This window comes from Triturus cristatus, chromosome 10 (assembly GCF_964204655.1).
Source record: "Triturus cristatus chromosome 10, aTriCri1.1, whole genome shotgun sequence".
Classification (NCBI taxonomy): domain Eukaryota; kingdom Metazoa; phylum Chordata; class Amphibia; order Caudata; family Salamandridae; genus Triturus; species Triturus cristatus.
The window spans coordinates 188,149,454-188,293,632 of NC_140593.1; the positions used below are offsets into that span (position 1 = coordinate 188,149,454).

The 144,179-nt window shown below is 46.1% G+C and overlaps 1 protein-coding gene across 1 annotated transcript; it reads left to right on the top strand.

Annotated features, from left to right (window-relative positions):
• The first annotated feature begins 10,416 nt into the window (after positions 1-10,416).
• On the top strand, positions 10,417-113,324 carry C10H7orf78 (chromosome 10 C7orf78 homolog). Its single transcript, XM_085630789.1, has 6 exons — positions 10,417-10,805; positions 51,824-52,297; positions 71,791-71,875; positions 91,727-91,869; positions 100,287-100,364; positions 113,096-113,324. Exons 2-6 carry the CDS (start codon positions 51,824-51,826, stop codon positions 113,108-113,110), a joined length of 795 nt encoding a protein of 264 aa, XP_085486915.1. The 5' UTR covers positions 10,417-10,805; the 3' UTR covers positions 113,111-113,324.
• The last annotated feature ends 30,855 nt before the right edge of the window (positions 113,325-144,179 follow it).

The following is a 144,179-nucleotide window of genomic DNA, read 5'->3' on the forward strand; positions in this document are numbered from 1 at the left end:
CAGACAGTGTCAAATGCTGCGGAGAGGTCTAGGAGGATGAGTGCCGCTGTTTCGCCGTTGTCGAGCAGGGCTCGGATGTCGTCGGTGGCTGCGATGAGGGCGGTCTCGGTGCTGTGGTTGGCTCTGAATCCGGACTGTGATGGGTCGAGGGATCCGTTCGTCTCGAGGAAGGCGGCCAGTTGCTTGTTGACGACCTTCTCGATGACTTTGGCGGGGAAAGGAAGGAGCGAGATGGGGCGGAAGTTCTTGAGGTCGGTCGGGTCCGCTGTTGGTTTCTTCAGCAGAGCGCTGAGTTCGGCGTGCTTCCAGCTCTCCGGGAAAGTTGCTGTGTTGAAGGAGGTGTTGATGATGTCTCGGAGGTGGGGTGCGATGGTAGAGGCTGCCTTGTTGAAAACATGATGGGGGCACGGGTCGGTCGGAGATCCGGAGTGGATGGTGTTCATCATGCGTGACGTGTCTTCGGGGGTCACCTCGGTCCATGTCTGGAGGGTGGCGGCGGGGTGCGAAGGTACGGCCGATGGGTGCGGGGGTGAAATGTCGAAGCTGTTGTGGATGTTGGCGATCTTGCGGTGGAAGTACGAGGCGAGGGAGTCGCAGAGGTCCTGTGAGGGAGTGATGTCGTTGTTGCCGGTGCTGGGGTTGGAGAACTCCTTGACGATGTTGAAGAGCTCCTTGCTGTCGTGGGCGTTCTTGTCCAGTCGTTCCCGCAGAGATTTCTTCTTGGTGGTGCGGATGAGCTGGTGATGTCTGCGAGTGGCGAGTTTCAGTGCTGTTCTGTTGTCGGCGGTCTTGTTGAGGAGCCAGGCCTTCTCGAGGGTGCGGCAGGCCTTCTTGGAGTCCTTAAGTTCGTCGGTGAACCAGGGGGCCTTCTTGCTTCTGGGCCTGGTGAGGGGGTTCTTCAGTGGCGCGAGGTCGTCGGCACAGGAGGTCAGCCACTGCGTGAGGTCGAGGGCAGCTGTGTTAGGGTCCGTGGTCCTGACAGGTGGGCTCTGGCTGAGGGAGGTGGCGAGCTGGTCGGCGGTGATCTTGCTCCAGTTTCTGTGGGGAGCCTGCTTCGGGTGATGGTGGACCGTGTTCTTTCTGAAGCTGAAATGGACGCAGCTGTGGTCGGTCCAGTGAAGTCCGGTGGAGTGGCTGAAGGTGACGTGCTTGCTGGACGAGAAGAGTGGGTCGAGCGTGTGGCCGGCGAAGTGGGTGGGGGTGTTGACCAGTTGCTGAAGTCCGAGGTTGGCGAGGTTATCCAGCAGGGCGGTGGTGTTGCGGTCATTGTTGTTCTCCAGGTGGAAGTTGAGGTCCCCGAGGAGGATGTAGTCGGCGGAGGGGAGGGCGTGAGGGCTGATGAAGTCGGCGATGTCTTCGCAGAACTGTGCGCGTGGTCCCGGGGGTCTGTAGATGAGGGTGCCTCTGAGGGTAGTCTTGGGGTCGGTGTGGATCTGGAAGTGCAGGTATTCGGCGGCGTTGAATACGTCGATGGAGTCAGTCGAGATGCGAATGGTGCTCTTGTGTACGATGGCGATGCCTCCTCCGGTCTGGTTGACGCGATCCTTCCTGATGATCTTGTAGCCGTCCGGGATGGCAATGGCGATGTCGGGGGCTGAAGAGTCGTTCATCCAGGTTTCCGTGAGGAAGGCGACGTCTGGAGATGCAGTGTCGAGGAGGTTCCAGAGTTCCACGGCGTGTCTGTGGACGGAGCGGGTGTTGAGCAGGATGCACTTGAGGTGGTTGCTGTTGTCCGTCTTGGTGGGCGTGGTGCTTGTTTGGAGGCAGGAGAAGTTGCAGGATCTGCAGGCGAAGGGTCCATGGGTGCGTTGCGGGGACGCTCGGTAGCATCCGGTGGCTCGGGCGGTTTTGAGTGCGATGAGCGTAGCGAAGTCGTAGGTCCTGCGGGGGGGCTGGCGGGCGCGGGGACCAGGGGGTCTGGCGCTGGGCGCGGTCCAGGCGCGGACGGGCGCAGACGGGCTTACCTTTGGCGCACCTTCGGCGCTCAGTCGGCGCTCCCGCTGCGCGCGTCCGCTGCGCGGTCGCTGAGGGGGCGTCATAAATAAGGAGCCGGGAGGGAGGGTCAGCGGGAGGCGGGAGCGGGGTGGCCAATGGGCAGGGAGGGGGGGCGGGACAGAAGGAGGAGGCGGGAGTGGGAGTGTGCGCCTGGGGCAGCGGCGCCGAGAAAACGGCGGGAAAATCGGCGGGAAGCGACGGAGCCCAAGGAGTGACCAGGTAAGTGGCGGTGGTCAGCGGGCGTGGGGAGTGAAGGTAGCGGCGTGGGTGGCGACCAGGAAGCAGCAGGCGGTACCTGGGAGGCGGCGGAGGCGAGATGCAGGCAGCGGCGTCAGGTAGGTGGTCAGCGGAGGCAGGTAGGTAGCAGCAGTGGGAGGGAGCGTCCGTCTGTGCAGGCACAGGGGGTCGCACTGACCAGCACGCGGGGTCCCCTTGAATAAGGAGCCGGGAGGGAGGGTCAGCGGGAGGCGGGAGCGGGGTGGCCAATGGGCAGGGAGGGGGGGCGGGACAGAAGGAGGAGGCGGGAGTGGGAGTGTGCGCCTGGGGCAGCGGCGCCGAGAAAACGGCGGGAAAATCGGCGGGAAGCGACGGAGCCCAAGGAGTGACCAGGTAAGTGGCGGTGGTCAGCGGGCGTGGGGAGTGAAGGTAGCGGCGTGGGTGGCGACCAGGAAGCAGCAGGCGGTACCTGGGAGGCGGCGGAGGCGAGATGCAGGCAGCGGCGTCAGGTAGGTGGTCAGCGGAGGCAGGTAGGTAGCAGCAGTGGGAGGGAGCGTCCGTCTGTGCAGGCACAGGGGGTCGCACTGACCAGCACGCGGGGTCCCCTTGAATAAGGAGCCGGGAGGGAGGGTCAGCGGGAGGCGGGAGCGGGGTGGCCAATGGGCAGGGAGGGGGGGCGGGACAGAAGGAGGAGGCGGGAGTGGGAGTGTGCGCCTGGGGCAGCGGCGCCGAGAAAACGGCGGGAAAATCGGCGGGAAGCGACGGAGCCCAAGGAGTGACCAGGTAAGTGGCGGTGGTCAGCGGGCGTGGGGAGTGAAGGTAGCGGCGTGGGTGGCGACCAGGAAGCAGCAGGCGGTACCTGGGAGGCGGCGGAGGCGAGATGCAGGCAGCGGCGTCAGGTAGGTGGTCAGCGGAGGCAGGTAGGTAGCAGCAGTGGGAGGGAGCGTCCGTCTGTGCAGGCACAGGGGGTCGCACTGACCAGCACGCGGGGTCCCCTTAAATAAGGAGCCGGGAGGGAGGGTCAGCGGGAGGCGGGAGCGGGGTGGCCAATGGGCAGGGAGGGGGGGCGGGACAGAAGGAGGAGGCGGGAGTGGGAGTGTGCGCCTGGGGCAGCGGCGCCGAGAAAACGGCGGGAAAATCGGCGGGAAGCGACGGAGCCCAAGGAGTGACCAGGTAAGTGGCGGTGGTCAGCGGGCGTGGGGAGTGAAGGTAGCGGCGTGGGTGGCGACCAGGAAGCAGCAGGCGGTACCTGGGAGGCGGCGGAGGCGAGATGCAGGCAGCGGCGTCAGGTAGGTGGTCAGCGGAGGCAGGTAGGTAGCAGCAGTGGGAGGGAGCGTCCGTCTGTGCAGGCACAGGGGGTCGCACTGACCAGCACGCGGGGTCCCCTTAAATAAGGAGCCGGGAGGGAGGGTCAGCGGGAGGCGGGAGCGGGGTGGCCAATGGGCAGGGAGGGGGGGCGGGACAGAAGGAGGAGGCGGGAGTGGGAGTGTGCGCCTGGGGCAGCGGCGCCGAGAAAACGGCGGGAAAATCGGCGGGAAGCGACGGAGCCCAAGGAGTGACCAGGTAAGTGGCGGTGGTCAGCGGGCGTGGGGAGTGAAGGTAGCGGCGTGGGTGGCGACCAGGAAGCAGCAGGCGGTACCTGGGAGGCGGCGGAGGCGAGATGCAGGCAGCGGCGTCAGGTAGGTGGTCAGCGGAGGCAGGTAGGTAGCAGCAGTGGGAGGGAGCGTCCGTCTGTGCAGGCACAGGGGGTCGCACTGACCAGCACGCGGGGTCCCCTTGAATAAGGAGCCGGGAGGGAGGGTCAGCGGGAGGCGGGAGCGGGGTGGCCAATGGGCAGGGAGGGGGGGCGGGACAGAAGGAGGAGGCGGGAGTGGGAGTGTGCGCCTGGGGCAGCGGCGCCGAGAAAACGGCGGGAAAATCGGCGGGAAGCGACGGAGCCCAAGGAGTGACCAGGTAAGTGGCGGTGGTCAGCGGGCGTGGGGAGTGAAGGTAGCGGCGTGGGTGGCGACCAGGAAGCAGCAGGCGGTACCTGGGAGGCGGCGGAGGCGAGATGCAGGCAGCGGCGTCAGGTAGGTGGTCAGCGGAGGCAGGTAGGTAGCAGCAGTGGGAGGGAGCGTCCGTCTGTGCAGGCACAGGGGGTCGCACTGACCAGCACGCGGGGTCCCCTTAAATAAGGAGCCGGGAGGGAGGGTCAGCGGGAGGCGGGAGCGGGGTGGCCAATGGGCAGGGAGGGGGGGCGGGACAGAAGGAGGAGGCGGGAGTGGGAGTGTGCGCCTGGGGCAGCGGCGCCGAGAAAACGGCGGGAAAATCGGCGGGAAGCGACGGAGCCCAAGGAGTGACCAGGTAAGTGGCGGTGGTCAGCGGGCGTGGGGAGTGAAGGTAGCGGCGTGGGTGGCGACCAGGAAGCAGCAGGCGGTACCTGGGAGGCGGCGGAGGCGAGATGCAGGCAGCGGCGTCAGGTAGGTGGTCAGCGGAGGCAGGTAGGTAGCAGCAGTGGGAGGGAGCGTCCGTCTGTGCAATCTGTTAGAAACATTATGCAGATGCACTTAAACAAGGGCCGTCCATCTGGGCATTCATTTTAACACAAACAAACTCTCACACACAATAATCGCAATGAAAGACATGAGATATCTGACAACAAGTGAGCTCAGCTGTCACACTGTCACCCACCAGCAGCAAAAGAAAGTGATCGCGATCGCGATCAAAGCGAAAGTGATCGCTTGGACGGGAGCGCTGCGTGTGGCAACTGCAAGCACGTGAGTGGTGCGCGCGCAGCAGTGATTGGCGGCTGCGCGCGTGCACGCTCACGTGCACTGTAGCTTTAGGCCACGGCAGCACTTTGAAAAGCCCAGTTATAAAATGTCTCTTCGAGCCTTTGGCTCGCGAGACCTAAAAACAATACAATGGGACTGTGTAGTTATCAATTTCAAAAATCCCCAAATTGTCTGCAGCCTACTAAGTCAGAAACCTTGTTTCCTGGAGCCACCCACAGGGGTTAGGGCATTTGCACTGGATTATTTTTATTCTCACTGTTATATGCCATCCAGTGCCCAAATTAGTACAGATTTAGGCAGGTGGCCGCCAGATCATCAAATTGTGGGCCACTGGCACCCACCTCCCAGACCCTTGCTATTTAATATAGCAGTAACAAATAGATTTGGGGTTCTGGAAGAGGTAGATTGACATGCAATGACACTGGGACTAGCCCAGGGATCTAGAGGATCGAGGTCTGCAAGAGTACTAGAGGAGTATAGTAGCGGCCAGCCTACCCAGACCACTTGCCTTGGGGTAGGGGCAGAACCCAAGGAGCAGCAAATAATAACACAACAGATGACCATTGGTATAGTAGGGATATGGGAAGGGTCACCTGGGAAACCAGTTGCCCCAGTCCCCGTTCCCTTAAGCAATAGCATAGTGAGGGAAGGTGTGCCCATGAGAATAATAGACAATTATCCCTAAGTCCAAATGCAGGATATTCAACCTCCCGATACCCACATTCTTTATGGCACCCTTGACAAGCGTAACCTAGGTAATAAGCTGAGGGTCCTAACCTGGAACGTTGTGGGTCTAAAAAGCAAACTGTCCTGGCCCGATTGGGGGCTTTTTGTGGACCAATATGACGCATGCATGTTTTAGGAAACTTGGGCAAGGGAAGACTCTGTAAGGGTGGGGTTTGCGGCATTCAATGTCCCTGCCATCTTGGGGGGAAGGGGTAGACCATCTGGGGGCTTATGCATTTGGGTTGGCTCACATCTGGGCTGTACAGTTGAACAGATGAACTCCCTGTCTAATGACATCCAGTGTGTCGCACTTACTTTTCCTCCTAAGTAGAAAATAGCTTTCATCAACGTTTATTCTCGACCCGAAAGCCTTACCCATGAATCTCCGACCTTCGACCAATTAAATCTCTTTACTGCTACTGTCCCCTAAAATATGTTGTTAATTGTAGGGGCGATTTTAACTGTCAATTTGAGCCCCATGCTGAGCTCACTGACTCAACCCCTGTTGAGGAGGAATTGTGATGGCTAATCCCAAACCCTCAAATCCCACCAATTAAGGCATGGTCGCCGCTGGCACTCCAGATTAACTCAGTCACACTGTCCCATTCCTTGAGAGCGTGTAACGGCTGCACTAAATCTGATATCCCAGGGAAGTTAACATTTATTAGAATTTATTAGAATAGGCCAATCCTTCCTGCTGGATTACATCCTAGTGGAGACTAGGTTATGGCAAAGGGTTGTTGATTTTGCTGTCCTGCTGTGACACTACAGCAATCAAAACGCTCTGATGATGGAACTGCTCCATTCTGAAAATGCCATGATTAACTCTACCTCCCTAGATAGTAAATTAACACTCTCCAATAACAGAAGAAGAATAAGGTGGGGGCAATTCAGCAGTCACCTGATAAGCTGGCCATAGTATATTCATCAATGATTCCGTCCTCATTAGAAATGGGAGAGGCTGCTACTACAGAGGGCACTTTATTAACCACTAATGGAGTTGCAGAATTGCATGTAGAACTGACATCCAAACTGGTCGATATATTTTATCCAAAGATATCCTCTAGGGTGAAAAAAGGGGCTAAACAATATTGGTTCAAGGACAATGGCCAAAAGGCTAAGCGGGCTTTGTTAGATGCCATCAAAGTACAGAAAAGGTCCCTAATCAGCCAAACGCGGGTGCTGTTTAGAGACAGCATCCAACAAGCAAAAAAGTCCTGAAACTGTATAGATGGGATGTTTTAAAAATTGCCCTATCCAATAAAGTCATGAAGCGTTTTGGTCTATAGTCAGCACAGGCAGTAGCGAAGGGAAGTCAGCCATAGAGCCAAACATAGCAGCAGATGTATTGCAGACAAATTTCCAGGCTCTATATACTACAAAGGAAGCAGTTGGCACAACTGATGAAATATCCATAATCTTCATAGGGAATATTCATGAAGAGGCCCCTGGGATTACTTTGACTGAAGTTTTAAATGCAATAACAAGCTTCCTCTCAGAAAAGCACCGGGATTGGATAAGATACAGGGGGATCTCTTTCGGGCAGAACCAAAAATATGGGGACCCTATCTATGGGCATTATTCATTGCTATTATGAAAGGTATGGGGAACCCTGAAAGCTGGGTGGGGGTAGAAATTGTCCCAGTTTTTAAAAAGGGCTGACCCCTTTTGCTCACAAATTATAGCCCGATCATTTTGATCGATGTCACTCAGAAACTGTTTGCATGGGTACTCCTTGAACACCTTCAGGATTGGATGGAAGAGCATAAAATTCTGAGCCCAAGTCAAACTGGATTCAGAAAAAATAATTCCACCGTCGACCAAATATATAGACTCCAACTTTTATACTGGAAAACGGTGACAATAGAGGGTGGTAGATTCTATCTAATATTTGTGGACCTGAAGACGGCTTTTGATTTGGTGCCCGGAGCTAAATAATGGGGTGTACTTAGAGATCTGGGGATCCCCCTTTACCTCCTGAGTATGCTTATGAGATTGCGTGAAGGCAACTTCGCCCAAGTGAGGTATGGGAAATGTGGCGAACTAACCTCCAGACTCCCAGTTAATAGAGGAGTAAGGCAGGGGTCCGTGCTCGCACCTACCCTGTTTTGCCTATTTATTAACGCATTGGTCGCCCAACTGATTGAGGTAAAGGACAACGATGCCCCGAAGATAGCACATAGAAAGGTCCCTGCAATGATGTTTGCGGACCACACTCTTTTACTATCAAAGTTGCCCATGGGTATCCAGAGAGTCCTCGACAGCTTTGTTACCTTCTGCAAAAATAGAGGGCTGGAGATTAACACGCAAAAGAGTACATTTATGGTTTTCAACCCAGATAAGACATCCTGTCCTAACCCTTGTTTAAATGGCACTATGCTTGAGAGGGTGTCGTATTCGATTACCTGGGTGTCACCTTGACTGAAAATCTGGAGTGGGGGCCGCAAATGGCCAAATCAAGTCTTAAGCTAGCCCAGACTGTGGGGGGAATTGCAAAATTGGATAGAAACTCCTCCTACAAACCAGCTGGGCCGAAAGCAGAGATTTACAAAGTCCAAGCAAGGGGTGCGACAATGTATGGGGCTGAATTATGGGGTCACTGTTCTTCTAATAGTTTGAGCAAAATAGAGATACATTTTATGAGGCAGATGTTAGGCCTTCCCCATAGTACTCCCCTTACCCCCTAGGAATCAGACCAATTGGGGATGAGATTGGACTTAGACCGCTAACTTTTTGGCACAGATTGTGGGTGACCGTTTATCGGTCAGAGTTAAAGGAGCTACTGAGTGTCGCGGGTGAAGGTAAAATACCATGCTTTGTACATGTAAAGAACGTATGTTGTAGGTTAGGCAAACCAAGCTTATGGAGTAACCCTGAGGAAATGTGCCCTGTAATTTCACGTTCAGAATTAGTAAGATCTTATAGGACGCACAAACTTGCAGATATCCAGGGGAGTTCGGCCTTAGGACACTTGACAGCGGAATTCTTGAGAATTAAAGACGAGTATATAATAGAGTCCTTCCTGGATGACATCCAAACAACTGTGGCAAGGAAATTATACGTCTAGTTTAGATTTTGGGACCTTGCCGCTCTGTGCTTTTTCTAACAAATGGTCAAAAATTACATTCCGAGGGTGCCCTGCCTGCAATTGTGAGGAAGAGTCAGAGCTTCTCGTTTTTTGTTTCAGCACTGACTACACATCAGCTAGACAGTGGTGGCTTATCCAACTGTGCAGGAATTTAGGGTTTGTGCATTGTGAGGAGACATTTAGAGTCCTGAAGTACGATACCCATATGCCCATTGTCTTTTCTGTATCGCGATTCTTAACCTCAATGTGGCGTACTCACTGGATGTTTCTAAATTCGTCACTGCGGCCTTAAAAGTTTATATTGTTTGCATCTTTTAACCTTTTATCCAAAGTTTTACTCTTTTTAATGTTTTTAACGTTAAGTCCGCTGATTAAATTAGTTTTTACTTCGATAAAATTACATGCGCAGCTGCTCATGGCCTATGTGGCTTTTATATAAGGGAAACACACATGGTAGCTGGATGAGGATGTGTTGCAGATATGAATTCCCCAGATCTACCACTTTGTGATCCCTGTGATGCACTTTAATGCTGTTAAACTATTCATTTGTATAGCTAATTATGGGGACTGTTTTATAGTATATGGTTTTATGTGTGTAAATCTTTCTGTGCATGCACTTTTATGGTCCACGATGACTGAAATAAAGTTTGTTGGAATTGAAATAGAACGGAATGGCTTCTCGTAAGCAAGGACTATAAGTTTAAAGTGTGTGATTGCGCACCACTTGCAGGTTTTCGAAACACTTAAATAAAATGCATTGTCATTTACAATGCCAATAACTCAAACTCATGCAAATGCGAGACCTACTGCATTGCAAATGCTTGTTAATCTTAGTAACCCTGTCTGTGCTTTGTTTGCACCTCATTACCAGTTTAACACCCAGCTATAGCAATAAGCAACAGAAAGCTAACCAGTCCAGCTTTCCAAAGAGCCTTCCACTGCACAGCGACACACATCGTCACATTTTTAGTAACTTTGGAACCGTTTGAGCTAGAAACAAAATGTTCTTTTTGTTAAAACCTGCAGATTATGCTGCAGACGATGCATACATTTATGGACAGGGACGTGGGAGATTTAAAATAAAAAATGGGGAGAATGAAAATTCCCCATTGAGTTCTATTGTAGAAAATACAATTTCAGGCGGGAGACAGCTAAAATAAAGCCATTTTTTGCTTGAAAAATTGGTAGTCTCCCGCCTGAATCGGGTCTATTGGCATGTATGGATGATGGATTATATGGCAAATGCTGCAAATCTATATGATGCAAAAATTTCCGCGGCTGCACAATCACATAATTCCAATGACTCTGGTCGTGCCTCACGGAAGTAAGTGCAAAGACTTAATTTACATTTTAGCGGTTATTACATTATTTTTTAGTTTTTAAGAAAGCCCCAGAAGAAAACGAGGGAAATATATGTGTTGATACTCAATATGAGAGTCTGTAGACTTCCATGAGAAAGTGAAAATACAGGTGACTGGGAGAACTGCCTGTGCATCTTGCAGCGTTTCCCTTAGGGTAAACCCGTTGGCTTTGCCAATGGTTGTTTCAGACACGTGCTCAGTGTAACTGGGCAGTGCTGCGCAGCCACGCTGAGTCAGGTCCTTTGCTAAGACTGCTGCTGTTTGACTGTGTTTTATTTCGTGTTGTTGTTCTTGTTCCCCATGCTTGTTCTATTGCCAAGCTTCTCTTGTTGTCATACCGTTCAAACAATGAAAGGGTATGTGTGGGTCCGTTGCTAGGTTTCCGTCCTTCACTTCAAAGCTAACATCAACTCAGTTCATGTCTTTGAATGGATTCAACTCCCTCCCAAGGTCCCTCAGACCTCTTCCCCCACCCTTTGGTACCTCGAGGCACCATAGTTGTTTCTTAGCAACTCAGCGTAGCCGAGCTCAAGCGGCTTTACAATCGCACTCCGGGAAAAGCAAAGTTTTCAGCAGATCCGCCGAGAGACCGGTTTCCTGTGCTTTCGGGACTTAGAAGCAAAACTGCATCATACCTCCAAAGAGGTAAGACACATGTATGCGTGCAGTTTACAGTCACACTTTTGAAAATCATCTTTTGGTTGCAAATGAAATTAAAGTGAAATTCCACGAAGAATTTCATGGGGTTACTCGTTTAATGTTTTTGAAACTTACATTTTGGCGGCAGAATGGTAAGTGAGACTGAAGAAATCAGATAAGGACATTTAAATAAACAAGTTCTGGAAGTGTATTAGTCAGACCATGACCTGTTCGTTATCACGTGAAAAGCTAAATATTTATATTGGTTTTACTGCATTTACTAACGAAGTACGCACGCGATGTTTAAATGCGCTCTTACATTTTTTTAATAAGTTATGTGTTTTACATTTATAGTTATTCGTACACGCACCTACGTATATAGCAGTCAATACATTGGCACGCATTTTGCGTTTGCTGCCATTTCATGTGACTGCGCTGTTAAAGCACGTGATTCTAGTTACATAAAAGGCCCTACTGAGTGGTGTCAGTTTTCTCTTTGGCTGTGCTTCGCCGCACTTTCACCGAGCCGCTTTCATACCCCTCCAGCTCTTCTGGTGTTTTATAGCTGTGTTGATCATTTCTGGGCAATATCTCTCTTTGGTTGTCAAATGGGTGTTTCAAGCATCACTGCTTTATTGTTTACTCTGTATTCAGTTTGGATCTGTTGAAGAAAAGATCCTTCATCAGTGAAGGCTTCCAGACGTGTTCTGCTTCTACGTGCATACTGATACGATGGAAGGCTCCATAAGTGTGTCTGTGAGTGTTTTGTATGCACATAAGTGCGTGTGTTTTTGCGTGCACATATGCATCATTGGGTGTGTGCTCGAGCATGCCTTTTGAGTCAGAATGATGAGCCTGTACAGTGTGTGTGTATGTGTGCATGTGCCTGCACGCTTGTATATATTTAATTGTGCACTCTATTGATCCATAGATAATGGATCATGAGAAACTAGCCTAAGTCAACAGACAGTGGGTTCACCAAATTGGTGAGCCTCAACAATTTAGAAAAGAAAAATGATTTTCTAGAGTCCCCTCACACATCCAGGGTTGCCCCTAGGTGACATGCTACATCATTGGGGCAATCCCAAACATCTACTGCTTGGGGCGTGCAAGATTTACGTAGGAGCACTTTTTTGTGTGAAACTATGTGCTGTGCAGTGTTGGGGGAGTGGTGTTTGTATTAGTTAAAAATACCTAACTAGTGAGTTAACAATTTATTCCTACTCCTAGCTGGTAAGATAAAAAGGGGTTAATAACAGGAAAAAAATAACTGTTATGTGGTTATATTGCCTATTATTTTGTCAACATGTTTCGAGGTATCACCTAACCTCTTCTTCAGGACAGCATGGGATCCAGCCCCACGTGTACTACTCCGTGCAGAAACCTAAATTAAGGTGAAAAAATAGACTAATAACGTGCGCCTATTGAGCACACTTGGTTATATACATACGGTTATTGATGAACACGTAGTATTTATATGGTAGCACTAATATGCCCCATGGTCTGTCTGAGTGGAGGGGCCTGTAGGACCTGTTCTCGGCATATGCGGTCGAGCCTGGGACTTACAGGTCACACTGACGGAGGGATGCCTCCTTAATTTAGGTTTCTGCATTTGGTGAACCCACTGTCTGTTGACTTAGGCTAGTTTCTCATGATCCATTATCTATGGATCAATTGAGTGTACTTAATGATATAGGAAGACAAACCTAGCCTGAACCTCCTTCTCCCTCTTATTCTGACATATATGTAATTGTGTGCACAAGCATGCATGTGTCTTTGTGAGTCAGAAAAGGGGTACCATATTGTGTGTGTGTGTGTGTGAGAAAGACAGGCAGATCAGGGTTAATGTTCCTCATTTGGGGCTAAATGATTAAACACTGGTTGCAAGATACTGGTTGCCATTTGAGACTAGTATTTTTGCAACTAGTGTGGTATTTTGCGACCCGTGTACTAATGTATTATGTACTAGTAGGTCGGTGCGCAAAATACTGAAGTGTACTGGGAGGCAATTTAACTTACCTCATGAATATTAATGAGATAGATCACAAATTGCAACACATTAGAATTCGCTGCCATAACAGAATTGGTGGCCGGATGAGGTCAGCAGACCACCATCTTTGTGATTGCCTCTAAATAAAGCAATATATTTTTTTTCTAAATGTAGTAACATTCACCAAGGAAAATATGTCTCATGCAAATAGTTTACCGCTTCCGTTTCAGTAGTCATTAAATTATTATGTTTTGCAACTGGATTTCAGTCACAAAGCATTAATACATTCCATTCTGAAACCCTATTTGGTAGGGGCACCCTAAACAGGCTCCTTCCAAATACCGAGTTGGTATGTAGTTGCAACTCCAAACAGAGGTTCAATAGCATGTTACTGAATCACAATTTGGGTTTTGTACATACAAAAAGGCCATTTAGGAGGTGGGTGTGTGTGTGTATGATTAATGAACCAAGTATTCTCAATCATTCTCATAAAAAGTTTTTTGCATACTGTCACCCCATAAATAAAAATCTTTGATCAATGGGATTTTAATAGAGTCTGAGAAAATTCATCTTGATTTTTTTTTTTTAAACTGGGAAGTAAATGGGAGTCATATAATTTGCACTGGGAACTTTGATATTATGGCATAATGCAGAAACAAGTCCAACCGTGCATCTATTGTACTCATCCCCTACTGAGAGTTCTTCTATTTTTTTAAAATATACATTTGCAAAAAGGTATTGTTAGAAATGGGGTTTCTGGTTGGCTAGGTTATGCACCTAAGCCAGGCAGAAACCACCACTCCAGTCAGGGTGAGGGAGTTACACATACAAAATAACCTATGCTCACTCCCTTGGTAGCTTGGCAGAGTAGTCAGGCTTATCCCAGAGACAACTTGTAAAGCGTTTGTGAAACACACACACACCAGTGACACACAAGGCACACCACAAAAAGAGACTTGAAAAAGGTTATATAAAAATATCACGTGTTTTATATAGAAACACATAGACCACAGTTACATGAACCACAAATCACCATGCCAACCAGGCAATATTCATAATATCACATGTATCATAATCACTTTGCCATAAGGCCATAGTCATAAACATAACAGTTTGGGCACTAGGTAGATATTTATAAGTTGCGCCTGTTATAAAACATCATGAAAACATTAGGCATAACACCACCTTACACCCTCATTGTACATCTAATGCAGTTTCTTAAAATAACAGTACTTGTTATTCTGCTCATGCAGGGCAAAAACAACATGCATAACCACATTAGGGCGTGAGTTGCAGCAAACTAGCTCGGTTAGGCACAGAATCCATAATTTACCACATTTCGCTATACATGTAGCACCATATACCTATTACTACCACCTTATCATCAGGCAGATTACGGCGATTTCTCCTTGTGCATAGGAAACACTCTGGCGTGGTCTCATCAAGGCCCCTCGGGACCAGACAGGTGTCAAGAAATGCAGTCACTTGGCACCCTCTTCCTGGTGTGTCACTAGGGTAGGGGGAATGCGCGCACACATTGCAGGGAGGGCGGGAGAACTCACTCGGTCTCCCACATACATAAACTTAAGGAAGTGCAGCTGCCGGCGAAGGGGATCCAATAATGGTAAAGAAATGCCCCCAAGGTACGTGTGAGGACAGGAGAAGGGGCTGAAAGCCTCCCTCGGTGGGGCAAACTCTCAGGGTCCCCGGTGTATGGCCAGAATAGCCCAGTCTGACAAGGCAGCTGCCCACTACAACACGGGGCAGCTGCTACACCAGGCAAATGGAACTGCACGATCAAAGCTCCTTGCATGGCCACTCAATGGTCTGGCGCCACTTGAAGCTCTCCCCGCTGTCTTGGGGGCAGGAGGCGTTGCTCCTCTCTTCTGTGCACGGCCCATCGGCCCAGGCTGGTTTCCGGTTGCTAGAGCAACCTGCCTCACGGCATCGACGCTTGCCTGGAGCACTTTGTAAACAGCACCACGGACCACACGGCAGCCTCCGCGTGCAAAAGCACAAGCACACAGCGTCGCTGATACACGGTCCTTAGTTTCAAATAAGCCTTTAGCACATTGCGGCTCAGGCCGGCGGCGGCGATCTTTACTCACAGCCTCAGTTACGATGATGGCTAGGGCCACAAACAGCAATGCAGCAGCGTGGACGATGTTTCACGCTGCGGGGGCAATATGGTCATGAGGCACCTCGTAAACAGCACCACGGACCACACGGCAGTCTCAGGAATTCAAAAAGCACACACATACAGCACCACTGAGACACACTTGGAAGCTTTTATGTTCCTGAGTTTCCACAACAGGGGACCAGCTCTCCTAGGGCCCTTGGAGACAAGTTACTTCAGGACACAGCAATCAATCAATCAATCATTACATTTGTAAAGCACACTACTCACCTGTGAGGGTCTCAAGGCACTGGGCGGGGGGTGCTGCTACTGCTCGAATAGCCTGGTTTTGAGTAGCCTCCTGAAGGTGAGTAGGTCCTGGGTCTGGCGGCGAGATGGGAGAGCGATCTGCCACCGGTGGTCGCAAATCGGATGCGGGGGACAGTGGCGAGGGGGAGGTTGGCAGAGCGGAGCTGGCGGTTCGGGGTGTAGAAGGTGAGTTGTATGTTGAGGTGTTGTGGAGTGCTTTGTGTGCGTGGGTGAGAAGCTTGAAGGTGATCCTCTTGTTGACGGAAAGCCAGTGCAGGTCTTTCAGGTGGGGTGTGATGTGGCTGAGGCGAGGGATGTCGAGGATCAAGCGCGCAGAGGCGTTCTGTATGCGTTGTAGTCGTTTCAGGAGTTTGGCCGAGGCTCCTGCGTAGAGAACGTTATCAAAGTCTAGCCTGCTGCTGACGAGGGCCTGGGTGACCGTTCTTCTTGTTTCGGTGGGGATCCACCTGTAGAACTTGCGTAGCATGCGTAGGGTGTTGAAGCATGAGGACTAGACGTGTGGACTTGCTTGGTCATGGAGAGCGTTGAGTCGAGGATGAATCCTAGGTTGTGTGAGTGGTCGGTGTGTGTTGGTGCGGCCACAAGGAGCTGTCCCACACCGAGGGGGTGGAGCTGAGAATGAGGACTTCCGTCTTGTCTGAGTTCAGCTTCAGGACACAGCAAAGTCCTCTCAAGCTGGGGGACACAGCACACAGCAAAGTCCCTTGTCCTCTCCTTAGTCAAATCAGCAAACTGCTGGCCAGCCCCAGAACACACAGCAAGGGCAGTCCTTCTTTTCAGTCTCTTCAGCTGTTCTTCCTTGGCAGAGGTTCCTCTTGATCACAAAGTAGTTTCAATCCTTTTTCAGTATGGATTTCAGTCTTGAGTTCAGGGGTCTCAGCTCTTACATTTATACCCCTAAATGCCTTTGAAGCCTTTGCCTTCAGGGGTCTCAGACCCCAGTCCAAACTAGACCTGGGTTTCTTCCTGCCAGTGCACACCCTCTTCCTTTGATAGTCAGGGTCTGGAGCCCATAGGCGCAGCAGGAGGTGGAGCCATCCTCTGTGGGCAGCAACACAACCCTCTTCACATCCAGGGGGCTACTCCTCCACAAACATCAAATGCAGGCCAGCCTGTTGCTATCTTCCTGGGGTCAGGACACTTCACAGACCCTGTCACATCCAAACCCAGACAGAGGCACACAGGATGGTTTAGGACAAGAAACCAGCCACTTCTAAAAGTGTAGTTTCTAAACACACAATTCAAAAACCATCTTCACAAAAAGATGTGTTATTTAATTCTGAGTTAAGGCACACTAAACTCCATCTCTCCATCTTATGCCTATGGGGAGATAGGCTGGAAACATGGGACACAGCATTCCCTATGGGCAAGATGGCCTTGCAACAGTGAACAAGCATTGGCATAGTCAATAGGTCTCGTCTTTGTGACCTTATAAGTGTTTAGCCATGCAACACTTGATGTTGTTGCACCAAAGATATTGTGCTGGATAACTAAACACTTATAAGGTCCCAAAGGCACAACCTATTGGCTATGCCAATGATTGTTACTTACTGCCCTTAAACCCATTGCTTTACCCCTCTCCCCTGGTCAGCAAAGAAGAGACTGTTGCAGGGCAAATGGTGTGACAGGGCACAGGGGGTCAAACGTGATGTCATTGTGAGTCAAAGATTGTATGATATCAATCCCGCTGTCCCTGGCATTTTGGTGAGTTCACACCAGAGGCTGAGCTCGGAGTGTGCCCATCTCGAGGTATTGTGAATTACTCTCTTAGCCTCAGAGGTCCAGCCCCAATATAGAAATTGTGCCACTGATTAGGATCATCGCTGGCGAGTATACTTCTAATGAGTTTTGTAATCACACAACGGCCGTTCAGAAGGCTCTCTTTTGCTGTAAATTCAGCGTCTCTGCCCTCTCTTCAGGGGATCCTCGCGGACTGCCCAGCGCGGCCGGTGCAGGATGATGAGCTTGTGCACAAATTAGAGGCATTATTTAGGCGCATACCGTAAGGAACCAAACGCGTCTCTGATGGATTTGCCATGTGTGCTTTTACACAGGACAGATTGGAACGTTTATGAGCCCCGCTGGATTTTGCAAGGTTTGCCACAAGAATTTAGGGATTTTTTGGTTTACAAAAACAGCCCCTCTTCCGACAGAACTTGTCCAAACAAGGTTCTCCCAAGGAAATAATGTTAAAATACTGCGTTTGAAGGATTTCTAATCAAATGCATTATTAGTGACATTTCATGAACACACATGCATTATTAATGTGTTTCTGATAATATGCATGTCGCGTGTCCTAAACCAGTGCATGGCTTTACAACACTCGGACAGGCCTGGTCATTATTCAATTAATTGTTTAATGTAAACATACACCTTAAATATAATGTGCGTCCTGCACCGTTCAGCTACCTAGCGGTGCAATGCGGCATGTCGAAGGTCCTAGTAATATGCACCCTACCTGCACACACACGTCTATGGTGGACTCCTGCGGTGCCAGCTGCTTGCAGACTGGGGATACCAGAGGCCTTACACGGGTTCTACAGCCCCTACGACACAAGGGAGGGGCGTGTTACAACACGTCAGGGGACCACGAACCTTCAGGGGCCCCAGTTTAACACAAGGCCAATGAAATACTGTGAGGTATGAGCATTCTGAAGGGGCGGAGCATCATTTCACATCACGCCACTGGGCTGTACCCACATGATGGGGTGACTATAGAATATTGAAGTCGGCCCTTGGAAGTTTTTCATACCAGTTAAGTGCACCACGAGGGACTGAGCTCTTGCGTGTTTAAGAAGTAGGAAACAAACAAGTAAAGCTGTTAGCATCTTCGAGCCAGTAGCTCAGCCTCCGTGGTCTGAATGTGCTGCCATGTGCAGTGCTCGCAGGACGAGTGCACGTCTTCGTCTGTCCCACGAGAGGGGAACAGCACGCTTCCTTGGGTTTTTGAAAGTCAAACATTGCCTTCCACCGTGTCCCTTGCTTTGGGCAGAGTTCCCTTTGCAGGGATGAGCCGGTGGGGAGGGCGGGCACGGCTGTGGCAGAGCGGGTCTGTGATAACAGAGTACTTCCACGCAGCCCCGCCCTTGGGAGCTGTAATCGTGTCCCAGAAGGGCAGTTATTGATTTGGGGCATGCATGTGCTGATTAGAAGCAGCAGTTTACTCACGGCTTCAAGATATTTGTGTTGTTTATATCAGCTGCACATGGCTGCTTCTCTTCTGGGTCTCATCCATGCAACCCTGTGGTGGCTTCTAGCACCCCAAGCAGAATCCCCCCATTTATTTATGCAATTTTATATAGCGCGGACTTTACCAAAAGGTGTCAGAGCGCTTTACAATAGAATCAATTGTGTTAGATGAGGAGATTTACAAACGTACACGTTACAGAAAAAGTAAAATGAAATGAGGTGACAATCACATCAACAAAACAAAACAAACAAGCACAAGCGCGCACGCCTCGCGAGGCAGCAGGGGAGGGGGAGAGAGGAGGGGGCCTGCGCGATTCACTTGCCGGGTTGAGCGGCTGGCGCCGCGATAATTGCTACCATATGGCGCCAGCCGCTCGCTCCCGCAAGTGAATCTCCAGACGTGCACGTGTTGCCATTGAAGGCAATGGAACGCATGCACGTTTTTGGTCGCAAAGCAGTGCCGATGACTAAAGGTTTCTCCTAAGCAGCGCATGCACGCTGGGTAGGCGAGACCTAAAAATGAATTTGGCAGTATTTCACTGTCAGGACATGGTACACACCTCAGTACATGTCCTACCTTTCACATACACTGCACACTGCCCAGGGGGGTACATTGGGCCTACTATAGGGGTGTCTGATGTGCATAAAAAGGGAAGGTAAGGCCTGGCAAGTTGGTGCACTTGCCAGGACAACAAGGCAGTTAACAAACTGCATGCAGGCACTGCAGTGGCAGGCCTGAGATCTCCTCTTAGGGCTACTTGTGTGCGTGGCACAATTTGAGCTGCAGACCCACTAGTAGCATTTGCATTGCCAGTTCTGGCACACATAGTGCACTTTACTAGGGACTTTACTAGTAAGGCAAACATACCAATTATGGAGAACCAATTACCATAACACTTTATACAGGCAGCACTTGCACTTTGACACTGATTGTTCAGCTGTGGCAAAGTGCCCAAAGCATCTAAGCCAGCAAAACGAAATCCAACACAGCATCAAAAATAGAGAAGGTAGAGGCAAAAAGTCAGGGGTAACCACGCCAAGAAATGTCAGGTCTAACAAGTGCTCTTGCAGGCTTCCTTAAAAAAGGTGAAGAACAGTCCAGTATTTCTCCTGCTCCAGGCAGGTTCTTTTTGAATCCAGCAAGTATCTTTCCAGAAATCTTGTTTATCCCTGAGACTTCTAACAAGAAGCCACCATACACAAGCCCTTGGAGATTCTTCCCAAGCAGGATACCACAGCAGGGCAAAAAGTGTCAGTCTTTTCTTCCACCACAGACAGAAGCAGCAACTGCAGGTGAACCCACCCCTCACACAGAAAAGGCAGCACTCCTCAGTAACACAGTCCTTCCGCTCTTCTTTTTGGCAGGTTCCTCTTGTTCCTGGAAGTAATCTAAAATCCTAGGGTTTTAGGTCCAATAATTATACCCCATTTTGTCATTGTCCTCTTAGTGGCAAGGGCCTCTGAACCCAGTCCAATGAGTCCTGTCCACACTGTAGCATCATGACCACATGGGGCGGAGAAGGCAATGTGAAAAAGAGGCACAGCCTATTCAGGTGCAAGCGAAACTCCTACCACCACTCTAAATGCAGACCAGGTCATTTCAGCCCAGCTTTGAGTTACCCGGGCAAGGCAGGGCTCACCTCACCCAGTGACTGTCTAGAGTGAATGCACATCCCCAGCCCCTGTCACTCCAAAACGAGACAGTAAATACACAGAGGCACACAGGATGGTAAAGTAAGAAAATGGCCACTTTCTAAAAGTTGCATTTTCAAACACAGAATTTGAAAACAACTTTTGCCAAAAGGTGTGTTAATAAATTCTGAGTTCAGAGAGCCTAAGCTCATTTTCTCTATTTTGTCCCTATGGAAAGATAAACATGTAAGATGTTACAAAGCAACTCCCATGTTAGCCTATGGGACAGATAGCCTTTAAATAGTGAAAAAACAAAATGCACTGTATTTCACTATCAGGACATGTCACACACACCCCAGTACATGTCATACCCTTCACATACACTGCACCCTGCCGATGGGGGTATCTTGGGCCTACATTAGGGGTGCCTTACATGTAGGGAAAGGGAAGGTTAGGGTCTAGCAAGTGGGCACACTTACCAGGTCAACATGGCAGTTAACAACTGCACACGCAGACACTACAGTGGTAGACCAGAGGCACATTTACAGGGCTACTCATGTGGGTGGCACAACCAGTGCTGCAAGCCCACTAGTAGCATTTGATTTACAGGCACTGATGCACACCGTGCACTCTGCTAGAGACTTACAAGTAATTTAAATAGGCCAATTGTAGATAACTAATCATATCACAATTTATGAAGAGAGCATATGCACTTCAGCACTGATCAGCAGTAGTAAATTGCCCAGAATTCCTATAGCCAACAAAAACAGGGTCAAAAAAAGGAGGCAAAAGCTAAACATTATTGGGGATAAACCTGCAAAAAGGCCCAATTCTAACAGGTACATACATAATGTTACACTGCTTGTGGTGAACCACGTCATAAACACTTCTCACCCAGAAGCATTTATAAGAATTCCCCATAAAAACAAATTAACTATGAAACAGCCCTTCTTTAGAAGTATCATCCCTCTTGTAATTCCTGCAGGGCGTTGGAATCACTTGAATTCCACTCTGAGCCCGTAGGGGAAACCCCCTCATCCTCTGTGTCAGATGAAGTCATGTCACTGGGAAAACTGCATTGCTCTGTCTCGCCTAACTGACTGCAACCAGGAACACCTGTGGGAACTCAGCCACTCAGCCATTGGTCATTTGTGGTCTTCCTCCTAACATAGGCCAAAGGCTCCCCATCTCGCATGAGCTGCTCCACAACACACTCCCAAACCAGACCAGGATGGCCAAAAATCAGGGCCTTTTCCTGAAAAAGGACTTTCAGTTAGGCAGGGTATAGGACCATATAATTAAGGTCCATCATCTTCAGTTTCTGCTTCACCTCTTCAAATTATTTCCTTTGAAATTCATTTGTGCAGTCTGGAAAAATTAGGATTTTGTGTGATTCTTACTTGTCCTGTCTCATCCCCCACAATCTCTAAGATAATTTCTCTATCCGGGTAGTTAAAAAAATGGGTAATGATGGTTTGGTGGGGAGCCTCAGGCAGTGGCCATTGTGTGAGTGTTTTGAACACCTGCTCAATTAGAAAGCAAGAAGAGATCTGGCCTACTTGAAGGAAACCATAAACCCATGGTTCCAGGAACATTTCTGGCCTCTCAACTCCCTCAGGAAATCCCAAGAAACAGAGGTTGTTAAGGCGAGAGTGGCCTTCTGCATCTTAAATCCTAGCTGCCATCTCATTCGCTGAGGTTTTGCAGCATCCAGACTGTCTGCTGGAGTGTAGTCACATTGTCCGCCAGAGTCAATATGCAGCCTTTTGCTCTGCTGACACTGCCTTTTGTGTTGTGAAGGACCTGTCTAAGAAGTGCAATATCAGCTTCTATTTCTCTAATCTTTGTTTCAAGAGCTTGTCTAGCAGAGTGGATTACATACAGTATTGCCTTGGCGCTGTATCCAATGCCTTCTGTGGTGTTCGCAGCACTCACTAGCCTTGCATCCTGCTCTGTTTCGGGGCGCTTCCTTGCAAAAGAGCTTGGCACATTTATGAACCTTGCTTTGCTGAGGGGGTGTCTTGCCTTTTGCCCAAATGGGAGCATGGGACATACTGCTATGCCCCGTCATTAAAAATTGGGAGTTGCAATAGGTTATGGGACCTCTTCACCAGACCCCTCTGACTTCCGAAGGAGGAGCAGCATGAGTAGTCCGGCACCAGGGGGCTTCATCATGGTCTCATTGGCGGAGTCTAGGGAGATCACTGGCATAACAGGGTCCACAACAATTTAAAAAAGACCAAGATGAGCCATCACTGAGGAGAGAAAAGCACCATCCGGGAGAGCAGTTACAATTCTTTATCTTTCTTGCAACATCACAAAAAGGTGTATTTGCTGCAGCAATATGTCCTCTCCCCTGAAGTCTTCAGGTCAAAAGATGCCACCATGAGTGTCAAAAAATGTCCTGTTGCTGCAATGCAATCACAATTACTCTTGTAAGCAGGGACAGCCCCATTGGGCCAAATCCTGGCATTCACCAGTGTCTCTCCATGGTTAACATGGCAGGGCCTCTACCATTAGCCAGACCCTCACGGATTGCATTCCCTCTCATGTCAGCGGTCCCAAGGAGGGGAGGGAGAGTTGGTTCCAGGCCTGTATATAGGTACCAGGGACAGGAAGGCAGTCACTATCCCTAGGTTCAACAGAGCAAGTCTGCATTGCATGGCCCCATCCCCACTGCCTGAGAGGCTAATCAAGAAGGTTTCTACCATTCACTGACCAGTGCAACTGTCGCCAGTCTTGACAATCATATGCTCCTCCTCACATCTAACTTCTGGCTCCTCACTGCCACTTCTGTCGAGCACCCTACAAAGCACTATGTTCCAGGTGCATCAGGAAGCGGGCACCTAAGGGATGACTCACCTTTGGGACTGCCCCTATGGCTCCACCAAAGCAGTGTTCCAGGCCTGCGCCCCTTCAGGCAGGGTAATCATCTGCCAGCTCGATGAAGCTCCAAAGCATTTCTGGGCAATTGGCATTTTACTTTTTAGCCTGATCCTTGTGGTCAACCTTCAGCCACTGTTCCCTTTCTCCTGGGGCTGCATAGACCACTGGAGGCCACCCAGTTGAGAAGACGCCACACTCTGCTCCTCTATGCAGTATTGGTTGCTGGTCAAAAAAGCCTGTGGAGTAGCATTTTTAAGATTTATGGGCGCTGGCCGGCAGATCACCAATAAATAGTTTCAGGCATTTTGTGCCACCTGTCACACCACCTCCTGAAGTCAGATTTTTATTGTGTTGTGCTATTGACTTTATAACTCTTTTAGTGTTACTAAATGCTTTGCACATTTTCTCTGTGTTACTGTCTGCCCTGTGCCATAGCGACCAAGGGTTTTGATCTGTTTTAAATAGTGGTAGGCAAGCCTGGTCATAACAATCCCCTCTGTGATACTTCACTCCCCTGGAACTTCCTTGGATCTTCTTGAAGCGCTTAGAGACCTGCAGGTATTAAGCGCTTTACAAGCCATAATTAACAATAACAATAACAAGCCATTGAAAGCTTGAGCCAGGCTCGAGTCTGAAGCTTGGTTCTAGCTCAGCTCGAGGTCCCTCTGGAACCACAAGCCTATAACGAGCCAAGCTTTAATGGTGCTTCTGCTATCACCCTCTCTCTGTCCTCAAGCACAGAGGTAGAAATTAAGTATTAACCTTAAGGATAAGAAGGATGGACAAATAGATACCCATTTAGAGTCTGATTTGTACAAAGTGAAACCAGAAATCAAAACTTCCACATGTTTAAGAAGTACACTTTTTTAATTTCGAGGAGAATTTATCATATTTCACATGATGTTTGTTGTATTGTTTACATGGTTACATGGCAAATAATTTCAGGGCTCGGCCCATGGTTTAACAACCAAACCAGACCACTGGCTGAGCCTGGTTCGCCCTGTTAAAATTTGTTGGCTCACCCACCTCTAGGTTTAAATTACTGAAACCTTTCACTGGACCAGATAGTCAGGCACATGCATCAACCTTTTTTGCGAGCGCAAATGGTGCAATACGCAAAAATCGGCCGTTTGCACCATCAAAAGGGCTTTTGCGATGCATCAAAATGTAGGGCACTATGAATTTAAGAAATCGCAATTTATTGTGATTTCTTAAATTTCAATTGCATTTGAGGAATCCCGATTTGCGATTCCTTAAATGCAATGCAATAACCACTTTTAAATAGAGATTTCACTATTTGTGGCCACAAATTACAGAGCAATTAAACTGGTCGGTAATTTGCAAAATCTTTGCAAAAAGGAACTCATGTGCATTTTTCAAAGTTTCATGTTGCACACACTCATGCCCTTGGGGAATGTGTGTGTGCAACATGGGTGCACATCACAATTCCAGGGGTGCAACAGGGTGTCCTTTTGACACCCTTGCACCCTTGAAATTGCATGCACAATTTGCGAGTACTGCATGCAATTTCACATTCATTCCTTGTATGGGGAGCTACTCCTTAATTGCCACTCGCAATTTGCGAGTCGGAATCAAGGAATGTTTAGGAATCGCTATTTTTATAGTGATTCCTACATGCATAGGCTTTTGCGAGTCCTTAATTGTGATTCCTTAATAATCGCAATTAAGGACTGGCAAAATCATACCTTGATGCATGTGCCCCAGTAGCTTTATCACTTGTGGTGAACCTCAGCCCCTCACAACCAATAAACTACTTTCTCACAGTCATTGTAACCTTATCAGTCTTCTGTGTGAAATTGGCATCTACGGTCCAGTTCTTCCTCACTAGCCAGACTCAGTCAGTCATGATGTAAAGTTAATAAAATCTAGAGACTCTCAGGGCTCCCTGATGAGCCCTTCGCTGTTCAATCTTTTATGTCTTCCCTGTAGCCTAACTCATTAAATCATTTGAGTTGGATCAAATCACTTTAGTTTGACTCCCAAATTGTAGTGTCACTGTCTGACAATGTTTCCTCTACCCTGGAGCATTTTTGTTCATTATGTCGACAGTTGCTGGATGAATGCACACTAACTACCTACAGTTGAGTGGGAAGTATAGTTTTGGTAGCCAAGCATCTATCTCACCTGCTGCTTGGTGGCCCGCTGAGCTTGACCCTACACCGCTATCCTCTACTCGGACAAGGAACCTTAGGATTGTTTTTGATCATACACATTTTGTCTCTAACCAGGTAAATAGAACAGCAGTTACATGTTTTTCAATGCTCCAGACAATCAGGAAATTTCAGCTTAAAAAATGGTTGGTGTTGCTCCTTGTCACCCATCCTTTTCGCACTAGCGCTGGAGCCATTGGCGGCGTGGATCAGAGCAGACCCTATAGTGAGAGGAATAGATGTGGGGGGGGGATAGGAAGAACATATATCGCTGTACACAGACAATATTTTACTTTATGCTGGTAAGACCCGAAATACATTTCATCGGCTTATAAATATTATCCGGCTTTTTGGTAACTATTCAGGCTATCATATAAATTTGGGCAAATCCCTCATTTTTAACCTGGCCGGAGAACTTCCCCCGCTTATCACTGACTGTGCGGCATTGATGCAGAAGGACAAGTTTAAATATCTGGGTATTTGGATCACGCACTCTGCGGAGAAATTCTTGTGCATGAATACCCTGGCACAGCTGATAAGACTTTGCGAGGACGGGACTCATTGGAGACAACTCCCCATTACTCTCATGGGAAGAGCCGTATTGTTCAAAATGATGGCCCTCCTCCGCCTGTTGTATGTGATACAAAATACGCCGCACAAACCTCCGGATGCCTATTTTCGAGCTATTGACGGGGAACTATGGACCCTGCTTTGGGGCTCCGGGGCACCACGGATAGCGCTTCACAAGCTCCAGAGAAGAGTGTACGAGGGTGGGCTTGCGATACCAGATGTGCGGAATTATTATCTAGCCTCTCAACTTTATCAATGGCTGGGTTTTCGCGCCATTGACCGAGCCCGCATATAGATTAGATAGGCAAGCGCTGGGTGCAAAAGGATATTTGCCAGCCGTATACCAGAATAGAGGGGGTAGAGGGCTTCCTGTACACACTCAGATGGTGGTACGAGCATGGCACACTGCCACAAGGCCACTCAGGTGGAAGGGCAAGTTAACCCAACAGACTCCCGTAAGGCACAGCGACGGGTTATGTGAAGTAGGGAAACTTGAGGGATTCCGCACCTGGAGTTGCATAGGCATAGACACTCTGGGGGACATATGGAGGCGGGATCGGATGCACACGTTTAGTGAATTACAAAAAGAGTACCAGTTAGCAGAGACGGAACACCACCGATATATCCAACTGAAGCATGCGCTTCGGTTCCATCTCAAGGATGGTGAAACCATACCAGAATACGCTCCGCTTGAGGATCGACTGTTGCTAGACCTCATCCAAGACAAAGCAATTTCCCTTACATATAGGAAAATAATGAATAACTTACCTGACCCTCTTGGGGCGCTCCGGGTGAGCTGGGAACTGGATATTGGTCTGATGGAGGACGTTGACTGGCAGGAGGCGATACAGAGCCCCAGATATATTGCAATACGGGCCAAATTTCGATTCATCCAACTGCGAATTTTGCATTGTACATATTACTCCCATACATATTTACATAGTATTGGGTGGGCAGACTTCGAGCTATGTAGGCGGGGATGTGGTTTACCCGGCATGTTCTTCCACATTCTATGGGAATGCATGGTGATTCAACAATACTGGGCAAGGGTAGTTGCTGTGATGGAGGGGGTACTGGGCATACACCAGAGCGTTGGCTCCTGCTGGGCGTTACCGGGGAGGATAGATGGCCAGTACACTGGAAAACCTGGCTTATGGTAGCTGTGGGGGTGGCTAAGCGCAACATTGCTTGGATGTGGGGTGTAGGAACATCTCCCAAACTATCAGATTGGAAGGCAGATATGGATTGATGTCACCTTTCTGAGAAGGTGGTGTATGAGAGCAGAGGCTACCCTAAGAAAATGGAAAAAATATGGAACCCCTGGGGGAAATTTAAAGCTTAAGAACAACGAGACGGGATGGGGGAAGCGATAAAGTTACAAATGACTTTGGGGAGGAAGTAGCCATGTGTGGGATGTATGACCATTGTGTTCTGTCCACGATGATGCCGTTACAAGATGTATTCTGTGCTCTAAAGGTCGACATGCTGAATGTTGAAGATCTGCTTGGAACTGTTTTTTTGTTTCCTTTTCAGTTTGTTTAATAAAAACATATATTTTAAAAAATGGTTAGCATAAGAAATTGGGTTACAGGTTGAGAGGGTGAAACCCTACCCACGACACAAGCACTTTAGCACTGGTTAATAGTGGTAAGGTGTGCTGAGTCCTAAACCTAGCAAAAATAAAGTCAGCAAAAACAGGAGGATGGAAGGTAAAAAGTTGGGGGGAAACTATGCCAAGGAAGTCAGGTCCAACAGTTATCCGGTCCCTAGTCATTTTTCAAATTAATTTTAATACCTTCATCTATTTAGGATTGCCTCATTTTCATACCAAGCATCTTCATATTGTTCGCAATGCTGTACAGGTATGATACTCAAACTCTCTGTTCATCAATCTGTGACTCTGTCTAAGAGACCTACACTGTGCTCCAGTTCGGAAACCTGCTGTGTTCAAAGCTTTGTGTTTGACCTATCAGGCTTTGAACAATCTTTTTATTTGAGATACAAGTTCTGTTTGTATCAGCCTAAACATATTCTGAAGTCTACATGTGCTAACCTGGTGGTTTCGAATGGGAGAATGGCCTTTCTCCTATTTGGGGGGATAAATAGTGGAACTCCCTTCTGCTTGACTAAAAATCTGCACAGTCCCTGATTACTTTCATAAAAATGTTAAAATCTAGCTTTTGGCTTTTTGAACTTTCCCAGCTACAGACTAGTAATTGGTTATATCCCTGTGCAGCGCAAGGATGACCCTCATTAGGGAGCAGTGCATTTAAACACAGCATATACATAAATAAATAAATAAATACATACATAAACAATAGCTCTAGGCACAAAAGGGGAACCACAATACTGACCACAGATATAATAACTGCAGGAGCCACTGCAAATTCAACAGCTTCTAGCATAGCCGGTACAACAGCAAAAATACAAAATGTGCCATAGCAGCAACAAGTTCTGCCAGCAACTCAGGGAATACTTCAGCAACAACAGCTGCCAAAATAGCAGGGACCACAACAGTGGCCACATCTGCTGCCACACAAGAGATATAAGAACCAACACCATGTGTCACAACAGCAGCAACTATAGATGCAGCAAATAGCACAGCAGAAACCCATAAGTGGCCAAAGTGGTACCCATGGAAGGGTCAACAACAGCAGACAGAAATGCAGGGACAATAGCTTTGACCACAATTTTAGCCAAAGTTGAAACAACACCAGAAATCACAGCAGTCACAACACCTGCCACCACATTAGGGACAAGAACCACAGAAACCGAATTAACTGCCAGAGCAATAGGTACAAAAGCAGCAACCACTCTTTTAACCACTGTGAAAAATTAAAAATGATGAGTGGACTACTTGAACTAATATCAGAGATTGATAATTGCTATTGATCACATACCAGTCCATCATATTTTTCACCACCGCTACAAATATAGGCTAACCATGTGCAAGCCATCTTATTTCCTACTACAATAAAAACAGTCCAGCCCAAGTTGTTAAGCTGAACCCCCTCTAAATGTCCTCACAAGGAGCCCAAGACATATTTTGTTCTGTTGGCTTTCATCATTATGGTACAACTTTAATCCTGTGGTACAACGAGTAAAAAGCCCCCAGGATTATATAGCCTTTGCACTTAGAGCAACTAACTAGGAAATAGAATCAAGCACTGGTAAAGTTCTGGAATTAATGTTTTAATGTATTTAAACACAGATATGCACGCATGTGCATTCACTATTTGTGCCTCTCCTCTGTGTACCTGGTTTTGCCTGTACTGCCTATGTTTGTACTTTATTATAGCATAAATAGTTTGCATGAATTTGGGAATGCTTTTTGAAAGGAACCACAAGGTGTATGGTGCTGGGTTGTAGACTATTCTGTACAGCTCTGTTTATCTAGTAACCTATGAGAATGAAATGTATCTTGCTAACAAACATAAATGCTCAATTCTTTCTAGGACAGATAGACAAGGAGTATGCTTTACTCTTTCTGTAGTTTTCAAACAACAGTAATTTCTTCATAGAAAATGGCTTCAAAAGGTTTTAGCATACAGACCACAACATGATCTGACAAAATTGTCATAGAACAGAGAGCCTGTATTCCAGAACATTCATGTCTTATTTGGAGTTGTGGAGGAGAAGGAGGAACAACGTTAACTGGTGGTCCAACAGCTTGAAAAACCTGTAGTAAGAGTCATGAATACCACTCAGCTACCGCTGGCTGAGCCACCTCTGCCTCCTCCTGAAGTAACGTTTGAACCAGTAGTCAATCTGCCAGAAGACTGCTGGGTCACAGTGACAGTTGTCCCACGCTATTGAGGGCAAGGCAACCATATTTATTTTCCCTGCTCGTGTCCTCCATACCACACTAACACACTACTAAACTGCATCCGTGCACAGGGAAACCATCTCCCTGCACATTGGGCCATTTAATTTTGTTTAAAAAAACACAAACTCCAGCTCTTGGGAAAAATGTCATCAGAATGCTTGAAGACTGCCAAACTAGGCGACTGTGCAGCTGTCAGTGTGTAGTATGAGAGAAAAACATTAATAAAACATCTGAAATGAAGAAAAGGACTAACAAGCACTGTGATTAATGCTGAGTAAACACTCAACTATTGAGTTAACGCAAGACAGTTAGTTGAGAGAAAGCACTATAGATAAAGAATCGGAGAAAAATGGCACTCATCTGTGGCTGCTGAGCAAGGAAAGAGGACTGGGACTATGTGTTGTGGAAGCAAGTGGACTGTTTAACTTTATGATCATGTGTCTTGTAGTCTTTATGCTAAGAACCACGGTCCTTATTTTTGTAGGTCTTGCTCTGCCGTTGTGTCAGTTTTCAGTGACGCTGCGGCGGTGTAACCAATGCACCACACTGCGGCCTATTTGCAAAGTGACGCATCTAGGCAGATGCATCACTTTGTAAAGCCCTGCACTACATTATACCTGTGATTTGGGAAAAAGGGGGTGGTGATGGACAGAGTTTCTGAATGATGCAGAATACTCTTACCAAGTCAAGAGATCATGGTTTTAATCCATCACCGTTTTTTAGCTCACTGCACCATCCCAGCTCAGAACCTGGCTACATGCAAATTAGTCTGTACCTGTCCTAGTGCATGATGGGAACAGGGCAAACCAAACTACCAAGCCAATTCTTATACTGGGAAGGAAACAAGCTTTCGGGGACCGGTTTCTGGCATCACAGCCTTCGTCGGCCCGGCTTGCCTGAATCCTGATGGTGCAATGAGCAAGGGACTCACGTCTGAGCATACCCTCCCACACTGAGTGTGGATAAAAACGATTTGGGAAAAAGGGGGTGGTGATGGACAGAGTTTCTGAATGATGCAGAATACTCTTACCAAGTCAAGAGATCATGGTTTTAATCCATCACCGTTTTTTTTTAGCTCACTGCACCATCCCAGCTCAGAACCTGGCTACATGCAAATTATTCTGTACCTGTCCCAGTGCATGATGGGAACAGGGCAAACCAAACTACCAAACCAATTCTTATACTGGGAAGGAAACAAGCTTCCGGGGACCGGTTTCTGGCATCACAGCCTTCGTCGGCCCGGCTTGCCTGATTCCTGATGGTGCAATGAGCAAGGGACTCACGTCTGAGCATACCCTCCCACACTGAGTGTGGATAAAAACGATTTGGGAAAAAGGGGGTGGTGATGGACAGAGTTTCTGAATGATGCAGAATACTCTTACCAAGTCAAGAGATCATGGTTTTAATCCATCACCGTTTTTTTTTAGCTCACTGCACCATCCCAGCTCAGAACCTGGCTACATGCAAATTAGTCTGTACCTGTCCCAGTGCATGATGGGAACAGAGCAAACCAAACTACCAAGCCAATTCTTATACTGGGAAGGAAACAAGCTTCCGGGGACCGGTTTCTGGCATCACAGCCTTTGTCGGCCCGGCTTGCCTGAATCCTGATGGTGCAATGAGCAAGGGACTCACGTCTGAGCATACCCTCCCACACTGAGTGTGGATAAAAACGATTTGGGAAAAAGGGGGTGGTGATGGACAGAGTTTCTGAATGATGCAGAATACTCTTACCAAGTCAAGAGATCATGGTTTTAATCCATCACCGTTTTTTAGCTCACTGCACCATCCCAGCTCAGAACCTGGCTACATGCAAATTAGTCTGTACCTGTCCTAGTGCATGATGGGAACAGGGCAAACCAAACTACCAAGCCAATTCTTATACTGGGAAGGAAACAAGCTTTCGGGGACCGGTTTCTGGCATCACAGCCTTCGTCGGCCCGGCTTGCCTGAATCCTGATGGTGCAATGAGCAAGGGACTCACGTCTGAGCATACCCTCCCACACTGAGTGTGGATAAAAACGATTTGGGAAAAAGGGGGTGGTGATGGACAGAGTTTCTGAATGATGCAGAATACTCTTACCAAGTCAAGAGATCATGGTTTTAATCCATCACCGTTTTTTTTTAGCTCACTGCACCATCCCAGCTCAGAACCTGGCTACATGCAAATTATTCTGTACCTGTCCCAATGCATGATGGGAACAGGGCAAACCAAACTACCAAGCCAATTCTTATACTGGGAAGGAAACAAGCTTCCGGGGACCGGTTTCTGGCATCACAGCCTTCGTCGGCCCGGCTTGCCTGAATCCTGATGGTGCAATGAGCAAGGGACTCACGTCTGAGCATACCCTCCCACACTGAGTGTGGATAAAAACGATTTGGGAAAAAGGGGGTGGTGATGGACAGAGTTTCTGAATGATGGAGAATACTCTTACCAAGTCAAGAGATCATGGTTTTAATCCATCACCGTTTTTTAGCTCACTGCACCATCCCAGCTCAGAACCTGGCTACATGCAAATTAGTCTGTACCTGTCCCAGTGCATGATGGGAACAGGGCAAACCAAACTACCAAGCCAATTCTTATACTGGGAAGGAAACAAGCTTCCGGGGACCGGTTTCTGGCATCACAGCCTTCGTCGGCCCGGCTTGCCTGAATCCTGATGGTGCAATGAGCAAGGGACTCACGTCTGAGCATACCCTCCCACACTGAGTGTGGATAAAAACGATTTGGGAAAAAGGGGGTGGTGATGGACAGAGTTTCTGAATGATGGAGAATACTCTTACCAAGTCAAGAGATCATGGTTTTAATCCATCACCGTTTTTTAGCTCACTGCACCATCCCAGCTCAGAACCTGGCTACATGCAAATTAGTCTGTACCTGTCCCAGTGCATGATGGGAACAGGGCAAACCAAACTACCAAGCCAATTCTTATACTGGGAAGGAAACAAGCTTCCGGGGACCGGTTTCTGGCATCACAGCCTTCATCGGCCCGGCTTGCCTGAATCCTGATGGTGCAATGAGCAAGGGACTCACGTCTGAGCATACCCTCCCACACTGAGTGTGGATAAAAACGATTTGGGAAAAAGGGGGTGGTGATGGACAGAGTTTCTGAATGATGCAGAATACTCTTAACAAGTCAAGAGATCATGGTTTTAATCCATCACCGTTTTTTAGCTCACTGCACCATCCCAGCTCAGAACCTGGCTACATGCAAATTAGTCTGTACCTGTCCCAGTGCATGATGGGAACAGGGCAAACCAAACTACCAAGCCAATTCTTATACTGGGAAGGAAACAAGCTTCCGGGGACCGGTTTCTGGCATCACAGCCTTCGTCAGGTATAATGTGTGCAGAGTGGGCGTTCCCACGTAAAAAACCTCATACAAGTGGCGCAGTGAAATCTCAGAGATTTGAAATCAGGAAATCAAACACCACCCTCTGATTTTGGATGAGTTAATTTAGAAAGGGCAATACAAGCACGTTATTTGTTCCACGAACAATTGGTACATAAAGTATTAATCTATGAAAAATAATAATTAGGAACTTTAAAAGGTAACATTGAGAGTGTGAAAAGCACCTGGGGAACAATCATGATTTTAATCGTATCCAGTCTGCCCCACCAGGATAAAAATAATGGAGACCAGGAAGACATCAAATTAGTGAGTTTGAGTTTTAAGGCAGAAAAATTATGGGATAAAGTGTCAGGGATATTTGAGAAAAACCATGGGGCATATCAGCAAGGGCCGGCGATAATTATCGCTCAGCGCTCTCAGTGTGAAGATAATTATCGCCGGCCTACTCTGAATTTTATCACGGAGATAGCGTGCTATTAGCAACGCTTATCTCCAAAGCGATAAAATTCAGAGCGCAAGCTGCCAAATGTGCGATTATCGCTGGAAATCCAGCGATATTCACATAACGTTTGGCGATAGCTTGATTATAGGGCCTCACCTACTTAGCCATGACATCCACCTTCCATAGGATATCATGGCTAAGTCAGTTTCAAAGCAGGCGTAAGGAAAGTAGCGATAACAGAGGTTATCGCTACTTTTCTTGTCGCTGTGCTGCTTTGCGTGAGGCTTGATAATAGGAGAAATGTCGCTTAGCGACATTTCTCCCATTATCCTGGGGAGGAATGCCCACTTTGCATCTCATTAGAGATGCAAAGATGGGCGTTAAAGCAATAGTGTGATAGTGTGACCTTGCTGATAAGATGATAAAATGATCGCCGCTTTTCATCCGAAAACGGACGCAAAAGCGGCGATAATTTTTTATCGCCTGCTTGCTGATATGCCCCCATGTTCCTAAGTATTTAATCTTTTGGGGGCACCAAGTAAAATTGGTTGTATCAAACATATATCGGTAACATGAGGAATTGAAAGGTAAATTATCCGTTTTGGAAAAATTAAGTTTGTAACCAGAGACTGTGGAAAACAAAGCAATCTCTTGTAAAAAAAAAAAGGAGGAAGGGAGTTGCAAGGATTGCACATGTAAATAAGGATATCATCTGCATAGGCAGAAAGTTTAATTTGATGGGATTTAAGTTTAAAACCAATAATATTAGGGTTATGTCTAATTAGTTCAAGAAAGGGTTCTAAACGGAGGAGGAAAAGTAATAGAGCAAGGGGGCAACCCTGACGGGTACTTCTTTGCAGATGGAAATATGAGGAAAAGAGGCCACTGACAAATACACAAGCACGTGGGGCAGTATATAGTAGTTTGATATATGAAATAAACTTCTGACCAAAACCAAACCATTGAAGAGTGTGAAGCATATATTGCCAATTTATTAGGTCAAAAGGTTTTTCAGCATCAAGTGATAGGGCAGCTAAAGGAGAAGAGCATTTCTTTCCAAGGGCAATAATATTTGAGAACATTCCAGCATTGTCAGAGGGAAGTCGGCCTTTAACAAAGCCAGCCTGATCTGGTTTGATGAGAAGATAATCTTTTCTAAGTGGGAAGCCAACATCTTTGCTAAAATCTTACAATCATGATAAATTAGGGAGATGGGTTGAAATATTTTACAAAAGGAAGAATCCTTGTCTGGGTTGGGGATGACAATAATAAGAGCTTCTAAGAAAGAAACGCATGCTTTAGAATTGGAAAGGAATGAATTAAAAAGATCTAATAATTTTGGTGCAAAAATTGAGGAAAAAGCGAAAAATAGAGATTTAAAAGCATTGGTTATCTCTTGAAGGGAAATATCATTTTCAAGAGGTAAAAAAGTATCAAGGAGAGAACGGGGTTGGGGATACCTTGGAAAAGAGTTTCAAAATCCCCTTCAGAAGGATTGGTATACTCTGTGTATAAAAGTTCATATTAGGACTGAAATGTATCTACAATGTCTGAATCAGAGGAAAGAAGTTTATTGGTTAGGTCCAATATTTTTACATTCTGATTTGAATAATTCGCTAACAGTTTCCCCTCTATATTTTGGGCACCATGAAATTTAGATTTAATCTTAAGAAAAATGTTACAGGTATCCACAGAGGCAATTTAATTTAAGGTAGATTTGGCTGCAACCAATTCTCGCAAAGTGGAGGAAGATTTAGAGGAAAAATAATTATGCTCCAGGATTTTGATTTGTTGGAGAGTTTCCTGATATTTAGCATTCGGTAATTTCTTCTACTTTGTAGAGTAAGCAATAGTAAAGGCTCTAAATGATGCCTTAAAATCATCCCAGTTTGTCGAATTGAAAAATTCATTAATAAAGGAGGTCGCTTCTGTTATGAAGGTTTGGTCTGAAAGTAGGTGATTGTTAAAACGCTAACGGCCTTGTTTGCAAGTATTAGGGACAAATCAAAAGAAGCAGACATGGAAGCATGGTCAGAAATAAGAATAGAACCAATTTCAGAGGAATGGATACAAGGGAGTAATGATTTAGAGGCCAGAATATAATCAATACGTGACATAGTATGGTGGACAGGTGAAAAGAAAGTAAATTCGGAAGTATCTGGATTGCATGTTTTCCATACATCATACAAAGGATGAGAGGCGATGGCAGACTGAAACTATTTGTGAGTCTTATCAGGCTTAAATTTGCATTTAGATTTTTTATCAGAGAAGGGATCCAGCCAATTATTAAAGTCACCACCAACAATTATATTGGGGTTAGACATAGAGGATAGTTTCAATTTAATACAATGCCAACATTGTGCATCAGGTTTGACAGGGCCATAAATATTAAGAAAAGTTACTTGTGTTTTACAAATAATAGTGTCAACCAAAACCCATTGTCCATTGGAATCCAATTCTGTTGATATTATTTGTGCTTTAATCGATTTATGAAATAAAATAGCAACACCACCATGACGCTCAAGAGAAGGAGAGAAAACAATTTGATTCACCCATTGACGTTTAAGCTTAAGAGATTCCACATCATTACAATGCGTTTCCTGTAAAAAGGCAACCTTAGTATTAAGTTTGGATAAGTGAGACAATACCTCTTGACGTCTGACAGGATGACCTAGACCACGCACATTCCATGAGACAACGTTAAACATGTTGATGGGTGAGACAGAACATATGGAGACAGCAACAATAAGCTGCAAGACCAACGGAAAAGAAAAAGAAACAACAATTATCAAATGACAAAAGAAAGACACTCAAAGAGATAAAAAGATAATAATGAAAAAAAAACGTTAGGGAAAAAAGCCAGGGAGCAAAAAGAGAGAGGAAGCGTGAAGGAAGAAGAGATAGAGAAACGGATAGAGTGAACAGATCAAGGAGGAGAATCCAGATCCGAAGAGAAATAAATAACTGGAATAAGTAGAGCATGGTGACGCCGAAAAACAAGGTCTTTAGTAGGATTGAATAGGTAAGAAAAAGCCTCCTACGAAGAAAATAAATAGCAAAGAATAGAAAATAAATAATGAGAAAAGAGAGCAATAGAATAAGAGTAACTTAAGAAATATGAGAGATAAAAAGAGTACAGAATGAAAGAGCACTAGAAAAGTAGAGAAGAGGAATAAATAGTAAAAAACTCAAGATAGATAAACTTTTAGAACAACAGTAGCAATCCTTTATCTAAGAGAATATTAAACATTAGTATCCATGTGACGAGGGGAGATGCTGTTCAGAAATAGTTTGAGTTTCTCAGGATCATCAAAAGGACGCGAGTTTCCTTCATGGGTAATTTTGCAAAGGCAAGGATGAAGAATGCCATACTGGATGTTCATATATCTCATCTGATGACGAAGTGCCATAAATTCTTTACGTCGAGCATTTTTTGCATTGGAAACATCTTGAGAGATGAAGATATTATGTCCCGACCAAGTGAGACATCAGTTGAGTTTGACTGCCTTCAGAACATGCATAAGTTCAGTAAATTCCAGGAAGAGCATTATGATAACACATGGCTTGTTTGAATTAGGATGGAGACGACCCAGACGATGTGCATGTAGTATATTGAGAGGTGAAGAGGATTGAAGATCTAAGAGATCTGGAAGGAACTTCTGCAAAAAAGGATAGCATGTCTGGGCCCTCAATATTTTCCAGAAGACCATAAAGGCGAAGGTTGTTCCTCCAATTACGATTTTCAAGGTCTTTAGTGTGGAGTTTCCGCTTGTGGATCTCTTGCTCTAATAAAGGAATTTTTGTAGAAATATCCTGAAGGTCCCCCACCCTTTTCTCAAGTTCCAACACCTTTCCCTCCATGACAATCCATTGTTCTTCTATTTGCTTTAACTTTTCATTGGTAGTGGACATAATCGGTTGAAGACCACGTACCTCATCCAAAATAGAGTCATGAACCGGATATTGTGAGGAGAGAATAGGAGAAGGCGGATCATTTTTGTGTCTTTTTGGCTTTGCGCCTGACAAGGATGGTTTAGGCGAGACGTGAGGATCGCTGGCCATTTTAGGTTGCTGGCTAGGGCAATGAATACTAAGTAGAATAAGGCGATTCCGGCCCATACACTAACTAAGAAGAGGGCAGGAGCAAAGAACAGCCAAAAACAGGACCCCGGTTTGACAGTAAAGCAGAGGGGTAAAGGTAAGGTATATTAGTCCCTAGAAGGTGACTTACAATATTTATCCCAATGTAGAAAAGAAGCGTCACCTCAGAAAGTAACCAATAAAATCAAAAAACATGAAAAATGTCACCATCCAAGCCAAAAAGAAGGGCTATTCGATGCGCAATAAGGAGGTGGGAGCACTCAATAATGTAGATAGTCCAGGGTAATTCAGGTAACCAGAGTGAGAGACATCCTGAAACGTAATCACCAGTACAGTTTCCAGCCTCACATGCCATAAAATATAGATTGAATTAAAGGCCACTGAAGACGTAAATTCCTGAAGTCAGAGAGAAGTGGTATGACATTTTAGGCGATTCGGGAAATTCAACTGTGAGGAAAAAATCGGAGCGCGAGTGCCGCGATCCAAAACGGCGGGCGCCTTATGAGGGCGTCTTATGAGGAAATAATCACCGCTGCGGCTCCTGAGCACAAAAATGATGTTGGGGAAGCCATACGCGACATAGAGACTCACCACTACATCACACAAGCGGGACCACACTTGGAGCTGCAAAACTCTATGTCGAGAGGCACTTTTGAGGAAAAAAAGCTCAGCGTCCGTGTGGAGCTCATGGTAGCACCGCCATGTTGCTTCGGCATCCAAGCCACGCCCCCCAACATGACCACTCTTAGTCACAAGGAATTAGTGGAAACAGATCTAACCCTATCATTTGTCACCTTTACATGCCCAAGTTTTTACAAAGAAAAGAGCCAATAACAAATTTTCAAAGTTTTATTGAGAAAGTCTAATCTTTGTAAAGAAAATGTGAACTGTGATTATTAGACAGATGAAACGGATCATTGTTATAAACATTATTAAAATGGTGAAACCACATACATAGGTGTAATAGCTCAGGAAGCCCACCTAAGTGCATTAACAAATTAAAGCAATCCGAGTGTGCAAGCCTGCACACATTTCTGCTTATGCAGTTATCTTCCTTCTTAAGGTTAATGTCGGGGCCTGCGTGCTGACTTTTATTTACAGCTCTCTGCAGCATTCATGATAACTTCAGAATAACAATTTTACTTAGTCTGGAGGGAATGAGTCTCCTATGAGCACATAGTAAAGCAAGGACAACGGGTTCTGAAAAATGTGTGCCTAGAACTATCTAAGTGCAGCCTATAGAGCAACAATTCTATGTACACGATACATTCTTTTTTTTTTTTTTTTTTTTTAAAACCTTTATTTATATCAGTCTGGAACACAGCTATTCAGCCGACATCCCGGAGGTTCGGCAGCCAATTAAGTGCAACACATGAAAGCGTCCATAGCTCTGGTACAGGAAAAAAACAAAGGTTCCGTTTTTTAAACAACCTAAAATAAATAACACAAGCAGGGCAGTATACACAATAAACTCGTGCCAGTTCCCGATGGGGGCGCGGCCCCATTCCCAAAATCAGAACAAAGCCACCGGTCGGGTGGATGAGGGAGAAGCAGAGGCGCTAACATTCTAGCATATAGTCATCATGAAAATCCCAAGTTGGAAGTGAAGCTAGGGGGAAAGTTGCTCCTCTAACGGTTCAGTGGCCGGGGGCAGACATATATCACCCCTATACTGGTTCCATCGTCCCCATATCTTGTGCCATTTCTTAGGCCGCCCCCGGGCACTATACACCGTTTTCTCCCTAAACATGCTCCAGTCCATATTATCCATCCATGCATCCATAGCGGGAGGTCTCTGAGAGCCCCACAGTCGCGCAATATCACGCTTCGCCACCATATTTCCTAGGGTCACCCATTGAGTCTGCCCCGCGTCATAGTCAGTAGGACCCCAGACATTCAAAAGACAGCGCCGTGCCCTATGGCAGCAGTGCAATACCCGTGACCTCCTGCATCACTACATGAATTTGCTTCCAGAACTCCGCGATCACACCACATTCCCATATGATATGTAGAAAGGTGCCCACCATCCCACAGCCCCTCTTACATAAACCATCCTCGGAGAAACCCATATGAATCAGTCGGGGCCCTGTGACGTAGACTCTATGAAGTATCTTAAGCTGGACCAGCCTTAGTCGTGCGGGGATCGCGACCTCCTTAGGAGAGGAGATGGCGTACTGCCAGTCCTCATCATCCAATTCAAGGCCGTCCCTAGTCCACTGATCACGCACCCCTAGGAGGAGGTCAGTCCAGACATTAACGAGCTTCTTATAAATTAAGGAGATTGTACTCTCCGGCATATGGCCATCCAGGATCCGATCTTCCAAGGGAGAGGACTCAGGCACCGTCTCCCCCTCGACGAGGACGGACCGCAGAGCATGGCGTACCTATGCATACCGGAACTATTCCGTACCCTCCAGAGCGTACTCCGTCCGTAGCTCGTCAAACGATTTAACTCGCCCCTTAGCCAGCAGGTCCCCCACCCTGGATATCCCGATCAGATCCCATTTCTCGAATCCCTTCGTGTGCCAAAGTTTCCCCGACATATCGGAGTCAAACAGCGGAGTGGCGAGGGTGAGCCTATCCTTCCAACCCAGCGAGTTTGTAACCGCCTTCCACACGTGCACCGCCACCTTGGTTGGCCCCGTGAGGGACCCATCCGTTGACCTGGAGTAGAGTGCTCTAAAGTAATTACCCCCGCGCAGCAACCACCGGTCCATAGCGAAGCGGGGGCTCAGCGCCGGACCGTAGACTCCGTGGTTGATCGCACTCAACTGAGAGGCCCAATAGTATCTTCTGATGTCAGGAAGCGCGATACCCCCATCGTACCACGGAAGGGTCAGCTTTGCAATAGCTATACGCGGACGGCCATCCCACAGCAACGAGCGCTGGAGGCTCTCAACCTCCCGAAAATAGCTGGCCTGGACCAGCTCCAGGGTATTCTGCAGGGCATAGAGAAAACGGGGAAGAGACATCATTTTGAACAGCGCGGCACAGCCAAGGAGGGAAAGCGGCAGCCGCCGCCAGCCCGCCACATCACGCCGCAGGCGCGTCAACGGAGGGAGCAGGTTTCTCTCCTATCGAACAGTTGGATCGGTGGAGATATAGATCCACAGATACAAAAAACCCTCCCGACGATCTGGATTGAGCAATTCCGCGGGAGAACAGGGACGTCTCCACTCAGGGCACACAGATACGACTTCCCCCAGTTAATGGTGAGACCCGAGTTCCTACCAAAAGAAGTCAAAATGTCACAGACCACTATGAGAGACTTCCTGGGTGAAGTGAGGTATAGCAAAATGTCGTCGGCATAAAGAGAAATGCGGTCCTCATGATCTGGTGACCATCGGATCCCCCTTATATCTGGGTGCCATCGTATCCAGGCCGCCAGCGGTTCAAGAGCGAGAGCAAACAACAACGGCGACAGGGGACAACCCTGCCTGGTGCCCCTCCCCAGCTCGAACGGACGGGACGCCCACCCATTGACCGCGACTTTAGCCAGGGGTCCTTCATACAGTAGTCTCACCCAGCCAACAAAGCCAGGTCCAAAGCCGAATTTTGCAAGTGCGGCCCACAGATATGCCCACTCTACCGTGTCGAAAGCCATCGTGGCGTCAAGTGCTGCCACAATGGTCGGCTCCCACAGCGTCCCCGTCCTAGCGAGCACGCCGTGGATGCGCCTAAGGTTCAACGCAGTGTTACGGTGCGGGATGAAACCAGATTGGTCCAGGTGGATCAGGTCCCCGATCACCCTGATCAAACGGTTGGCCAGTATTTTAGCGAGGAATTTCGGCTCGGCATTAAGTAGCGAGATCGGCCTATATGAGCTGCACTTATTCGTGGGCTTGCCGTCTTTGTGTATGACCACAATTGTCACCAGGCGTTGGTCGAATGGAAGGCATCCCGTCTCCCGCGCCTCTATAAACATAGCTCGCAGATGTGGAGCGATCTTGTCCGGCCGGAGTTTATAGAACTCAATTGGCAGGCCATTCGGGCCCGAGGCCTTGCCCGGGCGCAGTGAACGGATAGCACCCGCGACTTCGTCAGCTGTGATGTCACCATCTAGATCTTCCCTGTCTATGTCAGAGAAGCAAGGCAGAGCAAGATCGCGCAGAAATTCACACGAGTCCTCCACCGGCCTGTCCGACACAGAGGTATAGACCGTGCGGAAATAATCTGCGAAGCACTGGACTATGCCATCCGGCTCAGTGACAATAACGCCACCCTCTGTTACTAGATCCGGCACCACACGATTGACCCGCTCCTTTTTATCCAGCCACGCTATTAATTTCCCGGCCTTGTCCCCGACGACGTACAGTCGCCCCTGCTGCTCCCTACTCAGGGCTTTGGCCGCATTCGTCACCAGGGCCTTATACTCCGACTGCTTAAGGCTCAATTTATGCAGCGCTGCTGCCGTGACCTCCGCCTCCAAAACCAATTCTAGAGCCGCCATCTCCGCCTCGATCTGAGCGACCTCCGCATCCCGCCGACGTTTGGCTGCCGCTATCAAGGAGAGGGCCTCTCCTCTCAGCACAGTTTTAAACGCTTCCCACAAAGACACCGCAGACGTGACCGAGCCTAGATTTTCCTGGAAATAGCGATCGACCGCCTTCAGCACCGCGCAACGAGTCTTAGGGTCACGGAGATACCAGGGGTTAATCGGAGCCACCCTGCCCCCCACTCCTCTACCAACATCCATACAGATCCACACCGGCGAATGGTCAGAAATACCCCTAGCCATGTGCCTAGCCTCGGACACAAAGGAGGCGTGTGCGGCCAAGGTAAGCACATAATCAATTCTAGAGAGACTGCCATGCGCCCCGGAGTGGAAAGTGTACTGCCGCTGTGTGGGATGCAGCAGTCTCCAACAATCAACCAGACCAAGGGTATCAACAAAGTCTGGAAGCCATTTCTGCGCCCCCCCCAGAGCTTCTTGGCGGGTGTCTGTCAAGCAATCCGGAGCCAACCGCATTAAAGTCACCACCCACCACCAACATTCCCTCTGGGAGATCCAACAGAGCCCTCCCCAGGTACGCAAATGTGGAGGGCTGCAGCGCAGGAGGGACATAAACCGACACCAGGACCAGCATCCTGCCCTCCCACCTCCCCGCCACAGCCGCAAATCGTCCCCTATGATCAACAGTAGTGGAGTCAACCTCAAACGGCAGCGAGGCCCTGACAAGTATTCCAGCCCCTCTAGAGCCCGAGGAAAACCCTGAGTGTGCCACAAATTTGTAGCCCTTCCTGTTGAGTGCGTAGCACGTGTTACCTATCAAGTGCGTCTCTTGCAATAAAACTATATCAGGGGAGCATCGCTTCAGAAATTGCAGGACAATCCCTCGCTTAATACGATCCCCTAAGCCGTTAACATTCCAACTGAGTATCTTTAAGCCCCTACCCTCCATCCCGAAATGTAAGGAGACCTCCACCCCCCCGTAGAACCGCACTCGAGCTACAGAAGCTTGCATCACTACGCCTTGCAAGACAAAAAACAACAACGACCACTTCAACAACCCCAATCCACCCCCCACCCTGCACCCCTGCGTAAGCTCAAAAAGCCCCCCCAACTTGCATTGTGCCTGTCGCCCCATTCAAAGACTAATCTACAAAAAGAACCCCAGAGGAGGAAAAAAGCTCCCTTCCTACCCCCGCCACCCCCCGGGCTACCACCCTCCCGGAGGAACCGAAGACTGTGAGTCACTGTCCTGGACAAAATCAAAGTGATCTAGCACCCGGGTCCTCGCTCATTGTTCATCACGGCCACCTTCTGTTCCACCGGCATGTTCCCCGCTAGTCCGTCGTTGGGGCAATGTGTCCAGCCAGTCTCCGACCATGTCCGGTGATTCAAAAAAGAAAGTCCGCTCTTCAAACACCACACGCAACCTGGCCGGGAAGAGCATGGCGTACTTCAGTCCCATCTCTCTTAGCCTTCTCTTAACCGCCAGGAAGCTTTGCCGTTGCTTCTGCACCATCTGGGTAAAGTCCGGATAAAAACTCACTGTGGTGTTCTGAAAAGTCATCGGGCCGGACACTCGTGATGCTTGTAGAATGGCGTCGCGGTCCCTGAAATTAAAGATCCTGGCGACAATCGGTCTCGGAGGGGCCCCCACCTTGGGCCTCCCACCAGGGACTCTGTGGGCCCGTTCAACAGTAAAGAACTTACTGAGGCCTTTAGGCGCCAGATGGTTCACCACCAAATCCTCCATGAACAGGTCCACCGACTGTTCCTCCGAGTTTTCCGGGACCCCAATAATGCGCACGTTATTGCGCCGTGCCCGGCCTTCAAACTCCTCCAGCCGTCGGGCAAAGTGGTCATTTGCGGTCCTCAAGGTACGGACTTCCAGCTGCAGGTCAGAGACATCTCCCATGAGGCCAGAGGTTTTAAGGTCCAAGGACTGAACCCGCTCATTAGTTTTCCCCAGGTCTGCCCGAATCAAGTTGACGTCAATCGAGATTGTGTCCACTTTATGTGCCAGGGTCTCAAATTGCTGCCCGATAGAGGACTGCATCCCCCCGATGGCCCCCATGATATCCTGCAAGGTTAGTTCTGTGGCGGGGGGCAAACCGTCTTTCAAGGCTTCCAGTGTCCGTCCCGATCCGCCCGGTGACCCCTTATGCTGGGCATAGCGGTCCATGTTGTTGGTTTGGGTGTATCCTCCCCGCCTGGTATTCTTGGGCTTCTGTTTTTCGGCTTCCGATTTGGTCGACATCGTGATCTGCCGCGGAAACAGTCTCCTTGCCCATCCAGAGAAGATGACCATGCAACAAGTGACCGGCGCGACTCACTCCCAGGCCAGGGCGCGATGAAGACAGGAAAGCGAAAGCGAAAGCGAAAGTGATGACACTGTCCTCCCGATGGCTCGCCCCTCACACGGCCGCTGTTGTTCAATTAGTGCTCGGGCACTGTGCCAGCGCAAGCCCCGGGCATCTTCCGGGGAGTAGGCCGCAAACTTCCATGTAGCACAACTTCGGCCTCCGGTGAGCGATTTCAGTCCGGACAGCGACGATCACCTCAGCAACGGCTCGCCTCCAATATTCCGGGTGTTAAACACAGGATGCTGCACAGGATATTTGCCGGAGGGAGCGAGGGTCTCGGGAGCTCTGAGCTCACGCGGCCATCTTGATCACGCGCTAGGCTCCTCCTCTACACGATACATTCTTGTGTTAGTGAAGAACATGTGCAAACCACCAGCTAAAAGAGATGCTAAGTTAAAAAATAAAATTAACATAAAATCCACATAACACCTTCCCTGTGGCCGGGGAATATGACTATTTGAAAAAAAATAGCAACAGTATTATGTTTGTGTAAAAGCCTTGCATTGCATAGGAACACTTAAAAAATAGAAGCAAATTCAAAGCCCAAAAAAACTGCTAATTAAAAAAACATAAAAAGGAGAAATTTCCAAAAAGCCGATGCAAAAGATTATGAGCCATCCAATGCGGATTGCATTTTCAAAATGTCCATAAAATTCATGTCCAGGACGTCAATAGGGCTCAGGAAGGAACTTGCATCCGCAGACATCACATCGAAAGAAAACTGAAGAGCAAGGTCCAAGTCATGATGCGAATCATCAGCAGCCCATTTAGCAAATGCCAAAGGCAACAGTGCCAGGGTGTAGCTTATGGCAAGTGCCCAGATTCCAGGAAAGCAGAAGTATACGGAGCATCCGGCATTGGCAAAGGTGGCTCACAATAGGCATCAAACAGCAAATGAAGCAGCATCATTTGACAACACAGCTAATTAGACCTCAAAGAGCGCACAACAGATTTATTTCTGGAAACTGCGACAATTGCGTGGCAAGGCATAAGTCGAGTTCACACTCGAATGAGCAACCTAGGCAATGAAACACAGGCTGCACTCTATGAAACCAAATGGTCCGGGAAGACCAGAGACCAGTTCCTGTTCATTTCCAGTAACAATGACTCTCCAAAATACTATATCATGCGTCACAACATAGAACGACGTGTGGTGGTTCCATTTCCATTTGGCCTCATTGTGGGACATCCATTGCAGAACAACAAAAATAGAACCAAAATAGCAACCAGGAGCAACAACACAATCAGAATGCCTCAAAAAATGATAGAAAACAAGGAGTGTAGAAAGCACAGGATAACTCCAAGTACAGTATGGAACATGGAAACCAATCCAGACCCAATCACTTTAAAAAAGTGTGCCACTCCAGCTGTATTAGAAGCATTACAGTGTACAAGCTCACCAAAATGCTGTGGCAATTGACTGTAGAAACAAGATTGCACATTTGACAAGAAATATGCAAATTGGTGATCAAAAGTTTCTCTGGCAGATGTGAGAGCCACGTCAATTTGAAGCAGTAAGGCTTTGAGTTTGTTCAACTTATCAAACTTTATTTCAGTTACGGGGATTTTGGGCCACAAAGTTACTTCTCTGAGAGTTTGTGTGGGAGGATACAAAACATGCATAGAGTAAGTAACTAACTTAGAAACAGTGACCAGATACGGGACACTTGGCTTCATCCAGCAACAACCATGATTTGTTAAAATGAGATAGCTTCCATTAGAAAGCAGCAAAAATGTATTCTTGATCAGTTGTACAGTGAAACCCTTCAGATAACGTGCTGAGTTAGGCTCAGAAGCATTACATGCACCATGCAGTGCAATCTTTCTACAGATCTATGAGTGACCTAAGAAAGTACCACAGTCAGGCAGACTAATGAATGCCTCTTTGTTCTTGTACATACATCTGTACTGGAAGGGGCGAAACCTAGCTTCATGTACAAAAATGTAAACCCATCTACTCATATCTGCTTACTTAAAATTGCAGAAGACATGATGTGAAATGAAACATGGAAACTAGAAGAGAAATTAGACCATGGATCAACAAGATGGCAGCGGGAGTTTCAGCAACTGAAAAGGGAACTGTTTCAACATCTAGTAAAGTGTAGGTGGCTCCATTTCGAGCCATTATTGTTTGCATATATGTCAAATTAAAAGCATACATAACTCAGCTGCATTGAAATAATTCCATGGCACTCTATTTGACTTTAAAACCTGCAGAGACCAACACAATTGCAAAATCGATTTCAACCGACTCTGGCCATGTTGATGCATAGATATGTCATTTTGTATGATATCAAATGAAGATCAAACAATATTGCTCAATGAACAAATACGAGTTAACATTAGTAATGTCAGTATCGACAACCAAAGCTTTTCCAAATTGTCCTGATCGATTTGCCTCAAATGCTCAGCTGCTTCTTGTTGAGAACGTTTCCAAATTTCATTATAACTGACATATATAAAATGTTTACAATGAGTAGATCTCGGACCCAATAACATATATTGTAAATCCATATTATCTGAAAGGAGGGATAAGTGGTTTTAATTGCTGCATATGGTGAGTATTCCAACCATTGCTGGCATAGTTTACCCACACTGTATGTAGTGACACCTTCAGAATGTGACAACAGAATATACCGTGGGTCAGGGCTGTTTGCTTTAAATCCTGTTGAAGGGTTAAAAAACAAGCATTACAGTCATTGGTATCAGTTGGCTAAAATAGCCACCAATCTGAAGCAAAAAGTGAAGAACTGAACATCCCATTCTGCACCCTTCCATTAAGCTGCTCTTCTGTTAAATTAACAAATTGTTGCCAGATATCATCCCATGTAATTGAGGGAATACTGGGTGTATTTAAACTTTGAACACCACTAAATCCAAGACATGTACTCTGTACTATTTTGTTTAAAAAGATCATTTGTCAATGGATTAGACATGCTCTACAAAAGCGTCAGTGACCTAAACCCGTCAATTGCGTGTTCCCCAAGAGAATGTCATATTCAGTTGTAAACTTCTGCCAGAATATTACTTTAATAGTACATGGAATGTCACCCTCAATTTGAATGTCCAAATTCTAAATTCTATCTGGAGGGCTAGGCGGATGAGCTGGAGTTTCAACCTGCACATATTGATCAGTCGGTTTCGCCACCAGAAACTCTTGAAGAGTATGGTTCACTATTGTGACCTTCTCTATGCTGTTGAGAAGAGTTCTGGCCCACGTCTAGTTCTGAAGAAGAGTTCTGTGCATTTGTGGCATTTTTAGTGGCAATACCTGCCACTTTCATCTTTTTAAACTGTGCTTTTTGTTGTGGAATTTTCTGTTCCTTTTTTATAAACGCATCAGGAGAACGCTGTTAGTCCGTCTTCGGTTTCACATACTCCTTCTGTCTGCAATTGCCTCTACCCCCTCTCTCTGACCACTTGTCTGGAGAGTCCTGCAAGGAATGAGGGGGACATGTATCGGAATACTGATGCCTATCAGGCTGTTTAATTTTATCAATGTCACGTAAAATATAATGATTTCTGGAAGACTCAAATTGCTGATGTCCAGTCCATGAATTTGTTGTAGTCTTTTCTTTATTTTTATCCCAGCACTTTTTAGAAGACTCAGGTGTCTGCTAGGTAGTGTCAGGTTCTTGATCTGTGGCTTATTAGACCTGGTACCCAGACTATCTTTACCTATAGAAGTATAGGTTACAGAGATTCTTTTAGGTAGCTCGCATTCCTGATCCATAACAGGAACTAAAGTGAGTGGTTGGCGTGTGGCTAGTAGAGCTGCCTCCCCTTTGACATCACTTAAAATAATTGAGGGCACTGTGGAAAGATAAGGTAAGGTAACTTGAACATTTTCCTGGAGTGCAACATGAAGATACCACCCTGACTTGCTGTGCTTCATGCTGCAAACAGGATGAAACACAAGGGATCTGATTTACAAAGATATTGCTTGGGCACTTGTACAAAGCTATACAGCACTTAATGACGTGGTGCAAATGGTATGTCAATCAACTTTCGTGTGAAAAAGCTGTTTGCACATCAAATGGTGATGAGAGAACAGAGGAAAATTGTTTGCATTTGGAGCACTTAACCCATGATAATACATTCAAATGGAGCAAACAGCGCAGGAAAAGTCCAAAGAATTTTACGGAAAGCCAGATCAGCAAACCTATTGTGACCGAGCTTTATGTGTAATTCTACCACCAAATGAAACCAACTCCCTTCAACTGCCAATCAGAATATTGTATGGTTATCTCATATGCAGCATATATAATTTACACAATGACAGAAAGCCATCCAACTTCAAAAGCTCTTTGGGGCAGATTTACGTTTCCTGGTGCATCCCTGCAAATCAGCAGGGATGTGCCAGGAAACTTGGAACACACATCTCAATCCTTGTGCCACCACGGATGCGCCGCATTTACAATGCGGCGCATCATGGCGCAAGGAAATGCAGATGCGTGTCGCATCTGCTGCCGTAAGGTTGGCGCAGTGCTGGAGTTGTGTCGCGGGCACGACGCAACTCCAGCACTATGTCAAGCCTGCCTATGTCTGACATGGTTCGTCAAGCCTTACGCCTGCTTCAAGCAGGTGCAAGGTTTTGACGCAGGGGGTTCGGAAAAGTGACTGAGTGAAATCTTGTAGATTTCACTCAGCCACTTTTCCGAGGCGTTCCTGCGCCGGAACGCCCCACCCCTGCGCCAAAACGCCCACATGAAAACTGACGCAAGTTTCATGTGGTGCAGGGCTTTACAACGTGACGCATCTCCCTAGATGCGTCACGTTGTAAATACCCTACAACATGGCGCTGGCTTTACGTCGCCACTGCGTCACAGAAGTGATGCAACAGCAGCGCAAAAGTGTCGTACGGGGTTTGTAAATCTGCCCCTTTGTATTCAAAAGCACACTGCCAAAGTGAGATTTGTTTTTGAAAAACAAAAAAAGCTAATGGCCCACACACCTTGGAAATTTTCTCCTAGAGTGTGGGGGTCATTATTGTTTTTTCTTGCCCGTTAGTGCCTGGCAGTGAGGTGCAGGGGGAAAAAAGACTTTACACCTCCCACCCTAAATAAGGCAATCAGTGTAAAGTCCTTCCATCGACGGGCTCTACTACTTTACACCGTCGGAGGCAGCACTCTCCCCACTTGGCTCTACAATGGAATAATTAAGGTCCGCCCAAGAGGCGAGCTAACCCAGGGTCCGTTGGACAGAGTTCTCCAACGCGTTTGCAGTGGAGTACTCTGTCTGCCAAACTCTTAAATCAGACCTAAAGTTTATCAAAGTTTGCTTTGAGGTTTGGCTCGAGTGAGCAGCTGTATGCTCGAGGTACAGTATCCAATATATAGAAAGTGACATATTGGATTATTGGAATCGGCCCCTTTCCGCTTGGGAAATTATTACTCAAAATTTAGATTAGCCCATATTTTAATCTCACAGTGATGATTTTTTCTGCTTGGTGTCTTACTCTCCCTACAACGAAGTGGTTAAGTTAGAATGAAAGGCCAACTAGTTATATCTCAAAAGTGTTCTCTACCATCATATTTTTTGCCACATAAGGGGGCATATTTACAACGAGGCGATAAAAAATTATCGCTGCTTTAGCGGACGTTTTCGGCCGAAAAGCGGCAATAATTTTATCGCTATATTAGCAAGGACACGCTAACGCATGAAACCTTGCTTTGCGTGGGGATTTCAAACGCCCAGCTTTGCATCTCTAATGAGATGCAAAGTGGGCGTTCCTGACCTGGCATGACAGGAGAAATGTCGCTAAGCGACATTTCTCCTATCATCAATCCCCACGCTATGAAGCATAGCGTCAGGAAAAGTAGCGATAACACCTGTTATCGCTACTTTCCTAACACCTGCTTCAGGACTGACTTAGCCATAATATCCTATGGAAGGTGGATATCATGGCTAAGTTTGTGAGTCCCTATCAACTAGCTAACGTGAGATTATCGCTGGGTTTCCAGCGATAATCTCGCGTTAGCCAGTTAGCGCTAGGATTTTTATCGCTGATGAGATAAGCGTTGCTAATAGCACGCTATCTCAGCGATAAAAATCGGCGCTAGCCGGCGATAATTATCCTAGCGCTAAGTGCGCTCAGCGATAATTATCGCCGGTTGTTGTTGATATGCCCCTTAGATGTTAATGTCACATAGGTTTTGTATACAGAAAGGAATCCTTTTTATTTTTTTACGGCAGTAAATCAACAAGACGCCATCTTGCAAGAGTTTGGGGGCATATTTACAAGCTGGCGATATAAAACTATCGCCGCTTTTGCGGCCGTTTTCGGCCGAAAAGCGGCGATAGTTTTATCGCCTAATTAGCAAGGCCACGCTAACGTGTGAAACCTTGCTTTAGCGTAGGGATTCCTAACGCCCAGCTTTGCATCTCTAATGAGATGCAAAGTGGGCATTCCTGACCTAACATGACAGGAGAAATGTCGCTAAGCGACATTTCTCCTATCATCAAGCCCCACTCTATAAAGCATAGCGGCAGGAAAAGTAGCGATAACCCCTGTTATCGCTACTTTCCTTACGCCTGCTTCAGGACTGACTTAGCCATGATATCCTATGGAAGGTGGATATCATGGCTAAGTTTGTGAGTCCCTATCAGCAAGCTAACGCCACACTACGTGAGATTATCGCTGGGTTTCCAGCGATAATCTCATGTTAGGCAGTTAGCGTTAGGGCTGTTATCGCTGAGGAGATAAGCGTTGCTAATAGCACGCTATCTCAGCGATAAAAATCCACGTTACCCGGCGATAATTATCCTCACGCTAAGAGCGCTAAGCGATAATTATCGCCGGGTGTTGCTGATATGCCCCTGTTATTCTCATTTTGGGGTCGGGCCATACGATCTCTCACCGTTGTCCTGTCCTCTTCAACAAGGACGGCACCTAAATATGATTTTACTATCATCTTCTTTATGTAATATAATAAAACCGGCATTTGGCGAATTCAGTGAGAATAGCGAGCAGAAAAATAAACTGTATGTTCAAACTTTACCCACAAGATGGCACCAGAGATTTAAATATATTTCCCTGCATTAAAAATGAATTCAATTAATAAAACTCACCACAAGAGAGCAGCATAAGAATAATAATAAGTGCAAGCAGGTTTAAATGTGAGCAATGATGACGTTATGTGTTTGTTTAAACTACCTGCGCTGTGCGCTGTGCGCAGTGTAACAAACAACTATGGGCAATTCCAATAACAAAGAAACTGCAGTCAGGTGTCCTACATCACAGATGAGCGTAAACAGACACATCATCAACTACATGCATATAATTCTTAGCAGCCCTGCCTTCCAAATGCTCCTGTAAAAGAAATAGAAAACAAGCTTTGGCCAAGACAAGAAGTCTGTCTTCAATGCCCATGCCTGTGTTCGTGTGTTTTAGCACATTAACCCACACCTATCGGCTCTGTGTATACTAACTTTAAGATGAACTATTTTGCAAACCTTTTCCCGATGTCCCAGTGTTGATTTAAATAATGTATGTCTTTTCATAGGTTACATTAATCTTTTTTTTAAGGGCTAGCTTCTCTGCAACACAGTCATGTACCATTGAGAGCTCTGTATGATAACCGCATATTTTCTGTACTCTTACAGATGTGCGAGATGGATAGAAATGCTGCCTTTACGGTTCAACCACCCAGTGCAAGCAGAGATCGTTACTTTGTTTTTGCAAGAAAAGTGCAGTTTTCTGCAAACAAGGAGCTGTCAATCAGACGCAGTGAGGCAGTCGTGCAGCCCAGACCAGTGCCAGACCATGACATATGGAGAAGGAAGCCACCGGACTTTAGTGTCAGGCTGTACAGGTCCCTGCAGCTGCCGAAGCAGACAGCAGAGTATGAAAGGGAAGAGGTGGATACACGGAGCCGGATCAGACTCTGGGAGACAGTGAGTGAGCTCTACAGGATACAAGGGGAGCTCTTCCCTGACCTCATCGGGAGGAGAGAACCGCCCAAACTGCAGACCAGGTTTCCTCACATCGGCCCCTATGAAGCTAGCCTCATGTTTGTGAAGAATGGGAAGTTCCCCTCCGGGCCTTACACGGACCCTAAACCCCATGATTTCAGACAGGTAAGACACCATGGCACGAGATGTGCACAAGAGCCAAGATCAAATGAGAGAAAATTCCATTTGTGAGTTAAGATTGAAATTCAGCCCATGTATATGACGTGTTAAATAAATGTAGGCACTTACAATGGGGCATATCAACAACATGTAAAGAACAATGGGAGAGCTAGGGAAAAGGGGGGGAGGTACGTCCGTATCCCCTGGATGTAGATGAGTTTTATCAAAGATGGACGGACCCAATGTAGTGTGGTACGATCACAGTGAAGCAGTGTTTGGGAACCCACAAGGTAGGTTAAAAGGCCCCTCACACACCAACCTGGTTGGTGTCATGCTTCATCATTGGGGCCCCAACCGGGTGGCCGAATGCCCCCCGGTTGTGCTGCGACGCCTGACTACAGCGGAGCTGGTGTGGTGCAAGAGTGTGATGTAGTGATGATTAAAAACATATATCTCTGAGAGTCCTTGCCATTAGAAGATTTATTATTGGCGGCTCAGGATTTAGATTAAAAGGTATGTGATGCAACTAATGAAGAAATAATTATCTGCTAGTTGGCTGTGTAGTGGTTCTACATGTTTCAGCTCACATATAAAATAAGGAGCTTTCGTCAGGACCAGTGTATAGTGAGCGGCAAAAAGTGAAGTGCCACGTGGTGAGTGAAAAAATATTAAAAAGGTTGTTTACCTACACACTCGCTAAGGTGTGTGGACACAGTGTCGTCACAATTGCGGACACTGCGGCGCAAACCTGTGGAAGAAAACAAGACAGCACAGAAGACACATATGAGAATTACACATGATGTCCTGGAATGCAGGCAACTGTCAAATACATTCTTTCAGTGCTGTGATCAATCAAACCTGTCTTTGGAAAACGTACCGTAGGTGACACACACACTGTTGAGGTGTATCATGCTGCTAAGCGAAAAAAGCGGAGGCAAGACCATTAGAGATGCTAGGTAAGACGCGAAGCGCTATGTGAACTAGGGGTGCCAGGTGGTAAATAACACGGCAATACTACAGTGAGCAAATTGTGAAATGTACACAAATAGCGCCAGGTGAATATACTGGCAATGACATGAGGTGTGTACACAGTGAGCGGCCCACTGAGCGCTGGTGAGAAAAGGCTAAATGTAGCCCGCAAGCGCTAGAGGATTTGGGTGGGCACAGCTTAATGAAAAGGAACACAATGCGCAAAACAGGGAAGGGATAGGGATAATTACACTATGGCTGAGTGAGAGCGCTGTGCAGGAAACGGGAGGGGGGCGCTCCTTACAACAGTTCTGTGGACAAAAGAAATAACAAGTTAAAGAGCGAGGTAGGATGGGAAGTAATGTTTCCCAGGGAGAGAGAGTAAAAGACACCTTACTTGGTTGTGAAGCTACCATCGCCTGGCACCTACTGTGGTCTCCCGAAGTCCAGGATGCTGAGGGACCCATGGGAAAAGGAGATTAAATAGGGAGGTCCTCCATTGTGTACGTGCGTGTTTGCTGGAAAGCTCGGGCGGGGCCGGGTAGACCACGCATGCGTGTAGGGGTAGCGCGTGGCTGGCGCACTTGCGCGAATGGTGCCGGGGGGTTAAGAGGAAAAGCACCTGCTCAAGGGAGCGAAGTAAGTACTGTGCGCATGCGTAGGAGGAGGAAGGCATGGTAGGTGTGTCACTGAACCTGTGCATGCGCGGAGGATGGAACTACTTTGAAAATGGAATGTGCATAAACATCTGAAGCCAACCAAGTAGTTTAAGCCCGTATTTTAGGAGAGTCAGGAAATACTCAAAATTTTGAACGAGGTGGAGATGCTCAATGAAGTAAAAATAAGTTATGTGGAAAAGCCACGGAGTATACATACACCTCTGATGCCAGCTAAGTAATTAAAGTCTGCAATTTGGAAAGTCAGGAGATATTCACAAAGAACTTACACATGCGCGGTGGTGGCAATATCGGATGGCAGGATCAGCCAGTACTGAATTAGGTCGGGGCTGGGCGCTATGAGATGAGAAAAAATTCTTAAGGGGTGCTCATGACATGTTGTGGATAGAGACCATGGATTAAGCATAAGCCTGTGATTCCAAAACAGATTGTATGAGCCTATTACAGAGATACAATCAGGACTTTCTCAAGCAGTTCCAGGGGATATTATCGTTCAAACCGATGATGTGGCTGGAAAGGCGATATATCCATCTTTGTTCCAGTTCCAGGAGGCGGGTCTGAATGTTGGGAAGGTTGTGGTCTACGGCTTCGAGTATGACCCATCTCATATCGTTGGTCGTGTGGCCTTTTTCCAAGAAATGATTGGTCATTTTTGTGGTGTTTTTCTTGCAGCGTATTGTGCTGCGATGTTCGCAAATGCGGGTTTTGATTTTGCGGGTGGTCATGCCAATGTAGGTCAGATTGCACGGACATATAATCCGGTATACAACATTCTCTGTGTTACAATTGGTATGTTTGCGTAACTCCCATGTCCTTCCAGGTTCAAGGTTCAGGTATTTGATTGTCTCTGTGATGTGGCATACGCTGCAATCGCCGCAAGGGTAGTGCCCTTTGATGTTGGGGAGGCCCCAGGCGTTGAGCACCGTGTTGGGAGGTCTGGTTGGGAGACCCGGTCTGGTGGATACTATGGTGTCCTTGATGGATCTTGCTCTTTTGGTTGAGAGAAGGGGAGGTTCCCATTTCAGGTGGCCTGTGTTCAGGATCTTCCAGTTCTTCTTGATCATCTGGGAAACTTTGTTGGTCACCGTGTTATAAGTGGTAACACACGTGAGTGGAGGAGGGGTGGGTTCTTTGGGGTAGGTTTCCAGTAAGCCTTCACGGTTTTGGTTTCTGGCCCTCTTATTGGCGGTCTTGGTTATATGCTTCGGGTAGCCGCGTTGGTGCAGCTTATGGCAAAGGTCTTTGGCTTGCATTTTATAGTCTCTAGGGTCACTGCAGTTTCTGTGAAGTCGCAGAAATTGGCCATAAGGGAGGTTTTCGCGCAGGGCTCTGGGGTGAAAACTGGAGAAGTGCAGGAGGGAGTTTCGGGCAGTGGGTTTGAAATGTGTCTTACTCATGAGTCCTCCTGAAACTGCTTGGATGTCAAGGTCTAGAAAAGTGGTTTGGTGTCTGTCAAAGCTGTGTGTGAAGCGTAGGTTGGGGGTCACACGTGTTTAGCCAGTCACAAAAGGTGGTGAGTGATTCGCTCGATCCTTCCCAGATAAGGAGGATATCATCAATGTAGCGCTTGTAGAACTTGATTTGTGGGATACGTGGCTGGTTGTTACTGAGCAGATGTTTGGTCTCGAAGTTGAAGACATACAGGCCCGCTATGCTGGGTGCGAAAACGCTCCCCATCGATGTACCATACTTCCGGAGATACAGCTTGCCCTCATATTCGAAGTAATTCTCTTTGAGTGCGAGGGTGGCGCACTTCAGTACGAATGAGGGAGGCGTGTGGTATTGCCAATCAGCCTCATTGAGGGCTTCCTCTAATACTCGTAGAGTGTCATCTTGGGGGAGGCTAGTGTACAGACTTTCTACATCTAGTGATACCAGAAAGGAGCTGTTAGGGTCGTAGTGTATATTAGCTAGGTATCCTAGAAGGTCTTTGGTGTCTTAGAGATACGTGCTGGTAGACTGGACCAGGGGTTGTAAGAAGTGGTCGCAGAACCGTGAAAGGGGTTCCAAAAGGGACCCGATGCCTGAAACGATAGGGCGACCAGGGGGAGGGATCTTGTTCTTATGAATTTTGGGAACAGTATAAAAGTATGGTATTTTCCCTTTTGTAGTAGTAAGGAATTTGGCCTCGCTTTTCGAAATCTGGCCATTCTGTTCCGCTTCTCCCACTAGGGTTTGGATGTTCGTTCTTAGCGAGATACTGGGATCATGTGTGAGCCGTTCATAGTTCTTTGTGTCATTGAGTAGGCGTTGACATTCTTGGTGATAGTCCTCTTTGTTGAGGATTACCGTGCTTCCCCCTTTATCGGCTGGTTTAATGATTATATCGGGGTTGTTCTTCAATGATTGTAGGGCCAGGCGTTCTTGTCTGCTGGTGTTTTGGAATGTGTGGGGTTCCTTAAGAGCTTCAATTTCCTTAAACACCGCTTGCTCGTAGACTAGGATTTCAGGAGGAATCGAGCTGGGGGGTGGCATGAAGGTAGATTTTACCCTTAGGGTGGTGTCCCCCTGATCACAAACACTGCTTCACTGTGATCGTACCACACGCATATCAACAACAACCGGCGATAATTCTCGCTGAGCGCACTTAGCGCTCGGATAATTATCGCCGGCTAGCGCCGATTTTTATCGCTGAGATAGCGTGCTATTAGCAACGCTTATCTCATCAGCGATAAAAATCCTAGCGCTAACTGGCTAATGTGAAATTATCGCTGGAAACCCAGCGATAATCTCACGTTAGCTAGTTGATAGGGACTCACAAACTTAGCCATGATATCCATCTTCCATAGGATATCATGGCTAAATCAGTCCTGAAGCAGGTGTTAGGAAAGTAGCGATAACAGGTGTTATCGCTACTTTTCCTGACGCTATGCTTCATAGCGTGGGGCTTGATGATAGGAGAAATGTCGCTTAGCGACATTTCTCCTATCATGTCAGGTCAGGAACGCCCACTTTGCATTTCATTAGAGATGCAAAGCTGGGCATTAGAAATCCCCACGCTAAAGCAAGGTTTCACGTGTTAGCGTGGCCTTGCTAATATAGCGATAAAATTATCGCCGCTTTTCGGCCGAAAACGGCCGCTAAAGCGGCGATCATTTTTTATCGCCTCGTTGTAAATATGCCCCAAAGTTTTAAGAATCAGGCGATGTTTTACCTCCTAAAGGAAGAACATTTGCAGCAAGTTTATGTTGCAAAACCAATCGCACAGCTTCAAAAGAGGTGACTTACAACTTTTCCATATTCAATATTTTTATTCCATATTTTTCCGAAGTTCATCCAATTCGACTTTTCTTATTCACAATAATACTGCCCAAAGTCCCATATTCTTCATGTGAGGCAGTTGTGCCCATCCAGGCCTCTTACTACGTCACGTAGGAACAAGAATTCATGTTTTGCAGCTACAACACTTGTTAATCCCAATGCATTTCGGGTCTATTTTAAAACCCTTCGTCAGGGGAAGCTGTTACAATATGAAAAAAACCCATGTTAATTGTTTGTGCTTCAACACACTAGTAAATATTCATGAATGCTTTCAATAATAGTACAAATTATGTCCAAAATGTAACACTACCCAATTCAAACCCAGTGCTCTCATGGTATTGTAAGCGTCTCAAGAGTTAACTGCATGCGGAGACCACCCCCACTCCTTCCTCGATGCTAAACCTGCCGTTTTACCCGCAGGTGTTATCGCTACTTTTCCTGACGCTATGCTTCATAGCGTGGGGCTTGATGATAGGAGAAATGTCGCTTAGCGACATTTCTCCTATCATGTCAGGTCAGGAACGCCCACTTTGCATTTCATTAGAGATGCAAAGCTGGGCATTAGAAATCCCCACGCTAAAGCAAGGTTTCACGTGTTAGCGTGGCCTTGCTAATATAGCGATAAAATTATCGCCGCTTTTCGGCCGAAAACGGCCGCTAAAGCGGCGATCATTTTTTATCGCCTCGTTGTAAATATGCCCCAAAGTTTTAAGAATCAGGCGATGTTTTACCTCCTAAAGGCCAATTACAACCAATTGTTACGCTGATTAAAATCAATCAATAACTGAAAAAGCAACTATCAGAACTAGGGACTTCATTCACGGGGATTTTGGCGCAGTCACTTTGCTGGCCTGACCTACGCCAAAGTGAAACGGCAGGGATGCACCGTATTTATGCAATACAGTGGATTTCTGTCCTTTCTCCATGCTCTGGCACCCTTTCAGCTGCCTAGCACCAAGGCCGGCACCCTTATACCATGGTTCAAGGGTGCCTGTGTTGTTGGCAGGATTGTTTTTGTGCAGGAAGGGACACCTTCCTGCACAGAAACAATCCTAAGAGGCATTTTCCTCTTTCTAAGTGTGCTGCAGAAAGTAGAAGACATAGGGGCACATTATCAAGAGATATATCGTCGCTTTTTCGGCACATAGCGCCGAAAAAGCAGCGATTTTTTTTCTCTCAATATTATCAAGGCGTCACTAACATGCATTAGCGCATGTTAGCAACTGATTTTGTAACGCATTTCATGACAGAGATAGCTATCACTAATGAGATGCAAAGTAGGCATTCCCTCCTAAGACAACATGAGAAATGATCGCAAAACCAACATCGCGGTGTTAACAACGCGGCCCCTAAAGAGCGCAGCGATAACAAAAGGCGCACTAAGCCCCCATTATCGCATGATTCTAACGCCTGCAAAAAACCTGACTTAGCCTTATTGCCTATGGGAGGTAGATTGTATGGTTAAGTACACACTATTGTATCAGCAAGCTTTTCTATTATCGCTGCTCAGTTATCTCTGGATGTCTCGCGATAATGGGTGTTTTCGCCGCTATCGCTGGATTTCTTATCGCCTTTGAGATGAGAGTTGATAATACCGCGCTATCACGGCGATGAAATCCAGAGCAACTTGTTGGTAATATGCCACATAGAAAGGGAAATAACGAGGAGAAATAAAGAAATTTCACCTCGGGAGGGGTGAGGATTTGGCGCTTCCCCAGGTTTACATGCTCTTGTAAATCTGGGGCAACATCAAAATCCATGGGTGTTGCATGGGAACACCCACCACAACATCCATGTAATGCCTCCCAAACACAGAGTAAGGTAACGCAGCGATGTGAGCTGCCTTACCTTACTCCATATCTATGAGTCCATTCATAGCCACGCATATTGGCTTTGCGTGTTCTCATAGATATGATCTAGTCATTGACGCCATCAAGGTGTCCCAAAAAGTGATGCTCTGGTGGTGCAAGGGGCTCATAATTATTCCCCTTCAACTTTACATCAGCAAAGCCCACTGGAAATCAATTTATCTTCAGCTCTCTTTTTTGTATAATGTGAGAGGTTTCAACGCCAAGAAAGATATATAAAATGTACATATGTGCCATAACAAAAAAGATACACTTTGGGGAAATCCATCATTATTTCACACAGCACAGTGCAGCAAGCCACCAAGCCATGCTGTGTGAAAGGGCAGAATTGTGCCATATTTAATATGATACAGCGCATTCCTATTCTTTCCTTGTGAATGTAAATGTAAATCCAGTATTTGTAAAGCGCAAACAATTGCCCGAGGGCGTCAAGGCAATGGGGGCCGTCGAGAAGATTAAGCAAACTATTGCCCAGAGTCACATGGTGCTGGGCTGAGCTGCCGCTGGCTGATCGAACCGTGAGCCTCCGTGCTCTGGAGTCAGACACCCTGGCCGCTGCGCCACACCTCTTCCTCAGCATTGGTGCACAGTGTGCAGCCTAGTGCTCATGCAAGCACCCTTACTCCATGGTGCAAGGGAGCCTGGGTTGTAGGCGGCATTATTTTTGTTTAGCAAGGGGCACCTCCCTGCACAAAAACAATCCTCTGTGGCAATTTCCTCTTCTATGTATGCTGTAAAATGTAGCACACATAGAAAGAAGTACACATGAGGAGAAATAAAGATAAAAGATGGGGAGGCGTAGCATTTTGATGCATTCTCAGGTCTACCAGTAATGGTAAATCTGGGAATGCGCCAAAAACCTTATAATATGAACATATTGCAATTCTGTCAATCTACCTGGAACTCAGAACCTCTTCATCAGTTGGACTGCAGCCAAATGTGTTTCTGTGACACCACCGAGCACGGCGTGAGAATTACTTTCTCAAAGACTTTATGAGATCTTATGCAATTCAAAATATCATTTCCCATTTTAAAATTCCAGTAAGGCCTCTTTTAGAGTGAAATTTCATGATTTGATTAGATTTAAAAAAAATTAAGTGCCCGAATGCTCAGGGGTGTCTTGGCGTTTCCTTTGGCGCAGAGAGGCTCTACATGTACATTGACTAGTTGTTAAGGAGCCAAGTTTTAGTGACTTCCTGAAGGAGAAGAGATTTGGGCTGTCTCTGAGTTCGATGGTAAGGGAGTTCTAAAGTCTTGCTGTTCCTGCTATGAAACTACGTCCACCCCACTGAGCTCTTTTTATCCTGGGGATCATAAGGATTTTGGCACAGGAAGATCTCTCATGAGGCATATCTAACAGCCCCTATCGCAACCACAAAGTCACTATTAGTGACATTGTGGTGGCGACAGGGGCTTCGCCTTATTTACAAGGCAACGTTAAGCCACTTAACGTGGCTTAATGCTGCCTTGTAAATAAAGCACCCTTTCACGCTGAACTTAGCGTGAAAGGGGAGAGTAATGGGTGTTGCAGTGGGCGTTCCACTGCAACACCCATCGATTTTGACGCTGTCCCCTATTTACAAGGGTGGCTTAACCTCTTCAGTGCCCCGCCCTTTCCACGCCCTGTGCCGGGCGTTTCATTAGTGGGCGGGGTTCATGACGAGATAGTCTCGTCATGGGCACAGCGCAACCGCGCTCCATGACGAGACTATCTTGTCATGGGCACTGAAGGGGTTAAAAAGGAGGCCGCGTCAAAATTAAGACCAGGGATAGCCTGGTCTTAAACAGGTGAAACAAGGAGAAATGCATTATTTCTCCTCGTTTTTGCTGTTTCCATGTGTGCTGCTTTGGGCAGCACACATTGAAACAGCAAATTGCCATTGATTGTTTATATGCAGGAAGGTGACTCTTCCTGCACATAAACAATATTAAAAAAATGTAGTTTTGCAACTTCCATGTGTGCTGCATTAAGCAGCACACACAAAAGTTACAAAAAGTCATTTAAAGATTGTTTATGTGCAGGAAGGGAGACTTTCCTGCACATAAACAATCTTCCTCTAAAACGCAGACACCCTTGAACTATGGTGCAATGATGCCTGCGTTGGCGCTAGGCAGCTAAATTTAGCGCCATCGCAGGGGAAAACACAGGACTGCACACTATTGTTGTGAATATGGTGCAGCCCTGCGTTTCTGAAGTGGCGAAATGCGGTATTAGGCAAGGAAGGCTAATGCCGCACACCACTACTTTGTTGTAAATATGCCCCTAAGTGTCTAATTTATGGGAGATACCAATTGAAATGCGTTTTTCAGAAAATCTGAGCCAATGTTATGCAGCGCTTCAAAAGCTATGCATAGCGATTTGAACTGGATCCTTTTGTGAGTTGGGAGCCAGTGTAATTTAATCAATTCTTGGGAAACCGCTATGAAGAGTGGTTCCCCTAGGGATCCGGTCCCTATGAGAATCCTGAAACAGGTAGCAACCATTATTGCGGTCCCGGTTACGGACCTAATTAATGCATCCTTTGTCCAGGTCTTGGTGCCACCGAGCTGGAAGAGAGCAGTGGTAAAGGCTCTCCTGAAAAAGCCAAATCTGGATCCATCGGATCTGGCAAATTTCAGGCCCATTTCCTTGCTTCCTGGACTCGGTAAGATTGCTGAAAGGTTGGTGAACCGTCAGTTGTCATACTTCCTGGAGTCTAATGGCCTGTTGCGAGACTCTCAAACTGGATTTCGCCCAGGTCAGGGCACCGATACCGCTCTTCTGGCAGTCGTTGAGGAAGCCAGGAGCATTTTGGATTCAGGAGGGTCCGTGGCAGTGATCCTCCTGGACCTTAGTGTGGCCTTCGACACTGTGAACCACCAAGTGTTGATCCAGGGGTTACAGGTGTGGCTCTGAAGTGGCTTATGTCATTTCTCTGCGACCGGACGTACCAGGTTTGGGAAGGCAGTGAACGGTCGGCATCTATCCCCCTCCAGTGTGGTGTGCCACAGGGCTCCTCCCTTAGCCCCACATTGTTTAATGTATATATGGCCCCCCTGGAGGATGTGGTGGCCCCATTTGGTATTAAAATCGTCAGCTATGCTGATGATACTCAGCTGGTGGTTGCTTTATCCCAACTTGTGGCTAACCCAGATTCGCTGCAGTCCTCTATGTCCAAAGTTTACACCTGGATGTGTGAATCAGCTTTAAAGTTGAACGGTTCAAAGACCGAAATAATGTTGCTAGGGCATAAAATTCCTTCTCTCCCTTCAACTATTTGGCCTAGCTGTCTGGGAGACCTCCCGAGTCCTAAAGAGGAGATTAAGAGTCTGGGGATCTGGCTGGAACAAGATCTTTCTTTCAGGACCCAGGTGAAAAAAACGGCAGGAGTATGTTTTGGTCTTCTCCGTTCAGCTCGTAAAGTCCTGCCTCTGCTACCTTGGATATCTAGGAAGCTGCTCATTCAGGGGCTTATTGTATCGAGACTAGATTATAGCAATACTATTTTTCTAGGTGCCCCTGAAGCTACGTTCAATAAACTTCAGCAGGTTCAAAATGCTGCTGCAAGGCTGCTTACGAGTATACCAAGGATGCAGTCAGCTAAACCCGCTTTGAAGGCCCTGCACTGGCTCCCGGTGCGGGAAAGGGTTACATTTAAGGCTCTATGCTCAGGGGAAGGGATCTCCTATCCTGAGGAATTTAGCTATGCCCTATAAGGCTAATAGAGCTTTGCGCTCTGACCAGAAACAGCTGCTCCAAATTCCCAGAGTGAAAAGGGCTTTTGCTGGGGGGCGAATATTCTCGGTCAATATAGCCATCCTGTGGAACGTGCTTCCTCTGAGTTTGCGCTCAGAGACTTGTACTTCTCGGTTTCGTAAACTTCTTAAAACCCATCTCTTTCCTGCCGGACGCTGCTGAACCTGTTATTTGCTAATGGTTGTCGCCCTGGACAAGCGCTGGGATGCCCTAGGGTAACTATGCGCTATATAAAAACTCCAAATAAATAAATAAATAAATAAATAAATTTAGGAATGCCTAACAACATTTTTGCGACCGCATTCTTAAGTATCTGTAGTTTCGTTAATAGGTTTTTTTTATTATTAAGGAATCAGGCATTCCCACAATCCAGTCTGGTCAGGGCCAGTGCAGTGACTACTGTCTTCTGAAGATCCAAGGAAATGAAAGAACATATCTTCCTGATCACTTTTAGGATGAAAGATACCGATGATGTTAAGGTATTAATGTGGTCCTTAAACGTCAATTTAGCATCAAAAATTACCCCTAAAGACTTAACTGACTTCACAGGTATAGGGGTGGAGCCTATATCAGTTCGCCACCAGTTGGGTGTCCAAAACGAGATGTCGTTCCCCAGGAGAAGAACCTCTGTCTTCCCGGAGTTAAGCCGCATGCAATTGGCTCTCATCCATTTATTGATTCGATCCATGCAGCTATTAAAGCATTCTGCTGTTACATTTGGATTGCTGGAAATTGAGACAGTTAACTGTGTGTCGTCTGCATATGAAATGACTGAGAAACCGCAGGATTTTATAAACTTATCCAGTAGTGTTACATATAAATTGAAAAGGGTGGGACTCAGCGACGAGCCCTGCGGTACTCGTCATGGCAGCCTATAAGGGTCTGAGGAAAAGGATCCTATTGTTACAGGTTGAACTCTGTCTGACAGGAAGGATTTAAGAGTTTTTAGTGTTATCCCTTTTATTCCATCATCCCAAAGTCAGTTGATAAGGATGTCGTGATGGACTGTATTGAAGGCTGCCGATCGATCCAATAAGATCAAGACAGCTTTGTCTCCTTCGTCCAATATCAATCGTAATTCCTCAGAGGCTGCAACTAACGCAGTCTCTGTACTGTGAGCAGCTCAGAATCCAAACTGAGTTGAATCTAGCAGACTGATATTAATTATGAAGGATGTTAGTTCCATGTTTAATGCTCTTTCAAGTACTTTAGCGGGAAAGGGTAACCTAGCACCTTCTGAGGACCTATACAGTAAGGTGTGATAAGACCAAAAATAGGGCTAGTGATATAGGGGTCTGTTTGACGTTTTGTGGTACTTACATTTTTAAGTGAGAACACAACGGTTCCCTTTTCCCAAACAAATCCTCTCCCACTCCCTCGGACCCTAAATCAGTGTGGTCCACGTGGTAAATAACATAGCAATGAGGCAGTAGCTGCTTGGTTCAGCTGGCTCTATGTTAGATTTTTTTAGCAATTTTTACCTCCAGCAACTGCTTCAAATATAGCCGTGTCACAGCCAGTGGAGATCATGCCAGGCCTTTTTTGCAGATTGATGTTTAGAGAGATTAATGAGGAACCATGCAGCAGCATTCTGTGTAGCCTGCAACCTTTTAATCACTTATCGAGGAAAACTGAGGTATAGCGCATTGCTGTGATAAAGGTGAGAGATAATAAGAGACTGGACAATTCATCTTCTAGTTAAAAAATGGAGAAGGTTTAAAACCTTTTTTGGCATTCTCAGAACACCAAAGCAATTAACTGCAAGTTTTTAGGCTTGATGTTCTATGGTAAGGCTAGAGTCTAGCCACATTTCAATACTCTTTGTCGAGCCTTTTGGGCCAGGGAACCTCTCTAGAAAATCAGGCAGAGGGGCTGGGACTTTGTTACTGAAATTATTGTCCAGTACCATAACCTCGGTCTTGTCTTCGATTTACAACTGGCCATCCACCTGGCTACTTCCTGAAGGCAGGGGGCCAGACTGAGGATGCCTGGAACTGGGATAGGGGGAAATAGATATCACCAGCTGGGTGCCATTGGCATAAGAACCCAGTAACAACCCAAAGGAGCGAACAATTTCAGCCATGGGGTACATATAGAGATTAAAAATGTAGGGCTTAGGGAAGACTCCTGCGGCATCCACAGCTCAAAGGAAGACTGTCAGAATACCAGGAATGATCTAGCACATGGAATGTTCTATTCTTTAAGAAAGAAGAAAGCCATTTCAAGGCATGGCCGACAATACCCACTTTTGTTATCCAATGGATAAGTGTGGCATGATCTACCATATCAAAGACCGTGCTAAGGTCTAATAAAATAATAGCTGCCCAACCTCCTTGCTCCAGCAAGGATCTAAGATGCTGGACTACGGCTAGTAAGGCTGTTTCTGTGCTATGCTGTGGTCTGTTCTCGATTTGTGTGGGGTGGAGGATCTCGTTGGACTGAAGGAAGGCGTAAAGATGTTAGTTGACATGTTTTTCCAGGAGTTTCGAGGGACATGGTAGCATAGCGACTGACCTATGGTTACTCAGGCAGGGAGGATCTAACCCCGGCTTTCTTATAAGCTCTTGTGGTTCTTTCCTAAACCTGTTTTACAAGGAAAACTACAAGAATTGCATGAGCCATGAGAAATATCTTCAATCCTCCTTTCCCCAAGTTTGCTTAAAGACAGGATTTGTGCAGCTTTTGCAATCTAATTTCACAAAAATCACAGGCACATTTCTCCTTTCGTCTATAATATTGACCATTTTAGCCTTTTGAGGATTTTCATTTCAGTCATTTGAAGAAAATATTGAAATGTTTAACAAAGTGCATGTCAGCTCCCAACACCAATGCCTCGTGAAGAAAGAATCCTGCAAACTGTACAGAGGTAGAATAAAGAAACTGGGCTAAAAGACTATGATAGAATTTCTGAAATTATTTATTGTTACCCCCAACTGCTATGACAATCTTACTTCAACTACCCCACTGCGAAATATGTTCTAAGCTACTTAACATCTGTAGCAAAATATCTGTTTGAACTGTTTATTGTTTGTGCCATGACTATAACAACACAAGTCAACATTGTGTCTGAGAAAGTATTTTCCTGCTACAAAATCTGAATGCATTTCTGTCCCAAATTCCCCCATGATTTGGGTAACTGCATATTAGTTTTTATAAATGTCACATATGCAAATGATATGCATTCAAGACTATGAATACTTGAAATCCCCAAAACTCAGATAAGGGGGCAGGAGCATCTCTAGTGCCTTAGAAACTTGGCCCATTTTGCAGTGATGTAACTCTCTGCGCAGTAAAAATACAGATATGCATCTCCTACTTGAAAGGATTGTTTTGATATGCATCAGTATTAATACACATATTATTGCTCTTGTTGGCTTACAAAGCAAATAAAGTAGATAATGCTTGCCATTCTAGTCCTAATACATTTTGTTCACCTGAAGTGGATAGTGCAGTTTTAGCCCTTGGAAAAAGGTATTCATCCTGTTGCAAATAGGGTTACTGATGGAGCATGGTGAAATCTCCCCAAGCTGCAAGCCCAATATCTGTCAGGGTGAAAAAAGCAAAACCAAAATTAACCTGTGCTTAAGTCTCTGATATCTTGGCACAAAGTAGTCAGGCTTAACTCAAGAACAATGTGTGAAGTTTTTATGCAGCACTTCAAACAGTAATAAAGTAAAACACAACACAGGAAAAATCCCACACCAATTTCAAAAAATAGAACAACATTTTATAAGTAATTTGATACCAAAATTACAAAAAAATCCAATCAGTAAAATTGAAGATATGCAATTTTTAAATATTTCGAGCACTTAAAAGCACAAAGCGCCACTCACGGTTATATGGTTGTGCTAGACTGGGTGAAAGTCACAAGTTCAGACCGATTGCAATGAAGTGCAGGCTGCATACAGGAACTAGGTTAGTCCTGATGAAAGAGTTATCTTCAAAGTCCAGCATGCAGATTTTTGTTTGCGGTAAAGGGTGCCAAGACAAGAAGAGAGAGGGTCACGGATGTTCATCATTGGGCTTCAAGTATAGTTGGTGCTGTAGCAAGAAGATCCTTTTCACTGTCAAGGACAGTCGTTGCTGGAGCTTTTGCATTGGCGCTCACCGCAAACTGTTGATGCTGTAGTATGAAGTGCAGATCTTGCATTGCTGGGTGTCGCTGGTAGTCACTGTGGCGTGAAGAGTCAAGTTTCCCAGAGTTCCACATTGGTATGCAGCAAGATCTTGACATGAACAGATTTCTTCTTTTCTTTGGTGAAGAGCTTAACTGATGCCCCACCGAGGTTCCAGGACTTATGTCCCCCTCTTGTGGGTCAATAATTCATATCAGAAGAGGCCAGCAGGGCCAGGAATATCCAGGCAGTAGGTCAGCTGGGCAGTTTAAAGGAGCCTCTGGCGCTTGTTCTTTCCCTGTGGCTCACAACAGGAGGTCAGTCAGCTGACCCTTCTCACCAAGCAGGGCTGCACAGCAGCATAATAGCAGCTGAGTAGCAGTCCTTCTTGGAGCAAATCAGCACAGAAGTCCTTCTGTAGTATTCACAGGTCCAGGGGTGTACTGAAGAATTTGCTCCGAGGGTCCACTATTTCTTCCTGGTGGCCACTTTGAAGTAGGAGACGTTTCTAGAGAATTCCATTTGAAGTCCTTGATGTTTTTTGCTTCCCCTTCCCAGGCTAAAAGCTGACTCCATGAACAATGCTGTGATGACAAGTCATTTGTGTAAAGGCATGGCTGTGGCGCAGCGGCCAGGGCAGCTGACTCTGGAGCACAGGGCTCACGGTTTGATCCCCGGCTCTGGCGGCAGCTCAGCCCAGCACCATGTGACTTGCTTAGTCTTCCCAACGGCCCCCAGCGCCTTGAGACCCTTAGGGCTGATTTGTTTGCGCTATACAAAAATATTGGGTTACTCCGCCCAGATCCTAGCAGTTAATGGCCCATCCAGGCACTCCTAATTCCTTTATTGTGTGTAAACAAAGTCCATCTGCCAACTACACCCAGTCATGTGACCCAGAACTAGGCTGCAGGCACCAAATGGTTGAGGCAGGAAAATGCACACTTTCTAAAGCAGCATTTTCAAAATAGCAATTTAAAATCCATTTACCATTAAAGAGGATTTTTAATTGTGATTTCTCAGATATCAAACATGAAACATTCACCTGCTCTCAATCAAAAAATAGCATGTATTGAAAGTATTAAGGAACCTCTATGTTATCCTATGGGAAAGTTAGGTTCACAGCAGTGAAAAAGAATTTAAGAGTTTTTAACTACTAGGACATGTAATACTTAAAAGTACAGGTCCAACATTTAAACCACTGTACTCTGCCTTCTGGGATGTGTAGGGCCTACATTAGGGGTGACTTGTATGTATTTTAAAGGGAGGTTTGGGCCTGGCAAGAGATTTATCTTGCCTGATTAAAATGGCTGTTTACAACTAAACACACAGGATGCAATGGCAGCCCTGAGACATGTTTAATTGTCTACTCAAGTGGGTGCAATAATGAGTGCGGCAGCCCCACTAGTACCATGTAATTTGCAGGCTTTGGGTACATGTTAAACCACTTTACTAGGAACCTATGGATAAAATAAATGTGTCAATTGGGTGTAAGACGATTCTAACATGTTTAAAGGAGTGAGTACATGCAGTTTAGCACTAGTTATTGGTGGTAAAGTACACAGAGTCCTAAGGACAGCAAAAAGAAGTCAACTAGAACAGGAAGATGAAAGGTAGAAAGTTGTGGGAAAACCAAGAAAAGGATATCAGGTCAACACATCCCTTGTGCGTCAGGAAGAAAAGTGATGAGAACCATTTCGGAATTTCTTTAAAAACTTTATCCCTGATTCACAAAGATTTTGAAATGAGTAGGTGTTATCTACTCTTGTCGCACTTATGTCTTTCTTCTCAATTTCAGCAGTAAGCCAGGATTAATAGAAGAGTAAATCCCTGTAAAATCTTTGTGAATTGAGCCCTTGATGTTTAAGAATGGGGATACCTTCAGTGGACATCTTGTCCCAGTATTTCCATTGATTTGCAGTTGGTCGAGACCAGTCCAGAAATGGCTGCCTTAGCTGAACACATATATGTTCTTGTCCATCCATTCGTTCATTCATTCATCCATTTATTTTTTATTGGGGAAAAAACTTATATTTTACAGGTGATATTTTCAGTTTGGTTTGTTTCTTTTGTAAAATATATTTTAAATAAAAATGTATAAATTTTTAGATCATAAGTGTTGTCTTTAAATGTCTTTTTAGAGAAACTTTTCACAATCTAGGCAGCCAACGAACTCTCATGAACGGTTTGTAATGTCAAAGTAATTATGGTAGCATTAAGTATCTTAATTACAATTATAAAATATGCAGGTGTTTTGAGAAGAATCATAACATTTAGCTCACCTGTAGTGGCCACCAGTTCACAATAACTATGATGCTATCATGGTCCAATGGCAATCCATAAATGATTATCTTTAAGTAAATACTCTCACTCTCTCGGATTGGTAGTAAAGTATCCTTTGTTCGTGAGGGAAGAGGGGAGTGAATCAACACCTCAGCACCATGCTCAACACAAGCATAGCTGAAACATCTCTAGATAGAATCTCATGACTGAACTCTTGTCTTATCCAACAAGTGTTCTTGAAAAGTAGGGATGCGTGTATGGAAACACTGAACAATCATGGATGAGCGCATTTCCCCAGCAATTCAATATGCTCATGAAGCAGGTCTTGAAATTATGGTGCCAGACACTTAAAGCCCACACACCAAAGGCTCTGCCTTTAGTGTCTTGGGCCAGTGAGGCACATTTAAAGGTTTCTACTGGCCAGAATTTATATATTGCTAAGAGGAAATTAGCAGAGATTATTCAACCAATTTCTCTTCAACACTAATCTTCTTCATCAACACCATCTTCCTCATCATATGGGACTATAGGCACTAGTTCCCTGAGGCAGCTATTTTCACAATATACTGTGTATAACTATGGTTGATTTATAAACTTTAAATAGGCGTGGATTGACCTTAAAAACTCTGTCCCATGGACCTCAATAACTTCAATATAACAGGTGACCAAATTATAACAGTTTGTGTCCCTGTGAAGCTGGTATTATTAACAGCACAGTCAGTGGTGGCACATCTCCAGCTCTGTACACAAAAACAGTGTACATTTCCTCGAGGTAATACTCTTTCGTCCATTCAAATGGAAATCATCGTATTAATTGCTTTCCAACCTTCACTTAAAAAGTTCAGATAAAAGCTTCTGTGCATACTCTGCTATTTCTGTGCATATGTTTTATGTTTACTGTCGATATTTTTCCAAGACTGATGGTCATGTTCAACATTTTGAGTATTATCTGTAGACACATCAAGACACTTTCCCATTATTGACCGCTGAGTGACTTATGCATTATTCAGATCCTTCAAAAAGCTCTGGTGGATGAAACACATAATGTCTGTTTGGTATTACTTCAAGTGTGCAATAGGCTGCTCTGCTGTAAAATAGTTTGTGGCTTATTTATGAGCCCCTTCTGACACTTTTGCACCGCCGTTGCACCACTTTTCGTGATGCAGTGGCAGCGTAAATAATGAGCCAAGTTGCTCCATATTGATAAAGTGATACATCAAGGCAGATGCATCACTCTGCAAAGCCCTGCACCACATTATACCTGCATCAGGTATAATGTATGTAGGATGGGTGTTCCCCTGCAAGAAAGCCTCATGGAAATGGTGCAGTGAAATCTGTCGGATTTCACTGCGCCACTTCCAGGACTCCACTGTATCAAAACCTTACGCATGCCTCATAGCAGGCATAAGCATGACACAGTGCAATAGGTATAGGCCTCCCCCATGCATTGCTAGAGTTGTGTCATGCTTACAACACAACTCCAGCAATGCATGGGCTTTGGACTGACAGATACTTCAGTATTCCTGACACATCTGTCAATCCTTGCGACATGGAGCACTGTACAGTAAATACGACGCATCCATGGTGTCGTAAGCAAGGCACAGTGAAAAGTGTTGCATTGCTGATTTTTCAAAGCGATGTGACACTTTTCATAAATGAGTCCCTTTGTATTTTAACCAATTAATTGTTTCAAGGAAGCACCAGGTGGCAAAAAGGTGTTACAGGTTTTTGCATCCAAATAAAACCTGTAGGCCCAGATTCTGAAAAAAATCACTGAATGCAGCATGGTACCCAAAGAGACTACGGTGCATTACATTACAGGGAGAGAGCAGGAGCACGCCATATTTACAGAGATATGGCTCTCTCCTCCCCTCTCCCCAGTGCTGGTGCTGATTTCAGGTGCCAAGCCCCAGGCACATACCTTAGCACCATAGTGCCAGGGTGCGTGCCTAAGTCTGCCATAGGCTTTGTACAGGAAGGGTACCCTTCCGGGACAAAATACAATGGCAAGACAAGTGAAAAACCTTTTCCTACTTTGTATCAGTGCTGTGCAGTGCAGCACACATGCAGTCAGAAAACAAAAGAGAAATGAAAACCTTTCTCCTTTTAACATCTGCTTTTTATCGGTGTTAATTTTTGGCATAAAATACTGTCTACTAATGGTAGTAAATAGGGTTTTGAGCCAAAAAGCATGGCTGAATGCATGGGAACGCCCATGTTCTACCCATGTAATGCCCCCTTGACGCGAAGTAATGCAAATCCGCATTTTGCAAGGCTTTGTGTTACTTTTGGCTACTTTGCCGCATAAACCAAGTTTTGCACTGGAACGTGAATCAGGAAATAACATTTTGTGCTGCTTAGCTACACTTTTGTGACGCTAACCCAGCGCAAAATGTTTGTGACCCTCCCCGTTAGTCTTAAAAGGTTATGGTGCGGAATTGCACAATTTACTGACATTGTGTTTTTTTCTCTGAACAACTATCATATCTAATTGTTGTAATAAGATTATACATTTTCACAAATTTGAGAGAGGTCAGTGTAACAATACTACTACTTGTACGGATTCAATATCTTAATAAACTTTCATTTACAGTATGAAACTGGCATACCGGATTTTGTCACAACCTATGAAAGAGATCCTTCAGACCTCAAGCTGAAATCACAGGCTTTGAATACAGGTAAATCAATATTTAATGAAATACCCTAAAGAGTCAACAGGGTTACAAATGGTAAATAATTGAACATAGAGACAAAGAAAACAAGCTTCGGCGTTTGAGCAGGATGACGTTGGAGAAGTGAGTATGAGAATCTTCCAAGTAAAAGCAACAGAGAGCAGATGATCCTCATAATCTGATGAGAATGCATTGTTTGCCATTTTAAGTCTCAGAAAATCTACTTTATGGATTACCTGTTTGACGTGCTTCTTTTCAATATTAGAAATAACAAAAACAGAACAGTAACCAAAAGGATAAGTAAACTTTCCCTCTTGTAAATGTGACCAAGGAACATGGATTTTAATCCCATGAGCTAGGTATTGTTGTTAGTGTAATTCTTTCCATTGTAAAATCCCAGTTGTACTCACATGCATTTTACGCATCAGAAATAGTGAAAACAACATACCAAACACAGGGTAAGTAAGGTTTATTGTTGCTTATTAATTGCCTGAATATTGTGGAACATTCAGTTGAATTTGAACATTCCTTTGATTCAAATATAGTTTCACGCACAAACGGTAGCATAGCTTGGTCAGTAAAACTGTGGGGCGGTGGTGGTGGGGAGCGCGCTTCAGGTTTCCCAACAATCACACTGGCCCATCTTATTAAAATACGTTATATGAGAAACAGGACATGAGGGGGGCTTAAGGGGCAGAGGAAAGAGGGAGGAGTGCAGATTTTTAGGGGAACTTAAAACACAATATTTTTCAAACAAACCAAAAATGTTAATGCATTCATAACAGAGAGGAGAGGAAGTGTGTGTGTGTGTGTGTGCGCGTGTGTGTGCGTGTGTGTGTAAAACCCAGGTGAAATCCTACTATTACTATAGAATACTTTTCTTAGGTGGGTGTAACACCTCAAACACCCCCACCCCTTAAGCTATAGCCCTGTGCACAACATTTAAATAAAATAAACCCAGACAGGCCATCAATCTCATAGTTTACTATGGCCATAAAAAAACTGTGGTCAGTGTGGGCTTAAGTATTATAATAAGAGATGAGGCAACACAGATGTCGAATTACCACAATGCTAGTGGTAGCAATGACAGTCACATTAAGTTTACTCTTGTGCCTCCTTCATTGCCTTTGCAGCCTTCCTGCAGTGAGGTCAAGTTCCTAGTGTGTACTGACTCAGTATGAGTGTTTTTTGTCATGTACATCTTTTCAGTGAGAACAGAATCTGAAACTGCATAATGCTCATATAAGTTTGGACAACTGTTGGGACCGAGGAGCCCTCTATGAAGGGACCTGGAGTGATATAATTCCCACTTTTTATATTCATAGTGAACCAAGAATAAAGTTCTTCCTTGACTTCAGGAGCTGAAGAGGAGCAGCCCATTCAGGAAGGAGTTGAGGAGTGTGGGAGAAAAGCAACAAAGCAGGCGTGTGGATTGGAGGAGGATCATGGAAGTAGGGTAGTGAAGTAGTGGAGACCAGGTGGTGGAAGAATGGAATAACAGTGGAGAATTAGACTAGGAAAAGGATTTGTGGTGGAGAAGAAGATAAGATGAAGGTAAAGTCGAGGAGTGGCTGAGAAGGAGAGCAGGGATAGGAAGAGCAGAGGGGTAGCAGGAAGAAGGGGGGAGAATGTTAGTGCTGGTGATGAAGCAGGAAACGATAATAGCAATACTGGCACCAAAAGATTCCTTCAACCTGCCACTAACCCCATGTGACCCTGCTGGGGCAGGGTGATAAGGAAGGAAGGAATCAATAGCTTCAGAAAAGTGAGGAGCAAAAACCAAAGTGAAGGAAGAGAGTACCAACCCAAGGTACATACAGGGGAAGCATGCAAATGAGAAAAAGAAGCAGTTATAGAGAACCACACTACATCATATTCAAATATGCTTTGTGGTTAGAGGTCTGTGTTTTAATTGTGAAAGTTTTTGAACACTGCTTCAGTTTGATCCCTGTGTAAAGAAAACACATTTGCAGGTGCCAATGTAGACTATTGTGCGAAGAGAGTTACACATAATTCTGATACTTGATGTCAGAACCCCGTTCAGACGGCCTCGGGGCAAGCATGCATTACTGGACCCAGTCATGGCAGTTAAGACCTTTCAGTCCTGATGTCCCAGGGCCCGACTTATTATTGATTCTGAGTAATGGGGCCAAGTACACCTTCTGCCCTTGGCTCTCAGTTGTGTGGTCCAAGCAATCCAAAGGCTCCCTCCGGGGGGAGGTGTGGATGCAGGATAGTGAACACAGCCTCACTACTCAAAATGCACACAGTATCAGCAGAAATAAAATATGAACCTGACAAATACTCACTTTAAAGAAAAAATAGAGGTATTTTATTTTATACCTCTACCAGCACAAAAATAAATATGAAATTTGAAAACAATCACACAATTTCCCCTGAAGTCGGAGTTCTAGTGTTTCTCTGGTGAACAGTGACGGTGCGTCCATTGGGGGCGTTGCCCCCGCGCCCCGCGCCCGCAGCCTCCTCGGCGTCTTTGAACTTAAGTAAACTCTCAGTTTACTTAAGTTCAGAGACGCTGAGGGAGAACTGTCAGTCAGTATGACGTTGGACCGCCCACCCCCTTCAGAGTCTGAAGGGGGTGGGCGGTCTGGCGTCATGTTGACTGACAGGCATTGTCCGGGGCAACAGGCAGCAGCACACAAGTGCGCATGAGTGGGCACGGAGGGCAATTTTTGCACCGTGCCCAGTCATGCACACTAGTGTTTCCAAAGGCTGGCGCATGCCCATTAGGAGAGCGAGGGTTGAGCCAAGGCTCAAACCTCAGTCTCCTAATGGGTAGGCGGGCTGAGCGTAAGCCTGCTCTAAGCCAATCCTGGTGCTGCTCCAGCACCAGGATTGGCTGAGAGGGGTCTTGCCAGCAGTGATGGGCTGCCTGTTCCGGTGAGTGGAGGCGCCAGAACCGTCGGACCCGAGGCGGCGCGGACCCCGACCTGCTCAGGTAGGATTTGGTTTTTATTTAAAAAACCCCACCCCCGCGTGACACCCCCCTCCCCCCCCACGACACGAGCCGCGACTGGAATTGTATGTGTGCAGGTTTCGCGTCCTTCTTTCTTTCTGTGTTTTAGGGTGTGCTGGTTCCAGAGGCCTTAAATCTACTTGTTCTGTCTCAGGGCCGCTAGAATTATGCGGCAGGAAAGGACCCAATTATGTGACAGGGTTTATCTGCCACGAGGAAAGGCAAACGTGGCATAAAGCGGCATTTATTTGTGTGGTGGTATTACAGAGTAATGTTGTCAATTTTGCATGTGAACACTGCCTGGGAAAAGGTTTCACCTCATTCGTACCAGATTAGAATCCAAGTAAAGTAATAAGGAATTGAAAGATGACCAGTGGACCTTTGCATAGGGCCTTTCACTGGGCGGCAGCACAAGTTACTGCGAGGTTTGTAACGTTTCATCCGTTTGAGCTATAAACATTGCTGGTAAGATCTGCAACTTATTCAGCAGATGATGCATAATGTGGCAAATGCGGCAAATCCATAAAACACTGCATACACAGAATATCATAATGTCCAGCTTGTAGCCAGGAGCGCTGGAGTTATGTGGCAGGGAACGGCCAAATTATGCAGCATGGTTGACTAAATGTGTAAAAAACAAGTAAACAATGTGGCGCTTTTTTTGATAGTAACCTCATTATTTAACCATTTTACCCGTCAACAGTATCTGGGCAGAGATATGACCACATTGCATCCAGTCCAACACCAAAATACAGCAATAAGCAAGAGAAAGTTGGCCAGTCAGCCTCTGGCAAAGACCTTCCATTGTGTGGCAGACAAATGCTAGTAGCTTTATTTTCCGTTTGAGATCGAATTTTTTTTTATAACATCAGCAGATGACTGATTATTTGGCAAATCCATAAGTATGCAGCAAACATTGTGGTCGTAACATCGCATATTTCCAGTGGCCTTGATTATAGGTGTGGGTAGATTTCAGAGACCTGGTTTCTTTCAGTTTTTTCGGGGGCGGTGTAGGCTTCGAACGCCGTGTTTTCGTGTTTTGACACGTGCAAGGTTCAAAAGATCCCCTTGTCTTTCAGTACCCTGCAAGTTTTAGAGGCTTTATGTGTTTTCATTTTTTTGTGCCGGTTTATATAGCGCAAACTCGACCGGAAGGTATTGAAGCGCTTTACTTTAGCACCAGTTACCTTACACAAGGACACACTCATGATTGGTAGGACGGGGAGATAAAAGTGATTTGCCCAGAATCCCAGGATGTTGAGCCGAGGCTTGAACCTGGTTCCCCAGCTCCGAAGTCGGCAGCTCAGGCTGAAAAGCCACATCCTCTGAGTCCTAATTAGGTCTCTTTGTTGTATGTAAGTGCAGGCTTCAGGGACTTTGTTTTTCTAAGTGTGTTTCAATTTCCTTATTTGTTGATATATTGTTGATGAGCATAGCTCTACATTCAATGTGTGCTGGCTAATAAAAACTACAAGACATCATGGCCAGATGTACTAAATGTGTGGTGGTCGCTAACTGTCTAGTTTGTAAAATCAGAGGTTTTGCAACTGCTAATAAGTTATTTGCTATGTGCTAAACCCATTTTTGGAGTCACTAAAGTTGTATGAATACTATGTTCCTGTATATAAATTGCGCTGCTGTAAAATAAAAAGTTTCCAATATTAAAAAGCTTTCAAAGGGACGATGTTCTACTGGCCCTTGCAGGCGACCATCCCTTTGACTAGCGACTAGTGAGTCCAGTGCTTTGAACCCTCATTACGGTTGTTTCTGAGCACTCCCGATGTTGGCAGGTGTGGGAACTAAGGCACCAAAAGATCTGCTCTAGATTACAAAGTGTGATAAAGTGGTTAAGCCAGGGGCAGAACCCTGAGTCCTACATCAACAGCCAGTGCCACAAAACCATTAAACCAGTGGCCACGGCAATTATGTGATTCTGCATTGGAATACAATTGGCATATAATCTACCTGCCTCCTCTCATTCTCCCGAGGTAATTGCAAAAGGCAGAACTCTTATATAAATAGAAGGAACATAATGAACACACCCCCCACTTTGGGGTATCAGTGTTATAGCCAGGGCCACAGGATTTATTCGATGCTGCTGCGTTTTAGGCAGGATTATGGATTTGATACCTTAGCTATATAATCCATCATCTACAGCTTAAATTGAAGATTTTAACAAAAACCATCAGAAAAAGGATCAAATGTTACTAAAAATGCAGTAATATGTTGCTACACAGTGGATGGCCCTTCACATAGTGTTAACATGTGCAGAGAATGACATAATAATGAAATACTACCCTGCATTACACTGTAAAATGTAGTCAACCCTGCTGCATAATTTGGTACTTCCTGTTGCATAATTCCAGAGGACCTGATTAAAGTGCTGCTGCTCTTCCGGTCCTTGAGAGAGGTGGAGAGAAGCAAAGGAGAGAGATGGGAGGGTAATAGGGGTCATAAGGAGGAGGCTGGGGCATTGCTGGGTGTATTGCATTAATAATCTTCCTGCTTCCTCATATGTGCTTGAAAATGCACCATTTATCCTCTATTTTTTCAAAAGTAGTAGTTTAAGCTCGCTCGCTACGCTCGCTCGCCTCAGTGCAGAACTGTCAGAATTTAACGCCACACCACTTTCAAATGTCACCAGCCGCCACTGCTGGTGAATCTCTGTCTCACGCCATCCTCACATTAGCAATAGTGGTTAATCCCTATTCAATATTGACAACATCCAGTGTATACCATACTAGCTGTTCCTACAGGGCCGACAGGCCTGATATCAGTCTTACCTGCATCAGCAGGCATGAAGCATTTGAAGTTTCTGAGCACACCCCATTCGCAGGCGCTTGAAGTGGCTACAGCTGAGTTCAGGTGAGACACAGCCCATGCGGTTGCAATCAGTGGGTCCAAAGTCCCTCACTCGTGGTCACACTTCAGAAGTGGTCAGAGGTTCTCTGTGACTCCTACTGCAGGGTAGGTGTCTGGCTCATAGACCGGTGTGGGGTGGTTGCAATGATCCTATTGCAGGTCCCTCGCCTCGGTGATCGTGCACAGGTGCTCCCACTGCATCCTCCCTTTTCCAGCAGGTGGCGTGCAGATCAGGTCTCTGTACTTGATGCTACCGGTGAACCCCTCTAGCATGCGGAGTCACCGTACCTCACAATACATAGGCTTCAACCTGGTCATCATTGTGAAATCCTCAGCAGCATCCCCTCCTGACATACAGGGATATGTCCTTCTACTGCACAAGGCTTTGGCCTCTGACACATGGCTGTCTTTTTCCTGGCAGCTCCTGTTGGCATACAGGGTCACTGATTCATTACTAGCCATGGGCTTCGGCCCAGTCAACGCAGCTCACCACATGGTTCACTTCAAGGTAGCCGTCCTCTGGCGTACGGGGTTTGACAACTCTGTCCTGCACACAGGCAATGACCCAATCAGTGCAGCAGCCATATCTTCACACCTCACAGAGGGAGTCCTCTTGACAGGGCTTCCCAGTGGACCTCGCTCACTCCAATGCTCTTCTCTTCCTCACGGGGTACACTGGTCTTGGCAAGCAGGCAGGCGCTAGTACTCCAGGCTCCAAGGCAAGTAATGTTGGATTCACGTGTGATGTCCCCTCATCCAGTGAGGATACTAGCAAGCCTAAGCCCCCAGCCCTGTTCACAGGCAGAAGTCTTGCAGAGCTTCCCTTCCTCACGCAGCCCATCTGGCCACAAACACTCCTTCTGATAGTCCATTTTCAGACAGAAAATGTGAATTAGGGCCTGAATCTAAAGTTTTATGTTGGGCGTCTGCTTCCTTTGAAGTATCTACTCCTCTGCTCTATCTTCCTCTTGAAAACCAGTCTGCCACAGAGGGAATAACTCCAAAGCTGATTGTCCCACAACACAGGCCATGGGAGTGACTATAATTCACACCTAGATGCCATTCACAGTGGTATGCTCATCAAACGTTAAGCCCAGGTCCCCCACCCCTACTCTTTATGATTCGCTTATCAGCCCAATCTCCTTCGTGATGTGTGCTCAGGCCCTTTCCTGATGGCCTCTCACTGAATCAAAGAGCACCCTTTGAAGTGGACAGGGGAACACTGGCTCTCCCCTCTTCTGTGTGTGTCCCACTCAGTTTACAGGAAAACAGCAATACACAAATCTGTCGGGGGTTCTCTCTTCCTCCTCTCCATGTTGCAGTCCTGGGTCTCTCAAAATGGAACCCAGGTCCTCCATATACTGTACCATCCACATACACACATATACCCAGTACATGTACACAACCTTCAAACACAGTGCAGTGCTGTACACTTCATGTATTGTAGCATTCATAGGCACACATACATACAGCACATGCATTGCCAGCACACACACTGTACAACACTACATCCATCATGTATTGTACCACTTATAGCCTCACACAAATCCAGCACATGCAGTCACCTTTCACGCACTGCTCAGTACTACATTATTCCTGTATTTTACCCTTCCCGGGCAAACATACACCTAGTGCAGATACACCACCTCTCTGTTGTGCAGCACTAATCAACAAACCAATGTAGGCCAAGGTTGAGTTAAGCACACAGCAGAGGAACTTTAAAAAGGAGTGATCCCGTAGGCCTCACTCCAGTGACAACAAGCATTGGCATAGCCAATAGGTCTCGCCTTTGGGACATTATAAGAGTTTAGCCATGCATCACAATATCCTGGGTGCTGTTACACTAGGGATTGAAGGACTATACAATTACCACACACTGGGTCATGCAGTCTGATTTGTGAGCACATGCTTGCATCGGGAAACATTTATTGACACATTCCAAGCTTTATTAATGCACAGACCTTGATGCAAGTCAACAGCACTATAAGGTTCTGTGTGCTACTGCATCACTAGAGTATTTAACAGCCTATGAGAAAAAGTAGTGAAGCACTTTCCAATGGTGGTGATGTCAGCCAGTGCCACATCTACAGCTACATACACAAAAATGAGTTTACTTATTTAGGGTGCATTGGTTTCGATAAGGTGCTGCAAACAGCTGTGTCAAGTTTGCAGCATGCTGCATCGGTTCTGATGAGACCACAGCTGGGCAAGCAAAGCACCTTTAGTCCCACCTCCCTACTTCGGGGGTTAGGACTCACAGCAGGCAGAGTCCAGGTGCGGGCTTCAAGATAGTTGGAGCTTTTTCTGTCCCTGAGGCTCTGATCAAGAGGCCAGCTAACTAGCCCTTAGAGTTATTCTGGTGGTCTTGGGTTCAGTGTGCAGGTCCAGTCCTTCTCACTCAGGCAGCAGGGCAACAATGTAGCAGGGCAGCAGGGTTTTCCTTTCAGCAGAGCAAAATAGCTTTCTGTCTTCTTTTGAGTCTTCCACAGATCCCGAAGTATACTGAAGAGATGGGTCTGAGGGTCCACTATTCATACCTGGCGCTCACTTTGAAGTGGGAGAAGCTTGTAGAGTCCATCCCCTACAGAGGTTTCTGGAATTTCCTACCCATTTGCCCTGGCCCCAGCTTGTATTTGGGTGCAAAAGACTAGTGAGAAACTCTTTGTGACTGTGCTGAAGCAGAGTTTTTGTGATGTGCAAGTGAGGTGGATGACAACTCCTCCCCCTCTTCCTGACAGAAATTGCCCATCCTGACAACACATACTCCCACTCTGTCTCACCCTCTGGGAAAAATACACAAAGAGCAACTGCCAGTTATACCTACTGATGCGACCCAGGATACAGGCTTCAGCACCAAATGTTTAGGAATAGAAAATTCTAACTTTCTAAAAGTGCCATTTTCAGAGAATTTAAATTACCATTAAAGAAGGTTTTAATCTTTAGAGACCAAACTCAGCTTTCCTACCTGCCTAATCAAAGGTTATCACTTAGTAAAAGTACTAAGGTAACCCAATGTTATCATATGGGAGAGGCAGGCTTTGCAGTAGTGAACAATAAATGTAATCATTTTTCACCAACAGGACATGTAAAATTTAAAAGAACATGTCCACCTTTTTAAATACACTGCACCCTGCTCTATTGGCTGTTCAGGGCCCATTCTACAGGTGACCTATATGTATTAAAAGGAAGGCTTGGATCTGGCAAAAGGTTTATTTGGCCTGGTCGAATTGGCAGTTTGCAACTGTGCGAACACAGGCTGCAATGGCAGGCCTGAGGTATGTTTAAAGGGTTACTTAGGTGGGTGGCACAATGAATGCTGCATGCCCAGTAGTAGCATTTAATTTACAGGCCTTAGGTACATGTAGTCCTAAGTCCAACAAAAACGAATTCAGCAACAAAAGGAGAAAGAAGGCAAAAGGTTTTGGGGAAGACGACCCTAAGGCTGACAAGCCCAACAAATACATAGACAGACAGTTATCAATAGTGGCAGTTTTCAAACTTGAACTTAGAAACATACATGGCTTGCCCCCGTGGGGGTAGCCTGGTCAGTGAGACTGGGTGGTTTTCAGCTACAGATTTTCCAGCAATTACCCTGGCATATCATGTTGACCTCCTGGTCAGGGACTCTGCTCCCTGCCCCAGCAGCTCTGCTGTTGTGCTGCTGCCCCCTACACCTCTCTGAGAAGGAAGGTGTTCGAGGCCCTCCTCCACCTGCAGGGTTCTGCCTGTGCCTCATCCCTGGTGGTCCAGTGGGAGAGCCTTGCTCATCTGCTGTTCCATTGTTGTCTGTCTTTTTGTTTGTGCCTGTTTTTTGTCTTTCGTCTGTCTTTTTGTTATTGTGCCTTTGTAATTGTTATTTTCTGTCTTTCTGTTTATTTTGCCTGTTTTCATTTTTTGCTTGTACCGGTGCCATTGTTTGTGTCCTCCGTGCCAGTTTTGCCACCCTTTCCTGCTGCTGCTGCCCCATAGCCCCTCCCCCCTGCCGGATCCCGCTCCCACCGCCCAGCTGCGCTTCCCTCCCCCTTGTCTATTTAATGGCGTGCAGTGGGCGCACCGCAGGCATGCCAAAGGCAAGCCAGTCTGTGCCCGTTCATGACCCGACCGTGACCAGCGCCAGGGATCCTGGCTCTCTGACCACCCACCACTACGACTTAGCTGACCTCCAGGCACTTAACCGTGGAAGGAACAACAACTGCCAGCTATCTACTCCGAACACCACCCATGGCCAGTTCTCCTGCCGACACTGCTGACAAACCTTCACCATCTGCCGCACCCCCACGGCTGCTGCCCTCATGCTGGACGCCAGCACCACTGAAGCCCTGAAGTGCATCCTCCTCAATGTGCGCTCCCTGCACAGACATGCTGTAGAGATCTGGGATCTCCTCGACACTCTCTCGCCAGACGTCACCTTCTTCACGGAAACCTGGACCAACCCCACCTCCGCCCCCAACATCGCCACCCCATCCCTGACGGATATAAGATCCAGAGGAAGGACCACCCCAACCTCCCAGAAGGAGGACTTACCATTGCACACAAGATCTCTGAGACTTACCACCTCCAGCACGAGCGACTCCCCATCCACCACCGAATACCTCCAATTCCAGATCCAGACCAGCCCCAGTACGACCCTATACGGTACCCTCACCTACAGACCCCCATACCTCGAATCGCATTCACCACTACCATCGCTAACCTCATCACGTCCCACGCCATCATCTCCATTGACGACATGCTCATCGGAAATCTCAACTTCCACCTCAAAAACCTCAGCGACTCCAACTCCGCCATCCTCCTGGACAACCTCTCAAACCTTGGACTGAAACAGCTCGTCACCACCCCCACCCACAAGGTAGGACACACCTTTGACCCATCTTCGCAGGAGGTAACAAAATCCACTTCAGCCACACCATGCAAGTCCCCTGGATGAACAATCACTGCATACACTTCTCTTTCGACAAAGCCACTGCTCCCAAACCTACACCACACCCTCCACAAAGGAACTGGAGCAGGGTCATCGATGAGCACCTCAACTCCACCCTCATCCACGAGCCCCCCACTTCGACTGACGCCAACTCCGCAGCCAAAGAACTTCACAGATGGATCACCAGACTGCGCAGACAAGCTGGCCCCCCTCCACAACCCCAACAGACAGCGCCCCATGAAGGCAACCTGGTTAGCCACCGACCTCCAAGAATCCAGGCGCACCTGCAGACTTCTTGAGAAGCTATGGAGAAACAGCAAAACCTTGGAAGACTGTACCACCTACAAGAATGCCATAACGGAATACCACCAACTCATCAGATCCACCAATAGGACCCCAACACCAGCAACTCCAAGGAACTCTTCAGCATCATTCAGGAATTCACCAAGCCCCCCAGCAGAGCCACGGACGTCACACCCTCCCAGGACTTCTGCAACAAACTCGGCTCCCCATTCCTCCTGAAAATAAGATCCCTCTATGACAACTTTGACGAACAGACTCCGGACACCAAACCCATTCCTCTCCCCAGCAACGACAGCCAGCCCACCATCTACTCCTGGACCCCAGGCACCACTGAAGACACCCGCATCAACCATGAAAGGCATTTACACAGGAACCCCCACGGACCCCTGCCCTCTACACATCTTCCACAGAGCCGCCGCCACCATGGCACCTGAGCTACGATGCACCATCAACACCACCTTTGAAGCAGACACATTTCCTGATGACTGGAAATGTGCAGAAGTCAAGCTCCTCCTCAAGAACCCCTCAGCAGATCCAACGGACCTCAAGAACTACTGACCCATCTTTCTCCTCCCTTTCATGGCCAAAGTCACCTTGAAGATCGTCAACACCCAACTAACGAACTTCATTGAAGAGAACTCCATCCTCAACCCCTCCCAATCCAGGTTCAGCAGCAACCACAGCACTGAGACCGCCCTACTCTCGCCACAGACTACATCCGCACCCTCCTCGACCAAGGCCACACCTTCGACACCTCCCACTGCACTTTGACTGCCAGACTCCACAACGCCGGCATACATAGAGCCACCCTCAACTGGCTCCGCTCCTTCCTCACTGGCAGAACCCAAAGAATCAGACTCACACCCTTCCTCTCTGAACCCACAGAGATCAACCCCAGAGTGCCCCAGGGATCGTCGCTCAGCCCCACGCTCTTCAACATCTACATGGCCCCCTTCCCACCATCGTCAGACAGCATGGACACAGCATAGTATCCTACGCCGACGACACCCAGCTCCATCCTCTCCCTCACTTAGGACCTCCACACCACCAGACTCAGCTTCCAGGAAGGAATGAAGGACGTTCCATCCTGGATGAGCAACAGTTGCCTGAAGCTCAACTTGGAGAAGACAGAAGTCCTCATCCTCGTACTCTCCCCCTCTGCAAGGGACAACACCTGGTGGCCCACCGGCCTTGGCAGCCCCCCCAACCTCACGGACCATGCCTGGAACCTCTGCATCATACTCTACTCCTCCCTCATCATGACCCGACAGATGAATGCCGTTGCCTCCATCTTCTTCAACACCGTCCGCATCCTTTGCAAGACCTTTAAATGGATCCCCCCGAATCCAGAAAGACCATCACCCACGCACTCATAACCAGCAGCCTGGACTGTTGAAACGCCCTATATGCCAGAATCAGCAAATCCCTGTTCCCCAAGCTCCAGACCATACAGAACACCGCAGCCAGACTCATCCTCGGCATCCCTCGACATGAACACATCACCCAACACCTGCAAGACCTCTACTGGCACCCCATCGAGAAGAGAGTAACCTTCAAGATACTCACCCATGCCTACAAATGCCCCCACAACACCGGACCCCAATATCTCAACAAAAGAATCTCCTTCAACATTCCCAAGAGCATCCTTTGATACACTGTCCTCGCTGAAACCCCACGCTTCCGCAGAGCCAGAACGGGTGGAAGAGCCTTCTCCTACATCACAGCAAAAACCTGGAACAGGCTCCTGTCAGAAATGGGATTTCTGGTTGGCTAGGGCTTGCGCCAAAGCCAGGCAGAAACCACCACTCTAGTGAGGGCAAGGAAGGTACACGCCAAAGATAACCCCTGCTCACCCCCTTGGTAGCTTGGCACGAGCAGACAGACTTATCCCTGAGGCGATGTGTAAAGCGTTTGCGCGCGCACCCAGCAACAACACCCAAGGCCCACCACAAAAGAAACTCCACACAAGGTATTATGTAAAAATAACCTTTGTATTATACCAAAACACATTAGATAAAAACACACACTTTACATTGTGCCAACAGGCACGGGCAGAATTTACAAGGGATTATATGTACAGGGGACAGGGCCACATGGACCACTGTCAGGAATTAGCACTTTGTAGAAATTGCACTTAGAACGTAGGAATAATACTTTAGAACATAGCACATACAATCACTGTAGCACTAAAAATAGAACATGTAGCACACAACCAGTAACTACTGGTATCAGGTAAGTACCACCTACGCAACCCTAACCACCTTAGGAAAATATTGTGCAGGGAACTAGGACCTCACTAGCATCACCTGTACTAGGAGAAATCAAACAACCACCTAAGTATCACAATACCTGTAGGGGTCTAAGCACATAAACACATGATGCATAAAATACATTCAGAGGTGTAAACACAATTTAGGAAAGAAAATATCATGAAGGCATTGCGCAGGCGCAAAAAGTACATGTATGAAAATCACCAAGCACCCTAGGGGAGGGCACAACACAGCAAAACTGTCCCCAGACCAACTGGCCTCCCAGGGGTGCAGAAATGACCAATAGCCAATAATGTCAGGGCGCGACTGCGCAGGCTGCGCAAGCCAGGCGCACAATGCACAACCTAAACATTGCAGCTGCCCACTAAGTGCTGGGCAGCTGTGGAACTGAACTGGGGCACCACTGTGCCTTGAACCCCAGTATCGCAGTCACGTGGGGCCTCTCAGGACCCTCTAATACAAACAGTGCACCTTTTTTGGAGCCTCGGGGCTCTAAACAACAACACAAGCCCCTACACCTCTGTGGCTCTGTAAACTACTGTGGGGCAAGGTGGGAGTGTCAAAACAGAACAGGGTATATAGTACACGCACTGCGTAATAGTAATTTGGTTGTTAATTGGTTGTTTCGTGCTCCAAGGTCTCGCTTTCCGAAAATGAGTGAGTAGAAACGTGAAGAATGCACTCCCCAAGACATGGGGTGTGTCCCTCGGACACACCCCATGTCTTGGGGAGTGCATTCTTCACGCAAGGTGGGAGTGGCCCGCTGCCATCTGGGGCCACTCGAACACGGAAGAAATGCCCCGGTAACGTTGGAGCCCTCTAGGCTCTTAAGCAAATTGCCCCCGTTCGTTGGAGCCTTCACGGCTCTGAACAAAATGCCCCCCCGAGTACGTGGGAGCCTCACTGGGCTCAACAAAACACAATCACCACGTTGGAGCGCCTCGCGCTCAGAAACCGAGGAAAATGCCCCCTTAGACGTTGGAGCCTTCCCGGCTCTTAAACAAAATGCGCCCCGTTGGAGCGGTCCTCTCTGGAGCGGGGCCGCTCTGCTACCGCCTCTCCCCACCCGGACTCCCTTTAACTCTTACCGGCTGGGGGAGAGGTGGCGAAGGCAGGACTCCGGTCTTCGGGGCTTTCACTCGCTGCACTCGGGGAGCCGGGGTAGGCTCCCGTGCTCTCCCGTCTTCTCTTCTCGGTCCCGGCGCGGCCTCTCCTCTCGCGGGGCTTCCCTTTTTGGAAGTCCCGCCCACGGAGCCCCCACCTTCCGGGTCGCGCTAGGCAGCGGCCCGGGGGAATCCAATGCGCGGCTCGGGCCGCGGCGGTGATTTTAACTTCACAAGAGGGGTGGGCTCCCTCGCAATAAGCAATATATGGCGGGGTGGGCACCCGCCGTAGGGAAATAATTAAATAAGCGGGGTAGGCACCCGCAAGCGCACCACAATGCCGGGTGGGCACCAGCCTCCAGAATAAAGCGCTCCTAGCGCTACGGCCAAAGTGAAAGTGCTCTAGAAGCGCTGGGGGCACCAAATAAAGCGCTCCTAGCGCTAAGGCAAATGAGAAGCGCTTACAGGCGCTTTGGGGACACAAATAAAGCGCTCCCAGCGCTTTAGGATAAAAAGAACCACAAAGTCCAGCAAAGTTCTTCCCTGCCTGCAGCAGGGCAGGGGTGGGGGGCAAGGCTGGACCCAGAGCCAGCTCACTGGGCCTCCAGGCAGGGGGGTAGTCCAAGTGGCGGTCCTCTGGTCCAGCAGCAGCAGCAGCCCCCCTCAGGTAAGATCCTGGCAGAGAACAACTTCTGTGGGGACACAGCCCCATTTTTATACATCTTTTCCCTTCGTTCTGGGTTCAGGGTGAGGGGGAAAACCAGTCGCAGCTGGTTGGGGAGCACCCTTGATGTGCTCAGCCCCTCACTCTATTTACTGGCAGGGCTAGGGTCATCAGTCGCACCACAGGGGGCGGAGCCAGCATTGTGTGGGGAAACCCTGCCCTATTCAGGACCCAGGTGTACTCCTCCCACCCATCTAGCTGCTGATCTCCCCATTCACCACTGGGTCACTCATCCTGACTCTGGGGAATCCCTAGCCCGTCACATGACCTCAACCAGCCAATCACGCGACAAGGCACACATTTCACACTGCACACCGAAGTGCCCACTTCTAGAAGTGCCACTTCCACACTAGGTACATGCACGCCGCACACATCATCGCGCAGCATTCAATCACACGAGTCCGCACATACCAAACTCGGGCCTGCACACCCCACGCATCAGGAACTACTAGGGACACATACATTCCCCATGCATTCCTATGGGAGGGCAGGCCTATCTCACCACATGCACTCAGAGTGCGCACGCACTTTACCCTGGGACACAGGGAAAGTGCGCAGAAACGAAAAATCACCACACCAAGTCACCAATAAAAAGCAAAAAAGTTCAGGGGTGAACCTGCCAGAAGGGCCAAGTCCAACAGCTCCCTCTCAACATCAGAAGCGCCCCCACTCTACACACCTTCAGGAACAGCCTCAAGACCTGGCTCTTTGGTTGACCTGGAGCTGCATCCCCCACCCCACAGCGCCCTGAGACCCTCATGGGTGAGTAGTGGGCTTCACAATCCCCTGATTGATTGATTGATTGATTGATTGATTGATTGATTGATTGATTAATTGACTATTCAATGACAAGCAGTGCATGTGGGGGCTTAAAAGCCAACGGAAAGGGAATGGAGTGCAGATGGTGAGGGTTACTTAAAATACAGTATTTTGTAAAACACCCATGTTTTAAGACCTTGAAAACTGAAAAGTGTGTGTGTTGTTATGTGAGTGAGTATTTAAAAATCCCAGGTGAAATCCGACAGAGACAGCTTACCATACCTGACTGAAAGCTCCTGTACCCAACTATTTACTAAATAATACATTTATTAGGCGAGTGTAGAACCACAAACACCCACCCTGAAGCTACGCTCCTGCTCGCCCCAGAGATAATGCTATTAGTGAACTAAGAGGCAAGTAATAGTCATTCAAACCCCAAATGTGGCCTAGATTATTACAGTCAAAGGAACAACATTATAGTCTATTGAATCAAGCATAAGAGGTGCTTGTATAGCACACATCCTGAGCTCAAGCATTTAAAATGCTATCATATGTGATATTAAAGAAAAAGTATGCTCTGTGAAATAAAACATTTACCTAAAATCAAACAATTTGGACCAGAAGGGAAGCTGGTATTGATTCTAGGTTATCCAGTTTCTCATTTTGAAACTCAGACACCAGTTGAATATCCCTGTTTCTGCTGTCTCTCCCATTTTACACAAAATGTTACTGTCTGTCTTTTATTCTCAGTGTATAACAAAAAAACGACACGCACGCAGGAGACTCGACTCCGGGCCCCCAGACCCACTATTAAGCCAAGAATGCATTTATTTGGGGGATGTCCCATCCCAAATACCCCACCCCCCCTTGAAGCTGTGCCCCTGATTGAACCACAGCTATCTTGTGCAGAGTGCCAGGCATTACTGCTGCAAGTTTCACAATCGTGACACGGATTTCCTCCATACTATATCATTCTTTACTGTTCCAAGATGGTAAACCAGTGTGAAGTTTTACTTTTGAATTTTTTATTGATGCACATGCCCTCCACTTTTAGGTTTTCTTTTGTTTTTCATTGCTATTTTAGCATATGCTTGCACTACAAGAAAACCACCACCTTTTGCTTTTAGAAGGCAAGTGGGACTTTTGTGGTTACTCTTCCCTGCAAATGTCCACAAAGTTCCAACTGACATAATCTGCAATGCCGGTCCAAGTGTGGTTTATGGGAGATTAGCAGGTTCTCTGGAATTATGCAGCAGGGAAGGGCCAAATTATGCACCAGGGTTGAGTAAATAATGTGGCAAGAAAAGGCAAATTATGCGCCATCATGCTGCACATTTTAGGATAGTATTACTTCAATATTTTGTCATTTCTAAACTTGTTAAGACTGTCTGGGCATTAGTTGCAACTCATTAGTACCAGTTTAACACCCAAACACAGCAATAAGACCAGTCAACCTTTGCAATGGGCCATCCACTGCGCTACAACATGTGTCACTGTGTTATTAGTAACTTTTGAATCATTTGACTTAGAAAAAACATTGTTTTCATCTGCAGATTCTGTAGCAGATGATGGATTACGTGTCAATTGCAGCAAATTTATAACTATGCAAAAATCACCACAGCCACACAATCGCATGATTCCAGTGGCTCTATAGATTAGATAACACCAGTGGACATTCAGGTTTCAGTGTAGCTTACTTCAAGATCCATGAATTACACTAGTGAACTGATGCACCAGACACTCAGCCTGTGTCTCCTATGCCACCATCAGTCCAAACTCTGCTCCTTACTACTGAGTGGTGCTCCTCTGTGTGAGCTGTATGCTTTGATGAGTGTGGTATAGCCACCATGATTTGTAACTGCTTTGTGAGGGTTGTTCCTGTGCAAATGTAATATTAAAATTGTTTTTGTGAGTGCAGGTTAAGTGGTTTACAGATTGAAAGTTGTGTCTGTGTGGGTACAGAATGAGGCATGTGCGGTCTACAGGTTGAAAGATGTGCTTGAGTGAGTGAAGCATATGCTTATGTGAGTGCAGTGTGAGGGATGCGCCTACTGGAGGGCAGCAGAGCGAGTGTGAGGCCCCTGCATATCATATCTTAATGTGCATGCACTTTACAATGGCCAAACCTATTGGCTTTGGTAATACTTTTTAGTGTTATGGCTTTGAATTGGTTTTTGGGCATTCAAGAACATGTCTGTGACCCATTTCCATCCTGGAAAAACGTGGAGATTTTGGCCCATATGTATCAAAAAAGAGTTTTGCGATTCTCAAATTGCGATTTTTAGCAAATCACAATTAGAGAATCGCAAAATGCAATGTATGTAGGATTTGCTAAAATGTTTGCGAATCCTACATATTCCTTATTTGCAAATCGCAAATTGAGATTCACAAATAAGGAATACCTTCCCATTCATTCCTATGGGCTAGAAGGCCCATAGGAATGAATGGGAAGACATTCTCAATTTGCGATTACCAATTAGAGAATCGCAAATTGAGAATTTACAGGCACATGCATCATCATAGGCTTTTGCGATTCCTTAATAGCGATTATTAAGGAATCGCAATTAAGGAATAGCAAAACCCTATGCATGTAGGAATCGCTAAAGAAATAGCGATTTCCACAAATTCCTTAATTGCGACTAGCAAATTGCGAGTCGCAATTAAGGAATGTCTTCCCATTCATTCCTATGGGCCTCCAGGCCCATAGGAATGAATTAGAGATTGCGGGAGCAATTTGCGAGTACCAGTAGGTACTCGCAAATTGCTCCCGCAATTTCGATGGTGCAAGGGTGTCAAAATGACACCCTATTGCACCCATGTATGTTCACTCTGCACAAATGTTGCATACACACATGCTCTATGGGCATGTGTGTGGGCAACATGAAACTTAGAAAAATGCACATAAGTGCATTTGTCTAAGTTTTCGCAAATTACCATGAGGTCCAGCCTCATGGTAATTTGCTCACGCTAATAGCGAAATCGCTATTTTTTAAACTGTAATGCATTGCATTTAAGGAATCTCAATTAGGGATTCCTTAAATGCAATCGCTATTTAAGGAATCCCAATTTTGAGATTCCTTAAATAGCGATTTTTGCATTTGGGATGATGCATCCCAAATGCAAAAATACCGGTCGCAAAGGGGCAGATTCTGAGAATCTGCCCGTTTGCGACCGGTTTTGTGCTTGATGCATGTGCCTGTTAATTTCAAGGTTGCAAGGGTGCCAAAAGGACACCCTTTTGCACCCCTGAAGTATGCATGTGTGCACATTTTGCGCACATACATGCATTAAGGGCATGTATATGCGACATATGGCACTTTTAAAAAAACAATCGCAAATTGACACCAATTTGAAGGTGGTGGTAATTTGCAATTTCTTAAGGCCAAATAGCACATTTCTGGTGCTTCCAGAATTGCATTTAAGGAATCGCAATTTGCTAATCCTTAATTGCATCCGCAAAATAGAGAATCGCAAATTTTGCAATTCTCTATTTTGCAATGGACTTTTGGGGTGATACATCCCAAAAGGCTTTTTCCAATTCGCAAACGGACCGATTCTGAGATTCGGCCCGTTTGCAAGTGGGAAAAAGGCTTGATACATATGGCCCTTAGTCCTCTCATACTTTGAAGAAATAAATATCCTTCCCACTTTCTACACAATTTCTAGTGACAATTAAAACAAACCTGGCCACTCAAACAGTTGAATTCTTATATGACTATGCATTTGTTCTCTCTCTTTTATTTGTTCTCTCTTCTGGATAACTTCCACATTAAAAATGAATGTGTTCTGTGATGTAGCAAATATGGCTCACATCTTATAATCTTGTTTAAATTTTAGAAAAGCCCGGACTTGACATGATGCCCATCAACAAGTAGATGGTATGTGGCAAATTATGAAAAATTGGAAACCACCATTTATGGAATTCTTTCTTTTTCCAGTGCATGGACTTCCCCCCTTAAACGGCAAACAGCAGGGCATAAGATCTGAAAGAATCACAACATTTAAACCCCAAGAACTCAAATGGGATTCAAAGTTAATTTTGCCAAATGACTCCTATCCACCTAAATCTGCATCTTTTACAGTGAGTATTATTTGCATGTCATTAACATCTGATACCGTCAGTTTTTGATGGTTTTTACATTGTATTGTGTCTGCCTTTGGGGACAGATCTTTCCTGTACAGATGAAGGGAGCATTGCCATAGAAATACAACAAAAAGAGTGGCATACAAATACATAAGCAAATAAGAGAAAATGTTCTGAGGTTCTTATTGGTGGTCTTTTCAATTACCAAAGGGATGCTGATTGATTTTTATTATGGAGTTTTGTGTTAAGAACTGCAGTGTAGTTACTGAGGGGCCTATTACAATGGTGGTGAAACCGCCAACGACAGCCCGTCAGTAGTGGTCTCACCGCCATCGTAGACAGGTTTCCTGCTCACCATATTACAAAGGTGGGCGGTGTGAGGGCATCACTCATCCAATGGACTCCTTGAGCCTGCCAGTGCGGCGGAGGGCCTCGCAATCCCTGCAATGGTGGCGGTGTCAACCAGTCACCGCCATAGGGATTATGATGTCCCTCCCTGACAGCTGTTTCATAGTATTTCACCGACCATGAAAAGGCTGGCGGATAGGGACATTGGGGGCATGTAGCGGCCTCCCCCTCCCCCCCTTGCCCTTGATTTTGGGTACATATCCCTGCACCATGTGACTTGGAGGCGGTCGCATTGTAATCGACTTGCTGTTGGTGGTCCCGTTGACCGATAGGGTGGCCCGCTAGATGTCTTACGGACAATATCCCAGCAGACTTCACTGAAATCTAGGGGGTAATATCACATTACACTGCAACACAGTCTAGAGAAATGGCCCTAACCCACTTCAAAGCATTGTTGGAAAATTAAACAAAAAACGATTTGTCTTCTACAGAGTTAAACCCACTGTAAACAATGTTAATAGAACATGGCACCCTATGTAAACTAACCCATCATACTACACTGTACCCAAGTCAGTAACCAGGATCTATTTTTTGGGCTTCTTTAGGAGAAGCACTGGCTCCCTTTTTACTTCAATATGCTAATTTTACTATTCTAGGGAAAATTAATTATCATCTTGAGAACAATAACAACCACAATGTATCCCATTTTATTGATACCTTAAGCATTATTGGTCTTGACCAGCTAGTAAAATCCCCTACGCATATCGCAGGACATACCATGAATGGGGTTTGTTCTAATAACCCCAATCTCTTAGTAGATGTAACTATTCACCAGGCTTGGTCAGACCACAATCTGATCCTCCCTCAGAATCTTGATCAACTCAGACTGCCCCCGTCCACCATGACTATGGACCCTCACATCCTACGTAAATGGATCAAGATGATAGCTGACCCAAACTTAACCTCACGTCCATCCTCGCCCACTCTGACCCCCATGAACCCTATGTGACCATATCTCTTTTTTTTAAAGAGAAAATACTTGCCATTCAACTTGGCTTCCCAACCATCACACTGCTCTTTGACTGCAGTTTGTCCGACCAAAGGTAGGGATCGCAACTCTGGTAGCCTCTCAGGAGATCCCACAATCATGACAGGCAGGGCCGGACAGGCCGTAGCGGGCACCGGGAATTCCCCCGGTGGCCACAAGGGTGGGGGCCGGTTTCGGGCCCTGGGGTGCTGTTTCTGTTACAGGGCCGTTTTTTCAGCATAGCTGCAAAATCGGCCCCTGTAACAAAATCGTCCAAAACCGTCTGTGGCAAACAGCTCGGCCGCCTCCCCAACCCCCAGGGAGCTGGCCGAGCACTTTGCCAGGACCGGTTTTGGTTCCCAGTCCGGCCCTGATGACAGGCCATCCTTTCATGCAAATCTGGTTCTCCAAATGACCCCTGTCCCCCTGCCATTCTTCATATGGATTTGACATTTTCAACCCTTTTATCAATAAAATTCTCAATATCTCATTGTCAATGGCTGAGCGCCCCTCATACTGCAAACTGGTAGTGGTGAACCCCCTGCCACACTGTCCAAACTTCGCAGCATCTCATTGCTCCTGGTACTAACCAAAGTGCTTGAAAAATGTGTTAATGGCTAGCTAACTTCATTTCTGGAAAATCCGAATGTACTTCATTCCCAGCAACCTGGTTTTGGCCCAAACATTCCACAGAATCAGCTATGTTGGAAGTTTATGATACCATAAAACTGCTGACCCTGGATGCTGGCAACAATGCGGTGTTGATCCTACTGGATCTCTTGCTGCATTCAATACCATCTCACACTGCATACTCCTTCAATGAATCAAGGACTGTGGTATTCCTCTTAAAGCCCTGTCATTGGATTAAAGACCAGTGGCATCAGGAGTCCTGCATGACTCATCTCTCAGCCCTGCGTTATTCAATATATACATAGCCACCCTAATCTTGCCGATAGCTTTTATTGGAATCGCTACATCATATGCGTATGATACACAGCTGATTCTGTCATTGGATAAAGAGTCCTTTGGCTTAGAACTAAACTTCCAAAACTGTCTCACTGAAGTTGTCCTCTGACTGCAATTAACCACTTAAAGTGCAGTATAGACAAAAAGGAGATCCTGCTGTTTGACAAGTGTAACTGCTTTTCTCCAATCCAGTGGTGACTGAATTCAGTATCCCCCACCACAGTGATGTTGCAAGAAATTTAAGAGTGAAATTTGATACCTTAATCTCTCTTTCCATCCTCAAGCTCTTGCTGTGGCAAGGACATGGTTTAACGTAATCAAATCCTTAAGAATGTTTTTCACTTCCTCCCATTAGCTACCAGAAAAACATTTCCTTTCTTATTACTTCTAGACTTGATTACTGTAACAGTCTTGACGCAGGATCCTCAAAACAAATACTTCACAAACCAGATGGTGCAACAGGGGACAGCCAGACTTGTGCTGAAACTTCACAGAGAGTGTTCTGCTTCGCTTCTCTAAAAATGTTATTCTGGCTACCGGTACACAATAGGATCCTTTTTATTGTCCTTTTACTGGTCTGCAAAGCATTCAACGTCACCGTACCTAAATACTTAACAGAAAGATTCACACACTATATGACCCAAAGAACCTTGAGATCCTCTCACATGAATCTCTTTAAGTCCCCCTTGTTTAGACTTAAAACCCAAGGCGGGAAATCCTTCTTGGTACTAGGATTCAAGGCATCGAACCATCTCCCCAGCCGTCTGTGGTTCATATAATGGGAATCTCTTTATAAAAAGCATTTAGAGACCTGGCTTGTCCTGGTCCCCAATGCACTTTGTTACTCCCTCATCAAGTTAGCTTCACTTTCTCTCTTTTTCCTTTTCATCTGGGTTATCGGATTTAAAACTGCAGCACCAGGATGTAATGTAATGTAATGTAAGGAGAATTTGTAGAGTGCACGTTCACTAGATGGTTTCTTGGTGCTGAGGGGATCAAGCAGAATGTTACTGTTGGACCGGGGTAACAATCATATGCCTGTTTAAAAGCAATGTTTTTAAGATTTGCCTGAATAATGAGTAACATGGTACTGTACTGATCTCGAGGGAGAGGGAATTCCAAATGTTAGGAGCGAGGACGGAGAAACTGGAGCCACTCTTTTTTTTAATTGGGGCACTGTTAGGTAGGTCATGGACATGGATCGCAGAGAGCGTTTAGGAGTGTAATTCTGGATTATGGAGGTGATAAATGCAGAACTATTGTCACTGGGCTTTTTATAGATAATACATCCAGTTTTAAAGTTGGACCGTTGTGCCACAGGCAGACAGTGGAGGTTTTTCAGCGGGGTTGTGACTTGGACTGCCAGTATACTAGCTGGGCTGCTTGGTTCTGGACAAATTGGATCCTGCGAATGAGGTATTTAGGTAGGCCAATGTATAGTGAGTTTGCATCATTAATTCTAGAGAGAACTAGAGCAATGACAAAGATTGAGAACTTCAAGGGTGAGGAATCTGGCAATTTTCCTAATTCTCCAGAGCTGGAAAAAACAAGAGGAAATCACTGACCAGAATTAGGGTTTCATGGAAGGTTTTTCATCAATGAGCACCCCAATGTTTTTTACTGACTTTTTGGAGTTTGGGGGGAAGGGGCGTTCCCAGTTTGGGGGGGGGGGCAGAATGAGGCCATCCAATAGTCTATCTTGCTGTTGGTGATGACAATTTCGGTTTTGTCTTAATTAAGTTTAAGGTAGTTACTATTCATCCAGTCACTTATGAACCGCATTTTGAATTGGAAGGTTTCCATTTATTCGGAGGAGTTGTCGCTCTTGAGCAGTATTTGTATATCATCTGTGCAGTTACATATAGCAAAGTTGCTGTTTTTCAATTAGTGGACTAAAGAACGTATGCACAAATTGAAGAGTTAGGGGAGAGGAAGGATCCCTGGGGCTACTCCAGAGTCTAGATGAACTTTGGTTGAGGTAAAAGGGGTCAGCTGGACAGAATGGAAGCAGTTCTCCAGGAAGGAGGTAATCAAATCAAGCGTCGAGGTCCACAACCCAGCAGCCTTGACAGGGTCCACCAGAAGGAAGTGGTCCACTGTGTCTAGAGCCACCGATAGGTCAAGCAGGACTAGGGCCTGGGTGATACCTCAGTCTCATTCTCTACACATGTCATCTATAAAAGAGAGAATAACAGCTTCTGTGAAATGGGTTGGGTGGAAACCTGCCTGGCATGGATCTAGGAATTTGGACACCTCTAAAAAGGAACAGAGGTTTCATGCTACATGTGCCTCCAGTACTTTTGCCAAAAAAAGTAACAAGTCCATGAGGCTATCCTTGCTGACATCACAGGAAGAGGCTAAGATAACAGGATTCATATTTTCCGGAGTGGCCCTATTAGTAAAAGAGCTTGTGTGTATGCTATTTTTAATTGTCTTGATTTAACTACAAAACAAGTGTTGAGCATATCACAGAGGGTCTGAGAGGGGATGATTAGTAGGGTAACCCTATCAAGGTTGGATAATTCAGAAATTATATTTAAGATCTCTTTTGTTTTGTTCATGGAAGAAAGTATTTTGTTAGTGAAGAAGGCTGATTTGGTTAGTAGAATGTGAGTTTTGAAATCCTTGAGCTGTTTACCAAAGGATTCCTTTGCATCTTGAGAGTAGTTCTTTCGCCATTTGTGCTTGCAGCCACGTAAGTCTAGTTTGGCTAGCTTTAAGTCGTCAGTGAAGTGTTAAAACATCTTGCCTGTTTTGAGTTACGTGGTGGGACGTAGATATCGCTGGCAGTAATAAGCCAGTCAGAAATAGCATTCCTGGGTAGGTTGATATTAATATTTGGGTCAAATGGTGGTTACCATTAGGTACTCACAAAAGGAATTTAGGTCCTTTGTGACCAGCTCCTGGTTGTGATTCCTGGGCATGGTGGTGGTTTGTGTGGAGATAGACCTGTTAATGTGTATTTAATAGGATAATGTCCGGACCACACCCACAGGGAAATTGTAAGAGTAGACAAGTTTAATTTCGAGGTCCAGACTTGGTCTAGTGTGTGGCCTTTAATGTGGGTTGAGGTGGACATGTGTTTTTCAATGTTCAGAATACTGAGGAGGTCAGAAAAGTCTAATGAGAGTTGTCCACCCTTGTCATGATTTGCCCAGTAGCTGAAGTCACGGACTAGAATAATTTGTGCATGGTCGAGAAAAAGGTGGGAGATAGATTCATAGAATATATAAGGTAAGTGTTGTATATAGTCAGGGGGTCTATAAGTGAGGGGATGGATAAGGGGAGAGTTTATATACTCTAATTTTACCACAAGTCTGTCGAGCAACTTGATGGGTTGCAAGGTAAGTTTGGAGAATCTGAGATGTTTCTTGATAATAGAGGTGACACCTTCTCATGTTTTTCCAGTACAATGGTTAGTTTGGAGGATATAATAGTCCTCAGGGAGGGCAGCAAGGACATCAGGGTAGAACTCTTTTTTAGCCGTGTTTTGGTCAGTAAGAGGATGTCTGGTGAGTCAAAATCCAATAAGTGCAAGATTTCAATTTTGTGTTTCTTCAAGCAACCGGTGTTAAGGTATGAAAACCTTAGCTGGTCAGGTTAAGGACCACAGATAAACTTAGTGGGTTGCCTAGTACTACTGCTGGGAGGCAGGTCATCTGTCCCATTAGGGTTAGGTGTGGAAGAGGTGGGATTAGAGATACCTGAGTCATGCATTTTTTTTGCTGGAATGAGAGATCTAATTTGTAGTGTGTTTAGTCAAGGTTTTTAATTTCAACCATGGTGTAAGTAATGTTGTGGGCATAGTGGCTGGCCCCCGGCACCACCGGACGCAGACGGGTGCACACAAGCTTGCTTTTAGTGTGCCAACTTGTGACAAGTGCTGCACATCTGCATCCTGTCTGCCATTAAGTAGGCTGGGAGAGAAGGATAGCCCCGCACACCTAAACTGACCTGAGCACAGGGAGGAAATGGCTGAGTTAGCCCAATGTAAAGTGCAAAAGTGCGATAAGCAGATTTAAAGTAGAGAAATGGTCCTAGCAGGATTTTGTTTTTTAAAGTGACTAGCGCAAATAAAATCAGCAAATTCAACAGGTTTCACAATGTAGTACAACAGATTAGCAGTGATGAGCCTACTCGTGACAATTGCTGCACGTCCGCACCCTATCTACCATTAAGTAGGCTTCATTGTGAGTAACAACGTGCTCTATAGTTTCAAATTCTTTCATTCAACTTGTTGTTTTTGTCTTATTTTTTCTCATGACTGAATATGCATATACTACATGTTAGATGTTCAGGTAACAACATTATACCCACCTTGCTGCTGGTATTTGACAAATGTACCCTCCTGATTGCTGGTAATTGAGAAATGATTAATGTTCTTCTCAATTAATTAATGTCAACATGAATAATAAAGTCCATGTTATGAATACAAATTGATTTAAGGCACGATCAAGACAGAACTTCTGTTATTTGTCAAGAACAACAAACACGACAGTACAAACCTGGCTCAATGACATGAACATTGACTGCTTCGAACCCCAACTCTCGCCGAGGCACTTGGATTTACCCTGAACACCAACTCTACCCTCATGATGGTAATGCCTGACTCCATGGCCACGCCCCCTTAGCAAATGCAAGATGCAGTTGTCTTTAGAAAATGTTACAGGGATTAACAAATATTTAAAAAAAAACTTTGCCAGAGATTTGTTTATAACCATTTCATAAAAGACCCACTGGAAGATAGTTTTAATAATTATATTTACAGCCACTTGTCGGTTTGTCATTCAGGGGGTATATCTTTCCATATAATACTACATAGTAGGTCAAATTCCTTCTCATGGGAGTGTGAGACTCCTACAGAATCAACATAAATTAAACAGGCGGTAGCTATCTTTTTTTTTTTTAAAGCTTGATTACAAGACCATGTAAGAAGAGAAGTGGGCAAAATATAAGAATGAGGGAAACTAATAAGGTGTTGACACAGGACAATTGAAATTGAAGAGGGACACCCTAAGTGCTTTAGTAACCTACCTCATCCTGCTATTCTGACTGTGCTGTATTCCACACAAATCTAAATATAATTGACAACTTTCTTAAATTGAGGTTTTAGGTCTGGCTGAAGAAGTATTCTCCTGTATCCTATCTGGCCACATAATGTATCCCCAAAAAAGGCTCTACGAACATGTATGCAAAACACATTTGCTCTGAAAATCTGCTTTGTATTTCATTGTAGCCACATAGTCGAGTTATTAAATTTAACTGGAATGAGTATACACTCCTACTGAATTACAGTGCGCTCCTGAAGAATGTCCCATACACAACTGGATAGTATCCTGCTCATTTTTGTACATAATGCTTCTGATTAGGAAAGGCAAATGTATGTGCAGAAATCTCCACTCACCTACATTTCTGCCAGTCCCAGGGGGGAAACTCACCCAAATGGTATTCACCAACTCCCAGAGGAAATACCCATCCAGTAGGAGGATTTAAAAGTCGCCACCCCCTACATGAAGAGATGGATTCTCTAATGAATGATATAATGACAGTACAGGTGCTACTAGTAACTTTGTGACTACATTTCAAATATAAACCTGTAGGCGGAGATCTCCACAGTGGGGGCGTAAATCTGTGAATCCACTACTATGAGCTCAGAATGGAAAGAAATAAGCAAACGTGATTCATCTGACTTAAATCACACCCGCCTGACAAACAGTAACTATACACTCACATTTTGGGTTAATGCTTTGATACTCCTCTATCGGGCATGTGTGGGAAGGTACGCATTGCTGGTTTGCATTTAAATGCCTACTATTTTCAATTTTACATTGATATTGACCCTAAAATTGATTGCGTAGAAGCAATTCAGTTTGGTGTGTGAGCAACATTCAATCTAAGTCACTTGCTTGAAATATTAAGAACCTGCTTACTGTCACTTTAACATGAATACACATTAATGTCATGACTAAGCAGCAGGGTTCATGCTAATACATATTTGTTGTGTGAGTATTACATTAAAGTCTTGTGCAGACGTCTTCATTTCTGAATCTCAGTCATTCTTTTGTTTGTACAGAGACATCGGAGGAGGCGAGGGGCTTACAGTGCATTACTGGATCGAGTGGAAGAAAAGCTGACAAAGACATGGCAGGCAGTAAGCTCCTTCTTCACTGTTTTCAAAGTGGAAAGGGATCACGGATGTTTGCTTTGAAGATATTGTGTGTATGAGAAAAGGCTTTTTGTCGACGCCCACTACTGCATGTTTGGATTGGCAGTCCTGGCAACTGTGGATGTGTTTGTTTGTGCATTGCTCCCCTCCTCCATGTTTGTTTACATCAATGGAACAGTGGACATGTTACCTTGCTGCTTTCTTTATGTGCTCCCAAGCCGAGAGCTGGTCCTTCCTGACTGGACCATTCAAAGGAGGCGACCAATCCCCTGCCGGGGTTTTGCATGACCGCTGCAGAGGGGGCGGTTGTGCGGTATGTTAACCTGCAGTGCCGGTTCCTACCTGCCACTGGTAGACCCCACAATCCTCCTCCTTGGGCTCCTGGACACTCACAGCAGTGTCAGCTTGGTCGCCGATGCCGGCTGCTCCAGTCCAACCTGCACTCAATTCAGGTTTGGATTTAGGAACTGAAATTGTGTAGGCAAGAATGCTATGAGTTCACTAGGTTGTGTCATCTAAATGGGGAAACACTCCCTACAACTGCACTCAATCACCCCCGTTCTTCATAATAACAAGGACTTTACAAACAAATCAAGAAGGAAATGTACCTAAATGAAAAGTTTTTATAAATTTCACTTTTTTATTTGTATTAAAATGGGGATGGATGGTGTTTCTCCATTCTTTTCAAGTGCATCTTAGGTTATTCACAGTCAAGACCTTTTTTACTTACTTTTCTTTCCCAGTTGAATGGCTACTAGTTGCACTGGCTGATGCTATATTCATCACTGAGGGGGTCCAAATTTTTCTCTGCTCGAGATCATGAGTCATGATGATGACCCTACTCTAAACTCAGAGTTGAAACGCCTTGGACTATTAATGCATTTAGACTAGTATGATTCCTCTGATAATTTGCATTTATTTTAGTACAAACACAACACACTGAGTTTCTTTTCACTGTATGACCACTTCGAGAACTGAACACTTTTTCTTCTTTTTAATTATACTGCAATTCTATGATTCACATTTCTTTTAATAGATTCGTTGTTCTTCCACTGCTCGTGAGTGAACGGTCCTCTATATTTAATTATTTATTTTAATAATCTTTTTCGTGAGCAGTACAAGTTAAAACAAGCAAACAGATGGACGGAATGCTGACAATGCAAACATTCTCCCCCAGTCAAAAGATCTGGGTTAAATCCATTGTTCTTTTGCCCACTACGCCACCCCAGTTTGGACCCAGCCATATGCAAATCAGTCTTGACCCTGTGCCTCATGGGAACAGTCCAGACCGAACTGCCAGGCCTGGTTCTCCCTTTCAATGAAAGAAATGCAACCAATCGACGATATTGGAAGCATGGTCCTTTTATTCAATAAATCCTTCACTTTCTTCAGCATGGAAACATAATTAAGATGAGCAAATCTGCAAAGTTAGAAGTTACAAAAATCCCCAAATACGAACTGGGAGCTGAAGATGTTGAAGAAAATCACTTGCTTCCGCATTGAACAATAAAACCTCTGGTTTTGAGTGAATAATTTTATAGCCCCCTTAGTTCCTGGATTTCATCCAATTCTCCTTGGATATCACCTTTATTGACTTCTAAATAGAGGTGGGCGGACCTCCTGGAATTTGACTCCACAGAATTCCATAGAGTTACATAAATATTCAGCGAGTTCCACCAATGGGCATGAACCAGAGTGAAAAGCACCACTCCAGAGGGTCCAACTACTCGAATTAATTTTGCTGCTGCTTGAGTAGATTTCCTACTTGAGCATCATCCTTCTGACCGTGAACAGTCCCGACCACCCGCGCAGGAAAATCACGCACAGTGTTCTCCTAGCGACCGGAATTTGCACTAGGGGACACCAAATCTTGATTGCATTCACCAACTTACCATTCTAGAGCCGCGTGTGAGAAAAAATGCCATCATGCGGTGATTGGTGGAGTTTGACCAGAACTCCGCATTACAGCAGTAATGCTGATTTGCTAAAATTCCACCAATCCTGTAAGAGAAACAGAATTATTCACTTACCACTACTTATAATTACAAGATGATATCATCTGCAAACAGTTTTATTTTCTCCAAGCCCTCTAATGGTGGGGCTACTGAAGGCCTATTGTGAAGCTTAGCCGCTACAGCTTTGACATAGAAAGTTAACAGGATTGGAGTCATTGGGCTACCCTGACGGCTGCCTCTTTTGATTGTTACTGAGTCTGTCTCCTCTGAATAAATAACTATATTACCTTTAGTGACTTTATAAATGTTCTGAAGCATTGTTAAGAATTGCCAAGGAAAACCAAATTTTGCCAAAATAAAAGACAATGCCTCCACATTCACTAATTATAGGCCTTCTCAGCATCAGTATAGACACTTTTGACTCATTGATAGAAAAAATCTATAGCCTGGACCAGACACCTTGTATGGCAGCCATCAATCTACATGGTAAAAAGCCCTTCTAATCCTCATGCATGATCTTTTATGCAAGTAGTGCTGATAGTACTTTATTGTATACTTTATCATCAGAGTTTAAAAGGCTCATTTGTCAATATGAGTTAACATTAAAAAGTGATTTATCTTACTTGAGGAAACTAACTACTATTCCTTCTGTATAAGAATGGGGAGCATTGATTCCTGTCCTTATGTGATTAAATAGAAGTGGAAAACTCCTTATATAGTTCTATTGGAATACCATAATTCCCAGATGCTTTTGCATTAGCCATTGCTTTTAGAGACTTCGCGACTTCTGTAATAGTTAATTTTGCTAGGAGACTATTTTTTTGAGTCTCACTCTCCACACAGTTAGGTAGTTCGAGCAAATTAAAATATTGCCTGAGCTTTGCAGGAGGAACATGATCGGTTTTAGGATAGTGGTCCTTCTAATGCTGGAGAAAAGATCTCTGCAATTTCATTTATTTAGATCTCTGAACCTTGGTAACCAAATTGAGAAATTCCCGGATTGTATTTTTGTTCTTCCTAATCTTAGAAGACCATGTAAGACATTTACCAATCTGCTGGCTCGCTTCATATTTTTTCTGCTGAAAAGTTTTCTCATCACAAATTTCTTCAGTCAAAAACATAATCCTGAAGATTTTGTGATGCTATATGGAGCTCATATTTGTCGTTCTAATTTGTTCATCCAAGTTATTTCCTGCAGCCCCAATGGTCACCGTAGCCATTTTCATAGTTGCCTATATCTCCCGTATTCGTGTGGAATGTACACTATTTAATTTATAGGCAATCACCCAGCCCCACAAAGTAGCTTTAAAAGCTTCTCAAACTACAAAACTGGGGGCTGATTTCTGATTATTTTGAAAGAATTCCTTAAAAAAGAAAACTCTAGTTGCATGTAGCCATACCTGATCTGTCAATGATATTTTATCAAATTACCATCTATGCCTTACCATAGGTTGAGCATCTAACATAATTTCGAATGGGATAATAGGGTGATCTGAAAAGACATTGGCCCAAATAGTCCTTCAGACTGCATATCAGTTGTAAAGCAAAGAACAAAATCTAACCATGATGTGATATTAAATCGGTGTGGAAAACAAATAAACTGCACAAAATCAGGGTGATCTAAACACCAAGGGTGAACCCCTGCGAAATCCTTGATAATAAAGCTGCAGTTTTGGGCTTGAGCTGCATTTTTGCACTGTTCAAGGTTTCCAATTGTGTATAAAATTCTTTCCTAAAAACTAAAGGTCCTACACAATCCATGCAAACTTTATACAACTGCCGAAGGGTCTCTATCTCGTTGTCTACTGGACCATTATAATTGACAAAATAAAAAAAAATCCCTCGACTAAGACCTTGACCCCGATCCATTTGCCCTTATCATCCTTCTTGACATCTACTATATACCAATTAATATTTGCTGATCAAGAAATTAGCCCCCCCCATACTGCTGCCTATGAAGATGAAAAAAAGCATGAAAGAATCTTCTAGGGATCGTTATATTCGGACTGTTTGATTTAAAATGTTTTTCCTGAAAAAAGAGGATCACCAATTCATAGTCATGTCATATTTATACCTACAAACTCTAATGTGAAATAGCAAAGACACATACAAAAAGCTGTTAGCTACCCCTAAAGTCGACTTAGAGCTTAGCCCAAGCCTCCCCACTACACATCATGTCCTGCAGAACAAACCATAAAAGCCAAAAACAAAACAAAACAAATCACAATATTCTAACAAATGCAGATTAAATCACAATGCCTCCCACTTTATGCTGACATAAACTAATTATCACCCTGCGCCTTTCTTGGAACTTTTTATAAAACTTCCTGGCCCTCTCCTTCAGTTGAAACTGTGTCTTAAACAGGACTTTAAGCTTTGAGTGCTGCACCAGGGAAGCCTGAACATTCACTAATTCAAACTCTCCCCCAAGCATTGGAATTCCTTTTGACATTGAGCAGCTGTAATTGGCATATCAGAATAGATTAAGAATTGGTGGTACTCTGAAATTGCAAATGACTTAACTGCTTTGGAGAGAATCAGTTCCTTAATTCGATAGTGATGGATATTTCATATTGAAACTATGTTGCAAGGGAAACATATGTGCTCTTATGATCGACAAATCCTCAGAAAAATCTGGCAAAATGTGGAATTTGTTCACATTCTCAGCTAGCTGGAGCAAGCTTTTACAGTTTCCCTTGTTCGTTGTTCCGTCTGGGATGTCCCTAATTGCAAATAGGATCTCCTAACATGATGTTTGAATTCCTTGATTTTATCACTGTAATGTTGACATTCTTCTACACGCCCAACATATTTTTATTCTGGGAAACAAACTTGTCCACTAGATATGATATTCTTTGCTTCTCCTCCTGAAATCTTATCGCGAACTTAGCCAAACTTTCCTCTGTTTTATTCAACATCTGATTTAGAGATGCAATTTCCAGGGATTGGGCCTGCTTCAATTCCCCAATGTTAGTAAGGATGGTCTCTAGAAAACTGAATTAGCGGTTCAGATCATCCCAGAGTGAGCCTGGCCGAGGCTCCGATAAACTCCCACTGGCTGTGGGGTATCTCTATGTTTCATTGTTCATGTGGGGCTGCCAAACCTCACAAGACGCGGGACCCAAAACACCTGAGGGTAGGTCATGCAGTAATTGGCTTTCTAGGTTTAAAGGATTAATCATCTGGTCTGATGTTATAGCAGCAGTAGAAATAGAAAAGTTCCATATTGCCTACTGCTGCCTGCCTGGACATTTGAATTACCACCTGGAGCTCCTTAATACACAGCTTATAAAGCTGATTTTTATTGGCTTGGGAAACAACGGACAGTCTTTTGGTCTTTCCTTGCTATTCAAATCCTCTCCCAGCTGGTTTGACTGGGTTAGTTAACCAGCTGTTCGATCAACCCCTGCTTCCAGGTCTCTGTTACCTTCCTCTGTGATTACCGACCCTGGGTATAGGAGTTGAGAGGCAAAATCCTTGAATGGTAAGTTGAGCTCTGAATTCAATGAGCTGTCGCCATCCTCTTGTGTGCCACTGAGATCTCACCTTACTAGGGGGTTCCTCTGTGGAACAATTTTTGTCAGAGAGGATATTTCAGGTCTTTCTGCCACCAGCCACCCTTGAACACCAGGCATTTTCCACATCTGGGTAGCGACAACTGCACCACTACTGCCTTGGGACCCCTTTGAATGTTGATGACGCATCGTAAAAAGCAGCGCTCAGTCCCAGCGTTATGGGGGACCAGTATCAGGGAAATGCTCAACAAGACTCTGAATATCACATACAAACCTAGCAGGGTGTCTACCTGCCCCAACTCCTTGCAGATAGAGACCACTCACCTCCTTCCTCGTGAGTCTTCCCTCCAGCTCTTGAACATAAGCACACTCCAGCCACTCAAGGCGGCATGAGGCTGAGTATGACAGTTAAAAAACGCACCAAGGGGCGCTGCCAGCTCTCTCTGTTACCCTCGCCAGTTCACCAAGCCATCGAGCCATGCATATAGAAGAGGCAGCAGGACCTGTTGAAGAGCACAGCGGCATGCCAACAGAAACCCCTGAGAACACTGGCTTGGAAACATCTGAGAAACACTGGATTGTAACCAGCTACAGCATATCAGTCCCGCTGTGGCGCAAACAGAGGCTCCTGAAAGCCTGCAGGGCCATCCTAACAAAAGGGCCATCTCCAAGGACTGTTCTGCTCCACTTCAGCCTCAGCGAATCCATCAGGCTCAGCTGACTAACGTCAGCACGTCACCTCACGGCTCCCGGAAGTGGAATAGTGGAGAATCAGAAGAACGTGTAAGCTCCGCCTCCCGCCACCTCTTCTTTCAATATTACTCTGAGTAATAGGGTCCTCTACAATTTATTGTACAATAAACATTTTTTTGTGAATGACATCCAAATATGCTCAAATAATATCTTAGGGAATACTTGCTTCTCAATAGTCACTTTTTGAAAATGGCACATAACTGTGGATGCTAACTTGCACCATTTGTTAAAGACTAATAAGATATAAAACAGGTTGCATTTGCCAAAGAATTCATTTTAGCATGTGAAATTCACACAACGAGTTACAGGTTTGCAAACAGCTTTTAAAGCATGATGAGCTATGCATCTAAATAATACAAAGATTTGCAGTTTTGCATACAGCTTTTAATGCATATAGAACTATGCATCTCGTTTGCCAATTCAACACAAACAATTCGTACTTGGAGAGCATGACCTATTGGTTTTTGTTTCGGAAAAGCGCTTGAAGTTGCACTACAAGTTACGTATTGTATTGAGCTACAATCCTTTCATGAATTACACAAAAGAAAAACATAGGTTGACAAATTCAGCTACTTTTTAAAAGTATCAGATCTGCAAAATATGAAGGCAAAAAATATCACCAGCAAACTATTCTTTACTTCAATCACAAAGTTTAAAGGTAACATATCAAGACTTCGGGTCAAATTAAAAAAGATAAAATATTAGCACAGCTAGATGTGATTTTTTAATCTAGACCAATGTGGGTATGGGTCTGAATTTCTGCAATACGGACACAATTTGGGGGGCTATTTTGATTTAGGACTGAGGGTCGCCAAATCACTTGGCCCACTTTTTCTGCCATCCCTACTCTTTTAGATGTTCTCTTCCAAAGACCTTTTTCGAACCCAACAGGAGCACTTTCAGCAAAAATTAAATGAAGGGGTGATTGTCATGTCATCTTTTTCGTTCGGCATTTTGTTATTCATTACAAGGAAGTCTTGGACATGAAAAATTTGCTTTGGCCAAGGTAAGACCCCATTGCTGGAAACTAAAGGCCTCATTAGGATGTTGGGCAGACCAACATCCAGGTTATCCGTCCGGCCACCAGATTAAGATGCCGGCAGTCGGAGTGATTTGGGCGAGGGGAAAGACAGTCGCATCCGACAGGATCAAGGAGCCCGTCGGGGCGGAGGTTGTAGCCTACGTCCTACAATGGGGGTGGTACATGCGGATGCACAGCTGTAAGGATTAAGATATCCCTTTCCTTCAGCCTTCACATGGCAGCCCCACTGTCAGACAGAAAGGGACTTTGGTGGCCCCTAGCAGGGTCCCATCCCCCATGGGCCTCCGCTTTTGGGCTGGGGTGAATATGTGGTGCCCCCTAAACATCCATGTACCATGTGCCAAGCACCAGATAGTGCCTGGCACACAGTGCATGGATGTTTGTAGACATGCATTTTACAATTGCGACCTGTGCTGCAGCCCTTTTCCGGGCCGCAGTACAAGCCGCAATAGTCAACTCCATATTTCCTTCACAGCAGTTGGATCGTAATATGGTGGTGGTGCTGCAGACTACATGTCGGGGATCTCGATCCCACAGCAATGGCAGTCGGACACTTGTCGGACCAACTCGTAATGAGGGCCTAACTTTTGTTTCTATCTCTAAAAGAGGCGGTGTGAGAATGGGGATTATTAATTGGTGTGGGAGGCAGTCTACCACAAGTAATAATGGCAGTATGGTTCAGTAGAGGTTCCAGTAATTTAAACTTGTACTCAGCCCTTGGTAGCGATTGAACAGAGCAAACTGCTTAATTTAAGAGAATGTGTAAAGTATTTAGAGGCACCAAACAGTTAAATGATCAAATACACAACACAATAAAACCCAAACTCCAATTTATAAAAATAGAGAAAAATATAATGAACAGGTTGATATCAAAATGACAAAAATCCAATAAGGGGAAAAGGAGATATAAATCTATAAATGTTAAAATAAAATAACGGCAGAAACCAAGCACGGTCATCTGGTTACATTTGACCTGGACCAAGGCATGATTTAAGCCCGTCTGCAATGGTGAGTAAGTCAGCTACAAAAACCAGGTTTCATGCAATCAGAAGGCTTAACTTCTGGCTTAGTCTCTGAAATGGAAGTCAGATATCCTCAGTAGGGCAAGGCAACAGTCTGTGGCCGAGAATGGCTCTACAAGGCAGGATAGCCATTGGAGGAGGCCCTTGTGTAACTGTTGTGTTATCGCGAGAAGCACTGACAAGGAGAAATGTAACCTTTTCACCCAAAGAGGTTCCTTGTTGGACAGATACTTTTAGCACCTTTGCCCGGTGAAAATTTCTACATTCGGACTTAGTCACTTTTTTGCAGCTCGTATTTCTATAGTGGGGAAAGGCTGCAACCTGTAGTTAAGCAGAGTTCCATGAAGCCAGAGACCTCACTGTAATGTCCCTCTGAAACAGATTTGCCGCTGTGGAAATGTTTGAGCCAGAGCAACTTGAATCTTTGACTTAGAAGCAATGCATTTTAATCAGATTGACTGGGCTGGTTTGCCCCATCCTCCAGAGATATTTGGAGCGAAAAAGTTTCTAAATCCCAGGTTTTTCAATCTGTTAGGAGAATCACATATTGCCACATCTAAGGGTTGCTGGATCTCAGGAACAGCACTTGAAGGTCAAGCCTCACTCCAGCTGAAGCCTCCAGTAGGGTCCTAGGCAGGTCCAGTAGGAGTAGGAACTTGCTAGCTGGGCTCTTCAGAAAAATGGGGTTCTTGCATCTTTTTGTAGCCCTGCAGTTTAACAGAAGCCTATGAACCCTTGGAGTTTATTTCTTTTTCTTGGGTAAAAGTGGGAGTAGGTTCAGCCTTTCTGGTTTCCTCACAAATCTCAACAGCAGATGCTGTCCTTCTGTCTTCCCAGATCCAGTAGTGTTCTAAAGAAGGTACCTATGTGTTCAACAATTATGCCCGGCACTAACTTGTGGGTGGAGAAGGCTCTTGGCTACTACCTGATCAATAAGGAAAACGTTCTCTGATGTAAACCTACAGAATTATGCAGCAGTTACTGTTTGCCCTACAGTACAATCCCACACTACGCCTCTATACCTAAATCTGACTTGGTAGAATCCTTCTTCCTTTGTGCAGAGCCTCTCTGCCTACCACAGAGTTGTGGCAAGAGTAATGAGCAACTCCTCCTGATGTCTCACTGCAAACGTGTTCTGGGGGCAGCTCCTCTCCTGATGAGAGTGGTGCTTGCCTCAGGGAACTAAGAAAGGTCCTGCTCAGATGTCAACTTACCTTTGCCTGTGATAGGGTAGGCCTTTGAAGATAATCAATTTCCTGGACACAGCCCAGATGGTCATTCAGCCAGAGGTAGAGAAACCCATGGCCTCACCTATAGCATTTGTACTGCACTGGGAGTAGTTTTCACACCTTATCAAGGGGGCTATACGGCTGCCAATTGACATTTGGTGCTTTTGTAAATGGGCCTCCAGAATGTTTAGGATGGGAAAACTTAACTTTCTAAAAGTACCTTTTTCTCATTAGTTATTTTACAATTAAACTGGATTTTGCATAACCATTAAAATGATTATTTAATTTATATTTTTAACTGTTTTCTAACTGAAATTAGCATTATTAAATTTTATAATTTTATAATATAATCAAGTTCTTTTCTATGGATCAGTCAAGTTGGCTACAGGGAATATAGCTTTTGGAGCTTTTTCATTGTAAGGATATGTAAAACATTCAATTTCTACATGTTCTACTTGTACATTTCATGCTTCCAGCTTTACTGGTTATAAAGGCATACTTAGGATCACTTATTAATTTTGAAAACTGACATGACCAGTGAAAGTGGCTGAATTGCAGTTTAAAAGTGCCACAGACACGCTACAATGGTAGGACTGCAGTCATGTTTGCACTGTCACTTGGTGGGTGGCACGATGTGTGTTGCAGTCCACTAGTGCAAAAACAACAATTGATGGACAGAATGCAGAACAATGTAATACATTCACCCCAGTACAGAGATCTTGGACTAAATCCATATTTTTTTTGTTCACCATGCCGTTCCAGTTTGAACCCAGCCATATGCAAATCAGTCTCGACCCTGTGCCTCATGGGAACAATCCAGCCCGAACTGCCAAGCCAGGTCCTCTATGGACTGGAAACAAGCATCCTAGGACCGGTTTCGGGGTTTCACTCCTCTTCAGCCAGGATAGCTTGATTTCCAGTGGCATGAAGAGCAAGGGACCCACGTCTGGGCATACCCTTCCCACTCGGGGTGACAAATGCAAAAACAACAATTGATGGACAGAATGCAGAACAATGTCATACATTCACCCCAGTACAGAGATCTGCCACTAGTGGCATTTAACTTAGAGACTTTGGGTACACTTTGATCTCATAAAAGGGACATATAGGTAGGTTAACTATGACAACTAGGAGTATAAACAATTTCAACATGTTTTAGAGGTGAGAGCACATGCACTGTGGGGCTTTCAAATGAGTCCCAGTACTCAGAGTCAAACAAACCCGCAGCATCAGGCCTAAGAAAATTGGGGTTTTCTTGCAAAAAAGGAATTTTCCTGCAGTTGAGCAAGAGCAAGTTTGTCGAATGAGCCATGCACAGGATTTTAAACATACCCCACATAATCAAAAATCATAATGACCTTGCAGGCACTTATTACAGAAAAATTAATTTGTGTAATAAATAGGTGCCAACAGAGTGTCTGACTTTGGATGATTGCTGTTTCATGTCTCAAAATTGAGGGCCACATGTACAAAAGACTTTGGTGGTTGCAAATAGAAAATTGGCCCGTTAGCGACCACTAAATAGCCTTTTGACATATGCTAACCCTATTTTGTGAGCCGGTAACCAATTACGGAGTGGCAAAATAGGGTTTGCGAGTCATTATTAGGAAGGGGTGTGTCAAAGGCTTCCCTTCCTAATAGGAAGTCACAGGGGGATGTACAAATGTTTTGCGACTGGAATGTGGTCGCAAAACATTCGCAGTTGGCCGTCTACTTCAAGTAGGTGGTAAGCAAGTCTCAAACGAATGGTTGCAAAAACGTTCTTTTTAAGAGCAGGCATTGGTCCCACGGACCACCGCCTACGCTTAAAAAACTACATTGAAACGTTTCATTTTTCTTTTTGAAATGCATCGCGTTTTTCTTTAATGACAACAGGCTACATTTGAAAAAACAATCGCTGTTTTTAAAACCAAACACAGACATGGTGATCTGTTGTCCACAGCATCCCACCATCCCTCTGTTTTTAATGAATCCCACTGGGTCTCAAATTAAGACCTATCTCATGAATATTGATGAGGTAGGTCAATTGTGACTCCATTAGGAATTGCTAAATGTGTCTTAGACACTCCAGTACATCACATTTTGTGACTTCCTATTTGAAAGTTGTAAAAAGTCGCAATTAGGAACTTGCAAAATGAAGTGGTCGTATATGTCGCACTTAGGGCCCCATTAGGATGGCGGGCCGGCAGTAGTCCTCGCCACCCCGGCGGGGGAAATCCACCCGCCATCCATGCAGCAAGGACCCCCCGCCATATTACGATGGCTGGGAGGTCCGCGGCAGACGGAAAGACCGTCTGCCGCTTTTCCGCCCGGTCGACAAGTCAACCGGGTGGAAAAGGGTTCAATATGGAGGCGGAACTCTGGGGGTTGGGGGGTGCACCTATGGTACCCCCCTGCATTTCAATGTACAACGTGGCAGGCACCGCGCAGTGCCCGTCATGTTGTGCATTGTAAGGCACAATCTGCCTTTGTGGCATTGCGGCGGGCGCTGCAATGTTTCAAATGCGCGATGCGCCCACCAGTGTGGTGGGCACATCCTAATATAGGGTGCGGGACCGCCGCTGGCATTGCGGGTGGTCCCGATTCCCGGGGGTATGGCGGGCGGACAAAGTCCACCCTCCATACTAATGACCCCCTTAGTGTTTCATCAATTTGACAATTAACTTTCTATTAACACATTCTGAGAATTAAAAAAAAATAGTGTGTGGAATACTTGAGAAGTTTGCATTTGCCATCATAGTGCAGATATTTCTAAAATTGTGTCACCTTTCATCAGCATCATAAATTCATTAATATTTCAAATTAAATTTTTGCATCTGAAAGATTAGGTTTTGTGGTCGAGACAAGTCACAAAACCTGCAATTTGGGAAAACATCTCCAGGAAAAAGTTTTTTTCATGCAGGAAAATTTCATTACATTTTGTCACTTTGACAGCTCTTTAAGGATGGAATTATAATTTTGCACATCCCTGCCACTGCCCCTTTAAACTTTTGACGGTTTATAAACCGAAATATTTGATCAGTGTTTAGAAGCTCCTTCTGTTGAGCTATGTATTTCTGTTGAAATGGACCGTATTTGCATGCATAAACAAGAATATTAATGATTTAAGATTACATTTTTCAATATTAAATACCTTGTTTGCTTATAGAAATGTTAAGATCATCAGGACAGCATTTAATTTAAGTATTATGTTTAAACAGATGGACACTTCTTAAGAATCTTCAATGTGATGAAGAGATGTTCACAACTGCACTCTGGAGCTGAAGATGTACATCATATCTACCTCCAAGCCACACAGAGAATGATAAGGTTATTGCAGAATCATCCCAGGTCCTTCTTTCTTGGCATTGAGATGCATCATGTATAAGAAATCAGAGACTCTGACCCGTAGGGATAATACACGATCCTATAAACTAAGAAAAATCAGACAATACAGCATGTTGTATCTGTTTGTTTCCTCACAACCAGCCTAGAGACTGAGAGCCTGATTTAGGGTTTAGTAGACAGGTAGCAAGTGCCATAGGTTATAATGGACTTGTAATATGGCGGACGGGTTATCCAACATGTTTTTCGAAGGAGTAACCCATCTGCCAAACTCTATATCAGGCCCTGACTTAGCTGTGTCACTATCCTCACATAATCAAAAAACATCAAAAATACAAACATATATAGACCGGCTTTGAGTCAGCTCTCATCATACATTGGCCTGTTCAACTCTTATTCACATTTTGCTACTGCGTATCATTTATAGCCTACAGCAAGGGGCAAAAGGTCAGCGTTCAGCAATTGGCTCTCTTGTGCTGCTAGTATTAGCATTTTGTTTAATCTCAGGACCACATCTGCCTAAAGAGAAGTGCACTTCAGTACCCAGGCTGGTGAGCCAGTCATTTACATTGCCAATACTTTTTTCTTTCCATTCTTTCCATTCTTTTTTCATTGTTGTTAGAAATGGGGTCTCTAGTTGGCAGAGGTAGGTACCTTTGACCAAATAGGGACCCTTGTTTCTAGTCAGGGTAAGGGGGAAACAAACTCTAGATAACCCCTGCTAGCCCCCTTGGTAGCTTGGCACGAGCAGACAGGTTTATCCCCAAGGCAATGTGTAAAGTATTTGTACTAACACTCACAGTAACCCAGTGAGAACAGAACAAATGGACACCACTCAGGTTTAGAAAAATAATGGGATCTTTATCTAAATTTAACAAGACCAAAACGACAAACATCCAGCATACACATTTAAAGTTATTCTTTGAAATGTTCTTTGGAATGTTCTTCGGAAGGTTATTATTAAAAACAAACTTGTAGATTATGTATTCCTTTTGACAAATGCAGCGACTGTGTTGACTCTCGTAAAAGTATCGTTACTAGCACACATTCCTTGGCCCCGGTGTGCGGTGCCTCTCCTGCCCTCAAATACGCTTTACCAACAACAGGGCTGACTCCGGGGACAGTCGCTAGGAAAATATGCCTCCCGATGCTCTCTCAACAAAAAACATTGACGGAGACAGGGCCCCCAGCCAATCCCTTCAGGTCGTTACCAGGAGAGGAAGCTCCGCTAGCGGGAACAGCTCCCCGCAGACCCACAACCCGCCACAGGCAGCTCCACTCACAGCAGTTCAGACTTCAATCTGAATGTTACCTGGGGGGCTGCTCTCTCTCTTCCTTGCTGACGACGTCCTGCTGGGCGGCTCCGTGAGCCAGAGTGGAACAGTGCAGGAGAGTCCTGGTTGCTAGGCAATGCCTTGCAGTGGCGTGGGTCCCAGCGCGGCTTTCCGTCTGGCGTCAGCGAACTTGGGCAATTGACGATGGCGTTGGGCACATAGTTTTTTAAATAGCCACAGCAGGCTTTGCGATTGGCCCAATGCAGGCAGGGCTGCGCGCTGACATGCGCACACAGCGGCGCTGCTAGTCGGGTCGACGATGGTATGAAATACACCGTACTTGGGATAATCACGGCCCCTGGATCTTACTGCAGGCTTCACGAAAGTTACACGCTGTGCCCAGACACACACACACAGCGTTGCAGAGAACTTGGAAACTTTGGTATTCCTGAGCTTCCAAAACAGGAGGCCAGCTCTTCTCAGGTCCTTGGAGATTTGCTTTCAAGCAGGGGACACAGTACACAGCGAAGGTATCTTCCTCCCCTTGTCAGAATAGCACCTGCAGGTTATCCCCAGATCACGCAGCAAGGGCAGTCCTTCTTCTCAGTTTCTTCCACTCTTCTCCTCGGCAAAGGTTCTTCTTGATTCTAGGATGATCTGAGGTTTAGGGGTTTCAGCTCTAATATTTATACCCCAAAATGCCTTTGTTCTCTTTGTGTAAGGGGTCCTGAACCCAGTCCAAACCAGTTCTGGGTGCACTCTGCCAGTGCACAATTTCTTCGTTTGTCAGTGCAGGCCAGGGTCTTCAGACACACCGCAGGAGGTGGAGCCAGTCTTTTGAGGAAGGCAGGCACAGCCCTAGTCAGGTACAGGTGCTACTCCTCCCACCACTCCAAATGCAGATCGGCCTATTCAGACTAAGGCCCACTCACCCCAGCCCCTGTCACTCCAAAGCCAGACAGTCAATCCACAAACAAGCAGAGGCACACAGGAAGGTTGGACAAGAAAACCACCACTTTCTGAAAGTGCTATTTTCAAACAAAGAATTTTAAAACCATCCTTACTAAAAGATGTGGTATTAAATTCTGAGTTCAGGGATACTAGATTCCAATTTTCCATCTTACTCTTATGGGAAGATATGCTTGTAAAAATGTTACAGAGCATTCCCTATACTGTCCTATGGCCAAGATAGCCCTTCAATAGTGAAAAACGAAATTGGCAGTATTTCGCTATCAGGACATTGTACCCACACCTGTACATGTCCTACCATTCACATACACTGCTCCCTGCCCAGGGGGGTACCTTGGGCCTCCCATTGTGGTGTCCCATGTGCAAGGGAAAGGGAAGGGTAGGCCCAGCAAGTGGGTGTACTTGCCAAGTCAACATGGCAGTTAGCAATCTGCGAGCAGGCTACGCGGTGGCATGCCTGAGACATCTTTTTGGGGCTACTCATGTGGGTGTCACAATCAGTTCTGCGGGCCCACTAGTGGAATTTGATTTACCAGCCCTGGCACATGTAGTGCACTTTACTAGGGACCTACTGGTAAAAAATATGCCAATCAGGGAGAACCAATAAACAATATCAATTTATACAGGGAGCATCTGCACTTTGACACTGATCAGCAGTGGTAAAGTGCCCAAAGCATCTAAGCCAGCAAAAAAACAGGAGGTAGAGGCAAAAATTCAGGGAAAACCACGCCAAGGATGCCAGGTCCAACAATTGTTTTTTATTTTTTTTGGTCATCCTGTGTGCTTAAGCCTATTTTAAAGTTATATTAACTCAAAGTCAATAATATGTTTTTTTTTCAACTAACCTATTTTTTTAAAGATTTTTAGAACAACATCTACAAACATTGCACCCTTGCACCAGGGTGCCGTGGCGACCATTGTAAAACAGGAGCACACAATAACAGTCTTGGGTATGAGGTGTCCGATTACATAGTACTGAATTAAATCATGTTTCTTACATCATCACAGTATGGTCCTTCTCCCTCTGGGCCTCGAGAGTTCTTGTAGTTTACCCGTGGAGTCAAAATTTAGAGCGGAGGCACACAGTGGAGACTCCTGCTTCTCATATCACTCATCCATAAATTCCTGTAATTGGCTCCATATGTTTATGCGCTTTTGGGGACACGTCCTCACCCAGTATATAGGTTCCTTTGCCAGCCTGCACAATTCCATATTGGAGCTCCATTCTTGTATGGTCGGGGTTCTTTCCTATCACAGTAGAGTAAAACGTCACACCTTGCCACTGCCAGGGCCATATTGTCCCCATTAGCTAAGAGAGTCATCTCTGTATCTCTGTATACCAGAACCAATATCTGGATAATTGTGGGCAGCCCATGACTGTGTTCAGAAGGTGTCCCATCTGCCACACCTCGTCTGCATTGTTCTGGGTCAGTTGCTCCCACTGCATACAGTCTTGATTGAGTGTAATTTGCTTTATGTAACAGCTTCAGTTCAAACAGTTGGAAGCCATTCTAAATAGCTACATAATAGGGAAATAGAGATATGCAGCTCCCCACTCATTTTCCTCCATTCTACCCAGGTTCGCCTCCCATTTCTCCCTCAATGTCTGCAAGGAGGATTGACTGTGTACCAGAAGAGTGGAGTGTATCTGGGATATGGCGTGTCTGTGTAGCGGGGCGCCAAGTACCCTGTATTCCAGTGGGTTATCCTCCTCTAGACTTTAGACATTGGTGATGTGACAGTGTAGGATTACCCTTATATGCCTATAGCACAGAAATTGGCCCTAAGATAGGCCATACAAGCCCTGTAATTCCTCAAAGGTCAACCACCCCAGTTCATCTCTTAGGTCACCGAGTTTTGACATACCCAGTAAGTCCTATTGCCAATGTCCTGCCAAAGGATCAGTTCTTAACCACTTGTAGTTGGGCTGCCCAATAGTAAGGGTGCAGGTCAGGGAGAGTGATTCCCCCATCCATCTGTCACCTAGTCAGAGTGGAGAGTGCTATACGAGGGCTACCCCAGTTCCATTACCATAATCTCAGTTCAGCTTCCATCAACCTAAAGTAATGGTCAGGGATTTCAAATGGTGTGTTTTCTAAGACATAGAGGAACTTGGGGATAGATCATTTTAAATAGTGCAGCTCTGCCAAGTAGTAGGAGGCACCAGTGTTCCACACCCCATCCCCACGATAATTCACCAGAATCTGTCTCAGGTTTCTCTCATGAATACATTACGGTCGGTGGTCACATAGATACCCAGGTAGGTGAACCCCCCTCCTCCCACATCAGTGGACAAGACCACCGAAACCATAGCCGCATGGGTGTGAGGGGGTATATTGTAGATGTACCCCAGTTGATCTTAATGCCTGAAAAGGAGCCAAAGACTCAGAGAATCTCCTGCACTTGTGAAAGGCAGTTGTACAGGTCTGCCAGATAAAGCAAGATGTTGATGGTGTAGAGAGAAATAATATCTTCTCAGTTGCTGTCCCATCGGAGTCCTATCACTAGGGCATCTCCCCGATCCAGTTGGCCAATGACTCCATAGCTACCGCAAATAGCAGGGGCAATAGGGGCAGCAATGTTGGGTGGCCCTGTCTAAATCAAACTCCTCTGGGAGAATCCCTTCGAAACTAACCATTGCCATTGGATTACAGTAGAGTAGGTGCACCCAGGCCAGGAATGAGGGCCCACAACCCATCTTCTCTAGTATAGGTCATTAGGTAGGGCCATTCCAGAGATTCGAAGGCTTTCTTGGCATCTAGCACCATGATTACAGCCAGTTCCCTCTCCATGTGTCTATGAGTCATGCATCCGAACAGGCATTGGAGGTTGTGTCTTGTGGACCTTTAGGTCATTAAGCCGAATTGGTCAGGGGCCAGATTGGGATTGATGACCTGCATCAGGTGGTTCGTCAGAACGTTTGCCAGTATTTTGGTGTTTAACATTTTAAAGGGCTATCAGTCAATATGAAGAAGAGTTCTCAGGTACCTTGCACAAATTATGAATGAGGACTATGTAAGCCTGCCTGAGTTCCCTCAGTAGGATGCCTTTTGCCCTGGAGAGCTATAAAACAGGACTGTCAATGGCTGCACTACCTTACTTTTGACACATTTGAAAAATTTCCAGGGTAAAGCCATTTAATTTTAATGATTTCTTGCTTTTTGGTTGAGATAGGGCCTCTGTAATCTCGCCCCTCCATGATGTCCATTTCTAGGGCCTGTCTATCTGATCTCCTCAACTAGGGAACTAGGATGTTGGCTATGAATGCACGTATGTCCTTCTAAGCCTCTGGAAGAGGTCTTGGAAAAACTGTGTAAAGGTCCATTCTTTGCTAGACATCAGTGTGCCCCCACGGTGTACGGATAGTGGGGATCCATGTCTTGCTTACCTCCCTCTTGGCAATCCAAGCCAATAGCTTCCCTGACTTATTTCCCTGCTCATAGATCCAACTCTGTTTCACCCTGTAGAGCGTTCTGGCTTCCTAATGCTGTAACTGTAGTGTTCCCTTAGTTAGACAGATGGTCAGCCAGCTGTGAATCAGGACCCTCCACATGTGTCGCCTCACCCTTTTGTACCTGATCTCTTCTTTGTAACATCAGCTTTCATGTGACCCCTTAGCACTGCTTTAGAGGCCTCCCAGAGCACCACCTCAGAGGCCTCCAGCACCCTGTTGGCCTGGAAGTATTCTATTGTCTTTTTTCTGTATATATCATCGGTCACCCCAGTCCATCAGCTCCCAAAGATCCAACCTCCAGCTTATGCAGGTGCACACTCCAGGGTGACAGAGATCAATGCACAACGGGGATTGATCCAAAATACCATACTGGAGGTAGGTTGTGCTATTAAATATGCTTTGGTGGGAAGTTGTCCAGTTGTGCCAGGGATTTGGCAGCATAGGATGCGTGTGAGTATTGTCTAACCATTGGGGTGGGCAGTCTGCCAAATGTCCACCAGACCCAGAGCCTCCATGAACTTACATAGTGGGAATCATTCTTGGGTGCACCTCTGTGTGTGGTATCTCATCAATGTCCCCTTGCAGGGTAAGATTAAAGTCCCCTACCACCAGCAGCAGTACATCAGTGATATCAGTGAACCAGTCCCCCATCCAACTTAGGCCCAACCCTACAGACCCGGGGGGAGGAACCAAGATGCTACGACCAGTCATTCCCAGTTCCATGTACCCTCTACAATCCCCACAAGTCCATATTTTGGTCACTAGGCATGGCATAGACCTGCGAGTTGGTATCCCTGTCCCCTGACACCCAGTGGAGTAGTCCGCAAGTACCCGTGTCCTGTAACAACCTCTGCCCAGGAACCTGCAGTTATTGCCAACTAGGTTTGTCTCTTACAACAGTATGAGGTCCAGAGATTGTTGTGTCAGATACTTCATCAAGACCCTTCTTTTGAAGTTTTTTACCCAGGCCATTAACATTTCACAACATGATTTTAAGGGAGGGACCACTGCTCATAGCCAAAGGTTCAGTGAGGGACATCTCTAGGAGTTACCTGGAAACCAGCAACCACTTCACCCCAAGTACCATTCATTATTACTCAGTGCCACAGCTTTACTCACCCAACTTCCCCTCCAACTCTCCCTGCCACTTTGTGCTTTCAGTTCATATCTACGGCCACCCCAATGTCCAAGAACCATTTCACCCACCTCACAAAGAATAACATACATTAGCATCTGCTAGAACCGTATAACAAATGCGGCTGAGCAAGGACCAAGCCCCACTGGTACAGTCATTGGCTGCTCAACCACAGCCGTGTCTGGACTGAGCAACCCACTTAGTGGCTAGTTGAGCCCTCCTGGATCAATTGAGGTGCCCTGGTACTCACATAACCTCTTCTGCAGAAATAGGGGTGACCACAAGTAGGGGGAGCCCCATTCTATCTTCCTCAGAGACAACAGTGTCTGTGTCATACTGTCCAGAATCTCTGTCCAGTGCTTCCCAGCAATTCAGCAGAGGCGCTGGGCAAAGCTCCTGCAGGACTGCAATGACCCTGTTTCTCCCATTCTGCCTTCCACGGTAGGAGTTGCCCTGGAGTGGTGGCACAGACGTTTGGGTTTGCCATCTGGAAGAGTTTTCTGTGCCGCGTGCCTCAGGCAGTGGCTAACTGGGTCTTTTCAGCCAGTCTAGAGGGTCTTGGATTCTGTCATGATTCGAGGATTGCCAGGAAGAACAGGTCATATTTGATGCTGAGGTTGTGCAAATCTCATTTTACTGCAAAAATCACCCATTTAGGCTGCACCACAGTCGTATAGTCCTGGTAGTTGTTGACCGATTTGCCTTCCATGTGCCAAGGACAATGGAGGATGCTGTCTCTATCCCTAAAGTTCAGTAAGAATTCAAATATAGATCTGGGACAGGCCCCTGGGACAGGCCCCTGTTACTTGGCACCTGCCGGGCCACCTGTGTGCTCATTCCACTATGTGTGGGGTTGAAACCTTCCCGTCCAGCACCGTTGATGACAGCCATTGATCTATCTGCAAACAGCTTGGCACAGGACCCATCTGCACATTTGGGCAATCCCACCAGGCAGATGTTATCGCATCAGGAGGATCACCCCACAGCTTCGTAAACTTTTGCTGTGAGGAATCCACATCTGTCTAAAGTTTGCACAGTTTGGTATCATGGTCTGCAACCACTGGTTGCAGCTGAGCAAGCATGGATTCCATTCTGTCTGCCTGCTTCTTGTGGTGAGCTCATTGTAGACAAATATCCACCACTATTGCTTCGATCTTCTGTTACAGGGTGCACTTGGTGTCACAAATGGTTGCCAGGATTACTTCAGAGTGAACGTCCAAGCCCAGTTTGGCCCCTTTCTTGACTGAGCCTTCTGACAGGGAGGTTCCCCTTCAAGGCTGGGGACCCATGCTGGATACCCACCATTGGGCAGTAGGAATGTATTGACGGCCACTTTTGCCAGGATATCTCACTTCTTTATTCTCCCCTCATGGAGCCCCGCAGTGCCTGTGCACGGGGCTAGGTCTCCACAGGAAGACTTCCCTTATGTCGTCACTGAGCATCTCCACTCCCCCGTGTGCGATCTTGTGGCACTCACCGCTAACAGGAACCCAATTTCTCACCTCTGGTTGATGCTCCTCCACAGATGAGGGGGGCGTCTCACAGGAAAGCTGACCATTGGCACTAGCCGGCACAGCTGAGCGCCCCTACAGCCAAAACTTTCCCTTTCATGACCTCAAGGCACTTTCGGCCCATGATATGTTCCAGATTTCTTTTTGGGTTTTCTCCTTTGTTGTTGTAGGAGGGTGGGGTGTGGCCCATCACACAGAACCCAGTTATTTCTGGCAGTTCTCCAGGGTTGCTGCTCCACCAGGTGTCTCCAGTCCTCAGATTGGTCCCGGGACTTCAGCAGCGAACAGGTCACCTTTTCCTTCACAGTGAGCAGGCTTCAGCCACTATGGCTCACTGTGTGGCTCCCATAGCACAGTAGCCTTGGCCACCATGGAATCCAGCCACCATCATTGTCAGGTTCCCTGGGTTTGCATCTGTCACAGGAGTCACCGCTCCCCCAAGTGTCTCTGGGCTATGGCTTGGCCCCAGGGCCGCATTAGCAGTCACAGCCTCTCCGGCCTATCCACTCAACTCCTCTGGCTACTCAGTCTCCTCACTGCGGCCTACACGTCTCCGGTGGCCACCATTTTGCTTTTGGACTTTGACTCATCAGACCAAATTTAGGTGTCACAGGTGGGTTCTAAAGGGCTTCTGGCGGCCAGGTTCCCCCACAGTCACCATGAGGGCTCCTCCCACATCCACTGTGGAAGTTATGGCACGGGGGTTACCAGGATCCTTGTACCAGCGGGCCCTTGGCAACAGGAGCTCAGTTTTGACTCCATTGGTGCCTTGGCTATGCCCCTTAATAGCCCATTTTCTGTGTACCAATAAGAATCTGATTTTCTTGTAATGTGCACTACATTAAAAGGGATTTCCATACCTGTCCTAGGTACACTTGGCTGCTAGAAAACACTTCTGCTATTCCATAAAAATTCTAAGTATGTCCATTATTTTTTCTCATTTACATTTTTTATTGCAAGCATATGGCTGTCACATTTAGGTAGTGGCCCAATTTTATTTTTTAATCTTTGTGGCACATGTTTTCAAAAACATTTTAAAAACTAACACATAAATAAAATGTATTGTTATTTACAATTGGAAGTAAGGATCAAGTCTCTCCACTATGACCAGTATCAGTGGTCCACACTAGGGAGATGTTCCCCGCAAGCCCGCATGTGCATCAGGTGGTATAATCCTTCACTCACTGATGGACCCGCGTGGTCTGGGAGACGAGCAGTTTCCACTAAGACTCTGCGCACCCAGGGGGGACCTCATAGCATATCACCAGTGGAAGGGTGGAGTACGCAGGGCCTGAACTGCTGTTACCATTGGTGGGTCGGAGTGGGGCTTTGTTGCGATGTCGGGAAAACAATTCAGCCATGGTAGGAGGAAAAAGGCTCGTCAGATGGACCAGTATTCTATCCGGCCCCGTACACAGGTCTCCCGCAAGTGTACACATTGTCCTGTGGGTTCCCCAGGGAACAGTAACCTGATGCAGTATCTTGTGTCCGCGGAAATTACCCCCACAGGCTAGGGATCATCGCCGGCCGGCCGCCTGTGCAGGAGGAGGGGTCACCAAGGCCAGGGAATGAGGCCCGTTCATACAGAGCCTGGGCCACACGATAAGCTACACAAGCGTGACCCTGGCCCTTCACCTGAATGTCAGTAATGTCGACAGCAGATGTGGCAGCCCAGTGAGGTGCATACAGCAATGAGTGTTAGTGGGAGTTTAAAGGGCGTATGGGCTGCACTACAGCAAGCGAAACAATCATTTGCAATAAAATAGGACTTGCATTTACGGGAGACCTATTGCATTACAAACAGGAGGGCAGGGGGGGCGAGAAGGAACGAACAACGGGAGTGTGGGTGGGGCAAGAAGGCACGGTCTGCGGGAGGGGGGTAGAAGGCACGCGAAGAAAATAGTGCTCACAATCTAAATAACGCATACCTTGCAACACCCGAAGTAAAGGGGCCAGTAGCCATGGAAGGATACAAATGACTATATGGCAGTCATAAAGATGGACTATTAAGCCTGTAAACCAATCGGAAGGCAGCATTTAGAAAGGACAAAGACACAAGCCAATGAAAAAGATGGCTTCTCTTTTGTACTCTACTACCACAAATCAACCCCAGAGCAGCGCTTGCACGCTGGCTCAAGGCTCGACCTAAAAAGGATGACAATCTTGTACAATGCCTTCAGAACCATGTTCTTAGTCTGATCACCTATGCATTATCTCCATCACGCACATGCCTACAGCCTTTCCCATCTTCCAGCCTCATCCACATTTATAGTCACAATAAAATCTCTACCTTTGTCTTTGGTCCCTTTGATCTAACATTGGTCCTTCCCTCCTCTCCCAATTATTCCTAGTCTGCTCCTATTTTAAAGCTTACTCTATCTGCATCAGGCAAAGTTGCAAACTCAATAGTATATGAAACTCTTCCCCACAAGGAGCTAAATTGATTTCTCCTGTAAGTCATCCAATCCAAGAAAAACATCCACTACTTCAAACCAGCAGGGCACCTTTGTCTCTGCAAAGGTTGCCTATTTCATTCACGTCAGAAAAAACAATAACATTACCCCAAAAAAGCCTATGAGGAAGGGTGCGGGGGACAGTGAACTAATGTTGAAACTAACAGGTTGAAATCATGGAGAGGTCGCACAACCTTTCATCCATCCATCTGAGGTCGAAAAAAATTAGTACCTTTGAATTAGGTAACCATAAACAAAACTTTCTTTGTGAATGTGCGCTTTACACATAGAGATGTTATGTTTCTTGTCCTTCAGGATCTATATCACTCCAAAGTCAACCCACAAGCTTTTCAGAGTTAAAGGAAAATATTAATTGCACTGGCCTACTTGCCCATGACTTTCACATCCAATTCGCTGAATTGGAACAATATGTTTTATACTGAAACAAATTACAAATACCATGAAAGATGTTGCTAAAGTTATCTTCATCTTACTGCTTCCCTCTATAACTTCTAAATCAAAGCCACACCACCTGTTTTGCGACTTAAATGTAACCATCTTTGAACCCAAATATCAATCATATACATAGCATGGCCAACAAAGTTGGGTCCCATCAGGATACCTGCTCTCACGCCCTGTTCAAGACCCTTCACTTAAAAAGTAAAACAATTCTGGAAAAAAAATGGATATATTACAGACTTCAAACAGTATTGAATCAGTTGTGCCCTTTTTCATTGTTAACTATTTTCCATATGTCAACATATCTATGAGAGAACCTAAATCAGTCAATGTATACATGTATTAAATGATTATTTTAAAATTGTTTATAAATTGTAGTGTGGCATGCTATTTCTAATATATATATATATATATATATATATATATATATATATATATATATATATATATATATATAATATTATGTGATTATCTACACTCCGTTTATTAATCGGACAGTAAATAATTAATGCAGTACTTAAAAAGAAAATCTCCAGGTTCACTTAAATCCCTGCTGGAAGCCAACAAATTACTTCGTATCCTAGGTGGATTTATACAGGAAAGATGCCAGATTATGGTAATGTTATCCAGCATATTTGTGAGATGCATTTTCTTAATTGGAACAGTCCACTCTTTAGTTTACTTAGCCTCCTGAGTGTGATCAACATGTATCAGATATTGTGTTTGGTGTGCCTTCTTCAGGGCATGAATGACCCTTAGTTCTATTAAAGGTAGGGGTGGCATAAGGTAACGTGTCAATCTAAATTATTTCCATGTTCGGTTTGCTTTCAGCTTCAAGAACGGAGCTCAAAATTAGTTTCTACTGCCACTCAGCTGTGCTCCCTTTCTCTGAAATTATCCAAAAGTGCAAATAGACAATATTTGTGTCCCTGCTGACAGATCCTTGGTTTTGTCCTAATATAGGCACTTTTGCCTTAGAGTTTGACGGACAGGCTACTCAGTCTTAAACACGCATATGCCCCTTCCATTGTATCTCAAGTACATTATAGCCTATTTCACTTGTAATACAGTGGATGGGATACATACCTTGTTTTGATGGAGTACCCTGTCTGTCAACCTCTAAATAAAGCCCTTAGTTTTTTCTCTCTCTCTCTCTTTTTTTTTTGTTGCAAATGCTTGTTCTACTATCATGCCCAGTGGTGGTGACTCTACTTTTAAACGTTCTGGGGGTGAAACAGCATGATGACAGGATCTAGTGCCTGTAACTTTCAAGTGCATTCTACCTTGGAAGGAATGACACGTCTTGCACCAGTGTCTGTTTTAATCTTCAAGGACCGCGTAGCACTGTTGCTAACCCTGCTGCCCAGCACCCCTTCCCACATGTACTCACCTACAGTTCATCCCTGAAGTTAACAGTCTTGTCCCTGATAACCATGATGACCACGAAGGTTTCTTGACAAGTTGGTTATTAACTTTGTCATTAGTGGCCTATTTATACTGGTTGAGGAGAATACCATTGAGGTCCTTATTCTGGACCTGTATGGTGGTGTTGAAACTATTGACTATAACATTCCCCTCACCTTCTGAAAGCCAGGGAGGAGGACTGCAATCCTTCTACCCCTTCCGCTTTGGGAATGAGTGCAAACATTTTTTCAGAGCAGGCAATGGTCCCACAGACCACTGCCTGCTCTTAAAAAATGAAAAGAAATCGTTTCATTTTTCTTTTTTAAGCGCAACCCATTTTCCTTTAAGGAAAACGGGCTGCATTTAAAAAAAACGTATTGCTTTATTTTTTTTTATTATTATTATTTTTTTTTAAAACCTTTATTCATCAAAAATCAGGGACACAGCTATTCAGCCGACAACCCGGAGGTTCGGCAGCTTCAAGAGAGCAGTACAAATGAGCGTCCACAGTGCACAGAAAGGAGAAGCAAAAAGGTTCTATTTTAAATAAACACAAACACAAACCAAACCCAAGCAAGGCGAAAAACACTGAATACACCTGGTGATTGCCCCTCAGGGGAGACCGGACCCCCCTCGTCTATCAGTCACAGTGCTGTGATAAGAGGAAAAGGGGAAAAGCAGAGACCCAATAAGTCAATTAACAATCAAAAATATGTACAGAGCTCGAAAGAATGCTAAGGAGAGAGCTGCTCCTCGGGGGGATCCAAATCAGGGGCAAGACATATGCCCCCCCTATATTGGTTCCACCGCCCCCAAATGGCATGCCACTTCCGAGGTCGCCCTCTAGCGCAATATACTGTCTTTTCCCTAAACATACTCCAGTCCATGTTTTCCTTCCACGCAGCCAATGTGGGGGGTCCCGCGGAGCCCCACAGGCGCGCGATGTCTCGCTTAGCCACCATGTTACCCAGAGTCACCCACTGGGTCTGTGCCTCATCATGATCAGTAGGCCCCCAAACATTCAGGAGACAACACCGCGCCTCCGGCTGCATAACAATGCCCGTCACCTCCCCCATTACCACATGGACTCTCCTCCAAAATTCCATGATGACGCCACATTCCCAAATGATATGCAGGAAGGTACCCACCATACCACAGCCCCTCCTACATAAGCCCTCCTCAGAAAATCCCATACGAACCAGCCTTAGCCCCGTAACATAGACTCTGTGGAGTATTTTGAGCTGCACCAGCCGCAGACGCGACGGAATCGCGACCTCCTTAGGAGAGGAAACCGCAGACTGCCAGTCCTCGTCATCCAGCTCAAGACCGTCCCTAGTCCATTGATCCCGCAACCCCAATAGCAGGTCAGCCCGAACATTAATCAATTTCTTATAGATAAGAGAGATCGTACTCTCTGGCATATGGCCATCGAGGATTCGGTCCTCCAATGGAGAGGACTCAGGTACCTTCTCACCTTTTACGAGAACTGACCGCAGGGCATGACGCACCTACTCATACTCCTTCTGCAGCTCTTCAAAGGACTTCACCCTGCCCTTAATCAGCAAATCTCCAACCCTGGAGATACCGATCAAGTCCCATTTCTCAAAGCCTTTTGTATGCCAAAGCTTCCCCAATTTTTCAGAGTCAAACAACGGGGTAGCAAGGGTGAGCCTATCCTTCCAGCCCAGCGAGTCAGTCGCCAACTTCCACACCCGCACCGCCACCCCAGTGGGCCCTGTGAGGGACGAGTCCAGCGACCTCGAGTACAACTCTCTGTGATAATTACCGCCGCGCAACAACCATCGGTCCATGGCGTAGCCGGGGCTTAGAGCCGGACCATAGAAACCATGATTAATCGCGCTCAACTGGGTGGCCCAGTAATAACGTCGAATGTCCGGAAGCGCAATACCCCCGTCGTACCACGGAAGCGTCAACTTAGCAATCGCTATGCACGGCCGCCCATCCCACAACAACGATCGTTGGAGGCTTTCGACCTCCCGAAAGTAACTGGCCGGGACCCAGTCAAGAGTATTCTGCAAGGCGTAGAGGAAACGGGGAAGAGACATCATTTTGAACAAGGCGGCGCGTCCGAGGAGGGAGATCGGCATCCTCCGCCAGCCCGCAACATCCCGCCGCAAACGCGCCAGGGGAGGGAGCAGGTTCCGCTCATACCGCAAAGTGGAATCAGTGGAGATAAAAATCCCCAGGTACAAGAAACCCTGCTGGGCGATCTGGATCGAACAAGTTCGCGGGACAGGTGGAACATCGCCACTCAGAACATACAGATATGACTTACTCCAATTGATGACAAGACCAGAGTTCTTACCAAAAGATGTCAGAACGTCACAAACCACTATAAGCGAGTTCTTGGGCGAGGCGAGATATAACAGGATATCATCGGCATAGAGCGAAATACGGTCCTCGTGATCGGGCGACCATCTAAGTCCACGTATATCCGGGTGCCAGCGTATCCACGCCGCCAGCGGCTCGAGAGCAAGGGCGAACAACAAAGGCGACAGGGGGCAACCCTGCCGGGTGCCCCTCCCAAGCTGGAACGGAGTCGACGCCCGCCCGTTTACCACAACACTCGCAAGGGGACCCTCATAAAGCAACCTCACCCAGCTCACAAAACCAGGGCCAAAGCCGAACTTGACAAGCACAGCCCACAGATATGCCCATTCCACCGTATCAAAAGCCATCGTGGCATCAAGAGACGCCACAATAGCTGGTTCTCGCAGCGTGCTCGCCCTGGCAATCACTCCATGAAGACGCCTAAGGTTTAACGCAGTGTTACGGTGCAGGATAAAACCTGATTGATCCGGGTGGATCAGGTCTCCAAGTACCCGGACCAAGCGGCCCGCCAGGATTTTAGCCAGAATTTTCGGCTCAGCATTAAGAAGTGATATTGGCCGATAGGAGGCACACTTGTCCCGGGGTTTACCATCCTTATGTATCACAACAATCGTCGCCAGTCGCTGGTCCAACGGAAGGGACCCACTCCCCCGCGCCTCCACGAACATGGCGCGCAGGTGAGGAGCGACCCTATCCGGAAACAGCTTATACAAGTCAATCGGCAAACCATTTGGGCCTGAGGCCTTGCCCGAGTTCAGCGCGCGGATAGCACCCGCCACCTCATCAACCGGTATATCTCCATCGAGGTCATCTCTATCTATGTCAGAAAGGCAGGGCAGAGCGATGTCACGCAGGAGGTCACACGAATCCTCAGTTGGCCTATCCGAAACCGAGGCGTAACCCATACGGAAATAATCCGAAAAACACTGTACTATACCCTCGGGATCAACAACCACCTCTCCCCCCTCTCTCGTCAGCTCCGGCACCACTCTATTAACACGTTCTTTTTTGTCCAGCCACGCTAGGAGTTTCCCGGCCTTATCGCCAACATCGTACAAGCGACCCTGCTGTTCCCTACTGAGGGTCTTGGCGGCATTCGCCACCAGGTCCCTATATTCCGCTTGCTTCAAGCTCAGATTATGCAGTGAGGCTGCTGTAACCTCCCCCTCCAGGGCCACCTCTAAAGCCGTGATCTCATCCTCAACCTGTATAACCTCGCCATCTCTCCGTCGCTTGGCGGCCACTACCAAGGAGAGGGCCTCCCCTCTCAACACGGTCTTAAATGCTTCCCACAACGACACAGCCGAGTCAACGGAACCCTGATTGTCCTTAAAATAGTGATCAACTGTCTTCAGCAGCGCACTGCGCATCTTGGGATCACGAAATTACCAGGGGTTAATAGGAGCAACCCTACCCCCTCCCTCGCGGCCGACATCCAGCCGGACCCACACTGGCGAATGATCAGATATGCCCGGCGCCATATGCCTAGCCTCCGATACCAATGAGGCATGCGCAGCCAGAGTGAGCAGGTAATCAATCCGAGAGAGACTACCATGCGCCCCGGAGTGGAAGGTATATTGGCTCTGTGTGGGGTGCCGGAGCCTCCAGCAGTCTACCAAGCCGAGAGTATCTATAAAGTCTGGAAGCCACTTCTGAGCCCCCCCGGTGTCCCTGGGCGGGTACCTATCCAGCAACCCAGAGCCGACAGCATTAAAGTCTCCCCCCACCACTAGCATACCCTCCGGGAGGTCCAACAAGGCCCTACCCAGATCTACAAACGTGGAGGCCTGCAGGGCAGGAGGGACATAAACCGAAACCAACACCAACGTTCTTCCCTCCCACCTCCCCGCCACCACCACAAACCTCCCCCTATCATCAACAATGGTGGAGTCCACCTCGAAAGGTAGTGAAGCTCTAACAAGGATGCCCACACCCCTGGAGCCTGAGGAGAATCCAGAGTGAGCGATGAATTTGTAACCTTTTCTATTAAGAGCATAGCAAGTATTACCTATAAGGTGTGTCTCCTGCAGTAGGGCCACATCCGGCAAAGACCGTTTCAAGAACTGCAAGACTATCCCCCGCTTAATACGATCTCCCAAGCCATTAACATTCCAGCTAATAATATTTAAGCCCCTACCCCCCATCCCCACACACAAAGAGGCCCACCCCCCACCCGAAGAGCCACCATTGAACAACCCTGACAACCATTACTACGCCTTGCAAAAACAAACCCCCCAACAACAACCCCAACATCCCAACTCTCCCCCCCACCCTGCAGCCCTGCTGCAGCTTACAAAGCCCCCCCAACTTGCAGTGTGCCTGTCGCCCTACCAAAACACAAAACTACAAAAAGTACCCTGAGGGAGGAAAGAGCTCCCATCTTCCTCCCGCAACCCTCCGTATTACTGCAATCAGCGCAAGTCATTGTCCGGGACCAAAACAAGTCAGTCTGGCTCCAAAGGCATCAACCCTGCCCATCCCGGTCACCCTCCATGTCTGTGGCAGCATCCCCGCCAGTCCGTCGCCGGGGCAAAGCATCCAACCAGTCTCCGGCCATGGCAGGCGACTCGAAGAAGAAAGTCCGGTCCTCATACACCACACGTAATCTGGCAGGGAAAAGCATAGCATACTTCAGGTCCCTCTCCCGAAGACGTCTCTTCACCCCCAGGAAACTCTGCCTTTGCTTTTGCACCAACTGGGTGAAGTCAGGATAGAAACTCACTGAGGCGTTCTGAAAAGGGACCGGGCCCGTCACCCGCGATGCTTGCAGGATAGCGTCCCGATCTCGGAAGTGAAAGAGCCGGGCGACAATCGGTCTCGGAGGGGCTCCCGCCCTGGGCCTCCCGCCAGGAACTCTGTGAGCCCGCTCGACTGCAAAAAACTTCCCAAGGCACTTAGGCTTCAGATGGTTAAGCACCAAGTCCTCCACGAGCAGATCTACGGAGATCTCGTCCGAGGATTCCGGGACCCCAATAATGCGCACGTTTTTGCGCCTGGCCCGGCCCTCAAAGTCCTCCAGCCGGCGGGCGGAGAGGTCGTTCTCGGCCCGCAGCTTACGAACTTCGGTCTGAAGTTCCGAGACATCATCAGCGAGGCCTGTGGTCTTGAGATCAAGGGACTTAACCCGCTCATTGGTTTTGCCCAAATCCGCGCAGATCAGGTTGACATCCACCAAGATAGTATCCACTTTATGCGCCAGGGCATCAAACTGTCTCCCAATCGAGGCCTGCATCCCCTCGAGCGCACCCATGACATCCTGCAACGAGAGCTCCGGGGTCGGGGATGAGGCAGCCTTCTGTACGTCCAGCGACTGGCCCGATCCACCAGGCGATCCCTTCTGCTGGGCATAGCGATCCATATTGTTGGATTGGGTATAGGCTCCCCGCCTGGTAGCCTTGGGTTTCAGCCTATCCACCTCTGCTTTACCCGACATTTCTGGCACACAGCAATCCGGTGCAAAGAGACGACCCTCTCTCAGTCAGAGGGAACAGGAGAAGCCAGATCTGCAATAACCAGTCAGAGTAGGGCGCAAGGCGTCCAGAGGATAGTGAAGCATCAGGAGGCACTCCCGGGCCTAGGCAAACAAAGGGCGATAAAGTGAAAGTGAAAGTACGGCGTTCTCCGTCCGCCAGTTCACACCTCGCCAGGCCGCTGTTAATCAATTAGTGGCCGGGCATCCTGCCAACGCCAGCCCCTGGCATCCCTCGGAGATAGGCCTCAATCTTCCGCCGTGCACAACTCCGGTTACCGGTGGGCGATCCGAACCCGGGCAGCATCAATCGCCTCAGCAATGAGTCATCTGCAGGATGCCGTGCATGTAAAACAGGATTTAAGCCAGGATAATCGACGGAGGGCGCGTGGGTCCCGGGAGCTCAAAGCTCACGCGGCTATCTTGGTCAAGCGCTAGGCTCCTCCTCCCGTATTGCTTTATTTAAAAGTAATCATGTACATGGTGGTCTGCTGACCCCAATTGGACACCATCCAAATGATTTTAGCGATTCCCAATGGGTCGTTAATTGCGACGTACCTCATTAACATTCATGGATAATATGGAGGGCTGGTGATATCACAGATATTATTTACCACCTGCTATAGACAATAAAACGATTCAGGACATGCTGCAGTGTCTTACCTCCCAGTTGTCCTCCTCAGCCATTTCCATTCTACCTCATGGACCCACTTGCACCTTTACCTGCTCCTCTTGTCTAGACTTCACTCCTGTCTACCTTCTCTCTTCCACTATACTCCCCTCTTTCTTGTATCCCTCTTCTACCAATGTAGCATCCACACCTGTCTCTCCTCATTCTTTCAGCCCCCTTCACGCTTTCCAGTTTTTTTTGTTTTCTCACAGGCAACATGCTGACCCACCTTTCAAATCACAGACAAGCCGTGGCTGCGGAAGCCCCAGTGATTTCTTTTTTTGCGCCCCTCGCCAGATCTTCTAAGAAAATGTGCACGTTCTGTGTGCCTTCTCTCTGAGTAAAAAAAATAGGTGAGGAATTGCAAAGATAAAGAAACATTGGCAAAGCCAATTGGTCTTGCCTATGCAAGAGCTATTGGCTTTGCCAATGTGTTTTAGCCATGTTGTACATCAGCATGGCTAAAAGTTAGTGGCATAGAGGAGAGTGGAGTGTCGCCGAGTGGAATGGGGAAGAATGGAGTAGAGTGTTGTAGAGTGAAGTACAAAGAGTGTTGTGTATTTGAAGTGGCAAGTGTGGAGTAGCGTAGAGGGGTGTACAGTGGAGTAGTGTAGAGTAGATTGGACTGGTGTAGACTGCATTGGTATAGAGTGTTGCAATGTAGAGTGGCATAGAGTACAGTGGCGGAGAGTGCAATGTTGCAGAGTAGAGCGTCAGAGTGCTATGGTGTAGAGTCAAGTAAAGAGCAGTGGCGTAGAACACAGTGATGCAGAGTATAGTGCAGTGACATAGAGTGCAGTGACAGAGTGCAGTTGTGTCGAGTGCAGTGGTGCAGAGTGCAGTGGTTCAGAGAAGAGTGGCATAGAGTGCAGTGGCATAGAGTGGAGTCGCGCAGAGTGAAGTAGAGTGGTGTAGAGTGCAGTGGAGTAGAGAAGGTTATTTCAGAGTAAAGTGAAGTGGCATAGAGTGGAAGGGTACAGGGTAGAGAGCAGTTGCGTAGAGTGGCATATAGTGTAATGACATAGAGTAATGTGGTGTAGAGTGCAGTGGCTCAGAGTAGATTAGAGTGACGCACAGTGGATTGCCGTATAGTGCAGGGGCATAGAATTGAGTGTTACAGAGTAAAGTTAATTGGCATAGAGTACAGTGGTGTATAGTGCAGTGTTGCAGAGTGGAGCAGAGCACAGGTGTGTAGAATAGAGCTGTGCAATGTAGATTGATGTGGCCTAGACTGGGTTGGTGTAGAGTGCAGTGGCAAAGATTGCAGTGGTGTAGAGTAGAGTGGCGAAGAGTGCATTGACATAGAGTAGAGTGGTACAGGATAAAGAAGAGAGGCATAGCATTAAGTGGCATAGAGTGCAGTTGCGTAGATTTGAGTAGTGCAGATTGCATTGGTGTGCAGTGATTTAGAGGGCAGTGGTGCAGAGTTGATTGCAGTGGTGAAGAACGGAGTAGAGTGCAGTGCCATAGCGTGAGGTGGTGCAGAGTGGAATAGAGTGCAGTGGTGCAGTGAGTGAGGTGGTGCAGAGTGGAATAGAGTGCAGTGGTGCAAGTGCAGTGCCGTGGTGTAAAGTGAAGTGGTGCAGAGTAGAATGGAGTGTAGTATGCCTGATTTGGTAGCACACTGCTACTACAGACAACCTATTTTCAATTGAAATGACCATTACATTTGCCCAGATATACACTTTTATTAATAAAACTGCATTGTCCACAGCGGAAAATGTGTGGAAATTGCATCACCTCAGTGTAATGATTTGTTTTGATCATATTAAAGTATCTGTTTCCAACACACTTCAGAAATCACATAAAATGTGCTCATTCTGAGATATTCTGAAATACTCATACAATTCATTTAAATGTTGTGTGCTAGAAAGAAACTCTTTCCTACATACTCTCAGTATCTAGCATGATGTCACATAAACCTACTCACTTTAAAGTCAGAGAAAAAAAAGTAAACAAGCACCCTGGGAGGACAACACCTGGCATTTGACCTCAGTCTTTGAATACCCAGCAAATGTGATCAGATAAGAACAAGATTTACAGGCATGTTTACAAAAAGGGAGAACTTGCAAGGATATGACAATGCCTGGACAACACCTGGCATTTGACCTCAGTCTTTGAATACACAGCAAATGTGATGAGATAAGAACAAGATTTACAGGAATGTTTACAAAAAGGGAGAACTTGCAAGGATATGACAATGTCTGGCATTTGACGTCGGTCTTTGAATGTCCAGCAAATGTTACTAGATAAGAACATGATTTAAAGGCCTGCTTACAGAAAACAAGTTTGTGGAAGAACACCTTAAATACGGTTTAGGCAAGGGAGGAAATTATTTGAACCTGGACAGCCTAATGCAAAGAAAGCCAGCAAATGGAAAGCAAGAAAAAGTGAGTTTCAAAGCACAAAGTCAAAAGCAAGCAATGGGCTGAATGCATTCCTAGGCCTACCTTCTGAAAGTAGCCAAGATGTCTTTGTCAAAGGCAAACAGCTGTGTAGTCTGGTAGGCTGAGACATAAAATGCATCGGGTGGTGGTGGAAGCTTCATAGTGGAATCTGCATAGATTTTGCAATTAAGGGAAGACTTCACTTGCACACAAATTTAAGATACTTACTACATAGAGTATAAAACCTTTAAGCCTCAATAAAATCTAAAATTATTCTCTAGATGGTAATATTCCTACACCAACTAGATTTCACATCTCAATAAAATATTGTTTAAGACGCTCTATATAGTAAATAGGAATTCAGCAATCAACTACTTGATCATTAAGACACAAATATATGTTTAGGTATAAGGATTCAAGTGGGGAATCTGCAGTTATATTAAGTAATATAAGAATATCAATAAAGTATTTTTGTTCAATATCACTAGCAATTCACCTGATAATAAGCGTGATGTTAAACAACTGGTCAATAATAACACCTTAAATCTTGTACTTTTTATGTCCAGCTGGATGGTGGTAACTAAAATGAGCATAGTCAAATGAATGATGTGAGAAAGGACAGATGATCATTGTGTAAAGAGACGTCAAAAAGAGAGAGGTTTTTAATTTGCAGAAATACACACCACATTTACCATCAGAGGCCCACATTTCTTGCGATATCTATGAATCACGAACTGCATCAAATGCAGAGCACGTGGGCGAAAATTAAATGACTCATGGGCAATCAAAAGGCACACCAGTAGTCAAGTGGGACAGTTACAACGAGTTACCCAGCTTATGAGATTGGTTTACAATGTTATGGTATATCACGATTGCACACAACAAAAATATCAATAGTACTGTTTTATAAATTCAACAGGGTTATGACTTGTGCCATTATGCACAAAGACTTGGGCAATCTTCCTCTTGGCTACACAGGATACATGGGGTCTCCTTATCACAAGAGGATAGGAGGTGTGTCTGGGGCAAGCAGATAGTCTCAATAAAGCTTAGGTCATGTGGTAAAGAAGAGATCTCCCTGGTGAGCATAGACTGTGAGTGGGGGTCTGCTCCGTACATACTGGGGTGGGGGTACGCTCCATACACACGGGGGGGATGGGGGTATGGCGCGTACACATGGGGGGGCTGGGGGTTCGGCGCGTACACACGGTGGGGCTGGGGGTACGGCACGTACACACGGGGGGCTGGGGGGCTGGCACGTACACACGGGGGGCTGGGGGTACGGCGCGTACACACGGGCAGGCTGGGGGTATGGCGCGTACGTACAGGGGTCTGGGGGGGTGTTCGGCGTGTACCGGGCCCCCTTTTCCTCACGCTTTGCGGCGTACTTCGCTTTTCTGGCACTTTTTGGGTGCCGTAGAAATATTGCCGTCCGGAGTGCTGTCGGTACGAATCGTACTTGCTGGTACATAAAAAGCTGCCTAACTCCGTACGAATGTCGCGTATGCGCTGTCCCAGATCACATTCGTATGTATTTTTTCGTCGGTCGGTGTTTTTTCCGATTCGTACGGAAATGGTGTTTCCGTACGAATCGTACTTGCATGTTTGTACGGTCTTTTTACCGGGTACGAGTCGGACGGAGAAAACGCTCCGTCCGACGATTCGTACCCGGTTTCTCCAGGATCGGAATCTACACCTATGCATATGACAGATGAAGACTGAAGTCACTCGTTCCAAGTGTTGCTTACAACCCCCCCCCCCCCCCGAGTCGTCATGTAAATATGTGCTCTTTAAGTCATGTGCATTTGTTAGAGTGAACTATGCCTTTTCTTAATTGTAAGAAATCAACCATGAACTGACTGTCCTCCCAGACCAAAAAGTATATGTTGGTTAAAATACATGTGTACTATGACTGGGTGGAACCTTGACTGTGTGGCCCATTGAGTGGGTGGAACAAGGCATACCAACGGTTCTCGGAGGCAATGCGAATTATAGTTACCAACCTCTCTGCCTCCACCGTGCTCTATAACCATTTGATGCAATAGCTAAAACAGAAAAACTTTCAAAACCATCCTAGGCAATATTGGCCAGGGACCAAGTTCCTTGCATCCTCCTTATATCAAATGTGGATATTTAGTTAATCCAATCCTGATCCTGCAACTTAGTTCGATAGTGAAGGAGCCAGGTTCCATGTTCTAGGTTTACTCTGGAACCCCGGGCCGATGACCATTTCATTAGCCAATTACTTTACCATTTCCGATGACCCCAAAGGACCACAGACTCCTAATCCAATTGCTATCATTTTATTATAAAGCCAAAAATAATTTGACATATAAACACCTCAAAACGAGAGTGTAAAAATATTGGGGCACTAATACAAATCTGAATCTCTGAATAATATTTTAACAGTGCAACATGCACAGAATAGCTCATTCCAAATTCGATGCGCAAATAATCATAGAAACCACACTCAGAGTCTTCTTCATTGATAGATAATAGAAACAACACTATCTGTCCCTACGCTACCTCTATCATGGCATCCCTACTTAACCTTTCCCAGGCAAGCCCCAGAAAGGTGTCAGCACATGAAGTCTTCCTAAGGAGAACACTTATGTTAAATGGGTTGAGTGGCTTAAAGCTACAGAGCTCATTCTAAGATGCTCTCCCCTCTTCAGGTATGGCCCTCTGGGCTCTTTCCCTAGCCTTAATACAAAAGGCGAACATCACACCCCAAATACATCACATGACTATTTTGTCCAGTTGAACATCGCCTTGTAAGTAACTTTCCAAGAAGCAATAGTACGTCCAGGTTCTTTCTCGATGACCTTAGTTCCCAGGCCTTTCCAGACACGAAAGGAATCCTTCTTCATTATCAACTCCACTCGTTCAAAGACATCCTCTCCTCCCTAGTCTGCCTTACTCCTAAAACAAAGATGTTATTCTAACTAACGAGGACGAATTCCTGCACCTGCAAGAGACGTGAAAGAAACTTTCCCATGGACACATAACTCCAATTAACACTTTCGTAGAGGGCAAACAGGGAGAAACGAAAGTTAGGCCTATCGAATTCAGCTAACATAAGAACAGTGCCCACTTTTTAAAATACAAACATATATCGGTCATTAAAATGCACACATTATATGAGCCTTTATATGAAAATTCATTAGTCATGAATACAACAAATCCAATTGGCCGCACACTGCTCGTCTTACCAGCAAGTTGCCCCAAGGAACTATGGTCCATGTAGTGGCGATGGCGAGTACGCCTGTGCCACAGTGTTGAAAGAAAGTAAGTGTCGCATTAGCCATCCCTGGACACGTGTTTCGAGGTAGTTGCCTCTCGTCAGCAGGGAGTAGGTGAGTGTATGGGGTGCCGCGTAGACTGCCAATAACGTATTAACAGGTAAAGTACCTCTCATGGCGCGCAGGTGCTGGTCCAGGGCTCGTCAGCCCAAATGGCTCAAGGGAGCCTTAATACAACAAATCCAATTGGCCGCACACTGCTCGTCTTACCAGCAAGTTGCCCCAAGGAAATATGGTCCATGTAGTGGCGACGGCGAGTACGCCTGTGCCACAGTGTTGAAAGAAAGTAAGTGTCGCATTAGCCAGCCCTGGACACGTGTTTCGAGGTAGTTGCCTCTTGTCAGCAGGGAGTAGGTGAGTGTATGGGGTGCAGCATAGACTGCCAATAACGTATTAACAGGTAAAGCACCTCTCATGACGCGCAGGTGCTGGTCCAGGGCTCGTCAGCCCAAATGGCTCAAGGGAGCCCTAATACAACAAATCCAATTGGCCGCACACTGCTCGTCTTACCAGCAAGTTGCCCCAAGGAACTATGGTCCATGTAGTGGCGACGGCGAGTACGCCTGTGCCACAGTGTTGAAAGAAAGTAAGTGTCGCATTAGCCATCCCTGGACACGTGTTTCGAGGTAGTTGCCTCTCGTCAGCAGGGAGTAGGTGAGTGTATGGGGTGCCGCGTAGACTGCCAATAACGTATTAACAGGTAAAGTACCTCTCATGGCGTGCAGGTGCTGGTCCAGGGCTCGTCAGCCCAAATGGCTCAAGGGAGCCTTAATACAACAAATCCAATTGGCCGCACACTGCTCGTCTTACCAGCAAGTTGCCCCAAGGAACTATGGTCCATGTAGTGGTGACGGCGAGTACGCCTGTGCCACAGTGTTGAAAGAAAGTAAGTGTCGCATTAGCCATCCCTGGACACGTGTTTTGAGGTAGTTGCCTCTCATCAGCAGGGAGTAGGTGAGTGTATGGGGTGCCGCGTAGACTGGCAATAACGTATTAACAGGTAAAGTACCTCTAATGGCGCGCTGGTGCTGGTCCAGGGCTCATCAGCCCAAATGGCTCAAGTAAGCCTTAATACAACAAATCCAATTGGCCGCACACTGCTCGTCTTACCAGCCAGTTGCCCCAAGGAACTATGGTCCTTTAGTGGTACTTTACCTGAGAATATTTTTTGGCAGCCTACGCAGCAAGAGGTACAACCAGCCGGTTGATCTCTTAGATAATGTACTAAGTGCCAGTGAGACAAAATCAATCTGATCTTAAAATAAAACCCTCACTCACCAACATAGTTGGTGACATGCTTCATCATGGGGTTTTGCCAGTGGTGCCTTGTGCACCCCTGGTGTGCTTCGACGCTTATAGTATGGCGGAGCAACTGTTGTCAGATTAGAAAGTGAAGTGTACAGTGAGTAGAAATCAAATGTGAATTAAAAGTCATATGTCGTCTGCCAAAATTTTTTTAATGATGGCGACATATGAACAATTTAAAAATAGTGGTGGATATCAATTCCTGACTTTAAGTTGGTCAGGCCAATCCTGTTTATGATCAAGTGGTCAACATGTTTCAGCTTATCTATGTGTTTCACCAAGCTTTCGTCAGGACCTAATCATGAAAAAAACACCTTGGCGGTATAAGCACGCTAAGGCTTATCCAAACCTCAGGTGTAACGAACCGATACACTCACGGTTACATCGGGGGTCTTCCACTAATTCAAGGGAAACCTCGTATATGTAAATGAAGTTGAGGAAATGCTCCTTGGGCAAGAAGGCGGGTGGCGGGACTACAGAGCAAGTCGTCCAAGTCCTCAGCCAGGTGATTTCACCTACGAGTGACCGCCGAGCCCTCCTATATACACTCTTTCGTTGTTTTTTTCATTGATTTCGGTGGATTAAGAGTATAACTCGACCCTCTCTCTCTTGTTGTTTCTAATAGCCTCGCAGCAACCCTACACACATACCTACTCCCTGCTGACGAGAGGCAACTACCTTGAAACACGTGTCCAGGGATGGCTAACGCGACACTTTTCATTTTAAACTTTTGGCATAGGCGTAGCCGCCGACGCTACTTCATGGACCACAATTCTTTAGGGTAACACGCTGGTAGGACTAGCGGAGTGCAGCCAATCGGATTTTTGTTTACATTCAGGCTCCCTTGAGCCGGTGGGGCTGACGAGCCCATGGCTACGCACGTGCGCGCCTTGAGTGGTACTTTACCTGAGAATATTTTTTGGCAGCCTACGCAGCAACCCTACACACATACCTGCTCCCTGCTGACGAGAAGCAACTACCTCGAAACACGTGTCCAGGGATGGCTATCGCGACACTTTTCATTTTAAACTTTTGGCATAGGCGTAGCCGCCGGCGCTACTTCATGGACCACAATTCTTTGGGGTAACACGCTGGTAGGACTAGCAGAGTGCACCCAATCGGATTTTTGTTTACATCGAGGATCCCTTGAGCCGGTGGGGCTGACGAGCCCATGGCTACGCAACTGCGCGCCTTGAGTGGTACTTTACCTGAGAATATTTTTTGGCAGCCTACGCAGCAACCCTACACACATACCTACTCCCTGATGACGAGAGGCAACTACCTCGAAACACGTGTCCAGGGATGGCTAACGCGACACTTTTCATTTTAAACTTTTGGCATAGGCGTAGCCGCCGACGCTACTTCATGGGCCACAATTCTTTGGGGTAACACGCTGGTAGGACTAGCAGAGTGCGGCCAATCGGATATTAGTCATGAATACACTTCACACATATATAATTTCCCTAAACAAGTACATCAACTACTTTAATACTTTGATTACACGAAGAAAATATCTAACACTTCACATACATCTTATTATAATTCACGTTCTAATACCTTAATATTAATACAACAATAGATTATGTGTGGGTGCGGACTAACCCTAATTATAATGCGCCCCTACGATATAAAGTGCAACGTTGCGCTCTATCAATAGACAGCAATATCCCAGCAAAAGAGATTAATGAAAGGGTCTCTACTGTAGGCCGTGCCCAGGGATGATAATTCTGAAGGATCAGTAGAGGCCTTAAAAGTTTTTGTTGCACTCAAAGACAGAGTAGTGTCAATTGACTGTCAATTGGTGTCCTCTAAATCCAATAAGGGGGAGAATCTACTGGCAGCTGTGCGGGGCAGTTAAGCATCAGTTGTGTCAGTGAATGGTGGGTACCAATGCGGCAGAAACTTCAATCTGGACTGCAAAGGTTTGTTAAAAAAAACACCCCAGCTGTATGGCTCTGTCAACTATTAGATAAAATGAGACGATGGGCTAGACTCGGGTGCCTGCAGTTAATAACAATACAATCCACCTCCAGATGCTTTGTTGAAGAAACAATCCACCTTTCCCTTCTAACAAACAAGATGTCATTAAATTCTGCAATATGGAAATTTGTGTTTTGGGATAACCAATGGTAGACCTTATTAAGTTGGAGGGAGAATTCCACATCAATTGGAGACTAGAGTGGTACATTAGTCAGCACAGCCACATATGGACAACAACTGGGAAGGAGATGTAAGCACAGTGGATTGAGGCAAAACCAAAGGAAATGATGGACAGAGTGTTGAACATTGCAAGCACTCACCCCCAGTCAACTGATCTGGGTTTAATCCATCACCGTTCTTTAGCCCACTCTGCCACCCCAGTTCAGACATGGCCATATGCAAATCAGTCTGACCCTGTGCCTCATGGGAACAGTCCAGCCCGAACTGCCAAGCCCTATCTTCCCTGGACCGGAAACAAGCTTCCTAGGACCGGTTTCTGGCATTTCAGCCGTCTTCAGCCAGGCTTGCTTGAATCCAGTGGCAAAGTGGATTGACCAGTTCAGACTGAGTGTCATGAAGTTTACACTAATCCGTAGGATCTGCGTGTTTGTGGACAACATAACATTTGGGTGAGGTGCCTAGACTGATTTCATGCACCCCGTAGTATATGTTGGCCTAGAGATCCGCTAGCTTACAGTGCCACCATAAGCCCCCCTGGCCTAACAGGTGGTGAATGGTTTCTGGCAACCACTGAACATGACAACCCTGACCCCTCAGGGATTGTGCTAACAGGTCTGGTGTCGTACTTTAATATTTGGGACCGCGTAGGGGACAGGGCCCTACCCCTGTCTATCTTGGTATTAGCGAACCGCAAATGGTAAATGCGGCATGTACGAGTGCTTTATATATCGTTCTAGCTATGAATGCACTGTGTACACGTTATTCTGCTCCACTACGCGGGTTCCATTTTGGAAGCAGTGGCCATCTTGTCATTGCCCTCACATAGGCTATAATGGAGTAAATACAGGCCTCACAGTACATGGGCTTTCCCTCTGACTTCTCTGTGACCCGGGCAGCTGGCTCTGCTGCCCCGGGTCAAACCGGTCTCACGAGCTCCCCTTCCTCCGTCCACCTGTGATTAGCATCAGGGCTTGACCCGTCATAAAACCCTTTCATTCTACACAATCCCCCGGCTAATCTCTTCCACACCTGCTTGTTCCTGCTTTATGACTTGTTTCCCAAAACAGGAGATGCTCATGTTTATTGGGGGGTCTATTTACATCAAATGTGGGATCTGAACCTTACTGTGTAAATCATTGTGGGCTGGCCGAACTGGAATGTGGGATGGTCATCATGACTCTGCTTTTTCGTTTGTAATGTATACTTATAATGGCCATATCGTAAACCAAGGAATGTGTGCCTGGAGCATGATATTTTGTACTTAAGGAGAAGTCCGTTCCTATGATTTTCAGCAGTCTCCTGAGAACATACACGCTGTTGTACTTCTAGGATACCTGTAATTGGTCTGCAGCCAATAAACGAATCTTTGACTTCACCCAGAAGACTCTGTGTTTCTGTAGGTCCGGAACAGGGTGAACCCAGAAGTCATAGGGTGTGTGCCCCTGCACCGCTGGGTCTAAAATACCCAGTACTTCAGTTTGGCGCCCAACTCGGGACGTCCAAGCCAGAGGTTCGTGAGGAGCTTCGTGTGGAAATTCCGGAGGAAGGCCGCCACTTCATCGACCCCTGCATGTCGACGTGGTCCGAAAGTCTTTTCTGCGAGGTTCTCCGCGTCCCGACGGCTACGAAGGACTGCTGCCCTGATTAATCGACCTGTTTTGGACCCTTGACGAGTTTTGAGAGAGCGAAACAATCGAGAGAGTCTTCTGGTGACGCCATCGATCAGCAATATTCAGTTAAGTATAAGTGGAGCGTCTCCTATTTGTTTTTGGTATCCTTCGGGATCGTTTGATTTGGTAATTTGGTACTTTGGAGTTTGCAAACGCCAAAACCAGAGGACTCGTGTATTCACGAGAATATCGTATTCGATAATCCTTTGACGTTTGGATCTAGACTAGTGAGCAAAGATGCCTGGTTCTGGACTATTTGGTAGAATATTCTGTTTGGGTTGTGGAAAAGATTTCCAGCTAGAGGAATCATGTCCGGTTCCTCCGGTTGGAACTCCAACTTATGAGCTCTATGTAAAACATGGCGTAGGCCCCATTGCATATAACGAAGTGTGGATCCACTACACCAGGAAAGATGGTGTTTTAAAATGGCCCCAAAATGGTAGTTTTGATACCGATATTTTAGATAATTTGGAAATTAAATTGTTTAAGAAGAAAGCCCGGCCGGCGATGTTTGACTCTTTCCGCTTATGGCGAAAGGAAGCCAAACAAAAGGAAATTAAGTTAGCGAAAAAGAATAAGAGAGAGAGAGGTATGTCAGTAATGCAAGCAGCTGTACAATTTAAAGACAATGAAGAGGAGCAAATGAATGAGCAATTGCACAGGCAGCGTAAGTTAGGGATTGACAAATGTTACCCAGCTTTACCACATTCTAAGCAGAATGAGTCCGAAGAAAAGGAGAAAGATCCCCTGATGTCACATTTGTTGAGTTCGCCACCCCCGTATGCTCAAACTGCCACGGCGCCTCCCCAGCTTGTAAATATGCCGCCTGCAGTGCATATACTGCAAGCCTTGCCGCAACCGCCAGTTGCTTTGCAGCCAGTTCCTATCCCTGTAGCGCAGCCCTCTCAAGCGCCGCCAGTTGTGCTTCCAACTGCCCCCGCACTTCCTGCGACTTTGCCTAATTCAGCAACTGCCTCCCATAACAC

Coding starts and splice junctions, on each gene's coding strand:
- C10H7orf78 (XM_085630789.1), top strand. CDS start 51,824: ATGTGCGAGATGGATAGAAATGCTGCCTTTACGGTTCAACCACCCAGT. Junction 71,876..91,726: donor ATCACAGGCTTTGAATACAG/GTAAATCAATAT, acceptor TTCTTTTTCCAG/TGCATGGACTTCCCCCCTTA. Junction 91,870..100,286: donor CTAAATCTGCATCTTTTACA/GTGAGTATTATT, acceptor TTGTTTGTACAG/AGACATCGGAGGAGGCGAGG.